The 115317-nt window shown below is 38.5% G+C and overlaps 5 protein-coding genes and 1 long non-coding RNA gene across 18 annotated transcripts; all 6 read left to right on the plus strand.

The window, feature by feature from the left end:
- Nucleotides 1-2018: 2018 nt before the first annotated feature.
- On the plus strand, nucleotides 2019-33438 carry stx3b (syntaxin 3b). 9 transcript variants are annotated; one of them, XM_059516386.1, is made up of 12 exons: nucleotides 2021-2362; nucleotides 14717-14791; nucleotides 14913-15012; nucleotides 19908-19982; nucleotides 20326-20396; nucleotides 20474-20582; nucleotides 22002-22075; nucleotides 24642-24776; nucleotides 26291-26401; nucleotides 26564-26674; nucleotides 31093-31172; nucleotides 33029-33438. In XM_059516386.1, exons 1-11 carry the CDS (start codon nucleotides 2333-2335, stop codon nucleotides 31168-31170), a joined length of 969 nt encoding a protein of 322 aa, XP_059372369.1. In that variant the 5' UTR covers nucleotides 2021-2332; the 3' UTR covers nucleotides 31171-31172; nucleotides 33029-33438. The 9 variants fall into 9 exon arrangements, 8 of the variants coding, with proteins under 8 accessions (XP_059372361.1, XP_059372369.1, XP_059372365.1 ...); XM_059516382.1 differs by lacking the exon at nucleotides 26291-26401; XR_009424569.1 differs by lacking the exons at nucleotides 26291-26401; nucleotides 33029-33438 and adding an exon at nucleotides 24910-25009 and having other exon boundaries at nucleotides 2022-2362; nucleotides 31093-31171.
- A 514-nt stretch (nucleotides 33439-33952) lies between these two features.
- LOC132109924 (lysine-specific demethylase 2A-like) lies at nucleotides 33953-48439 on the plus strand. Of its 3 annotated transcripts, none has more exons than XM_059516387.1 (23): nucleotides 33953-34142; nucleotides 34888-34926; nucleotides 35572-35710; nucleotides 35947-36025; nucleotides 36112-36158; nucleotides 36239-36417; nucleotides 36533-36639; nucleotides 36757-36850; nucleotides 37342-37495; nucleotides 37599-37714; nucleotides 37799-37925; nucleotides 38009-38280; nucleotides 38380-38457; nucleotides 38541-38804; nucleotides 40938-41075; nucleotides 41155-41235; nucleotides 41382-41645; nucleotides 43611-43643; nucleotides 43778-44697; nucleotides 45561-45724; nucleotides 45807-45953; nucleotides 47202-47414; nucleotides 47511-48439. In XM_059516387.1, the coding sequence occupies exons 2-23, from the start codon at nucleotides 34891-34893 to the stop codon at nucleotides 47690-47692; spliced, it is 3834 nt and encodes a 1277-aa protein (XP_059372370.1). In that variant the 5' UTR covers nucleotides 33953-34142; nucleotides 34888-34890; the 3' UTR covers nucleotides 47693-48439. The 3 variants fall into 3 exon arrangements, with proteins under 3 accessions (XP_059372370.1, XP_059372372.1, XP_059372371.1); XM_059516389.1 differs by having other exon boundaries at nucleotides 43808-44697; XM_059516388.1 differs by having other exon boundaries at nucleotides 40938-41069.
- On the plus strand, nucleotides 45960-46530 carry LOC132109925 (uncharacterized). The gene is made up of 2 exons (XR_009424570.1): nucleotides 45960-46105; nucleotides 46192-46530. It is a non-coding gene; the product is annotated as an uncharacterized LOC132109925 (long non-coding RNA).
- An 877-nt stretch (nucleotides 48440-49316) lies between the features above and the next one.
- On the plus strand, nucleotides 49317-62107 carry ankrd13d (ankyrin repeat domain 13 family, member D). The gene is made up of 16 exons (XM_059516390.1): nucleotides 49317-50189; nucleotides 50276-50411; nucleotides 51292-51416; nucleotides 51580-51625; nucleotides 51925-52068; nucleotides 52143-52332; nucleotides 55788-55854; nucleotides 55958-56039; nucleotides 56201-56262; nucleotides 56359-56489; nucleotides 56592-56749; nucleotides 57819-57932; nucleotides 58009-58181; nucleotides 59335-59414; nucleotides 59503-59727; nucleotides 61628-62107. The coding sequence occupies exons 1-16, from the start codon at nucleotides 50106-50108 to the stop codon at nucleotides 61689-61691; spliced, it is 1881 nt and encodes a 626-aa protein (XP_059372373.1). The 5' UTR covers nucleotides 49317-50105; the 3' UTR covers nucleotides 61692-62107.
- A 2399-nt stretch (nucleotides 62108-64506) lies between these two features.
- LOC132109933 (C-terminal binding protein 1) lies at nucleotides 64507-82634 on the plus strand. Of its 3 annotated transcripts, none has more exons than XM_059516401.1 (11): nucleotides 64507-64683; nucleotides 65746-65807; nucleotides 65985-66141; nucleotides 75019-75173; nucleotides 75256-75400; nucleotides 75494-75700; nucleotides 77039-77253; nucleotides 80048-80178; nucleotides 81026-81153; nucleotides 81382-81502; nucleotides 82061-82634. In XM_059516401.1, exons 3-11 carry the CDS (start codon nucleotides 66084-66086, stop codon nucleotides 82248-82250), a joined length of 1350 nt encoding a protein of 449 aa, XP_059372384.1. In that variant the 5' UTR covers nucleotides 64507-64683; nucleotides 65746-65807; nucleotides 65985-66083; the 3' UTR covers nucleotides 82251-82634. The 3 variants fall into 3 exon arrangements, with proteins under 3 accessions (XP_059372384.1, XP_059372383.1, XP_059372382.1); XM_059516400.1 differs by having other exon boundaries at nucleotides 65746-65803; nucleotides 65982-66141; XM_059516399.1 differs by lacking the exons at nucleotides 64507-64683; nucleotides 65746-65807; nucleotides 65985-66141 and adding an exon at nucleotides 69072-69224.
- A 12546-nt stretch (nucleotides 82635-95180) lies between these two features.
- LOC132109927 (spondin-2-like) lies at nucleotides 95181-114431 on the plus strand. Its single transcript, XM_059516391.1, has 6 exons — nucleotides 95181-95300; nucleotides 99489-99693; nucleotides 102841-103061; nucleotides 108990-109181; nucleotides 110641-110803; nucleotides 112099-114431. The coding sequence occupies exons 2-6, from the start codon at nucleotides 99489-99491 to the stop codon at nucleotides 112284-112286; spliced, it is 969 nt and encodes a 322-aa protein (XP_059372374.1). The 5' UTR covers nucleotides 95181-95300; the 3' UTR covers nucleotides 112287-114431.
- Nucleotides 114432-115317: the final 886 nt, after the last annotated feature.

Here is a 115317-nt window from a genome sequence, read left to right on the forward strand (position 1 = left end):
CACTGTCACATTCATGTCATTTTCACTGTGTGCTGTATGTAAAAATGAGGGATACCTTGAGTTTATTTGAAAAATATGAATCCCAGTGCACACAAACTTCCCAGAATACTGAGTGTCCTGTTCGTTACAGTGTTTACTTTCTTTTTTACTTATATTTTTATTCAATATTTGTGAAATGTTGTCATCTGAAGTATAAGCATGTTTATTTTACACTTTTTTTTTTTAATCCACTGTCACATTTCAAATTTCTTAAATATTAATACAAAAAATAAAAACTCATATCTGCTTTATATCGGATATCGGCCCACCTGCTTTCCAAGATATCGGCATTGGCTGTCAAAAAACACAACCACTAGTTGCTAGGTATTGATTGTGATGTGTAAATACTGTGGTTATTTTTTGTAGTGCAAACTGCTGTTGAGTCTAACAACTATCCATGGTGTCCATGAGAATAGATCAGCATGTGCCTAGTTTAAGATATGATGTGGTTTTAAAGAAATATGGGCGAGGTGTCTTACATAAACTGACTCTGTGTTCACTGCAAGGCAAAATCTCATTGTGAAGCATCACAGTCAAGAAAACAGGCAACAGCACTTACACAAGGAACATTTTATAAAATGAATACATTATTTAAATATTTGCATGGCATTTAGTAATGTTGAAATTAATATCAGATATGGACTTGTAATGTTGTGGGTTAGTATATATGTGTGTGTGTGTGTGTTCTGGTTATTTTGTATTTGGCACAATGTAAATATCGTCATATTCTATACTTGCAAAATAATAACAACGTTAAAATTGTGAAGTTGAATTTAAGTGGTTGCATACATGCCGAAATCTATTTAGACATTTTTTTAAATTCTTAATTTTCACATTATAAGGGAAAATACGATGTTTTTTGTGTGTGTGTGTGTGATTTAAATTATTTGTGTGATTTGCACTTCATACCCCATGATGAACACTCAACATGGATCCAAGACTTCGATTATCACTTATAAAAACTGTTACAAGAAATTTTATATTTATGCATTATATAACGTTAATGATTTTTTATTTAAATGTAGTAGTAAAATATCAAAAGCTGCCTTTATCTCTATTGGCTAACTTTACAAAACGTGACCATAGTTTCTTGTCAAAATACTGTAGTCCAATAATCAGTTACCACTGTAAAGTAATATGAGATTCTCCATACAGTGAAAGAAGCGTGTCGTTTTGTTTTTGATGGCAGTGATGCAGTAAATATGTCGTAATAATGAGTTCTGCGTAATAATACAACGGTAGCAGAAGAGGGCAGAAGATAGTCATTTATCTCACTCATGTGAGAGCTATGGGTTCACAAACTTTCAGAAGGAAGAGTTTAGTGATCACAGACAGCCATGATGATGGGTTTGACTGCGCTTCCTGAGGAAGAGCAGAGAGGGTTAATGAATGGCAGCTCTCGTGCTTCATGTGTGCTGAAGTGGCCTATACTCATTGATCTTTAACTCCATCCGCTGTAAGTGTGCGAAAGAAAGAAAAAAAAGATTATATCGTGTTTTTTAAAGACAAGAATAATTAATAGAAATTAAAGAATAAATGTTAGTATATAATGAATACCTACTAGTATATAAATATTAGTTAATAATGCAATAGTTTATGTTATTTAAATTATTATTGTACTAGTCATTATTGTAACGCTATTAGCTTTTTATTAGCAAACTGGGTATAAAAATGTATTTTTATTATAATTAAAAATCTGGGGGGGGGGGTTAGGTATAATTAAAAATCTATTTATATGTATCATATAAATGGTCAGTGAAAGGCAATGTCAACTTTCTGGAAATGCAATAAATATTTAATGAAACTTCAAAATTAATCAGACAAAGAAATGCATTAAAACAGAGTTGGACAAAATATGTGAGAAAATAATGTTATAGGTTAATTAAAATACAAAAGAAAATAAAAAAAATTGTGCATTGAATCAGTTTCAACTTACAGGGAATAAATGTGTATCGTGTTCGCAGAGAGAGAGAGAGAGAGAGTGAGAGAGAGAGAGAGAGAGAGAGAGAGAGAGAGAGAGCTTTTTCAGACCGATTATAACCAGAAAAGAGAGGGAGAGGGAGGAAGACAGATTAAACAGACTGAACACAACTGTTGTTTTAATCCCCTGAGCGGATAGATTTAGAGGAAAAAAACTACTGGTTTGGGGAAGAGCAGCCATATTGCATGGACCTTTGGTGGAATAACAAGACTAGAAATACGAGGACTTCAGGAGCGGACGCTACTTGTGACTCTCTCCTATTTATTATTTCTTTGTTTTGTTTTTAGATAGTGTTAACCAATAACTCGAAAGATGAAGGACCGACTGGAGCAACTAAAGGCGGTAAGTGTCAGCTTCTATTTCGCGACGGAGGCGAGCTCTTATTCACACAAGTGTATGGGAAAGACATTACGCAATGGAGTTGATCTTAAACCTCCTCTACAGATTCAGCGCTGTTAGACTGGGATTATAGTATGAAGAAGGGACATTGGGTAACTTTTGTACATTTTGTGGCTGTTGCTCAAAAGATAAATTATATAAAATATAGAAAGCGTCTGAAATGGATGTGGATGAGTGTCCAACAAGTGCTCACTAAAGGCAGCATAAGTCATGTTAGATGCGGTGTAGGGAGTGAATAGAGGAGAGTGGACAGTGCTGGACAGCTGAAGTGGTCACCTGACTCATGGAGGGGGTCACGGGCCTCTGGAGAGATGGGCTGAGAGAGATGAGGATGATCTTAAAATGGTTATTGAAATATAAACAAATAACAATACACAGAGTTTGCAATCCATTCCGTTGTCACGCTAACCAAAAACAATAATAATAAATAAATAAATGAATTAAATTAAATAAACCAACCATAGTTTTGTTTTTCGGGTTTTTGGACATTTACCTTGATGTTCGGACATGTATTTTGTTGTTGTTGTTTTTGCACAAATTCCATGGTTTTTTTGTTTGTTTTTTTATGTATATGCACCATAGTAACACAATTTTATTAATATGTACCATGTTTCTCAGACATATAATAATATACTACCATGTTTTATGTAGAGTATAACTTACCATGTTACTACTATGGTACTATATACTACTTTGTTTTTCAGATATATGCCCTAATGCTACCATGTTTTTTTTGTATACCATGTAACGAGGCAAAACTACCATGGTTTTTGGCCATGTTATCATGATGGTATTGCCATGTTTTTTTGTTTTTGTTTTTTTCACTTATAACCCAGTAGCCTACTACCACATTTGGGTCATGTATCTTTGTGCTGCATGTTTTTTTATATGTACCATGTTTTCAAGCATAAAACCCAATACTAGCACATTTGTCGGCATGTATCATGGTAATACCATGTTGTTTTGATTGTGTACCATGTTTATTTTAGACATATAACACTATACTTCCATTTTTTATTATATAACATGTTTTTCTTATAACCCAATACAACCACATTTGTGGGCATGTATCATGGTACGACCATGTTTTTTTTATTATGTACCATGTACCACTTATGACCCAATACTACATGAATCATTATTGTACTACCATGGTTTTTGATATATACAGTCTTTTTAGACATGTAACTCAATACTAGCTTGGCATTTGGGTATGCTTTTAACCTGCACACTGAATCCTGCCTTGGTGTGTCATATTTTCAGACATGTACCATGTTACTTCCATGTTTTATTGGGCATATACAATTTTTTTTTGTTTACATAATTTATGAAACAGAAGTTTTTTGGGCATGTATTCTGGCAGTATGATGTTTTTTTTGTTTTGATTTTTCAGGCAAATTGAAGTGTGCACTAAATGAATATAGTATATCAAAGTACTATGGTCTTACTGCCTGATGACATTACTGTAGAGTGTATGATATGATACTAGAGTACTACTGGCAGGGATTGGTAGGGCTGAGTTTATTCGGATGTTTTAGACGGGTGTCGGATCTTATGGGCAGGGTCAGAGGTGAGGATTTGTTTCTGTGGCGACTCTGCCTCAGTCAAATATTTCCTTTGTTGACTTTGTTACCTGAAGCTGCCGAGCAGGCAAGAGGAACTTGTGTGTGTGTGTTTATGGCTGAACCTTATTTACATTAGTCATAGTTGTGCTTCAATGCTGTTTTGCATACAGAAAATCTCACTCAGTTTTTTTTCCTGTATGCTCCTTTTAGTGGTTTAATCTTTAAATGTTTCTTTATTAAGGTATGATAATATCAGATTTTTACACGTTCTGGTGTTTGCAAAAAAAAATGATGTATATATATATATACATATCTATATATATATATATATATATTAGGGATGGGACGATAACCGGTTTTATTGATAACCGTGATAAAATGTGCTGAAGGTTAGTAATATCGTTTAAAAATGAATTATCATTAAAACCGTGTTTGATTATCGCGGTTTTAATAACTCACTATTAAATCATGTCCAGCCAGCAACAGTCTGACGCAAGCGCAGCGCACAATGTTTTTTTTGTTTTTTTTTCGAGAAGGAATGGCGAAAGTCAGTGACTTTTCTATGCTTTTCTATGCTTCTACACTTTTCATTGTAAGGAAGGAAATGCCACAGAATTTAATCTTTCTTTAAATTAAGTGCATAGAGTTGCTTGTTTTATTAGTTGTTTGTTGATTATTAAATATAAAACTTGCTGAAATGTTTTCAGTGTGAGCATCAACTATTTTTGAACACTTTCATCTCGTTTCAACAAAACCGTGATAATATTGATAATCGTGATAATTTTAGTCACTATAATCGTGATATTAAATTTTCATACCGTCCCATCCCTACCTGGCCTCCACAGTCACCGGACCTGAACACAATCGAGATGGTTTAGGGGTGAGCTGGACCGCAGACAGAAGGCAAAAGGGCCAACAAGTGCTAAGCATCTCTCGGGGAACTCCTTCAAGACTGTTGGAAGACCATTTCAGGTGACTACCTCTTGAAGCTCATCAAGAGAATGCCAAGAGTGTGCAAAGCAGTAATCAAAGCAAAAGGTGGCTACTTTGAAGAACCTACAATATGACATATTTTCAGTTGTTTCACACTTTTTTGTTATGTATATAATTCCACATATAATTCCACATGTTAATTAATAGTTTTGATGCCTTCAGTGTGAATCTACAATTTTCATAATCATGAAAATAAAGAAAACTCTTTGAATGAGAAGGTGTGTCCAAACTTTTGGTCTGTACTAGTATATATATATATATATATTAGTACTGTCAAATGATTTATTGCAATTAATTACATCCAAAATAAAAGTTTACATAATATATGTATACAGTATATATTTATTATGTATATATAAATACACACACATGCATGTATATATATTTAAGAAAAGTATGCTCTTTTTTAAATATTGAATATTTTTATATATAATGAGTATGAGTATTTAAACTATATGTAAATATTATCAAAATATATGCTGTGTGTGTGTGTGTGTGTGTGTGTATATATTACCAACTTTATAGTCCACCAGGGCAAAACCTTAAGTCCAGTCACTTTAATATCACAAGTTGCATGATTTGGTCTTTCAGCAGGCCTGGAAGAGTTACTCTATGAAACAATGAAAGTGCATTTTGTAGGTTTAGGTGTTTGTTCAAATCTTTAACCTTAACTATGAGTAACAATATAAGTGATACTTGTCTTAGCAAAGAGCACTAAAATCAGTTGCTTGGGGCATGTCTGTGTGACCCCTTGCTGTAGGAAATCCTGCTGAGAGTTACAGATATTCCGCTCTAACCTCCTGAAACTTGGGTTTTTCTGTCTGTAATGTTTAACTTGGTGTGGCACTGTTCTCCTCTTCTTTGTGTGTATATAAGAGTGTTATAGGCATGGTATACACACACAAACACACACACTGGTGCTCTTCTTGGAGAACTAAAGGAACTGTGGGATATTAAACAGCTGAACACTGTGTGTGAGTGTATGTGTCCTTTCAGGTTCTCCAATAGCCCTTCTTCTGTTAGGTTAGCAGGGAAAACACACTGTATCGCACATAGACTTAACTCTTAAGGCACACTGTTAACTTGAACGCACTATACTTTAACCCAGTAAGACGCTTTCTCTCTCTCTCTTTTTTTCCCTCAGCAGGAAGTCTCTTGTAGGCTTATCTCTTTACCTCAATTCACAGCTTTTCCAGCACACTGCATTTGTGTGTGTGTTTGTGTGTGTGTGAGAGAGTGAGTGAGTGTCTATGACCTTCACAGAACCCCGTTGGTTTGGCAACACATTGTTAGTACTACAAATAAACTTGAAAAGAGAGCTGATGGCTTTGTCAGCACATTGGGTAAAATTACATTTTGTCACAGGAATAGTTCAGCTGAAATTCTTAAGTACAATCTCAGTAAGTGCTTGTTTTCATAATGTTTCATTATGTTAGATCTTAGTTCATGGTTTTTTACAAAAATGTGCTATGGTAAATAACCATCTGCCACCAAGTTATCCACCAGGCATTCACAGAGCCCTACACCCGACATGCATGGAAAAAATACATTAAAAAATATTTATTTAATTAACAAAACAAGGGAATTAATGAGGCTATTGATTTGTGGACATAATTTAACTAAAACGTAGGAACTAATTCATAAAATGAGGGAACAAATTCATAATTTGTGACCAGAATCAATATACATTTGTCCTGTGGGCTGTATAGAAAAAACATTGCTTGGATTCATACGTCACCCAGCAACATGCAATGCAAAATACAATGAATCTAATGTTATTTTCAATAGTAAATAATTTTTTTAATTATTTCATAATGTTTCCTGAGGTGTATTTATAATCATAGTTTCTGTTTTCATCAAAAACTGTCATATTTATTTATTAATGTTAATGTTCTACCCTGATTTCAGCCCTCTGATAGGAAAGGGCATGTTTGCGGTGGGACGCCAATCTAAACAGCTGCTGCTATGATTGGCTAACATCTTTGCATATGAAATGAACATTACAGGTGGAGCTCTCTAGAAAACATTTACTGTGTTTTCCTGCAGCAGCCGCTAAGATTAACTGATTGTGAGAAGTGTTGATTACAGCATTATTTTTAGAACGACTCCTGCTGCATCAAACATAGGCTACTGACACACAAATCACAATGACCTCCTTATTGCAGCACAATTTCTGCAGTCTCATCCATAGAAACATCATCACTTTCCTCATAGCTTACTTAATGTAAATAACTGACTGTCTGCAGTGTAAACTGTGTCATTGATCATGATGGTAGTCTGTGAAAATGCAGAAATCAGGTGAACTTGAATTGACTGCTACAGTTTCGATCGCTTGCTGCATGTAAAGTAATCACAGAGCAGATTTAGATTCGCATAAGACTTAGCATAAGTCTTTAGACTACATATTACATAAATCACAAGTTATGATGCTGATGAAATGCAGTTTCAGATTTTTTGATTATGTTTCTTGTTTTTTTTTTGTACCAAAAAGGCCTTTCTTACCTAACAGCAGAGAGTATCACTCTTGTGATAGATTATCAGCATTTCCTCAGAAAATGTAAAAGTATAGTTTTTACAATAATCTAGCATTTCTACAATAAAACTTTGGTAACTTGGTTGTAGCCATCTATTGTGTTGGGGAGTAACTAGTTACATGCAACAGAATTACGTAATTTAATTACAAAATAAATGTAACCACAATTAAATTAGAGTTACTTATGAAAATGTTAACGATTACAAAGGGATACATCTGATTTTCTTCTCACACACATACATATTTAATTGACTTTCATAAATGGCATTGACTGCTCTAAAATATGAGACACCAATGTTACAGGAGTTTAGTACACAGAATAGGACGTGTTATTAAGTGTTTTATTTCCTATTTGGGTTTATGTATGTGCTTTACAATTAAGAGTCAGAAAGAGTTTATGTTTTTGAAAGAAGTCTCTTATGCTCACCAAGGCTGTTTATTTAATATAAATACAGTAAAACAGTAATATTGTTAAATATTAGTGCAATTTTATGTTTTATTATTTAACTGTTTTCTATTTGAATGTCTTTTAAAATGTCATTCTAAAAAATTTATTTTGTAATATTCTAAAATGTAATTTCTGTGATGGTAAATCTGAATTTGCAGCATCGTTGCTTCAGTCTTCAATGTCACATGATCCTTCAGAAATCATTCTAATATGCTGGTTTGCTGCTCAAGAAACATTTCTGATTATTTCTAACTTGAAAACAGGTATGCTGCTTCATATTTGTGTAAAAACCGTGATACATTTCTTAATATTCTTTGATGATGGATAGTTGAAAAACAAAAAAGCATGCAGAAGCATATGTGACGGTAACTAAATATAACTGGTAATTTGGCAGAAACCGTGGTTACCATGGAGTGTTTCTGAAAGTGTAATTTGAGCCTTCAGAAATGCTGAATGAGTCTTAGTGTTCAGGGTTTCACAGTGTGTGTGTGTGTGTGTGTGTGTGTGTGTGTGTGTGTGTGTGTGTGTGTGTGTGTGTGTGTGTGTGTGTGTGTGTGTGTGTGTGTGTGTGTGTGTGTGTGTGTGTGTGTGTGTGTGTGTGTTTGGCTCCTCTGTGGTGGAGTGATGGAGCCACAAGTTTGATGACTGCAGAGAAATCCTTGAGTGGTGTCATAAAGAAGGTGTGATTTCACTCGGACTTCAAACCTCGTGTCTTCTGACTCGCATTTAAGTTACAATGCTATCACACGCCAATCTCTGTTCCCTGACAGCATCAGTGTGTTAAATTGCTGATATGTCATTTCACAGTTAAGGTATTATTCAGTGGAAAACAGTACTGGTCTCCACATGCTCTTCATAAAACATCACAAGTCACACTTGAATGTGCTTGGCATATAAAAGTGCAGTGCAAGACACACCGGCTGTTGTTTCATTTCTAAAGTCCACACAAAATCATTATTTACCCTATTCATGAATGAACTTCATTATACTTCAGCCGAGTTTTATATTAAAGCAGACTTTACATGCAATAAAATCTAGGTTTGCTAATCCAACAGTCCTTCTGTTGATTCACAGCAGTTTACAATGTGCCTCGTCAGCAGAGGCCTGTAACACCGGATGTTCATGTGATGATCAATGTAAGAACCATGTTCTCAAAGTGCATTTTAATAACAAAACCCATTAACTAAACATAAAAGAACCAACATCTAAAGAGAACTAGACTATAAACTTGTGACTTTACAAGAGGTGAACAATATATTGATGAGGAATATGCCATTCGTTGATAACATATTCAGTTATTATTAATACAAGTACAAAATGCATCAGTGACCATGTACAGCATGACCTGGAAATATCCCTTGTTTTAAACATATTGGTTTGTCTTTTCACTTTGTGAGGATTTATTTAGGATCCATGTACATGGCTGTGCTTTGGGTTGTTTTAATCAGATCATCTAATGTAAGTAAAATATGGCTTTTTATGCCAAATTCTGTTCATGTTTAAGTAAGCAATAAGCAAAATAATAATAAAAAAAACTGGCTTAAGTGTTTTTTGCTTTCCATCTGTGCTACTTTTTAAAATTGTGCCTTTATTATCTACTAGGGAACATTTCACATTTTAAGTTGAAAAATAGAGAACACCAGACCTGTCCATTCTGATACATTTTGTTGTGCTTCATTCAGTGGTTTTTAAATACAAGAACATGTCTTGTGTGAACACCCTTGTGCGTTTTTACTCATGGATGTTGCTGTAGTTGAATGTGTGAATCAGCATTGTTTATACTAACTGAAATTTTATGTTGATTGAAATTGTCACGATCGGTGTTACAAAGAACCACGGGAGAGATCCAAGTGCAGGTATGTGACTTTATTAAAGGGCAAATCCAAAGGGTAAACAGTCCAGGCAGGGTCAAAACCAGAGAATCCAAACATAAACCAAAACAGATAAGAACACACAGCAAGGGCAAGACAACAGGTTTAACATGAACATTAAACAAGGACTCCGTGACACAGACTCAGACAGACCGGGTATAAATACCCAAAAGGATAATGGGGAAACAGGAGACAGGTGGGGAACAATCAATTAACTCAAACAAGGAGGAAGGTGACCAAATAAGGGAACAGGAAGTGGTAAGGTGACAGACACCGTGGAAAAGGAGGACACCTAGTGGAAACCCAGGAAACACAACCCAGACACTGTGACAGAAATTAAGCTGAAATTTTTTAAAATACTGTATGTATATTAAATGAAAACCTTACATTTTAAAAGCTGGAATTAAAATTATAATGTTCCCTAAAATAGGTTTAAGTACTTACATTGTTTTAAGTGAAATAAAAACAAATTAAACTCAATAGAAGTGTTAAAAAACACACACAAAGAAAAGATAAATGCACCAAACAAGATTACTAAAACAGGGAAAGAAAAAGAAAGTTAAAACGCTCCGGTTACTGACGTAACCTCGGTTCCCTAAGATAAGGGAACAAGCGTTGCTTGGGACACTAAGGGGAAAACTCATGTTTTACTCTGCACTAAAGCCTGATTTGTTCATGTGTTTGTGGCTTCACGAACCAATGGCGACAGTCATCGATTTGCATGCAGCTTATAGCGCGGCAAGTAAGCCAACGCTCGTTGGCAAATGTGGACAGCGACGACCAGTTGGTGGCCGCACAGATCTCACCAGTAGAAATTCCGCTGGACCATGCCCAGGAGGAGGCCATCACTCTTGTGAAATGGGCCCCCACACCTATAGGGCACTGCAAGCCTTTTATTGCATCAATGATCCAGCGAGAAAGTTTTATTGCTGGCAGTCCTTTATGGCACCCTCCAAAGCAAACAAAAAGTTGGTCTGGCTGTCTAAACAGACTACAGTGCTCTAGGTATACTCTCAGAGTCTTTACTTGGCAGAGCATGTTCGTACCCTGCTCACCATCTGTAATGGGGAGCGTCAGTTGGGAGATCACCTGAGCTATGAACGGAGTTGAGAGCACTTTAGAAACATAACCATATCTTGGTTTTAGTATGACTTTATAGTCATTAGGCCCAAACAAAAAAAATTAGGCGCTTATTGACAGTGCTTGCAATTCACCCACTCGCTTAACCGATGCCAAGGCAAGGAGGAGGACCATTTTAAGCAATAAGGGGCACAAATCGACCAAACTGAGCAGCTCGAAGGGGGGCACTCTCAGGGCCTGCAGGACTATAGACAAGTCCCAAGACAGCACAGTCTGAAGGCCAGGACACACCAAGCCAACTTTTATTCATAAATCATCCGCCCGGAGCTGCTTCCATGTACAACAGTGAGCGCAAGCTAGATTAAATTTATTATTATGTTTTAAATATGGTTATTTTTCTCACAAAAATGCAGTTCACTACAGGAGGACTTTGTTCACCCCCTGGAGCTGTGTGAGACACTTTTTTATTAAGGATGAGTGCTTTTTATTTACCTTTTTTTGGACTGATTCACTGCAACACCCACTGAGTGGCATTAAACCGCTTGAAAGATAGAAGACAATTTTTAATATAACTCTGACTGGATTTGTCTGAAAGAAGAAAGTCATATGTACCTAGGATGACTTGAGGGTGAGTAATTTATGGGCTAATTTTCATTTTTAGGTGAACAAAAATGTCCTTTTTGCCAATTGATTGGCTAGCTTAGAGAGAATGGTTTGCTGCATGCAGAACACCAGTTAAGGAAGACTGACCATTTTAGGTTGTAATGTCGTCTTGTACACGGTGGGAGCTGATTAAAGGATCACTTCACCCATTTGCATTTAGCTTTGTATTGTTAGAAACCCAGTCATATATTATAATGATCATGGATTTTTCCTTTGTTTTTCCCTGAGATGGGAGAAATAAGGATTTAAGTGTTTTACTTCCTGCTTATTATGACGTAAAAATCGTCATTTTGCGTCATAATAAGCAGGAAGTCAAAATTCATTGAAAAGTGTAGAGACTACAGACACTAGCTTATTATTATTCCAGGGGATGGGACCCACTCACCCTACAGGCCTATTACAGATCAGTGGGTGGGACTAAACTTACAGAAACGAAAATGAAAATCCGCCATCTTGTTTGGAAGCTATGTAGCTAAGCTAACAAGCGCTTATGGAGTCAGATTTACGAGAATGGCTGGAGGAACAACTCATGATATGGAAGAAGAGGATTTTCAAAGTCTGTTGCTCGAAAAAGATGTTCGTGGCTATCTATACGAGCCACAATATAGCGCAGAGCAGCTGAGGCTGATGGAGGAACAGGAGGCGGCGGCGGCTGCAGCCGAGGCCGGAGACCTGCCTGTCGCGTCCGATGAGCCCGGGCGTGCTCGAGCTGGTGCGGACTGGTGGTGCCTGTGCTCTTGCTGTGCGCCTACGGACACGGAGCTCGAGTCCGTCTGCTGCAAGAATTTGAAATATGCCAATTTCTCCTCGAAGAAATGTCTGAGGCAGACAAGGACACGGATGTTTGCGTTGTGAACCATCCTAGTTTCGCCCCGCATATGGACAGAGGCGTCCTGGAGACATATTTCAGAATTCCGAAGGTAAACTGGAAACGCCAGCTGAAGCCTGCAGGGACAAATGGACGTCTAACTGTAAAATAAGTGTTTCAATTTTAATTAGTATTCATTTCGTGAAATGTACACAATTTCTTCAAGCATTATTATCACGAAATGATTCCCGGTTAATAAGTTACGTAACGTCAACTGTAAACTGTTTGTGCAGTACCTTTTTTAATGCACAAAAAGCTTACTGTGGCATTGTTTACTACTGTGGCACGTAAATACCATACATCGCTAACTGTGTCCTCAATGTCTTGTAGACAATATCGCCTAACAGCCTAACAGCGGTGTTCTGGATTAGTGGGAGTGGCTTGTGGAGCTGTGCAAATGTGTTGCATTGTGGGATTTGGGGTTTCCATACAAATGAGACCTAAAGTTACTTTCTGTAATAACTCGGTCAAAAAGGCACCAAATTCGAAAGTTTTAATAGATTTCGACTACATATATGACCCACTTTCAATGAAGATCAATGTTCCCACGGGTGAAATGCTCCTTTAAGGTCCCATTGCAGCACCACATATGAAGATACCACAGCTCTGGCCAGGGATGCCAAATCATGCCTTTCACCTGCGAGATAAGGTTTCTCCTGCACTAGCTGCACTAGCTTTGGGAAGCAGGCCTCTAGGAGAAGAGAGCACTTAGTCTCCCTGACCGGCCTGACAGCCTGAGGAATCAGGGTGGTCGGGGGAAACACTTATAGGTGAGCACTGAGCCAGTCATGGTCCAGAAGTATGTTGGGTAGTGAGAGATGTGTTCTGAGGCAAAGAGGTCGACCTCTGCCCTCCCGAAGACTGAACAGATTTCTTGAACCATTTGAGGGTGTAGCACCTATGAGGCTACCTTGCCTCTGGACCTTTCTACCTTGCCTCCGTTCAATCTGCCCAGCACATGAACCGCCCTTAATGAAAGGAGTTATTTCTGTGACCAAAAAAGAAGCCATCCTGTAAAGAGTGTGTGATCTGAGACCATCTTGGTGATTGATGTAAGCCACCAACTTCATGCTGTCCGACCGGACCAAGACGTTGTGGACTTTTAAATGTGGAAGGAAGGTTTTCAGGGCTAAAATATAAAGCTAACATTTCTAGGCAGTTGATATGTAGCCAAACTCCGGAATGCCCTCCAACAGGGCGACCCAACCCGTTTTTCATGTGTCTGTTGTGACTACCTTCCTTCTGCAATTTAGGCCTAATCTCGTTCCTGTTTGGAACAGGCGAGACGTCATCCAGGGGGCCACATCCTTGATCCAGTGGTGGTCTACCCTGACAGGAAACCACCCCACATGCAAAGCATAGGTTGGAACGTGGGCTTTGAGACAAAACTGAAGGGAATGAGAAGCAGGCCCAGAGGAATTAAAGAGGTTGTGCCCACAATAAGGCCAAGCAACCTCTGAAAAACCTTCAGGTGGCGTGTTGTCCCCAGTTTGAGAGACGCCACCAATCGCTGAATAGTCAGGGATTGTTACAGGGTAATCCATGCCCACATTGGGGCGGAGTCTAAAAATTTTCCCCAAAAGACAGCCCGCTGTCTGGGCAACAGCTGACTCTTGTGCGGGTTGATAATCAACAAGAGATGCTCTAAGTGGCTGAGTAAAAGCTCTCTGTAAGCAGCTAACTCACGTCCTGACCTGGCTAAAACCAGCCAATTGTCGAGGTAGTTAAAAAAATTGATTCCCATCTGTCTCAGAGGGGAAAGAGTCACATCTATGCACTTTGTGAAAGTGCATGAGGCCAGAGACTGTCCAAACAGAAGGACTGTATATTGATAGCCCACTCCCTCAAACATAAATCTCAGGAATGGTCTGTGATGAGGGGCTATGTTGGTTAAGTATGCATCTTTCAGACCCACTGTCAAAAAACAGTCCTCGGGGCAAATATGCGTGAGGTTCTTGTTGATAGTTAACATCTTGAATGACCAGTACATAAGCGAGTTGTTCAGATGTCTGAGATCCAGGATGGGTCTGAGCCCGCCAACTCTCCTTGGAAAGAGGAAGTAGCGGCTGAAAAAGCCTGACTCGCTGACTCCACAGCTCCTTTTACTTTTACGCACTGCACTCCATCCAAGTATCATCAACATATTGCGTCACACTTCACAGCCTCTGTTTGTGGACAGTTCCTATCCTATTTAGGCCGGCTCTGCTTACTGCATTTATGGTAATAATAGAAAATATACATAAAATTTAAAGCACTTTTTATGTTTTATGTTTCAGACATGCGATCATGATGATGAAGATGTTGAGATCGCCGTGGACAACCCTGCCTTTATGGATGAGTTCTTTTCCCAGGCATGTCCTTCTGTGTGTTTTACAGTGTGTGTTTACGAAAACACTTTTGATGTACTTAATTCTGAATGGGTGCCACTGTGTTGTTTGTGCATTTTAAAGGACGTTTATTTGCTTGTTTCAGATTGAAGACATCAGGCACAGCATTGATAAGATCGACGAGAATGTGGCCGAAGTGAAGAAACTTTACTCAGTTATTCTTTCTGCACCAACATCTGACCAGAGTAAGGGACGTTCACATGTGCACTCATTGTGTGATTTTTGACCAGTTCAGCATTGTTTTCCACTGTCTTGTAGAACAGGTGAAATAGACTCTGAGGTCTATTGTTATATAACAACTTCTATGTAGTAGGGCTGCACGATATTGGGAAAAAATGACATTGCGATATTTTATTTTTCTGCGATATATATTGCGATATGAAATCAAATCTAATTTTTTCTTTCAAACAAAAATGGGGTGAGCACACTTACATTCTCATTTTAAATGATTTAAACATCGACACCATCGTGTAAATTGATTAATATGTGCGAGGGAGAGAGAGCAAGACAGCGCTCGTGTTGTTTGAAGACGGTCTCTCTCTCTCTCTCACGCTCTCTCTAGCGCGTGCGCTCTCTCTCTCGCGCGCACGCTCTCTCTCTCTGCCCTGTTAAACTGACAGGACTCAAAAACACATGCAAATGATAAACTTTCACTCTATGATGGTTACGCTGTGCAATTAATCCGCGAATCACATTCGTCAAGGGCCGGGGAGCAGCTGGCCCATACAGTTAATGAATAACGGATCAACTATGACAGCCTACATCGCACATCCTGCTATGTGACTATCGTGGATTCGTACATCGCGATATCGATGCTTAAACGACACATCGTGCAGCCCTACTATGTAGTGTTAATGCATTTGTGAAACACAAAGTTCACAAAGTAATTAGTATTAGTTCATGCAATTATCATGAACTAACAACAATATTTTTACTGTGTGTGTGTAGAACAGCACATCTGTTAAAAACTGTAAAAATGTTACAATAAAAACCTGTTAATTGGTTAACTGTTACCTTATACAGTGAAAAACGGACATTGGTTTAACATAGCATTATATGTAATTTTACTGTAAAATTGTCACGTTTTAGCAAGTTCCAAAGATGAAGAAGAGGCAAAAGTTACAAAACGAAGCTCATTTTAATGAGCAAAGTCAAAACGTATAACAGTGTGTACAAAACACCAACCAACAATGAACAGAAATCTAAGAGGAACTTAAATACACAGTGATGATGAGCCAAAAATAACAAACTGTGTTTGATTAATGAGTGTGATGAATGGCAAGAAGCTAGAAAAGGAAACAGGAAGGTGACAAGAAGTTGATGAGAAAAACTAAAAGCCATGAAAATGAAACTATCTAAACATAGGGTACAATGGGGCTAAAGATGCCCTTATCTTCTAAACAACTAGATGGCACAAAAACATGGCGTAGCTACTTCCAAAACATTTGGAACAGCTTTTCAAGATGCACGTGTATATTTGGCAGATTCGATCGTGGGCAGCAGCGCAAAGTTCATTCTCTTCCTACTCGGTCTAATATTTTATGTTTTTAAACTGTTGTAGATTTACATTTAAATTTAGTAATTTAGCAGAAGCTTTTATCCAAAGCGACTTACAAATGAGGACAATGGAAGCAATCAAAAACAACAAAAGAGCAATGATATACAAGTTCTATAACAAGTCTTAATTAGCTTAAACGCAGTACACATAGCAAGGGCTTTTAGATAATATAATAAATAAAAAGAAAACAGATAGAATAGAAAAACAATAGATTAGCTAGTGTTATAGGTCTTTTTTTAAGAAAATAATTAGAATAGTGAGTGCTATAAAGTTAGAGGGTCAAATAAAGATGGAAGAGATGTTTTAAGCCGATTCTTGAAGATGGCTAAGGACTCAGCTGTTCGGATTGAGTTGGGGAGGTCATTCCAGCAGTAGGGAACATTTAATTTAAAAGTCCGTAAAATTGACTTTGTGTTTCTTCGGGATGGCACAATCAAGCGACGTTCACTTGCAGAACGCAAGCTTCTAGAGGGCACATAAGTCTGACGTAATAAATTTAGGTAAAGGGGTGCAGAGCCAGTGGTGGTTTTGTAGGCAAATATTAATGCCTTAATTTTATGCAAGCAGCTACTGGTAGCCAGTGCAAATTGCTAAAAAGAGTTGTGACATGTTTTCTTTTCAGCTCATTAAAAATGTATCTTGCTGCCGCGTTCTTGATTAATTGTAAAGGTTTGATAGAACTGGCTGGAAGACCTGCCAAGAGAGCAATGCAATAGTCCAGCCTGGACAGAACAAGAACTTGAACAAGGAGTTGTGCAGCATGTTCCGAAAGAAAGGGCCTTGTCTTCTTGATGTTGAATAAAGCAAATCTGCAGGACCAGACAGTTTTTGTAGGAGTTATGGTTGATGTGCTTAAATTGATGGTGAAATTGTGATGAAACGATGGGTTTGCTGGTACCACAAGCAATTCTGTCTTGGCAAGTTTGAGTTGAAGGTGATCCTTCATCCAGCAAGAAATGTCTGTTAGACAAGCTGAGATGCGAGCAGCTACCGTCGGATCATCAGAATGGAATGAGAGGTTGAGTGTCATTAGCATAGTAGTGGTATGAACAGCCATGTTTCTGAATGACAGAAGAACCTAATGATGCCATGTAGACAGAGAAGAGAAGTGGTCCAAGAACAGAGCCCTGAGGCACCCCAGTAGTTAGATGTTGCGACTTGGACACCTCACCTCTCCAAGATACTTTGAAGGACCTGTCTGATAGGTAAGACTCAAACCACTGGAGTGCGGATCCTGAGATGCCCTTTGCCAGTAGGTTCAACAGGGAGACCTGGTGGTTAACCGTGTCAAAAGCAGTGGACAGATCAAGCAAGATAAGTATTGAAGATTTGGATTCCGCTCTTGCCAGTCTTAGTGCTTCAACAACTGAGAGCAAGGCAGTCTCAGTTAAATGTCCACTTCTGAAGCCAGATTGGTTGCTGTCAAGGAGGTTGTTCTGTGTGAGAAAGGCAGAGACTTGGTTGAACACAGCTCGTTCAAGTGTTTTTGCAATGAAAGGAAGAAGGGAAACTGGTCTGAAGTTCTCTAAAAGAGATGGGTTGAGGGTGGGTTTCTTAGGTAGTGGAGTTATACGAGCCTGTCTAAATGTTGAGGGAAAAACACCAGTGTGGAAGGATATGTTAATGATGTGATTGAGTGCAGGTACAACTGCAGGAGATATGGCTTGAAGGAGATGAGATGGAATAGGATCAAGGGGGCAAGTAGTAGGGTGATTAGAAAGGATGAGTTTGGAGACTTCTGCCTCAGAGAGTGAAGAGAAGGATGTGAATGAGTGTATGTTTGCTGGTAAGATGTGCTTGACCGATTGTATTGTGGAAAATTGTGCACTGATGTTTTTAATTTTATTAATGAAAAACGTGGCAAAGTCGTCAGGCGCGAGGAAAATGTTTTAAAAAGCATACAAGAGTTAGACAAATTGTTCATTTTGTTATGGTAGTATGTCCTTTTAGCAGTGGAGACATTAGCAGAGAGGTCAGCAGACTGTAAACTCGCAGACTAGACTATGTGGAAACACATAGTAAGAATTGGTTATAAAAACTAAAACAGAAGTGAAACAAGAGGGAAAAAGGATTAATCAAAACAATACTTATATCCCTTGCTGGTGTCTCTGCCCGGTGGATTCGCACGGTAGAGTCGATGGTCTTTACACTCTTCGGTCTTCACATGAGGAGGGCATAACCAGAGGGCTGCTGCGACCACTGCCGCGGTATGATAAACTTTTTTATACCCGTCAGACAAAACGGAAATTTAATTCAGCTGAACACACTTTACTGTTTATCATAACAAATGTCTAAGCAAGTGCACAACACTGACAACGCATGCGATAGAGTACGAGACTTGCGTAGATTTACATATCAAATAAGAATAGCTCAAATTAATGCATATATTTTGAGACAAAGGTCTTCTTAATGATTTTCAGTTTTGTTTAAGATAATTAAAGCCATATAATTTACAGTGAAAAACAATAAAAGGACATGGCAGCACTGATAGCCTTGTGGGCATCAGGCTGACATACAGTGCAGTTGTGCTACAGGCGTCCTGAGTTCAAATCCCGCCTTTGGACCTTCCCCGATCCCGCCCACTCTTCTCAATTCACTTCCTGTCATTACGCTGTCCTATGTAAATAAAGGCAAAACACAAAAAAATACATCTTGAATCAATAAAAGGACATGTCCGTGCATGACACTTCAAATATGATTTTTTTATATAAAAAAAATAATAGTTGAAATATTGTCATGTTGCCTGAAACATTGCCAAGTTCTAATGAAAAAATTATAGTTTTTAAAGTGTACATGTTCTAATATATTTTTAACATATCAAGCTGTATAAGTTAACATTAGATAAATTACAAAGAAATATGTATTAACGGAACAATTGATTAATTGTAAAAAAAAAAAATTTAAAAAACACAATACCTAATGCATTATTTAATGTTATCTAGATGGTATCAATGTAGTCAAAAGAGACCTAGGGCTGGGTATTGACACAGATTTGAGTTATGTACAAACATTTAATTTACACACAAACCAGGTTTTTATATAAATTTCCATATTAAACTCATGGCAGTATAGATAACCAAGACCTGGCTAACAGTTTAAGTAAAAATATAATGAATATTTAATATAGTGCATTTAGCAAAATGCTCCTTTCTAGTTGACTAAAGAGTTAACGATTTTGTTATTGTATGGCTTTCCTGAGGTAAGTGTTACAGGACATATTGTTTATTAACTGTTTTTATTGAAGTCAATTAAATGAGACCTGATACATTATAGTAAGTTGTACAATACTGACTTCTTTCAAAGAAAAATACAGAGCTTTTTGGAAACTTTTGAACGGTACTGTACATAAAACCTAACTCGCTTTAGTCTCCTAAACTTTGAAAGAACAACCTCCAAGCAATAAAACATTCCTCTGGGAATGTTTAACAATGACAAAACACACACAAACCAGCACTCAGTCTCCTTTTCATGTCTCCATTCTCCATATAACTGCTTAACATCTGTTTTCTTCTTTGTGAACAGAAACACAGGATGATTTGGAGGCACTTACTAATGATATCAAGAAAATGGCCAACAATGCTCGTAACAAACTAAAGAGTAAGTATATTCACATGCTTTCAGGCCTGCTAGTGTATTTGCACATATACTGCCCTGCTTTGTGGTTTTCTCATTAGGTAATAAAAATAGGCCACAGAAAACTAGGTTTGGCTTTTCAAACATTACTGACCCAGAATAATTTGAGTCATTTTTACCACATCCACCTTTAGAAAAGCAATGTTTACTCTCTTTCAGTGTTATTTTAGCATCAATTATATTTATATATATATATATATATATATATATATATGTGTGTGTGTGTGTGTGTGTGTGTGTGTGTGTTTAGTTACTGTAACTATACTAACCCTACCCTGTGTGTGTTTGTGCCTGTCTGTCTGTAAAGCCATCGAAAGGAATCTCGAGATGGAAGAAGTGGAAAGAGTATCGGCTGACATGAGAATACGCAAATCCCAGGTGAGTCAACATCCTTCTCACGTAACAAACACAAATACACACGCTCTATTAACTCTGCCCTCATGTTGCCCTGCCAGCATGCTGTACTTTCCAGGAAGTTTGTTGATGTGATGACCAAATACAATGAAGCTCAGTTGGACTTCAGAGAGAAAAGCAAAGGTCGCATTCAGAGACAATTAGAGATCAGTAAGTGGGGCCCAAACTTTCACTCCTCACTAAACAGCAGTGCATGAGACCGCTTTTATCAAACAGTTTACTGCGTACAACACATTTCATTTCTTTCAAGCTTGTGGTTGAACTAGTGCTGGGCGGTAAACCGGTTTATACCGAAAACCGGTGTATATTTTCGTTACGATGTTAATTTTGAATATACCGCCATACCGGTGTATTTAATTACTCAACGTTCGGAACGAACGTTATGCTGCGCCGCGGCCGCGCGACACTGTTTCAGACGGACCCTTTACAATGTTGCACTTCTAAGCAGCGACTGCGAGGCGTGGTGAGGGTACACCATAGACAGGGGTACTCACAGCAGTGCTCTGGTGTTACGTTATAACGCCTGTTCAAACAGTCGTATTAACGGATTCCAGCTGCACGAGGTGTCAAGGAGCGCTGCTCTGCAGCAGTGCAGCGATTGTTAACGTACTGAGTCTATTTTTGCTGTGCTGCAGGCGCTGAATTAAAGTAAAAGCGCATTGTTCGCGGGAAAAGTGAACATGGATTGACATGGAAACGCAGTCACATGGGTTTTTGGCTACGTTTAAAACAAGAAAAAGGGCACTTTTAGATAAACAAGGAAAACAATATATATGTTCACTTTTATGGAAGCAGAAAAACAAAGTTCATTAAGACCCGTGGGATTGCTTGTGATAAAGATTTAAATGCAAAATGCACGAGACTGTTTCTGTCTGTGGTGTTTTAATTTTAAATATTTTAACCAGAAAAGTAGGCTAATTATTGGGTTTAAATGTTTTGCCGCTTGCTTGAGCAGCTTATTATACAAACCTAGAAGTAAAATGCATGAATAATGCGTTTTTTATATTTATTGAGTTTAAACTAATGTATATATGAAAGATTGTTACTGTTCTGTGAAAAAAAACTTACGATGCTGAAAAAAAAAAAATTGTTTTTGTTTTGTTTTTTTACATGATATGAAATCAAAACAATGAACAAATGTTGTGTTTGTGGACTAAACCGACGCAGATCAGTAGCGGACTGCAAACACGTCCTTTGTGAAAGCACAATGAGTCCGTGCTTCGAACTGCATATGCACTGCAGGCAGATTATGCATATGTAATATCCATTTTATGCAAGTGCTGTCGGGCTAAAATTGTTGCCCAAGGCGGCAGCACAAGCAATTTGTTCCAGCACCTTAGCCGCAAGCACGTCTTGGAATATCAGCCAGCAGAAAATGCCTTGTACACCTGATTATGCATGAAAAAAAAAACGTCATAAACCGGAAAACCGGTATAATTTTGAAAAAAAAAAAATGGTATATACATTTTTGGTCAAACCGCCCAGCACTAAGTTGAACCGTGTCAAACTGACACTGTGCTGTTCCCCTTTTCTGTCTTTAACTTGCTTTTGTTGTGCTTCTCGCTCTAGCTGGTAAATCCACAACTGATGAGGAGCTGGAGGAGATGCTGGAGGGAGGAAATGCAGCCGTTTTCACAGCAGGGGTAATGCATGCATGCGTGTGTGTGTGTGGCAGAACTGAAGTCAATTCAAGACCTTTCCCTTTCTCATAATGTGCTCCCATAGGCAGTGATAATCTAAACCAGCACTCAGAAACAGGGGTAAAAAGCTGTCAATGTGGCAGTAGCCTTTTAAAATGTACTAATATGTACACTTTAGGTGCTAATATACACTTTTGAAGTACTAATATGTACTAGGGTTAAATAATATACCAGCTCAGATGTAGCCTTTAGCTTTTGTACCTTAGGGTCCAATCCCGGTGACAGATTTGAACCTTTTTTTTTTTTTGGTTGTTGTTCTAAAAATATATATATATATATATATATATATATGTGTGTGTGTGTACATCACATTTTGTCATTTTGCAGACCCTTTTATCCAAAGTGTCTTAAATACATACTAAGGAATACATAAAGTGATTCTAAAGAGGCAAATAGACACAGGAAGTGCTCATAATACCAAGTTTTATGCATTGTTCAGACTACTTTTTTTTTTTTAGGATGAAGTAGCGTCGAAAGAGGTGAATTTTTGCTTGAAAATTGTCAGGAATTCAGTATTCCGGATTGGGGTGGGAAGAACATTTCACCGGCCAGGAACGTTGAATGAGAATGTTCTTGAACTTGATGCGAGCCACAACCGGTAACCAGTGCAAGGAGAAAAAGAGAGGTGTAACATGGGCTCTTTTGGGTTCATTAAAGACTAGTCATGCCGCTGCATTCTGAATCATTTGTAGAGGTTTGATCGTGCATGATGGGAGTCCAGCCAGAAGAGTATTACAGTAGTCCAGCCTAGAAATGAAAAGGGCCTGGACAAGAAGTTGTGCAGCATGCTCCATTAGAGAGGGCCTGATCTTTCTGATGTTGTGCAATGCCAATCTGAAAGATTGAGCAGTCTTTGCAATGTGGTCTTTGAAGGTCAGCTGGTCATCAAAGGTTACACCAAGATTCCTGACTGAAGTTGATGGGGAAATTGTAGAAGAGCCTAGCTGGATGGAGAAATCATACTGTAGAGTTGGAGTGGCAGGGAAGACAAGAAACTCAATCTTTGCCAGGTTGAGCTGTAGATGATGTTCTTTCATCCATGCTGAGATGTCCGCCAGGCAGCTTGAGAACAGAGTAGCTACCGTTGGATCATCTGGTTGAAATGAGAGATAGAGCTGTGTGTCATCCGCATAGCAATGGTAGGAGAAGCCATGTGCCTGTATGATGGGATCCAGTGATGTTGTGTATATGGATAAGAGGAGGGGTCCAAGAACTGATCCCTGAGGAACCCCAGTGACCAGTTGATGTGTTTTGGATACCTCCCCATCCCAGGACTCCCTGAAAGACTTATCAGTAAGATAGGATTCAAACCAGCGAAGTGGAATCCCTGCAATGCCCAGTGATGAGAGGGCAGACAGGAGGATCTGATGATTGACAGTGTCAAAAGCAGCAGATAGATCCAGCAGAATAAGAACTGATTATTTGGAATCATCTTATAGAATCCACAAAGCTTCCTTGACTGACAGTAGCACAGTCTCAGTTGAATGGCCACTCCTGAAACCTGGCTGTTAGCGTCCAGTTTGTCGCTCTGGGATAAAAACAGTGATACCTGGTTGAAAACAACTCGTTTGAGGGTTTTTGCTATGAATGGAGGGAGAAAGACTGGTCTGATATATATATATATATATATATATATATATGTATATGTATGTATGTATATATATATATATATAATGTAAGATTATTAGACCTGAAAAGTCAGGTAAATTAAGAGAATCTTAAAACAGAATACATTTTTTAAAATAAGAAATACACTACTTTTTTATTATACCAAGATTTTAAATATTTTATTGGGTAGAAACTGTGTAAAAATACACATTTTTAAATCCCAATCCAGTAAATCACAAAAAAAATATATATATATATTGTTTATGACTAACATTCAGCTCTTCGAATTTCTGGAATTCTGAAATGTTATTGTTTTTATGTAAGCAATAAAGTACTCGAGGCTGTGCTGTATTGTGAATGAATAACAGCTGTTAGGCATGACGTGAAGAAGAGTCTTAGTCTGTGATTAATCACAATACAGCACGGTCTCGAGTACCTTACTGCTTTTATAAAATGGTTACCACACAATGAAATGTATAAAAAATTATTGACATTGTGGATTTAAAGTGGCACAAAATAAGATTTTGGTCGTTATGTTCAGATCTAATGCAACATATTAGCTGTATATCATAAATGCTCCTTCAAAGCAGGTTTTGTGGTGACTTATCAGCAGTAGAGAAGTAGCCCACCTACACACTTTATAATGCAAATAACATTACTTTTCATATGAAGTAAATGTAGTGCAAATGGTTACTTTATATTAGAAATAACAATGTAACGATGTAGCATGTTGCTTTTACCATACCATACCAAAACCAAGACCACAACATCTGTAGTCCATCTCGATTCGATCCTCTGATCGTTTCCTGTGATAATTTGCTCTAAACTGAGCAAAACTCCCCACACTTTCAAAAAATTTTGTTGAATGTGAATGTTGATAAATCTGCCATTTGTGTTGTAGATTGTGGATTCAGGGATTTCCAAACAAGCGCTGAGTGAGATTGAAGCGCGTCACAAAGACATTGTGCGTCTGGAGAGCAGCATAAAGGAGCTGCATGACATGTTTGTGGACATTGCCATGCTGGTGGAGAGCCAGGTACACTCACACATCTGTTTGTCCATCATTTTTCTCCATCTTTTCATCCATCTTTATCAGTGTTTTCTGACTTCCCCCTCATTATCATACATTTCTCTGCCTCTCTCTCTCTCTCTCTGTCTGTTGTCTGTAGCATACTTGTCTCTCTTCCTCTTTGTTCAAACTCGTTCTGTTGGTTGCAAAGCCGTATGCAGCTGCTCAGACTGACTTCCCATCAGCCCTCTCTCTCACATGTGAGTGCTCTCTAACTGTCCTCTTTGTTCACATGACCTTTTTACTTCCCTTACTGTCTGTTTTCCTTTCATTCATTTACATTATTTGGTCACAAACTTTATACCCCCATTACACCTTCACATTGATTAGAAGAAATGAAATTCAGTTGCGCTTTTCCAAAAACCTAGTGAGCTGCACAACTAGATGATGTTTTAAATGTAACTAAATTATACTTCTTTATATAAGATACCTCGGCTTGTAAAATAAAATTACCTTTAGGTTTAAATAAATAATTAAATGTATTTTAAAATATAATTTATTAATGTGATGCAAAGCTGAATTTTCAGCATCATTGCTCCAGTCTTCAGTGTCACGTGATCCTTCAGAAATCATTATAATATGCTGATTTGCTTTTTAGTGTTTAACTGGGTTGCTGGCCATCAGATGTGTTTCAAAGCAATCACTCATTAGCTCATTTCAGTTTGTCTGTGAAGACTATAAACAGTGAAGCAGTTCACAAGGTTTTGGAGCAGAGCTAATTCAACACAATCTAAAGAGTTCTGATAAATTATTGACCAATCCACCGTTATTTTGCTTATTAACTGCTTGCTATGGAGAAAAAACTGAACGGTAAGCTTCTAGTATTTCCCTAGTAAATGTATTTTAAGTCCTTGTTCTACAGAGAGTCAACAAAAAGGCAGACTAGGGCTAGTTGTCACTCTTTTTACTTCAGTGAATAAGGACGGGTTTAGTTTTAAAATCCAGTTTTTATATAGCCAGTGTACTGACTAGAAGGATATATTAAACATGTTTACCATTATTGCCCTGGAAAATTAAAAAGATCTTTAAACACATTGACTGCTTGAACAGAAAAACTCTGAAAATCATTTACTCACCCTCAACTTTTTTTCAAACTTGTATATCTTTCTTTCTTCTGTTGAACATAAGAAAAGTTATTTTGAAAAATGTGAGTAACCAAACCGTTTCTAGTCCGTATTGACTTACATAGTTATTTTTTTACTTACCGTTAACTGTTTGGTTGCAAACATTATTCAAAATACCTTCTTCACAGAAAACAAAACTCATAAAGGTTTTGAACAACTTAAAAAAATATTACATTTTTGGGTGAACTACCACTTTAAGACCAATTTCAGAATTACTTTCCTGTGTGACAACTAGCCCCGGCCTCCCCCTCTGTATGTGTGCATGGTGTACATGATATGTATTTTTTAGAGATAAAGACACCCTCTATGTGTTTTTCATATGTTTATTTTTTCTTCATATTTTTTATTATGTTTCAGGGCAACATGGTTGATAACATTGAGGTGAATGTAGGTAAAGCAGTCGATCATGTTGAAGCGGCAAAGACTGAAACCAAGAAAGCAGTCAGGTATCAGAGTAAAGCACGGAAGGTACGGAGCTCTCTGTAACAGTCAATGTAGCTTCTGCTGTTTCTTTTCTCCTCTGTTTTTGCCTCTCCCTGTCTCTCTCTCTCTCTCCCTCTCTCTCTCTCTTCTCTATTTCCTTTCCTCTTTCTTTTTCCTTCTTTCTTCTTCACTCAAAATCCATTGTAGGGTGGTATGATTGAGAGGATTGAGAACAACATGGACCAGTCAGTGGGTTTTGTGGAGCGGGCGGTTGCTGACACTAAAAAAGCTGCTAAATATCAGCAGGAGGCTCGACGTGTGAGTTCATGATGAATATCAGGCCCCGCCCCCTCCGTCCCGCCCTGCCTTTCCTTACTGTGTCCCACTGACGTCATGCGCACACAAACAAACCCAATGATTATTACTAATCCTGATACGCCCTGAAACTTTCCATTACAGGATTTCAGTGTATCTCAGATGATGAAAAAACAATGTTAATCCACATGTGTTCAATTAACAGCAACAAAAACGTTAACACACACAGCTGAGAAGGACACATGTTTTTATTTTATTTTTTTGGTCCAAACAAAAGTAAGCATTGGTTGATCTGTCACCTCCATTCATGAAGTCAGGGGTTTGTTAGAGTTTTACCGCTTTATACAGATAAAATAACAGAAAACACGTGCATGTGTACAAAAATACTCCGCCTCTGAAACTACTTCTCTCTGTTGTCATTGTTCAGGTACAAAAGATTTTCATATTAAAATTAAAGGAACACTCCACCCAGAAATGGAGAAGGTCATTATTTACTCATGTCGTTCCAAACCTGTATGACTTCCTTTCTTCTGTGGAACACACTATAATATATTTTGAGGAGTGTTGGGAACCAAACAGCACTGGATCCCATTGACTTCCATTGTATGGGCAAAATGAGTATGATTATTCTCAAAATGTCTTATATGTTGCACAGAAAAAAGAAAGTCATACAGAAAGTTAATTTCTGGGTGACTGTCCCTTTAAATATATAGTAATAAAACAAAATAAAATAAATAATACATAAAATTATATAAAAATGAGTAAAAATGGTAATGAGATGTATACAGGCATGAACAAAAGAGCTATAAAGAATACAAAAGTAATACAATCAATCAAAACTGAAACTAATAATGATTAAACGTGAAGGTTTATAGTTTGTGGAATGTAAGCCAAGACAAATAACAAGATGTACAAAATACAGATGTTTGAAAACTGTGTATCAAAGATGAAGAGAAAAATTCTGAGATTCATCTGGAAATATATCATATTAAGAAAGTAATTTGGGTTGAAAATTATGAATATGATGAGCATGCAATAGTGGTACACAAGCTTTCTTTCTTTTTTTCTTTCTTTCTGTCTTTCTTTCTTTCTTTTTAAATGTGAATATATTTTTAGAATCTTCAATGATAGTTTTCTAGACATTAAAGGTATAGTTCACTCAAAAAAAAAATTCTGTCATTAATTACTCGCCCTCATTTTTCCAAACCTGCAAGACCTTCATTTATCTTCAGAACACAAATTAAGATATTTCTGATCAAATCTGAGAGCTTCCCTCAAGAAATTCTTGTAGATTCATATGTTGAACCACTGATGTCACATGGACTATTTTAACAATGACTTTGCTTTTCTGGGCCTTGAACGTGTCAGTTGCATTGTTGTCTATGGGAGAGTCAGAAAGCTCTCGGATTTCATCAAAAATATCTTACATTGTGTTCTGAAGATAAACAAAGCTCTTACGGGTTTGGAACGACATGGGGGTGAGTAATGACAGAATTTTCATTTTTTGATGAACCAACCCTTTGTCTTTTCCATAAATGCAATACCTGAAATGAATATCACATATGAATATCTTTTCATCAAAGATCATGTTTTGGATCACTCTTTATATCCGAGTGAGCTGTTTATTGGTTACTCAAATGTTAAAGTAGATGCTAACAGATGTTTTTTTATGTGTTTCTTCACAGAAAATCATTATTATAGTGTCTGTGGTTATGGCAGTTTTGGCAGTTATTGCTTTGATAGTGGGTTTATCTGTAGGTCTAAAAAAATAAAGGCTCTGGTGAGTAAATTTCAGAGGAGCATGTGTAAGGTTTGGGAACTGGGAATGGTGTGGGTGTTTGATATTATGCAGACATGGAGCTGGTGACCGGGATTTTAGCTGATCTTCTCTAGTCTTCCTCAGGGGTGTAAAGCATGCTTTCTCTGGGCTTTGGGATCTCCCGAGAATCGTTTTGTTTGGTTGTGTGATGTCAGTTTTTATGTTCTCTGTGCGTTTTGGTTCCATTAGGCTCTGTTTGTTATGGTGGTGAAGGGTTGAAGACTTTAGATGTTTGCTGTTGGATTAATGGATCGTGTTTTGTTTGGTCTCTTGTAGAAGATGATCATACTGGGTGTGATTGGTGCTGTGGTGCTCATCATCATCCTCATCATCATCCTCACACAGGTTCTCTGATAACCTCTGTGGCTGCTCATGAACTCTTTGTTATTATAGAAGATCATTTCCTCCACTCCTTTCCATCCTCCCTGTTTTTCCTTGGAAGCACGTCAAGATGAAAGCTCCGCCCCCTGCCCCTGTGGCCCCTCCCTTCATCAGCACAAACCAATGGGAATCGACTCTGCTGGATCCCTAGTGGTGGTCAAGGAAACAGATTGTGTTTTATTGTAAGGACGTGATGGGAAATGTTGAAGGAACTTCTATTACATGCCAGGAATGGCGTTTGAAGGAAGCACATTTTAAATCCATGAGCACAGAATAAAGGACTTTTATGAGACTTAGAAAGGTAACCTCCATTTTTTAAGACACATCTATGGCTACATCTGCTGGTTGAGCTACTGAACTGTTCCTGATCAAAAGGGCTCTATTTTGGATCCCTGTGAAGTGAACACAATAATCTAAGTTTTGATGGGTCGTCCAGAATGGAAGAAATCCACATGTGTATGTTTTTAATGTGATGAACGTTTGTATGGGAATTAACCAATGGAATAAATTGCGTTATATGTTTTCTAAGTATTTTGTTAATATTTGAGAAATTAATGGATGGATCCATGGTAATCATCATATAACTGTGATTATTTATATAATAAATCATATTAATATATAATTTCATATTTAGCACAATTAGCAGTCAATGAATATGGGTTTATATGTGAGTATGGGTTCAGTAGTTACACTGTTAGTTAAACTGATATTCCCAGTCATAAAAATGTAGTTACAGACCAGCAAAAAAAAAAGAAAAAAATATGTTATTAAAAACCCAAAGCTAAAATGCTAAATCTCATAAGTATAACTTAGTTTGAGTGTGCCTTGTAACAAATTATTATTAAATAAATCAAAATATGTAAATGTTTTGGCAATTTGTAGTTGAAGATCGGCTTTAGCTTGCAAATATCATTGCACAACACATTCAGAGCACTTCACTTCACTTTTTTTTTTTTTTGGATTACTATGATTTATTTAGAAATTTACCTCAGTTTGAATAATGTGGTCCAAACAATATAATTTTATTTCTGCAAATAAATCAGATTTTTAGAAAACGTTCTCTAGATCTCTTATTAAGGGATTGTACATTGTGAAAGAATAGGATATATGACCATGCCTTCAAAGATTAAACCAAGCGTTGTTAAATGAAACAGACAGAAGATTGCATCGTTCACACCCTGTGTAAATATATTTACTTAGTCCATTTATGTAGATAATAAAAAAATGTCTAAACTAAGATATTTCTATATTTAAACCAGTTTAAAGGGTTTGTTTTTTTGTAAAATTAGATTGGATTCAGATTAAAGTATAATCTGGCATTCTCTCTCTCTCTCTCTCTCTCTCTCTCTCTCTCGCAAAATAACTAAATGTAAAAAATCCTGTCATCACCAGCGAACAATGAATCCTGGGAAAGTTCATTATTCCTATCCTTCATTGACCGGGAAACGAAGGATGCATTTTGTGGCAGCATTTGACGGATCCTTTGAATTGGGACAGCGTTCATCGCACCGATGTGATGCATCCGGTCTAAAAATGCAGCCTCTTAATTTAAGACACTAATTGTATTCTAGAATGTGTTCTCTAACTTAAGATGTTTGTGATATCATGTGACATATGATTTATTTTCTTCTCTTCTGGAAGACATACTGTATCAGAATCTGTGCTTTACCAGTAATATTCTACATATTTCTAAACATGTTTGGTGACATGTCATTTCATGACAGTAGGTCTGTTATATTGTTGAAATATAAGATTTAATATATTGTTTGTCCTTGAACTATCAATTACTGACTGACACAGGGGAGAAGTTTAGGCTCAGCGGAGAGACTGAGGTAATATCAGCAGGTTTGTGATCTGTACGCGTTTTCTTTGTGCAAAAAGCAGAATCATGTTGTTAGGAAGCACAGAAGAACTTCTTGTGTGGTTTGTATTATGAAAGTCCTCTACACCCGATGGTAAGTAAGTGCTTGCCTTCTTAAAGACACAGACACACAGGCCTTAAACCTAAACCTTTCCTTTGTTTTATTCCTCTTTCTCCCTTCTGTTCATTTTAAAAGAATTGTGCATTATTTTTTAAAGCAACTTTTTAGTAGATGTGATCTGCTGTGAAAACTAAGATTTAGTTGCATTCATTTATTTCCCTTTTTACGTGCTTTTTCTAACTTCTGTTCTCTATTATTTGTCATTACTGTCTCATACATATGCGTCTTTCTCTCTGTAGAAGAAAATGATGATCATGCTTTGCTGTGTGATTCTGGGGATTGTTGTCTTTTCTTATCTGTACAGCTTCTTTTCTTAATGGTAAGCATTCCCATTAGCTTTCACATATATAAGGGAGACCGGGGCAAGTTGTCACATGAAACTATAGATGTTGAGTCAACAGCCCAGTTATATGAATGTGTGTTTTTCTCCAGCAGTGTTGTTTGTTTTAATTTAAATGTGGAATGAGACTGTAGTCATCATATAATCCTTTGGGGAAACAAATGAACACATTACCGTTTTTTTTCTATTGCTTTGATGCAATTTTCACAATCAATTAGTACTTTTACAAAACTCTTCGTACTAACATCACAACAGATCATCAAAAGTGCCTATTTTAAACTGTATTAGCACATTATATTACAATTACTGATTTTATGTGCAATATGCAAGTTAATGTAAGTGTATTTTCTAACATGACAGTTATTGCCTGTATTACTGTAGGTTTTTCAGCAACAACAGTGATTTGAAACATGCATCTAGCATTGTTTGCTCTTGAATGAACTGATTGTTAAAAATACTAAATTGAATACTAAATACTGTTACTAAATACTAAATACTGTTGTGTTTTGGCGATTAATTGAAATGTTCTCAATACACATCACAATGATCTTGCGTTGGGAAACAATGATTATGTGGAATGAAAATATGTGCAACTACAATGAAATCATGAGATAGGTTTTGAAAGAATAACTTGTGGTGTTACAAGTGTGATCAGTTTACAGTTTTGTACTAAGAGTTGTGCACCTTACTTGTGAAAATAGTACCAAACCAATAAAAAAAAAAAAAATAACTGTAAAACCACAGTGACATGCATTCACAACTATATAACCAAGGTGAAATGTGTGCTTCATTTCAAGTTTTCTTCATATACCAAGAAGTCTTTCTTGTTCATCAACACTTTTAAAATGGTTCTCTGTTATCCACGGAATTGTATCATTCCACAAAAGGTTCCTTATAGTGGATTTTTTTAATGTCCATCAAACTAAGAACAAAGCGGTTCTTTTAAGAACCACACAATGGTCCTTCTGTGCATCAGTGTGAAAGCCCTATTTTGAACCTTACTTTTTTAAATTAAAGGCTGCATTTATTTGATCCAAAATACAGTGATTTATTATTTTGATATATTTTAAAATGTAATTTATTCCGGTGATGCACAGCCATATTTTCAGCATCATTACTTCGATAGGTAAAAATTGATAGCCTGAATGCACTATAAGTCGCTTTGGATAAAAGCGTCTGCTAAATGCATAAATTTAATTTAAATTTAAATTTAATTACTTCTGTCTTCAGTGTCACATGATCCTTCAGAAATGTACATTTACATTTAGTCATTTGTCATTTGCTTTTGTAAAATTGTCTAATACATAAAAAGAAAACAGATTAAATACAAAAAGATTAGAAAAACTAGTGTTTTTTAAAGAAAAACAAGCAGTAAATAAATAGAGTGCAAGTCTAAAAGGGACAAGGTTTTTTTTCTTTTTAAGAATATAATCAGAGTGCTAGAGTTTGAGGTTCAAATGAAGATGGAAGAGATGTGTTTAGACGATTCTTGAAGATGGCTATCAGCCTAATATGCTGATTTCCTGCTCAAGAAACCTTTCTGCTTATGAATTTATTTAGTATGAATGTTGAAAACAGTTGTGCTGCATCATATTTTTTGTTGAAATCATACTATTATTTTCTTTGATGAATAGAGAGTTCAAAAGAACAGAATTTATATAAAATAAATAGTTTTTCATGTTTGATCAGTTTTATTTGTCCTTGTTGAATAGAAACATGAATATATATTAAACATCATCATCTTACCAACAGATCCCAGTGTTTATATTTCATGTGTGTGCTCATCTCCTCTCACTATCTTACTGTTACACTTTCGCTCTTTCACTGTTTTTCAGGCTGAAGTGACCTCAGGACCACAGTTTAGCCTGCTGCCCTTATCTCCTGCCCTCGCTGCTTCTTGATGTCTCAGAGATGCAGTGTTTCATACAGACATCCCAGGGCCCAGCGCATCCTGCTGCACACACACATCTGTGTTCAGGGGTCTATGACGTGGACAGTCAAAGAAAGCAGCAGAGAGAGATGAATATACATATTTTCTATTTCTATTTCTTTGTGTTTCTGGTTCTTTTTCCTCATAGTCATATGTCTCATATCACTGTTTCTTATATTCTCATATATTGTTTGGTTGTGTGTTTTGGTGTTGCTGTTAATTGTAGTAAACTACATCTTTTGAATACTTCAGTAAGGGATGTATTTCATGTGTTCTGTAACTATCTATCTATTAAAATGAGATTTAAGAAAGGTGTTTTTGTTTTAATGTGCTTACTTCATATACTAGTCGAGGTTTAATCTTTGAAAGGTTTTTAAATACGTTATATTTGATGTGGACAGACACCCTTGGATGTTTCTGGAAGATGGCAGGTGGCTCTTGAGTTGGCTGTTTTACTAGACAATAACTATCTTCGTTTTCGATTCTCTTCTTGAGAAATGCGGCCGGTGAGCAAAAGTCAGCCAATGGGTTTTCAGAGATAGTTTACGTCCGTTGATAGGTTTATATTTCAACAAAAATATTATTTGCCAACAATAGGCTGCCATAATGACCCGATTTTCACTCCGCAGCCAATAAACTGCCCGTTATGAGCAACAATACGAACATTTATTGGCTCGCGAAATATAATGAACCAGCAAGGGGCGTTAACAACCAGAAGCTCCCGTATGATTGGCGTCCTTTTGACCCAATCATCTTTCGCCTAGTTTGCATTCCCGCTATCTCATTGGCTGTTTATTTCAGAGGGCGTGTCGTGGGAGTAGCTAGTAGTGGAGTGTGTGTATCATGACAATCTGAAAATGGCGGATGAAAGCGGATTGATTTAACTTTATCGTTCAAAAATAATAATATCAAGTGAAGAACGACACCACTGAACAGGATGAATTCGCAGTCCAACGGGAATTTTTAATCCCACAGAGCGACTCGACACTATCGGCAGAAAGCGAAAGTTGAAGGCTAAGGTATTGTTTAAAGGTCTTTTTTGTTTTGTTTCTAGCAGGCTAACTGGCTAGCGCGGGCTGTCAATGGTAATGCTAGTGGATTAGCTGGTTAGCCCCCACTCTCAAAGGCTTAACTTTGCTATTTTAAATCCACCTTATACTTTTTAGTAATAGAGCAGCTACAACTGAGCCTTGTGATGCAAATAAGCCAATTTTTAGGTTGAATTATATTAACATTACTGGTTACCGGTCAAAAGTAGTGGAGCGCTCGCTCAAGCTAATCGCTTCAGAACTACGTTAGAGCAGCTTCAACTGCAACAAATGTCAGTTATCTGTCACAGCTCCTCGCTGTTCATTTACTTCACTAGTTGCAAATCACAAATATCCAATAGCTTAGTTTTTAAAATGTGTTGTTCGTTTTGATTTATTACCTGGTGAATGGTAAATTTGGATCATTTAGACGCACTCTGTTGTCTGATCACACTGCTGGTTTATATTATGATTGTGTCTCAAAGCCTAACGAGCCTCCTACGTAGACAGCATTTAACTCCCTACTAATGCCCATAAGACTGTTGGGTAAAGTTGGGCAGCTCAGTCGGTTTTGTGACACATGAACCGTTTGCGGTAGATACTTGTATGTTTAATTAAATTTAGTGTGTGTTGATAACTAGTTGGTTGCTAATGCAGTTATTCTCGGTTCACCTGATTACATTTTTACATTGTCTGCAGGAAACGTTCAAAATGTATCCTTTAATTTTTTTTCCAGGGCATGGAAGGGGAGAGTTCCCGTTATAGCAAACGCCTGGTAAGTTTCTCATGTTACTCAACAGCTAATATGTGCACAAAATTGCAGTCCTGGGAACGTTTGTTTGAGGTTTTTAACCGAGATGTAACGGCGTTATTCCGTCGACAGCTGGCGCTCGAGGCCTGACGTCACACCCGCGGGTGAACACGCGCCTGAGGAAGAGACTGTCAAAACCTTGTTGTTTTACACTTAGACTGTGCCTCAGCAGCAGTACAATAATACATTGGCTTCATGAATCAATAAGAACTTTACATGGGGGTGTTCACTTTTGCCAGAAAGCTCTGGTGTTGCATTTGAAACTAAAGATAAGGAAAGTTTGGATAAACATACATCTTCTTTTTCCTGGACATGTCCTGGCTTTGATTTCTAAGTCGCCTGAAATGTCCGGAAAAAGATGTTGTAGGGTCACCCTTGGGTTTTTGTTGGAAAATACTGGTTGGTTTGAATTTGAGCTGGATTTGTGAATTGGTTTTGTGAACACATGACTTGAGTGTGTTACCATTGGTCTGTAAATGTTGAAGTCAAAGTCTGTTGGTTGTAGTAGAAGATTCTATTGTATTAATGGGAATCGAGATGAATTTGGCAGAAATGGCTTTTGCATTTCTATGTTAATCGGAGTATTGTTTCTTGGTCATCTGTTTTCAGCGGACTGGCACTCGGCGGCGTTACCAAGATGATGGCATTTCAGATGATGAAATCGAAGGGAAGAGATCCTTCGACCTTGAAGAGAAACTCCAAAGTGACCGATACAAATCGGATCTGGTCAAAATTATGGACGGGAAAGGTTTGTGCTAAACTTTGCATGTTGTTTAGTTCCTGCATTGACTCTTGGTGAGCTCCATGTGCTGAGTTTCAGTTCCTCTCATCCTAGCTAAACCATATTGAGAGTTTTCTTTCCCACTGCCACCTATGATTTAGTTTTGAAACGTCATGTTCTGTTAATCTGCTTTGAAATACTTTGCATTGTGAAAACGTGCATATTCGGAGGACCATGTTAACCATGTATGGTGTTCTTTGCAGACTTCACCTTGGAGTACATCCAACGGGAGGGACTCCGGGACCCCATTATCTTCAAGAAAGCAGATGGTCTTGGCATAAAGTATGGCTTATTTCATCATGCCAGTGTTTGTAGTCATTGAATTCATTTGAAACTTATCAGCTCTTTATATTATCTGTCTTTTGTAGGATGCCTGACCCAGACTTCAGTGTCGGTGATGTGAAATTGTTTGTGGGTAAGAACAAGTTTTTGTTCCTCTATCACTCTCTTATTATCATTGACTTCCGCTAACATTCCCTCCCTTACCTGTGATAGGCAGTCGCAGGATGGTGGATGTGATGGATGTGACCACTCAAAAAGGCATTGAGATGTCAATGGGGCAGTGGAGGAGATACTATGAGACCCCGGCATCAGAACGTGAAAAACTCTACAATGTGATCAGTCTGGAGTTCAGTCACACAAAACTAGAAAATCTAGTCAAGAGACCTACCTCGGTGTGTGCACTCACAATAATTGTCAGCTGATAATAATTTTTTTGAGAAATACTGACAGCACTGTTTGATAATGGAAAAAGAAGAATGTCAATATAATGGCTTGTGTTTTCATTAGGTTGATATGATTGACTGGGTGGACAACATGTGGCCGCGGCATCTTAAAGAGAGTCAGAGAGACTCCACCAATGCCATTATAGACATGCAGTACCCTAAAGTACAGAAGTACGTTGTTTTGTTTTGTTTATTCATTCAATTTAATTGAAACTTTTTTTTGTTCTAACACTAGGGCAACATTTGCTTGGTTTATGAAGGTTGATCATACAGCCGTGTGTTTTTCAGGTATTGTCTGATGAGTGTCGAGGGATGCTTCACAGATTTCCACATAGACTTTGGCGGCACATCAGTCTGGTATCACATCCTCAGGGGAAGGAAGGTGAGTGCTGTCTTAAAGGTACAACACTGTAGTGCGCTCACATGAGTTATGAGTTATGAGGCTATGAGTTCAGAATGAAATTCGGTTGTGTATATATGTGTGTGTGTGTGTGTATGTATGTATGTATGTATATATGGGAAATTTGCAATTAAGTCTACTATCGTTAAGTTTTGTGTTGGGGAAGGTTTTTTTTTTTTATATATATAATTTAAGTTTCTTCTGCTAAGCAATGCTAAACTTTTGACCAGTAGCATAGTTCGAGTTTTGTGCTTTCTTGGTACTTCAAACCATTAGATGTGTGAGAATCTTCTTTCTCAGCTCTAATTGCTGTCGGGCTGTTTGATCATTTTGGGTCAGCCTCTCCTTCTCAAATCCTCTTGTTCTCTATTATTGCGGCATTTATAAACTTTTGGAACCTGTGTGTCAGTCAGCTCGCCTGGTGTTTCATAATTGGCTGTCCTTGTTGACCGTGTAGTTCTGAATGATCTCAGGTGTTCTGGCTGATCCCGCCCACACCTCAGAACCTGGAGCTCTATGAGAACTGGGTGTTGTCAGGGAAGCAGGGTGACATCTTTCTCGGCGATAAAGCCAGGATGTGCCAACGGATTGAACTGAAGCAAGGCTACACATTCATGATCCCCTCAGGTACACATGTTTCTCATTCATTAAACACTTCAGGTAGGAATCTCCCAGGTTTTCTAGGACCTAACCACTTTGTCTCTGTGTGTGTGTGTGTGTGTGTGTGTAGGGTGGATCCATGCAGTTTACACTCCGATGGATACGCTGGTGTTTGGGGGAAACTTTCTGCACAGCTTTAACATTCCCATGCAGCTCAACATTTATAACATTGAGGACCGCACACGGGTGAGCACTCAAACAAGCCTCAACTATTCCTTTTATGCCCATTCGTGAGCTTTTTCGGACTGTCTCTGTGGTTTATCCGTGCAGGTCCCTGCTAAGTTCCGCTACCCTTTCTACTTTGAGATGTGCTGGTATGTGTTGGAGCGTTACTTGTACTGTTTGACCAACACGTCTCACCTCACACCTGAGTTCCAGAAGCACTCACTGGGCATTGGTCAGTACACACACCATAAATGTGTACAATAACATATCAATACAATCCTAATTACATTGGTACATGTGTGTTGTGCTTCACAGGGCTAAAGAAGGAGGATGTGATTAAACAAGGAGGCTTTAATGATCAAGGAGAAACTGTAGTGAAAGAGGAGGAGGAGGAGGAGGAGGAGGTGAAAGAGGAGCCGGAGGAAGAGGCAGCATCCCCTGCTCGTCCAGGGGTGAAAGTTCACCTGACACCCTTAGAGCTGGAAGGGCTTTGGGAATTACTGCACAAGTTGGAGGACTTGCCAGCACACAAGAAATGTGTTCCAGCAGGCATCAGAAACGCCCCTGCACTACTCAGTGACATACGGGTGCAAACATAACACCATGTGGCCACAGAAATATAGTTGTTGTTGTTGTTGTTTTGGTAACATAAGCTAATTTCTCTATTTTTCTTTCTGTCCCAACAGAAGCTGCTAGAGGAACATGCCAATGATAACCCCAAACTGTCTTACACTGGAAAACCAATCGTCGAATGGCCCAAAAGGGTAGGTTATACACTATGTCCACCGTCCATACAGCATATATAGATGTAGTGAGTTGACGTAAAAATGTGTCTGTGTCTGTCTAGCCCTCGTGGTATGAGCCGCCTCCGCCTCTGTCTCTGCTGTACCGCCCGCGTGCTCCAGGCTCAGCCTCCGTGCTACCGCCGGTTCCTCGACCCGTGAAGCCGTCTTCCTCCATCTCTGCTCTGAGACGCAGACGCGTGCGCTGCAAACGCTGCGAGGCCTGTCTGCGCACCGAGTGCGGCGACTGCAACTACTGTCGGGACATGAGGAAGTTTGGAGGACCGGGCAGACTCAAGAAGAGCTGTGTTCTCCGTCAGTGTCTTGCAGTGAGTATCTGTGTTCAGCGTTAATGCCATCAAATTACTGATAGCAAGGCTTTTTAGTGTAAAATTTAGTGTAAAATTTGGTCAAAGTTTTGTCCATATGTGCTACCTTTCAAAAGTGTGGGCTTTTTTATTTTTATTATTATTTAAAGGAGTCATACCCTCGTATTACCTTGGATACCTACTGCTGTATTATAGTCTTTCAGGCCCTTCTAAAAAAGAAAAGTGGAAAAAAAAAAAAAACACAGAGCTCCTCAGACCCTTATTTCTGTAGGCATTATTGTCTCGCGAGATCTGATGCGATATTTTGGCTGTCGTGGACGGTCATTATAATAATGCAAATGAGGGGCGTGTTGATTGGTTGCAGGAAGGGGGGGGGGGTTGACAACGCAGGTAATGCTTTAGCATATCATTACAAACTGACATCATGGCGCAAGTTGTGAATGAACGCGACCGGCTTCCCAGCCAGTGTATAAGTATGAGGCGCCGTTTAGGGCTTAAATCAAACTTCATTCACGCACACATATGAAACACGCTTGCATATATACTAAGTGGTCACACATACATGTATATGAACTCACGCACATAACGTTACTCATATGAGACGTGAGCACAGCACACACACACAAATATAAGACGAGCACAGCACACACACACAAACTAGACGGCGCCTCATATATAAGCGTTAGGCAACAAATAAACAATAACCGAATTCATGATGATCTCATTCATTTGTTTTTTGCAAAGTATGTTAGCAGCCATTCCCCATACCTCGAAGCTAATACTCCTGCCAGTGTTGTGCCTGAACGCGTTCATTGAACGATAGTTCATGAACTCGTTCATATTTTGGGCGAACATGAACTGAACGTACCGCATTACTGCCTGATGAACGTTACTGTGAAGTCGTTCATTCTGGTGTCTGTGAAACGCCACGCTCTCTCTCAGTTTAACTTCGTTCAGTAGGATGCCAGATTTCTATAAAGCCTTCCAGGCGAAAACATACCTAAAACCCACCGTAAACCGGCCTTAATATGTAGCGGAAAAAACACCCAATCTGGCAATGCCAGACTCTCTTGTTCAAGCTCGTTCATCAAAATGAACAAATCTTTTTTCGAGTCATTTCGTTCACTTAAGGGGCTTTAAATGTTACTATTAACTGGCAAATTCCCCGAACACATCAACCTACGCAATCTTGATCATATTCTGAATTAAGAAATCATTATAATGCAGTCAAAAGTCCGTTTTTGCAGTCAGTTTACAGGGAACATAAATAATTACTTCACCACGAGTCTTTCGTTTATTTGTCTAGTGACAGACGCAATAGCATACAATAGCCGCATTAGCAGTTAGATGCTGTTTGTTACACACAGTAGAGCAATAAAAAACAACAGTCTTACCGTTTCAATTGCATGCAATTTTGTTGGAATGGCGCTTCTCCCGAGCTTCGATGCCAACTTCGCCTGATATAGCCCCAAATTTGTAAAGGATTTCAGCGTACAATGTGTTTAGCACAAACACGTAACGATAAGCCAGTGGGAAGGGTTGAAGGAACCGCTTCATTAAAAATGAATTTAATCCACTGGTCTCTGATAGGTAGGTCCTATCTTTAAAGAAATAATAAGTCCATAATGGCATTTATAGTCAAAAAGATTACGATTTCAAATAAATGCTGTTCTTTTGAACTTTTTTTTATTGATCAAAGAATTCTAAGAAATATCCACAAATATTAAGCCGCACAATTGTTTTTAGCTTTGATAATAAAAAATCAGCAACAAACCAGCATATAAGAACGATTTCTGAAGGATCATGTGGCACTGAAGAACTAGAATTAATATTAAAATGTAGCATATTAAAATGGATTAAATGGTTATTTTATATGGTAATAATTATTCTGTTTTTATTGTGTGTTTTTTAATTAAAAAATGCAGCCTGAATTGAGCATAATGACCTTAATTCAAAAACGCATGTATAAACCCCAACATTTTGAATGGTAGTGTATATAGAAAAATCGACTTGAATACAGTTTGCAAATGAAGCAAAGCATTGTCATAAAAAGACAAAAGTATAAATTGTGTAAAAATGAACTCTGTGCTATGTTAGAGAGTGTTGTATCTCACACTTGTGTTGTGTTTCTAGCCGGCGCTACCTCTTACTGCAGTGTGTGCCATATGTAAGGAAGGCTATCAGGAGTCTATAGACCCCGAGTCCGTCCAAACGCTCATGGAGTGCTCCGAATGCGCTCAGATCACTCATCCAGAATGTATAAAGGTACATGTACGTGTCTGTCCCACATCTTGTTTTGTGTGAAATTAGCTGTTATATGTGCTATGTTAATATTACATGTATATTGCAGGTGCCTGGTGAGGGTATTATTAATAAGGACCTTCCCAGTTGTTGGGAATGTCCAAAATGTGTCCAGGGCAAAAAAACCGAGGTATGCTTGCTGCTTTTTTGCTTTTTTTTTTAATGCAATAAGTCATCCTGTTTAAACAGACCTTTGCTCTTTGCTTGACCCACTCTTCAGATGATAAATGGATCTAAAGACGAATTGTGTAATTAGTGTATTTTTCTTTTCTGAAGTCTTCCAGTAGTAGTGAGGAGGAGACCGAAAGCAGCGTGTCCAACGGCAGTCGCTTGTCTGGTCCTCCAGCTAAGCGGGCATACAGAGAGGGGATTGGGGTGGGGGGTCTGCGTATTGGGCGCAGAGGTCGCCCGCCCCTCTCCCTCTCCTCCCCGCCTCTGACCCGCTCCAGACGACAGCCGCCCCCTTCCCAGAGACTCCTGCTGCAGCACCAGCAGAACAGGAGGAGAGCAGGAGCGCTGGAGCTACAGCTCAGGAAAAGGGTAAGAATGCAAACAGGTGCACACACACTACATATGTGTTACAGTTCCCATTCATTAAATTTACATTTGTTGGACAACAAGTTGAAGAGACCGAACCAAACCTTTGAATGGTAATGTAAGGTTATTTAAATGTGTTAGAAAGAAGTCTCTTATCCACATCAAGGCTGTATTTATTCAAAAATACTATAAATCAAGTAAATATTATTACAATATAAAATAACTGCTTTCTATTTAAATGTATTGTAAAATGTAATTTATTCCTATGATCAAAGCGGAATTTTCAGCATCATTACTCCAGTCTTCAGTGTCACATGATCCTTCAGAAATCATTCTAATATGCTGATTTGCTGCTCAAGAAACAGTTGGAGTTATTATACATGTTAAAACCATTGTGCTGCATATTTAGCGGAAACTTGAACAAAATTCGAAAAACGATAATTTATTTGAAATGTAAATCTTTTGTACGATTCTAGATGTTTACTGTTACTTTTGATTGATTTAATAGTGCGTCCTTGATTAATCAAATGTTAAAAATTCAATAGAAAACATACTAGAACACAGTATGAGAACCGACAGCATTGTTATAGACCAGTGGTCTCCAACGTGGTGCCCGCGGGCACCTGGTAGCCCGCGTGGAGTCTCTGAGTCGCCCGCCGAGCACGTTCTATAAATAGCCTGAATTGTAATCTTTCATTTTTTTTTTTATGATAATGTTATAAAATTAGAAAATAACTATTGGTGACATTTCATATACCATTAAAACATAATAAAATAATTCAATAATTTAAAATATTTAGAATCTGCACGTCTCTCTCTCTCTCTCTCTCTCTCTCTCGCTCGCTCTTCGTCTCGCGCGCGCGCACCTCTCTGTCTCTCTGTTGTCTCTCTCTCTCTCTCTCGCTCGCTCTGCGTCTCGTGCGCGCACCTCTCTTGTTCTCTCTGCGTATCGCGCGGCAGAAGAACCGCGTTTTAATTTAGTTATACACAGATATTATGTTGCTTTTCTAATTTTACATGCAAGTATGTAAAGTATATCATTCAGTCACTATTTCATATTTATGCCGTTGTTCTTTCTCCCTTTCCCCCCGTGATTTTGTCTATATCGCGATGACCCCACATTTTTTAGGACAAAAACGCCTATTTTTAGGACAAAAAAACTTGTCTTATATTCGGGTATATACGGTAATTATATATTCAATAGTCATAATATTTAACAATATTACTGTTTGTTGTTGTATTTTTCAAAACTTGAAACTGTGTGTGTGTGTGTGTGTGTGTGTGTGTGTGTGTGTGCCCGTGTGTGTGCCTATATCAAACAAGTAGCCCTCAAGACTATTTTATCCCTTCAGGGAGCCCTCACTCACAAAAAGGTTGGAGACCCCTGTTATAGACAGTCAAAAATGAAAGGCACTTTTAAAATAATTCAAGCTCCAGTCTCATTGGCTTACATCACATAGTGTCTGTGAATCCTTTTTTTTTTTTCTTTGTATTTCAATTGAAGTAGTAATATTTTTACTAAAACTTAATGGCGTTTATTATTTAACTTATTTAAAAAAAAAATGCAGTCCAGCTCACCCCTAAACCATCTCGATTGGGTCCGGATCCGGTGACTGTGGAGGCCAGGTCATCTGGCGCAGCACCCCATCACTCTCCTTCTTGGTCAAATAGCCCTTGATGCCTTCAGTGTGACTCTACAATTTTCTTAGTCATGAAAATAAAGAAAACTCTTTGAATGAGAAGGTGTGTCCAAACTTATGGTCTGTACTGTATATATATATTTAGTCTTGTGGCAAAAAAAGAAGATATCATCAAGTACACTCCGGTTGGCCTATATGCTCCCTTTTTGTCTCAAGTGGCCAGTGCCAAATTAAGTTAATTGAATTAAAATTACAATGTGAATCCGGCTATATGATGATTGTCAAACTCTCATGTGATGCATGTTTGATTTCTTATTGTCTTTTGCAGATAAAATTAGAACGGAACAAAATCATCCAGTCGGTAAGTGTTTTGAGCCTCTAACATTTGCTTCCCTCATCGCAGTGCATCTGTAATCCTGCTTTTCCCATTCTCACACGCTCTCTCTGTGGCTCTCGGCTGTGCTTTCGTTCTCTCTATTTCTGTCTGTCTCTCAGACCCGTTCGTCTGTCTCTCTTTCTCCAAAGCTCCTGCGTCAGCGGAGTCTGGGGAGAGGGGGTGTAGTCAGAGCGGGACCCGGACGGAGCGTTTTGCGTGGCCGAGGGGTGTCCTCCTTTCGCGGAAGAGGGGTACGACTCCGAGGCGGTGGGCGAGGAGGAGGCCTGAGAGAAAGAATGGATATGGAGGTTGAAAGAGATGACTCCGTGGAAGAAGAACAGGAGGAGAGGAAAGAGAACGGACAGTATAATGGTAAAGAGAACCGTCCTCAGAGACGAGGGGCTAAAGCTGGTGAAGACGAGAATGGAGAAAGCCATCGAAACGGAGAGAGCGAGGGGAGCAGTGCGGGAGGAGAGGCCACTCCATCTGACACTTCTGTGGTGCTAAATGATGATGTCAGAGGCCAGGGGTCCTGCGTCACAGTGACGTTACAGCCATCGAGGGGTAGGCGCGACCCTAGCGCCATTGTTCCCAAAATGGAAGCCAACTTGTCTTCTAGAAGCCTTCCGCAAAACCCCAAAACCCTGCACCGTCCCCCACTGCGAAACGGTGCCTCTCACTCAGACGGTCCTCATTCGCCTGCGGACAGATTGCACGTAAACAAATCACATGCTCTTTCATCATCACCGCACACTCTGACCAGAAGCGCATCCAAACACTCACACATTGTGCGGAGTCTGAGATCAAACTTCAAAGATTCCCCTCACCGGCTGACTCAGGAGAGAGTTGGGAAAAAGACTCGATCGGAAAAGGCTAAATCCTCAGACTCTTGTTCCAGTTCCACCTTGCGGCCCTCAGCGGAGCAGAACGGAGGGAACGAGCCCGGCTGGGAGAGAGAGGTGTGGGTGTCCGTGTTCCGCTACTTGACTCGTGCAGAGCTGTGCGTTTGCATGGCTGTTTGCAAGAGTTGGTACAAATGGTGAGTACACAATTACCACACCACACTTAAACGTCTTGCGTGTTAATAATAGTAATTCTTATTATTATTACTGTTGTTTTTAATTACTATGTTTTTTAAGAAATGTATCGTGTATGCTGTACTTATTTTTATATCTGTAAAAATAATAATAATAATAATAACAATAGCTATTGTAATTTCACAGTTAAAAAAGCTTTTTTACAGTATAACTGTAAAATGACAGTACTAATAAGTATGGCTGTCTCAATGTTTTTTAAACATGAATCCATCAAGCTTTTATTTTGGCAGGAAAATGAAGGGAGACCTTAAAGCTTCTCTTTACATTGACAGTGGGCAGTTTGTATGTTTATCTCATTACAATTTTGGGGAAATGGATGCTGCATTTTCAAGTGCACATAAACTGATTTAGAGATGGAGTATGTGCAGAGCAGCCATTAATGTGAACCGAGCCACTCTGAGATACTAAAACACTGGCTTATGATCTGCTCATGTGTCCATAAACACAGTGCCGCACTTCACTCTGAAACTGTTGTTGCTAAGATAACAGCATGCCATTCTAATCATAAACATACTGCATACACATTGTGTAAATTAGTCATTAATATCTTTCAGCATTGCATGAAATGTTTATTTATAATCAACATTTCCTTCTCTTTGTTGGCCATCTTGGATTTTTGATGCAGTGCATTCTGGGATAACTTTTCATGAAGTATACACTTGATGCTGCATCAGAATTTTGCCCAGACAAGATATCTTGCCTATGATGCCTTTTAATGTTGCCTGTGAAGTCATCTCACTAGGATTTGGAACAGAGCAAAGGTGTGTGTGTGTGTGTGTGTTTTAATACAGTGGTGTGATTCTAGGGGCTGTGACAAGCGTTTATGGACCCGGATCAGTCTGAGCCGCTGCCGCTCTATAAGTCCTCAGGCCCTCACGGGCATCATCAAACGTCAGCCTGTCACACTGGACCTCTCCTCGGCAAACATCTCCAAGAAGCAGCTCAGATGGCTCATCAACCGCCTACCAGGTGCCTGTTCTCACATCACCACTGCATCTGTTTTTATACCCTGTACTTGTTATGATTTGACTCACAGGCAGCTCTCTCACAGGCCTTAAAGACCTGGTGCTGTCAGGCTGTAATTGGGCGTCAGTCTCCGCACTGAGCTCTCCAAGCTGTCCTTTACTGCGCTCTTTAGACCTGAGCTGGGCCGATGGCGTCAAAGATGCACAAATCAGGGAGCTGCTAAACCCACCAGGTAATCCTAAAACAGCTCAACTGTTATCTCTTACTTTTTCTTCTATTACATGAAAATAGGGGTGTGCTATATTGACAGTAATGTTTCAAAAATATAATTTTTAATATTTCCTGGGATTTGGCAATAATGATAATTAGAGCATATTTTGCTGGGTGTTTTTTTGTGCTGGTGCCATGGCTGGTTTAGGCCTGTCATGAACGGCTGACTGCCAAAGCGAGTCATTATGTGCAATGGTCAGTTCACAGCAGTATTTCAGATTACTACAAGGCACTATTTTGTCCCCTATACTCATTTCAAATAAAATTTTTAGGGCATTTTTTAAAAAACTTTATAAAATGTATATATCATTTTGTTACTTTTAACAATAATTTCAATTAGAATAAGATACGGTTACAAATAAAACAAGGCCTTATGTTTTCTCGTGGGAAGAAGAGGATTAAGTAAGCACGTACAATTGCAATGAAATCAACAAAATCCATCTTTGCACTGCAGCGGTGACACAGAAGGTGCATCTGGAAAAGCCTTTATTTACACAGAATGTTTGATGCAGCTCAGAAGTGGTTTGAATGCATTTACAGCTGTTTTAAAAAAATATTATATTTAATTATGAAGTAGTTTTAAGAAAATGAATACATTAAGTATGAAACACAAACTGTCAGAGTGGGTGGATGCAAGTCACTGTCTTAAAGGAGTAGTTCACCCAAAAAAGAAAATTAGCTGAAAATCTCCTCCGAGGCCATCTAAGATGTCGGTAAGTTTGTTTCTTCAAGGGAACAGAATTGGAGAATTTAGCATTACACCACTATCTCACCAATGGATCCTCTGAAGCGAATGGGTGCTGTCAGAATGAGAGTCCAACCAGCTGTTAAAAAAAAAAAAAAACCACAATAATCCACAAGTAACCCTCTAGTCCATCAATGCTTGTCTTGTCAAGTTACAAGCTTAATTGGTTTGCGAATTTTCTCAAAATCACTTCCATTGAAGAAAGAAACTCACCTGGAATGGACTGAGAGTGAGTAAATTTCAGCAAGTTTTCATTTTTGGGTGAACTTAGTTTTTTGGAGTATTTTGTTCATATCATTCATTCAGCTGGCTGATTCATTTGGTCATTGAATCATGTTTTTTAAATCGATTTAAGATCCATTCACTACTGAAGCAGTCCTATGTTGCTTGGAGATGACACAACAGCTCAAGACAGCTTGCATACTCCCCAAGTTGAAACCTACTTGTCTGTCTGTCTGTCCATAGGCAGCGACAACCGTTCCCAGATGAAGCACATGCAGTGCTTGTGGCTGTGCGGTCTGGAGGTGACCGAAGCCACGCTGAGGCTGATCATCAGACACATGCCTCTGCTCACTTGTCTGGAGCTCTCGCATTGTCCCATCACAGATGGTGCTCTCAACCTCCTCAGCGCCGTGGGCTCCTCCACACGCAACACACTCACACACCTCAACTTAGCAGGTACGCAGACACACACCGACCCATTCACAGCTCTCAACCAAGGAGTCATATGTTAAACATGAATGATAAAACTTCCCTGTTTGATGTCGTCGTCAGGTTGCAGCCGTCTGACAGACCGGTGTCTGGTGTACCTGCGGCGCCTGTCCTGTCTCTCCGTACTGGACCTGCGCGGCTGCAAAGGGGTCTCGCGACAGGCGTGCGAAAGCTTTATCTCCGAGCTGTCTGTCAATGCCCTCTACTGCCTATCAGATGACAAGCTCATCCAGAGGATATCGTAAAACCCACTTCTCAGGGAGAGAGAGAGAGAGACTTTGTGAATATTTGTTTGACTGAGAAGGACTGCAGAGTCCGAATGCGTGTGAGTGATAGCTTCTGTAGGTCTGTAGGGAGGCTCTCTGTTTGACAGAGGACCGGGTTTCATGTATAGCAGGGAGGAGCTTGAAGCATCTAGGGCGGGGCTTATGTATAAAATGGTCTGGGTGATGAGTATCCTTTTGTAGTTAACTATTTCCCTTTGTTCTGTGTACACACAAACACTGCAATTGGCAATCAGATGGGTTCTCAGGCCTGTCATGCCATGGGCTCTTCTATTAAAGAGATCAACAGGTGCTATTCCTTTACAGTTTGATTTCTGTTTCAGAGCAGCCTTCTGTCTGCCTTTAAAACCCTTTGCTTCTACTGCTGAACGATACTCTAATCCACTGTCCAGATCCAGTCATCTTGATGCAGATTTATTTATCCTCAGTAGTGTGGAGGTTTTGCATTGCATTGCATTGCATCCCCCCCCCCCCCCCACTCATCCCCTAAAATGTCATTTTACTTGAGGAATACCTTTTTGTTCTTAATTCCTCTCCCTCCTTAATACCTGAGAGTATAGAGATATATAAATATATAAACACCCTTGTGTAAATGTATTCCTCTCCTCCCGTAGTATGACAGAAAGAAATCTGTAGCATTATAATTATTTTCAGAAGCTTTTTCACTTGTTTTTCTTTTTCAAGAAAATAAAAATGATACAAATGTGAGCTTGATTTGGTTTTGAATTCATTGGAGATGCTGAAATCTGAAGCTGTTTTATTGAAAATGTTTAGGATATGTTCTTTCTTGGTTAACTTGATTAGCTAAATGCTGTGCGGTTGGATTAGATGCCTTACAACACTGGATATGAATGAATGTGTGCATTGGCTATTAAGACATAGCTGCCCTGTGCAGTCATATAATGCACATTTATTCATTACAGAATTTTGGCAGCCAGTCCATTAGCAAACAAATGTCTTTATTCAACCATCAACAGGTAAAAAGATGATGGTTTTCATTATTCCTGCCTAGAGTAAAAATCTGATTTCAGAAGACTGTGCTCAGGTGGGTTTCTAAACTCAGTCTGATATTAAAATAGTTTATACTTTTAGCAGTATGCTATTCAGATTCTGTCTGAGTTTGTAGTCAGGACACAATGTTGTCTGATCTCATTAGGGTTTCCCGTGTCTGTCTCGAAGTGATTTGATATCAGATCAGATTACATGTTCTAGTGCATGATGCTGGTTCATCTCAGATGAGTTTATAAATTCAGCTCAAAGATGCTTTCTGATCTCGAATGAGTTTATAAATTGTGCTGTCAAGTTTAAAAATTCAGCATGATGCCTGTCTTATCTCAGATGAATTTACAAATGTCATGCACTATAAATTTTAGATAACGTGATCTCAGTTGAGTTCATAAAAGCATAGTTTCAGAATCTACCACATCCATCTGACATTATTTGATCTTTAGCACTTTTTTTATTTTTTATTAATGTGGTCTGACCTCAGACAAGCTCATCTCCGCTCCATTTATAAACTGCGGTTATGATGCAGTTTGAACTTTTTTAATTCAGCATGTGCTGTTATCTGATCTCAGCTGAGTTTATATAATTCTGTACGAGCTGCTGTCTGATGTCAGATGAGTTGAGGAAGGTATCGGCACAGCCAAGCCTGCATCTGAGGCGTTTTCACATCAACATGGATGGAAATTAGGCCTCTGCTCGCTTTCCGCGGTGGGTTATCGGTATTTACCACCGGTTCAGTACAGCCTGGTCGGAATATAATGGAAAGCAGTCCATTTGTCTGTCAGAGGACAGTGTTATTAACATCATGTGTCAGCGAGCTCCAGCAGCACTAGTCTGATGAGGAGGAGGATGTTGGGAAGCTATCTGCTAACGCAAGGATGCTTTTACTGCAAATAAACCTCTAACTCATCCGTGCTCTCGATTTTACCTCTTATAACGGAACGCCGCTCAATTTTCACGATCAATTTTCAACCCTTTTAGCCTCGAAGGGGATATTTTATAAAGACTTGCAGAAATTTTGATTTAGCTTCGCTAGCTAAGCAGCTGTTGGATTGACTGTCAGTGGATATTTTCAGCAAACGGGAGGATTTACTGCAAAATAACACCCGAATCAGACCGGTGATGAGTGTAAATGAGACATCTGGAGCCCGGAGGGAATGAATTCAGTGAACAGATTAAACGACATGTTTTATTAAAGGAAATGAACGGTCCGTAAATAAACGCGTGTTACTGAATGTGTTTAGATGATAAGGTGGCCGCAACCCAACAAACATTTCCTAAAAACCTACTCGGCGGCCAAAAAATAAAATTTAACCACGCAAAAAAATAAAATCTAAACTACTGAAAACATAAATCAAGCATCACTGAAATGGCTGAAGAGGCGTTTCCTTTACATTATCTGGTGTGGAACAACCAGTTTCTAGAATTGGACCGAGAGCTCCAGAAAAAACAGGTACATGGAGTAGTTTAAACTATTTAGTATCTTAATGAATAATTAGTATCTCTTTCCTCTCTAAAACCGTGTGTTGTGTGTTTCAGCATGACATGGAACGGCTGGATCCGCGCGGGCGCACGCCGCTCGAACTGTCCGTGTGTCTCGGGCATCTGGAGTCCACGCGCGTGCTTCTGAGACACAGCGCGGATCCCACACACAGCAACACACAGGGCTGGACAGGTACAGCTTCACACACTGAGCAACCCATCCGTGCAAACCTGTGTGACTTTACACAAGAAGAGAGGAGAGAGATGGGCTTTTTCACTGCATTTTCATGACCTTAAATGATAAAAAGTCACAAAATTTCAAGAAAACATGATAGGTTAGTTAACCAGTATTTCCAAAAACTCAAAAAACTGAAATGTATCAAAGTGATCTGCAACATAAAATAAGGTTTAAGCATCGAAAATGACAAAAGCACCATAAAAAATAGTCCATATGAGTTGTAAAGCCATACTATAACTTGTGTGAAGTGCAGACTGAGATACAGCAGAATACAAAATTTCAGTCATTTCAATACTGCACCATGTGCACTGTGTTTTTGAAACCGACTGAGAAAATAGATAAGATTAGAGCATTTAAATGCTTCATTTTTTCTTCTTGATCATATTATTTCAGGGCTACACCACCTCTCTCAAGCCAATCAAAATGCAATTTAAATCAAACTCAATAAGAGAACAGTTTCAGGGTTTGCATCAAGGACTTTTAGTTCTTTTGAGACATTAGTCCAATTACGGATTAATAATGGATTATTAGGGTGCATGTAAACATAGCTACTGTGGTATATCTTGGACTATTCCACACAAGCTGATACTTCATGTTTTTTGTTGTTTTATTTTTTTTAATTTCTCCTTCATTATATTGAAAAGAGTTGCCATGGGATTCTGGAGAATATCTCTGTTTATATTCCTCACACAGGTCTGGACTCACACAGAAAGGTCATTAGTGTCTAATTTTCATTGTCCTTTAAGAACTTCTCCTTGTCTTCCAACATGTGCATCTTCAGTAAATCTCATTGGTGCACGGCGGTGGTGATGGCAGTGTTGAACTGTGTGTGCAGTCTTGCAGGAGGCAGTGAGCACCGGAGACCCTGAGCTGGTGCAGCTGATCCTTCAGTACAGAGACTTCAGAAGAGCCACAGAGAGACTGTCTGGTATTCCTGAGCTGCTGAGCAAACTGAGACAGGTGATCCAAATGCACACATACACCCTTGACTGAAGATGCATTTGATATGCATTCATTGTGTAAATCCATTAGACTTTTTTATAAACTCATTAGGTACAGTATTGGTTTGATTTGCCGTCCTCTTTCAGAAGGTATTCTAACAACATGTCATCTTTTTTTGCAGGCACGTGATTTCTACGTGGAGATGAAATGGGAATTTACTAGCTGGGGTGAGTTTGAAAACTAAAAAGTTTGGATAGATGCACAAACTCTTTGGCTATCACTTCTGTCTCACCTTTGGCAAATTTTATCGTATTTATTTATTGATTATTAAATGTTGAATCTGCATCTGCCATTTAATACCCTGAGAAGCTGATATGGCAATACATTTTAATAAAACCAAACAACAAAGCAACCCACCATTGGCAAGCTATATGACAGCTTTAACCATTTCAGCACCACAGACGTGGACAGCTCCTGTGATCAATTGCTCCTGACAGTCAATTGTCATTCTGTCTCAATTACTCAGTTCCTCTAGTGTCGAAAGTTTGTCCAAGTGATGTGTATCGTGTATGGAAAAGCGGTTCGTGTTTGAGGGTCGACACCACTTTATTGGGCTTTGAGCACATGACTTGGCTTAAGGGCCGACGCAGCTACATCTTTAAAGGAGGAGGTGAGTCTTCAGTGTGCATTCATGCAGGATTTACAGAGAGTTCAGTGCTTTGAGCGGGTTTGTGTGTTTTGCAGAGAGCGGGGCCATGGTGATGGAGGTGGACCACGAGAAACAGGTGGTGTATACAGAACCGCTGTCTCTGTCTCCGCGGGACGCTCCCTCTCTGCTCGCCGCCATGCTGCCCTCGCAGGAGAGCACGGCCCAGAGACTCACTTCTCCTATAGTGTCCACTCATCTCAACACACGCAACATTGCCTTTGAGAGGTACAGGAAGAGGCTTTACCACAGATTTAATTTGTCCGAGTCTGTATGGAGTGCATTAGGGCATGGCCAGTTTTTCAGTGGCGCTGGTTCCCGAGGTTTTTTCCATTAATTTTTCCCTTAGGGATTTTAAAAAAAAATTTGTTAAAAGTGTTATAAACCATGAAACAAACCAGCCAGCTACGAGAAGAATCACAACATTACAAAGGTTTATTCGAAAAAAATAAATATTGGGAAATCAGACAAAAGGACTCTAAGACTGTGTACTTTAATGGCTTTAATGAAGCATTGCAAATAACAAATTAAAAACGATGGAGAAATATGCAACTATTAATTTATGGTTTATATACATTTACATTTATAGCCCATCGATTCTATATGACTTCCTGTTTAAACCCGCCCACCGATGTTATATCACTGCCTGTTTAGCCCCGCCCACCAATGTTATATGACTGCCTGTTTAAACCCGCCCACTGATTCTATATCACTGCCTGTTTAAACCCGCCCACCGATGTTATATCACTGCCTGTTTAAACCCGCCCACCGATGTTATATCACTGCCTGTTTAAACCCGCCCACCGATGTTATATCACTGCCTGTTTAAACCCGCCCACCGATGTTATATCACTGCCTGTTTAAACCCTCCCACGATGCTATAACACTGCCTGTTTAAACCCGCCCACCGATGTTATATCACTGCCTGTTTAAACCCGCCCACCGATGCTATAACACTGCCTGTTTAAACCCGCCCACCGATGTTATAACACTGCCTGTTTAAACCTGCCCACCGATGTTATATCACTGCCTGTTTTAACCCGCCCACCGTTGTTATATCACTGCCTGTTTAAACCCACCCACGATTCTATATCACTGCCTGTTTATATCCGCCCACCGATGCTATAACACTGCCTGTTTAAACCCGCCCACCGTTGTTATATCACTGCCTGTTTAAACCCACCCACGATTCTATATCACTGCCTGTTTATATCCGCCCACCGATGCTATATCACTGCCTGTTTTAACCCGCCCACCGTTGTTATATCACTGCCTGTTTAAACCCGCCCACGATGCTATAACACTGCCTGTTTAAACCCACCCACAGATGTTATATCACTGCCTGTTTAAACCCGCCCACCGATGCTATAACACTGCCTGTTTAAACCCACCCACAGATGTTATATCACTGCCTGTTTAAACCCGCCCACCGATGCTATAACACTGCCTGTTTAAACCCGCCCACCGATGTTATATCACTGCCTGTTTTAACCCGCCCACCGTTGTTATATCACTGCCTGTTTAAACCCACCCACGATTCTATATCACTGCCTGTTTATATCCGCCCACCGATGCTATAACACTGCCTGTTTAAACCCGCCCACGATTCTATATCACTGCCTGTTCAAACCCGCCCACCGTTGTTATATCACTGCCTGTTTAAACCCGCCCACCGATGCTATAACACTGCCTGTTTAAACCCACCCACAGATGTTATATCACTGCCTGTTTAAACCCGCCCACCGATGCTATAACACTGCCTGTTTAAACCCACCCACAGATGTTATATCACTGCCTGTTTAAACCCGCCCACCGATGCTATAACACTGCCTGTTTAAACCCGCCCACCGATGCTATAACACTGCCTGTTTAAACCCGCCCACTGATGTTATATCACTGCCTGTTTAAACCCGCCCACGATTCTATATCACTGCCTGTTTATATCCGCCCACCGATGCTATAACACTCCCTGTTTAAACCCGCCCACTGATGTTATATCACTGCCTGTTTAAACCCGCCCACCGATGCTATAACACTGCCTGTTTAAACCCGCCCACTGATGTTATATCACTGCCTGTTTAAACCCGCCCACGATTCTATATCACTGCCTGTTTATATCTGCCCACCGATGCTATAACACTGCCTGTTTAAACCCACCCACGATTCTATATCACTGCCTGTTCAAACCCGCCCACCGATGTTATATCACTGCCTGTTTAAACCCGCCCACCGATGCTATATCACTGCCTGTTCAAACCCGCCCACCGATGTTATATCACTGCCTGTTTAAACCCGCCCACGATTCTATATCACTGCCTGTTTATATCTGCCCACCGATGCTATAACACTGCCTGTTTAAACCCACCCACGATTCTATATCACTGCCTGTTCAAACCCGCCCACCGATGTTATATCACTGCCTGTTTAAACCCGCCCACCGATGTTATATCACTGCCTGTTCAAACCCGCCCACCGATGTTATATCACTGCCTGTTTAAACCCGCCCACCGATGCTATAACACTGCCTGTTTAAACCCGCCCACAGATGTTATATCACTGCCTGTTTAAACCCGCCCACAGATGTTATATCACTGCCTGTTTAAACCCGCCCACCGATGTTATATCACTGCCTGTTTAAACCCGCCCACGATGCTATAACACTGCCTGTTTAAACCCGCCCACCGATGCTATAACACTGCCTGTTTAAACCCGCCCACCGATGTTATATCACTGCCTGTTTAAACCCGCCCACGATGCTATAACACTGCCTGTTTAAACCCGCCCACCGATGCTATAACACTGCCTGTTTAAACCCGCCCACCGATGTTATATCACTGCCTGTTTAAACCCGCCCACGATTCTATATCACTGCCTGTTTAAACCCGCCCAAACTGCACAACTGTTAGTCAATCATAGCAGTGGTCGTTTATTTTCGAGTCTACAATCTGCCACGCCTATTCAAACTGCGTTCTGATGAGGGGCATCAAAACAGTACAGAAAATAGCCTATTACTTCTAAATTATGATGTTTTTTAAAATAAAATTACAGTCATGAGAATTTGATAACATAAGTGGACCTCAGAGAATAGTACAAAATAATAAAAAAGGCAGTTCATGACCCTGTAAGGTTGCTAAATTGATGATATATGCTTCTGCTGAAGCCATCCTTTGTTATTATTTCAGTTATAGTATAGGTGGGCATGTTTAAACAGGCAGTAATATAGAGTTGGTGGGCGGGTTTAAACAGGCAGTGATAGAGTCTGTGAGCGGGGCTAAACAGGCAGTGATATGAAAATGGTGGGCGGGGCTAAACAGGCAATGATATAGAAGCAGGCATTAAGCTTCTTCTGCAGAAGCAGTGTTTATACACTATTACATCAACTATTACAACTGTTGTTTTGGCAGACTGGCTTCAATATAAGCTGTTTTTAGGCTAACAAGAAAGTTTTGAGTTCTGAAATATACAGCATGTTTGTATAGTACAATGACCTCTTAAATGTCAAAAGATCAGGCGAATTTTGATTTCTCAGTTCGTGACCCTTTTAAAGTTCACGGTAGATCTGTCTTTCAAGCTTTATAATTTAGCATTAAAAATACATTCCTCCAGGTAGTGAGTTTTATAGTTTTTTTTTACCTCTGGAAACAACTGTTGCACATCTAATTCCCTGTTCTGTCTGACTCTAGAAATAAGTCTGGGATTTGGGGATGGCGCTCTGAGAAGACAGAGGTTGTTAGTGGATATGAAGCAAAGGTGGGTCCACTTTAAGAGACATTCAGCTCTGAGCCTTGCTGAAAGCATCTGTGCACAGGACAAAATGACCTCCCTGAATGTCTTTAAACTTACGTAATTGCAGGTTTACAGTGCCAGTAATGTGGAGTTAGTGACACGTTCTCGGACTGAACACCTTTCTGATCAGGACAAGTCTAGGAGTAAAGGTACTTAAAACCTGTACAAACAGAAAAATTATGCTGACAGTCAATTTATCAAAAAAATACACATACATATAGTTTATGTACATATGCATATATTTTCTCAAATGCATTTCCCTTTCTGTGCTGTCACCTTCCACTCACTCCTGGCCTCTCTGTGCTTTCAGGATGTAGAACTCCTCTACAGTCATTCCTTGGTATTGCTGAGCAGCACATCTCCAGTACTGGGGTGAGTGTGATCACTGATTTTTTATTGAGCATGGTTGATGATTTGAATTAAAGACATTGTGACTGTGCTGATTGGAGATTGTTGGATTGTTTCTAGAGTCAGGTTTCTCAGTGCGCTAGTCCCCATAACCCAACAGCTATCACAGCGGAGGAGTACTTTGATGCAGAGTTTAATCTGAATGGCAGAGATATTGGGCGGCCCATTGAGCTCACCAGCAAAGTGCAGAGGTACCGTCTCTATGGCAACTCCAAAGTGCCATGATTTGAACCTGTTTGCATGTGAATTAAGAATATTTGCTTTGTCTCTTTACCTCTGTGTGTCTCGCTCAGGTTTAAGGCCACACTGTGGTTGAGTGAAGCTCATCCGCTCTCACTGGCTGAGCAGGTTACGCCCATCATTGACCTCATGGCCATATCTAACGCCCACTTTGCCAAGCTGCGTGACTTCATCACCCTACGCCTGCCACCTGGCTTTCCAGTAAAGATTGGTGAGAAGAACTGTCATATCGTGTTGATTGTTCATTTTATGTCCTTAAAGTCAACCTGCAATCAAAATCTTTTGTGATTTACTTTCTTAAAGGGACAGTCCACCCAAATATACTGTCGTCATTTACTTACCCTCATCATTTACTAATTTCTTTATTCTATGGAACACGAAAGAAGATATTTTAAAGAATGCGAACGGTTTCGGGTCCCATTGATTCCATTAAGTTATTTTTGCTGCTTTATAGGTCTTGAAAGGTTAAATGCACACACTTTTATGTGTCAAAATGCATGTCTTAGCAAGTATCCTCGTAAACACAGTACTTACCTGAAAACAAACAGCAGAGAAAGAAAAACAAGCATGTAACAGTATATTGGATCCGGGGCAGCTCATAAAGTGACAGCAGTCTGTAATTTACATTTACATTACATCCAAAGCGACTTCAGGATATAAGGATAAACATTTGTTTATTTTTTTTATCTAACATGTTTTAATGGGAATTAAACCCACAACCTTTTGCTCTGCTAACGCAATGCTCTACCACTTTTTTAACTATAGTAAGAAGAAAAATACGATAAATTTATACAGTGAAGAATATGCAGTTTTTATACATTTGATTACTATAAAGTATATCCAGTGTAGTCTTATTTATTTGTTCTACTGTAGTTTTTTTTTTGTCCTATTCTTATTTAATTGATGACTGTTTACTTGTCTTCATTGAAATGGAGTTTTTTTTTTACAAAAGAATTACAAAATTTCTATTGTATCAAAAATAATTATATCATAAAGACCTTGTTTAAAGCTCAAAACAACCAATTAAAAAAAAGAAACATTGTGATATATATATCGTTACTGTAAAATAATAAAATAACTCTTATCGTGATATTAGATTTTGATCATATCGCACACTCCTGCTTGATGGTGATTAAATGATGACAGAATAAAAATTTTCATCTATGCACATTACATTTATTTGTTGTCTTATTTAAAATATTTTCTTGAGAAATGTCCTTTTTTATATCAAAAATTGTTGTAAACGGCAGTATAAATTGAGTCATTGTCCTGACTCTTAGAAATTCCTCTCTTCCACGTGTTGAATGCTCGAGTGACATTCAGCAATCTGTGTGGCTGTGATGAACCGGTCAGTTCTGTTACAGTACAGTCTCCTCAAGGAGCAACCGAGGCTGGTAAGTATCTCTTCTGGTCTAAAGCTGCTCTGACTGTGACTGTGCAAGGTATTTAGCCTCACCTCACTGCTTCCAGGTCAGACGCCTCCCCCTCTGCAATGTGAAATCGACCCGTCTGTGTTTGAGCCTCCCCCAGAATACACCACACTTGGACCAGGCCGCAGCGAACCAATGAGGGATGAGGATGATAATTTACTCCAGTTCGCCATTCAACAGAGTCTGCTGGACGCAGGAACAGAGAGTGACCAGGTAACAGCATCCATCACATGGATCCATGGATCGGCATTCTAATGCATTACACACAAAATATTCCATGCGCTTTCACGATCTGGCAAGCTCTGTTCTGATTGGCTGGCTGAACACAACTTCTGAGAGTCGCAGTATATTTTTATCAGTCTGCCTGGAAACAGATGTTTTCCAAGGTACTAAGTTTATATGATTTAAGAGAGAGCTAATTATTTGATATTGATTATTATTTTTAAAGATATCCAGAGTTTATTTTAGAAGCACGGTAATCAGAGTTTGTATGTAGACATTAACTAGCAATTAAACTAGATTCCTGCTATTAGAACTGAATTTTCCCCTTTATGACTGTGAAATAATCTAGACATTATTTTGGGTGAAAAAATGTCAGATTTGGGTCTAAAGCCACTCATACTAATACTGCCCTGTGATTATTGCATTATTGAAATATATATGAAAATATGAAAGAATCCAAAAACATAAGCTCTGTTCACAGTTTTTATTTTTAATTTTATTTTATTTTAACGTGTAGATTTTTGTCCCAACAAATGAAAAATATTCCTTTTTTTATTTTTTTACTTTCATGCAAAACCAATCATTAGTCATTTTAGATATTCTAACATCTCTATAGTAATTTTTAGTTATTTTTATCAGAATAAGCTGTTACCATAAACCAGCCACCTAAACATACCAACCACTAAAACATTACATAACAAACTTGTGAATCATTTATTCAACAACCATATGCTTTTTTTGTGCTATAACCAAGAATGCAACCACATATTCAACCTGTTCAGGATAAATGCCAACAAAAAAATACTACTTTAATGAAAAAAAATCATTAATATGCACAGAAGACATTTCTTTGATTAGTGTAAGTGTTGCAAAAAAAACGCGGTTGCATGAACTGCTAAGACTTGTCTAAGTCAGTCATCTAAATTTGTAGCTGGTTATACTGTACTAGTTATTAATAAGACACAGGCTTAACATCTTTGGCTGTGTTTATACATCTGTCTTGTCATAGTCTTTATTATTATTATGAGTAATTGTGAAGCTCTAGTCAATACTAAACTATTAGCAGACATACATTTTTCATCATTCCCTCCACAGTTTCCACCCACTCCCTCATTCCTCTTTCTTTCCTTGTGCGTTTCTGTAGGTGACCATATGGGAGGCTCTCACTAACACTCGTCCAGTTTCTCAGCCTCCGCTTTATGAGGAGGACTCTCAGCTTGAGAGGTGTGTATGTGTGTGTGTGTGTGGATTGGGTGTGAGGATGTGCATACCAATTGTTCATGTGTTTGAAATGTGATTGTGTCTCTGACAGGGCGATTCAGGAATCTCTGTCTTTGTCGCTGGCTGGAGGAGAGAGTGTGGAGTCCGATGCTGGCGAGCAGTTATCCCTGTCTGATCCCGCACTCATCTCTCCTCCGTCTTACAGCTCACTGAGCGAGCCTCGGGCGCCGGGTGCGATTGCTGTGGCCACCAGTTTTGATGAACAGCTTCGCATCGCGATGGAGCTTTCCTGCAGAGAACAGGAGGAGTTAGACAGGTACGAATGACGGGGGAGCAAGAAACGACAGGATCCAAAAACATAAGCCCTGGTCCCAAACCTGCTGAGCTAAAATCTAAGACAGTTTTGCATGCATCCAAGAGGAAATTTTGTTTGGTTTTGTTTATTGTTTTTGATTATTTTTTTGTTTTGTTTTATGTTATGTCAAGTTTTTGTTGTGCTTCTATGTACAACCTGATAAGCACATTTACTACACATATTTATCAGATACATTTTGTTTTGTTTTTCTGTTTTGTTTTTTGTTTCATTTTAGATTTTTTGTTGTGCTATAAGCAACCTGACGAGCACATTTATTACACATTTTTCATCCAAGATAATTATGTTTTTCTTTGCCTTTTTTATGAAAGAAATGTTGTTTTGTTTGTGTTTTTAATTGGTTTATTTTTTTTGCACTATTTACAATCTGATAAGCACATTGACCACATTTTCTTTTTGTTTTTTTGCACTAATATACAACCTGACATTTACTAGGCTGCAACATATTTTTCATCAAAGAGAAAATGTTGAATTCTTTTGTTTTTCTTTTGTTTCTTTTTTGTTGTTATAAACAGTCTCACAAGCAAATTTACTGCACATTTTGTCATCCAGGTTAAAAAATTATTATTATTTTTTTTGTTCTATATTTTCGTTTTGCTGCACTAAAAACAACCTGACAAGCACTTTTAATACACATTTTCATCCAAGAGAAATTATTTTGTTTTCTTTGTCTATTTTGTTTAATTTTGTTGCTCTATGAACAACTGACAAGCAAATTTTTTTATCTAAGAGACACATTTTGTTTTGTTTGTTGTGTGTTTCATTTTTGTTTTGTTTTGTTTTGTTGTGCTGTAATAGGGTCACCATATTTCAGTTTTCCAAAAAGAGGACAGTGGAGGATGGGGGTTGTATATTACATTTACATTTAGCTGATGCTTTCATCCAAGACTTACAATTGCTATATATGTCAGAGGTTGCACGCCTCTGGAGCAACTAGGGGTTAAGTGTCTTGCTCAGGGACAGATTGGTGTCTCACAGTGGATTCAAACCCGGGTCTCTCACACCAAAGGCATGCGTCTTATCACTGCGCCATCAACACCCAAATATATCATATAAGTATATAATCTCAAAGCTCAAAATATGTCATTTCCATACCTAAGGGGCATATTTTACAGTCACTAATATGCAGATTAATCATAAACAAAGCTAAAAGGCTTCTTAGTAGGGGCATTCCTTCACAAAACTTAACATCTCCCACAGTTAATCAGGGGTAGAATGCAACATTTTTCAATGTGACAAGCATTTCAGTCAAATGTAATTTATTTCAAACCTTTAACCCACGGGAGGAGATCAGCCCATGGCAACAGTAGCCCAATTACATGGAGGAAAAATGCGGACTTGGCAACCCTGCATCCAACACAAGCTGTAGGAGTCTGATCTTAACTGATGATTGGTTGAGAGTAAAGAGAGATGACTGACAGACCATGCTAAAGGACAGAGATCTTATAAGATGTGCTTCCTTTACACAGAGTGTGTGTGATCGGCAAGTCTTAAGTGAAAGTGAACGAGTGCTCATTCATAAGCGATTTAAATACTCTGCATATTGATGGCGGCTCCCTAAAATTATATACATTATTAGAATGGAGCAGGAGAGGGATTAAGGAAATAGTCCCGCGCAGATCTTTAATAATTTTAAACTATGAATGGTGACTGTAGAAAGTAAAAGCCAAATCCTATTTTCAATGTAGCGACTTAATGTGAGGAATGTTTTTTTTCATACCATATGTGTGATTGCATGGGTTTAGTAGAGACCATCTTAAAATCATATAGACACTGTAGTACAGAGTTAATGTATTTGCTCATGTGTATCAGCCAGTCTCACTGCTCTTTTTGTTCCCTGAAGGAAGAGGAGGGAAGAGGAGGAAGAGCTGGAGAGGATACTACAGCTGTCTCTCACAGAGAAGTAACTGTAGCCCTGCTTGATGTGGGTTTAACAGAGTCATTTATTGGTTGTGTTTTTTTTTTCTGCTATGTTAAATTATTCTTCTTCTAGATTCATCGCTCTTTATTTCCTTTCCAAAATAATAAATGGAATATAAAGAGGAATCGGAGAGAGTGTGTGTGCCAGGACTGAAACAATTCATTAAATCAGAGAGCACGGCATGAAAATGTTCCACTGTCTTTTGAGTGATAAAAGGTCAACTTTAACTTCATTGTATAATGATGCAGATGAAAATGTGAATATAAATTTTAAACATTGATGACTATGATAATGCATAAAGGTAAAGTACTGAAAATACTATTGCATAAAATAATGAGTTTACTTATGGTGGATAACATGAAAGTATAAGTATTAAATGTTGCTCAAACACTTTCACAACAATGATCTCTGTTATGATGTTTCTGTGTGCATGTGGAAGCAACCATCTAACACACAGACAGCAGACAAAGAAAACATAATATGATGTAAAGGGGGTTCAAATAGCCTTTGCCTTCAGAAAAGCTGCTCTTCACACAGACCATGCATGTATAGTTTGATTTAGCTGCAGAGTTCCTCCATAATGCAGTGTTTCTATTATTATTCTTGTATAACACTTTCATTTTGTTATATAAGACAACTGAATCATACATCTGCAACAAATCGAAAGTTATTCTCCACTAGCTCATTGGTTCTCAATCAGTTGGGAAGGTTACTTTGGAAATGTAATAAGTTACAGTTATATATCATGTAATAAGTGACTTAAATTTGATTCCTTTTCTAAATTTCTAATGCTTTCAACTGATATTTTTCAAACATGTAAACCAGGAAGGGTTAACCTTACACTATCAACACTGATCACCGTCAGACTTTTAAAATCCTTCTTCACTTGAATTAAGATTACAATAATTTCATTTTAATGCACAGCCATCAGAAAATCAGACTTACTTTGAGATCATTATGAGGTTAAATACAGATTTTAAATCATAACAAGGAATAGTTTAGTAGCTATGATGCTGTTTTTGAAATCAAATCTTTGCATAGCTATGACAGGAAACACTGCCATAATACTGCCTTGGAAAAAAGTTAATCTTGAAGAAATAAGGCATATACATAAACCCAGATAGGAAATAAAACAGTTATTGAATCATATGTGTTCTATTCTGTGTCTTAAACTCAAACATTGGTGTCTCATATTTTAGAGCAGTCAATGGCAATTCATGAAAGAAATCAATTAAATCTGTGTGCAAAAAAAATCAGATGTATCCCCCTTTGTAATCGATGTTAACCTTTTCTATACTGTAACTGGTTAGTTACATTTATTTTGTAATTAGATTAAATTATTTATTTACATGTTACTAGTTACTTCCCAAAACTGATTATGGAGACCAAATCTCCCACAAGGATTATAATAATAATATTTGTTTGTTTGTTTGTTTTTGTTTTGTTTTTTTTTGGTCCCCATGAGTTTAGAAATCTTACAGACTGAAGTGTTTTGAAAATCTTAAAATGCAGAAAGTTTCCTGTGATATAATAGTTTGTACAGTAGAGAAATCAGTACGCCTATGGAATGTCCCCATGATTATAGGAATATGTGTGTGTATGTTTGTGGAGATTTAAACTGAAAATGTATTTTCTCCCCTCAAATAATTTGTTTTCATTGAAGAACTTTCTGAATTGAATCCTGAATCTTGAATCCTCTGGAATCGTCACATAAAATCTTGTTTTAATTATTTAACATTATTCAACATGTAAACGCTGCCTGTTTCCGTTTAATAAAAGTTTGAATAAAGCAAGCAGCATTGTCATAAAGCAGTAACACCAGAGGAAATACCAGGATCTTTTGTGTTGAACAGTATCACTGACACACTTTACCTCAAGCATCTGATACACTTAACCCACAGCTACTGTTGTGGGGAAATGCTTTATTTAATAATGCATGGTCAAATTAATTTACATGGTTTTATACATTATTCATTTATACATTGACCAGCATAAATAGAATGTGGACAGCATTAAAAAATAACTAAACAAAAAAATGCATGAAAATTTTGGATATTCGGTTGAATATCTGTCAGCTGTTAAACTTACGTACACAATTAGATAATACCAATTAAGGTCAACCAATTCTAAAGCAATGCTCAGTTTTGTTCCATCTATGGTGTAAAAAGTTTGCATTGGCAATAAAATGTGCTTGGCACTTAAGCAAAACATGGTCAGAATAAAGTCTCTGAATAGACTAATGACTAAACCAGGATAAGGCCATAGTTCGGTTTGGACAAATATTACTAGTGTGCATCTTGTGACAAAACAAAGGCACTTATATATTTTAAGATCAGTGCATGCTTCTTATCATTGAGAGCTCAGAATTACTGGGTCTGTAAAACCGAGCGATAGTGTCCTGCACTCTCTAGTAAACAGTAGTGCTCTCAAATGATTAATCACATCCAAAATAGAAGTTTTTGATTACATAATACATGTGTGTGCGTGTGTATTATTATGCATATATAAATACACACACATACAGAAAATATTAACATTTATATATTTATAGTCATATAATGTATATAATATATATATGATCATGTGACACGTAATGCAAATTTGGGAAGCAAGACAGCTCGCCTATCTAGCCCCTCCATCCCTTACACAGCAGTCTCAGAATAAACCTGATGCATGAAGAAAGGAAATGAGCTCAGGCTCAGACTCAGGCCCAGGCTCAGTCTCAGGCTCAGTCTCATTCTCAGGCCCAGGCTCAGTCTCATGCTCAGGCTCCGGGCCCCGCAGTGGCACACACTGTCCTGTAGGAGGCGCTCATCCGCGCAGAGCTCATGTGTCTGCTCCGAGCGCTCGCTCTTTACAGCACGTTGTCTGCGCGGCCTCGACTTCCTTTTCTGTGCTGGTTTCATGGCGAGTGATAGCGGGGAAGAGTTGATTCAGCTCCCGTGACCACACCGAGCCTCCAGAGACGCTTTCTCCCGGTGAGTGCGTGGTGTTTCCCTGCTTCTGGCTCATCTTTGACACATATTCACACTGGACTTTCGATTGAGTGCTGTGAGACTGCCGTGTGTTGTTATGACTGTGTACCTCTCTCTCTCTCTCTCTCTCACACACACACACTGTGTGTGTTTAATGTTTGGTAGCTCAGTTAGCAACCATAAGCGCCTTTCGCGGTGTGTGCATTCACAGTCAGAGGCGCGACGATACAAAAGACCAATATAGTTATAAGAGCGATTTAAAACCACAAAGGAGCTCGTAGGGTTTTCTCAGAGTGTTTTGTATGATGTTTTTGGGGTTAATAGTGTAACTTTTTCCGTTGTATTGTGTCTTGCTGCATGTGCTAATTAGCTAGCGCAGCGATAACCGAAGAACTTTCAGCGAGCGCGCGACAAAAACAAAACGCTACGTTAAAAAAATGAAATCCTCTAAACTGTTAGTTTGTTACATTTTACGCGGGAGTTTAAGCCGTTTATTTAACACACAGCCTTCGGCGTAGGCTCGACGCAGAAGTATAAACTGGACTTTGGCTGTCTGTCTCCAGCTCGCTAAATCTCGTTAAATATTTCACACCATTTATGCTTTTCTGGTGTCTTTTCAGCCCTGAGCTACTTTACACAGACTTTTCATTTTGTTTAATGAGCAACAAGAGAGAGAAATAGCTCAAAGAAATGAGACTGAAGTTAACCATCACGAAGTGATCATCCAGATGCGGTTTTCCCTAAACACACGTTTCCCTAATGTTTTTTTCTGAAAACACGTGCATTTATTTATTAAGTCGTTCGTTTTACAAAGTAGTTTAGACTTTTAAGTATAAAATTTCAATGAAATTGGTCCTAAATAAGTGAGTTTAAAACTAGATTTAGTCTCTTTGAGGGGCTACAACATTAATGCTCGTGAAGAAATGGGCGTCACTTCTCTTTCTGACGTCTCCAGGCGTATCTACGTTTATTGTTGCTCAACGAACTAAAGCCACTATCTTTACGCTCTGTTCTTGTTCATAAATAATGCTTGTTTAACGCTAAGGTTTGTTTTTCTCTCTTCAGCTGCCATTATTACGACCGTGACGTCAGCGGAGTATTTGGTTGGCTTTGACGTCATCAGGTGTGTAGTTGACATTTTTTCCCAGCACTGTTTCTCAGTATCAGTCATGTATGTGGGCGAGTGATAAGTGAACTTTTCCCATAATAAGCAGTATTTTACTGCATGCATGTGGCGTGGTAACCGGATGTGGTGTGATTTGTAGTTCAGAATCTTAAACCTGTGAAATTCATTTCTGAAGGTGTTTTAAGGATTTGGGTGTTTTCTGGACTGAACTGTGTGCTGTGCCCCCTCTTTCGTCGTCTCGTGGCCGTAGCTGGTCTTGCTGAAGAACTGCCAGTCGATGGCTCTGATGGACAAACACAAAGTGAAGCGGCAGAGACTGGACCGCATCTGTGAAGGTGAGAAGATACGACTCCTGCAGTCAGATGAGATGGACACAAATAGATCTTAATGACGATCAGTAACCCAGGTCTCTTTAACCTCATTGTTGGCACCACTTTACATCCATAATGTGACATGTGGAAAGAGAACTCGAGGACAGAATTTAGGATGGGGCTAGATTTTACCTGGAAATTGATTGGGTTGTGGAAAGTGTGCGTTACACGGTTATCAGTGAACCGCAGACACCTGTTGCTTAATTTAAGTCAAGATATTTTGTTTTGATGAAAAATAATTTATATCTTTGGTTTAATGTGCACTGATGACAATGTAGTCTTGGCTTTCAGATGCACAGGTCTGAAAAGCATTGCATTTTAAGACTTTACCTTAGTCTTTGTAACTTTAATTTACTTTAATTCAACATGTATGCGTTTAACCTAAATGTGTTCTTGTACTGATGTTTAGAGTAGTGATTTAATCTTTTATCTGTAAACCTTGAGTGAAGCATCTGGCACTGTCAATACTAACATACACGGAGCGATGGATGGGTGAGATATGGTCGTTTCTTGAATGTTTGGCATGTTTGTCTGTCAGGCACAGGAGATGCGAGACAGTTTGAGCTCTGTTTTCTTGTCTTTTCTCCTTCCTGTCTGTGTGCCGCAGCTTAAACTGCTATTAAAAGCCTGTGCGTAATGTATTAAATAGCTCATTACTACTGAATGAATGGAACTCCTGTCCATTTGACACTTTAATACAACCTAGTTGTATTAGCAACTAGGTTGTATTAAAAAGCTAGTTCTTTAGATTTGGCAGATGTAGTCTCATCTCATAAAGATGCTCTTTTGGAGGTGTGTAATGGGCTCAGAGGGGACAGGCTGTATATTGCAGTCCCCTTTGTGTTTTTGGCAGGTGTAACTACTCCTCATCAAAGAGGAACTCTGATGCTAGAGATGTAGATGATGTTGATTTTAGTTTTTCTCGCTTAAATTTAAATAGATCCTTAGTTAAGGCCTCAGGGTTTGGTGGGTAGTTGTTGTATGATTGGATTTGTGAAATGTGCAGTATCTATTTGGCATTACATTAAGACTTTTAGATGAATACTGTATGTAATTCTGCATCAAGTTGCAATTTGGTAAACTTAGAAAGTGTTGTGATTTTTTTTTTTTTTTCAGGTTTTGGCCTGCATTTGCATGCTTTTTATCAGTTGATATAAATGGCATTAAAATTACCTGTTAAAAAAAAAAGGTCAAACCTTTTTGCAGGCCTTATTAAAGTCTGCACGGAATTAAATTTCACACTCTCAAAAATTTGTAATTTCACTATCCATTTTCTAAATGGCATCTTTACAATAACATCAATAATTTAATGCATCTATGCATGTTCATTTAAAAAAAAAGTTTAATTAATTTTTAATCAGAATGACCGGGTATCCTCAATCGTCAAAAACCCTTGCTCTTGCAGTCTTGCCTTCATCTGCCTCCACTTTCGAGTGTTATGCCCACATCCAAGAACCAGGTTCCCAACTTCCCACCCTATAATTTTTTTCTTTTCGATAATCGGATATATGTCAAAATGCTGAATAAAAGATCTGTTGCTTCTATTTTATTGCGATTTTATTACACTGCTCTGTGGAATACTTGATTCTGATTGGTCAGTCGCTACATTCAGAGTTATGTTATCCCTCGATAACAACCGATTTAAACTAACACCGTCTCACCTGGGTAACAGCAGTCGGGGCTGTACTCTTGCTTGAACCATTTTTTCTTGATGGAAGCTTTGCATTTGTTTAGCTAATAAAATATTAAAACTCGATTCAAAATGGTATACAATTATTTAATTGTCATCCTTGTATCACGGACCCGCTCTCGTTTCATACAAACGCAGCTGCTGCCATTATGCTATGACCGTTTTGTACGCTGTAATGGATCATAAGAGAACTAACAAACTGGTAAGGTTTTAAAACATTTTCATCTTAATTTTTATTGTTTTTGTGGTGAAATGTTGTGTAATAAGTGGTTTGACCGCACCGTTTCCCTTAAATGTCCGTATAATTTGAATTTGCCGCTTGCTCGCAACTGCTGTCTTCACGGAAATATTTCAACTAAATATCAATATTTCGCGTCTAATTATTTACTTATGTGGCAAGTAGCCGTGTAAAAAGAGGGATAATGTACATCCAGCCGGTTGTTCTCTCAGAATAAACCCCTTCAAGCTGATAAAATCGGATCACCCTATCAGGGTTTATTCTAATAGGAACTTAAAATGACTAAAAGGTTGTTCTGTATTTAAAGCATTTGCTGAATGCAAGAATACAAGAGCAAAAGACAAAATTGAAATGGTTCTCGATTTCCAACCTTAGCTCATGTTGTGCCCTTTGCAGTGACATTGTTAACCATATGGCACAGCCTGTTGTATGTTATTGCTTAATTGTGGCATTTTAAATGCTAATTCAAATAGGGAAGAGTGTCTTGTGCCGTTAAACAATTCACATAGAGATTGTAAGCGGCAGTTTCACTGTCTCTTCAGCTGTTGCCTCGGGTCAAACCTTTCTATTAATCAAAGCGAGTTGTTTTGTACGCAGATATATTCCTGTGAGAATATTTAGTGTCATTTGCACAGACAATACGATTTTTGCATTGCAAAAAAACCTTGTTTAAAAAAAAAATTTTTTTGCTGATCATTTTCCTGATATTTAAAGCGATTTTTACGGTTACAGCTGCAGGTGGCAGTAATATTTATCCAAGTGACAGCAAAAGAGCGGAGTGGGGCGGGTGACGAGGATAACCGCGGTGTTTCTTCAGAAGAGCGGGGTCATGTAGATGTGAGCAGAACGAGACTGTCTCTTTAAAAAACAACAACTGCCTAACTGCCTCGAGTGCTGCTTGTCAATGCCGTGGAGGTTTGTGCTGATTGGTCGGTGCTCAAATGCCAGGCCTCTGATTGGACCCCGGCTGTGGGGGAGGGGCCAGTCTGGATGACATGGGAAATGGGAGTCTTCCAGGCAGAAACAGCCTGACACTGATTGTAAAGGGTGGAGAGAGAAAGCGAGCGATAGAAGGAGAGGAGGGGAGAGAAGACAGGCGCGTGGATTTCATGATGCAAGGTTTGGACCTACATGTACCTGTTTGATGTGTGTGTGTGTGTGTGTGTGTGTGTGTGTTGCCTCGAAGACGCAGTAATTCACATGGGTGTGGTTGCAGAAGCAGGCGTGATTTTCTTTTTTTTCTGCCGTGTCTGGTGTGTGTCCTTGCAGCTTGAGTGTGTGTGTGTGTTGGCCAGGCAGGAGGCAGGGTGTGGTGCAGCTGTATTCTCATCCACCCACCCTTCCCCCCCTCTCCTTGAGTCCGTGTGAGGACTGTGTGGGGAGGGGGGGGGGGGGTGAAAGGGTGAGGGAGGGAGAGCGAGAGAAGGTTTCGGAGGGGGGTGGAGCAGAGGAGAAACGAGCGCTGAATGAATGGCATTGTTTGCATGGCCATGCTTGTGCTGCGGCCCTCTCTCTCTCTCTCATGCAGCCTGGCGCGGCCTCAACACACGGCATCTGTGCTCTCAGCGCGCTCTTGCCCTGACCCTACAGCAGTGTGTTTGCATTGTTCCTTGCGACTGAATTTTGCCACTGAGCTGTTTTATTCTTCCTCCTCTTGCCTGCTTTAAATATTACGTGCTCTTTTACCTCCATTACAGTGTGTGCTTTTCCACACAGCGCTGATTTGCAGGGAAAGAATGCAAATATTTGTCTTAAGACCACTTAATCATTCACCGTACACAGGAGTGTGATAACGCGAGTAATAGACGTTTTTGTGAATGTCACGGAGACATCTTACCCCACCCCCATCTCATCCGCCAGTGCAGAAACACCTGTCAGTGATGAAGGGGGCGTTGAATCTCAACATGGCTGTAACTCAACCCTCTACAGACACCTTGGCAATTGAATCTCCATTGGCTAGTGCATTTTTGTTTGTTTATATATTAAATTTAAATTAAATTTATGCATTTAGCAGACGCTTTTATCCAAAGCGACTTTCAGGCTATCAATTTTTACCTATCATGTGTTACCGGGGAATCAAACCCCCAACCTTGCGCTTGAGCTACAGGAACATACACACACACACACACATATATATATATATATATATAGTGGATTTTGCCATTATCGATAGTTAGGTTGGACCACACTGGCCGATACCAATTAATTAACCAATATTTTTTTAAATGTACTGAATCGTAGTAGTAGTAGTAATATAATAATAATAATAGTACATTTTTAAATGACCAAAAAAAATCCATTTTATTTTTTTCAAAATTCTGTTATTTCCTCCTTGTTATTTTTGTGGTTATCAAATCAAGGCATGAAACATTAAATTCATTTCTTTTAATTACTGAAAATTAAGCGAACTTTTTTTGGCAAACAAAGGAGATTGACTATTAAAATGAAAACATGAAAGAAATGTGATTTATTCCTTCAATAATGTTAGTTTCATTTTAGCAGTAGTAGTAGGCTTATGTGCATTCTACGAAAAAAAAAAAACAGACTTTTATTTTGACGGGTTGCCGTGAATACCTTTACAGTTCTGTGTGTGTGATATGAGGCTAGTTTTACTCAAATTAAATGGTCAGAAGCTCATGAAATCTTTTTCAGAGCAGTTCTGGAGATGTTCATGTCCTCATTTAGAGAGACGACAGAAGCTGAAATCACTGCGAGCGTCTCACACGCTTCAGTATAAATGAAACCTCGCATCTGCACCATTCATTAGTCACGCAGAACATGCAGGATTCATATTTAAATCGACTTTTAAGGTTTGATTTAAGTGTAATGACCTACTTTTGATTAATTCATTCAACATTTGCCCAATTCCTTGTTTAACTATGAATTCTGTTTTTATGACTGGATTCCATCCGTGTTTTCCGCATCATGGAAATCGTAAATCATAAATGTATACTCGCACTTTAACTGCTTTTATTCTTGAAATCTTGATGATTATCTAATTAAAATAAAAAAGCAGTGCTGAGTCTAGGAGAACTCACCGGTATCACACACACTCCGGACGCATTGCATTCAACTCGAGCAGCAGTCTAAAACAGTTTATTTATTCACCAAATGGACACAAGTTTATTTCAAGAGTGAACAATGAGTCATAGATAAGTTTGAAGTTCAGTATTTAAAAAACGGAGCAAACTGAAAGAGTGATCTATATTATAGCTCTATAAATGAAGCATACAGACTTTATTAGAGCCACAGACAAACCTTTCAATGAAAATGCTCAATATACAATTCATTATGTACATTAACAACGATTCAGTGCTATACATACACATACTCTCATCATCAAAGAGTGTGTATATAATATATCGGGGCTGGGTTTTGACACAATTTTTTAAATTTTCATTCACAATCTTGCGATTTGATTCAGTATCGATTGTTTTGGATATATATCAGGTACACATGCCAAATTTTCTAAAGGAAAAAAATTATCTTAAAGGGACACTCCACCTCAAAATGAAAATTGTCATTAATCACTTACCCCCATGTTGTTCCAAACCCATAAAAGCCTTTATTGTCTTCAGAACACCATTTAAGATATTTTGGATAAAAACTGGGAGGCTTGTGACTGTCCCATAGCCTGCCAAGTAAATAACAGTATCAAGGTCCATAAAAGTATGAAAGACGTCGTCAGAATAGTGCATAACATTATGAAGCGACGACAATACTTTTTGTACGCAAATAAAACAAAAATATCTTTATTAAACAATTTGTCTCCTATGTGTCTCTCCACATCACCGTAGCGCCATTTTGAAGAATGAGCTGAACGCAGGCATTTGTTTTCTTTGCGTACAAAATGTATTCTCATTGACTCATAACATTACGGTTGAACCTCTAATAGCAGATGGACTATTCTGATGACGTCTTTCATACTTTTCTGGACCTTGACAGTGTAAGCTACTTGGCAGTCAATGGGACAGTCACAAGCCTCCCGGTTTTCATCCAAAATATCTTAAATATTGGAATGAAATGGGATGATTTGCATCATTCAGCAATGATCTGAAATTAAAACAGTGACTATAATAGGTGAGAGCCAGCGGATAAGATTGTCTTTTGTGCATTAGCTCCACCCACTACCTGAGAACACGGAAGTTCTTCAAAGCTGAAGGATTTGTGAGTTCTTGGATGAATGGTTCAACAGCCATTTCCAGACTGCTATTCTTAGACGAGTGTGATAATGAGATCATAATTATATGATGAGCAAGATCTAACTCCTCGTTGTGATATTTCTGGTACATGCCGCCTCATTAAAATGGGCAATTTTGGTGATGCTGTAATGAATTTTGCAATTTGCTGCACTGTTTATCAAATGCAGTTTAATGATTGTGGTGCACAGAACATCCTGATGCATGATTGGAATCTGATTGCACTGATCAATTTAGTTCTCCTATTGCTCCCTTTCTTGTCTCGTCCTGGGAATCCTGTTCTCTTGCAAAAGTCGTAGGTTTGGGAAATTCGGCCCAGACTGGGTTTGTTTTGCATTTGCTCAGAAATGTCCTTCCTGTAGTTGTTCTGTGTTTGGCTGTAACAGGCAGAAGTTCCTCATTGTCTGACATGTCAGCTTTTTACCCTGCCGCTTTAAAAGAATGTGCAACTATTAACAAAAAAAAGCCATCACTGCTTTTTTGCAGTCAGTTGTGACTGTGAACTAAAATACTTGCTTTCACACTGTTTCTGTAAAGACCCTGCCATGTGCCATATATGCAGTGAATACAGTGCTGCTTTGTGAGAAGGATGTTTAGAAAAAAGAAAAAAAAACTTATTATGGCCTGTATTACCAATTCTCTTTGATTTGGGATTCTGCTTTGTAATGATGCTGTATTGCATTGTCAGTATCTTTTATACCATTTTGCCAACTATTATGTTCTGTAGTCTGTCTGTTTCTCTCAATTCGATCTGAAACATGTTTCCATTAGGTACGGTGCTTTTAATGTGCAGAGATGCATTTGTAAGTGACCGGTTCTTAGTAAGCATGTTCAACTCAAAATGGACCACTAGATTCTTTAGAAAACATGTTTCTTAGGGATGCATGGAAGGTAAAGTGCAGTAGGGTCATTGATAAATCATCAGCAAATAAATTGGCCAAATAACTAAACCTTCATGGTCTTTAGAGAAAGCTGATATCTGTGGATTATCACACTAAAATGAAAGTTGCCTCAAAACACATTTCAATCAGCTGTGCTTTAAATTGGATATTACAATTAATATAAATGTGTTAAGTAGCTTTCAGACCTTGGTGTTTTGTTGTTGTATTGATATCACTGAATAGAGATGCACAATTTCTATTTTACCACTAGATATAGTGTAATAGAGTAGAATAGAATGCAGGGCTCACAAATTTTGAAGTTTACATATCATCTAAAAGAGATAATTCATCAAAAATGTAAATTATTTACTTGCCCCTCATATCATTCCAAACCCCATTGACTGACTTTCACAAAAGTAGATTTTTTTTTTTTCATTTCAGTGAAAGCCAGTGGGCAGACACCAAAACGTATTTTTTTTTTTCAAAATAAATACAGCCACGTGAGGTCAGAGTAGATGAGATCTCTTTCATTATTGTTTCTATATGTATTTAATTCAGCTTTCTATATCTGATATCTGTATTAGACCAGAAGTGGGTAGTGATGGTTTAGTAGTAGGATGAAGACAAAGATAATTTAGCCTCCAGTCTGCTGAATGTAGGTCATTATGAGTCATGTGAAGACTCCCTACCCCCTTTCCTCATCCCCTTCCCTCCTTCTGTCCCCTGCTCACACTTTCATTTGTCAGGTTGGGGGGTTGGGGTGGACCCTGGAGTTATTAGCTGTTATCTTCCCTCATAATAAGTAATGACGATAAAACAGTTTCCTGCAATTTGAGGCCACTTACATTCAAAATATTATGAAATTCTCTATGGCTTTGTAATAGTTTGGCATCAATTAATATGGCCTTTTGTTGATGTAAATCATCTATTTGAAAGCAATGCTGGTAGTCTCAGCCTCATAATGAGCTAGGATGTTTTTATAGAATAGTTATTAAAGCTGTTTTACTGTTGACCAGCATTGCTAAGAGGAAACTGAAAGGACTTTTTAAAATCAGTCAATCGATCATAAGTACCACCTAATCTGGTTTAATGAACCTTGAAGTGAATCTTGGTTGTAGATGCTGCTAAGGTCTTAACACGAGTAGCATCCAAAAGCCAAGCAATTTTTAAAATGTCTCCTTATAAGCCAGTTTTCCGTGCAAATTGAAATATTGCATAACATTTGCACCATTTCCATCCAACTAGTCAGAGAACAAAATCATCACAAAGTAGGAGAAGCCACTGAATATAATAATTTTCATACATAATAAATTACTTGCGCCTCAGAGCGAGCAGATGAAACAAAATAAATGCGGTCATTGCTTTTGGAAGTGGCTGCTGTTTGGGAATGCAGTTATACAAAAATGCTTTGACCGACCTGGCATTGTCCTGGCATTTTAAAATGACTGTAACATTTCAGTTTTGTCGTCCCATAGCGCACAAGTTACATGACTTTTTTTTATGCGCATGGAGGAATTTACTCTGAAAATGCGTCTCCATCTCCCTTTATTCAAATTAACTCTTTTCGCAAAAGAGTTTCACAAAAACCACCTTAAACAAGCGTGTAAACTTTTGGTTTTTTTTGGCAAATTAAAGAGTTTTTATTTGAAATTTGTGATCTCATTTCTGATGCGATACTTAAAAATGTGCATTAAAAAAAGGGTGATGCAAACATAGCTGTAGATACCTGTAATGAACACAATGTGGAGTGCCCAGAATTGTAGGCATTTGAAGAATTTGAGTTCCCGTTGCATGTAAGAAATGATTAATAAGGTTATTCTGGGTGACCTGCAGGCATTCGACCACCCATCCTCAATGGCCCCATGCACCCTCGTCCTCTGGTGGCGCTGCTGGATGGCCGGGACTGTACGGTGGAGATGCCCATCCTGAAGGACGTGGCCACCGTGGCCTTCTGTGATGCCCAGTCCACCCAGGAGATCCACGAGAAGGTAAAGTCACAGATTGTAGTCATATTTCAGGCCTTTATACGTTTCATAGGTTTTTACTCTTGAGCGTTTCATGCTGCTGCAGGTCTTAAATGAGGCTGTTGCAGCTTTGCTCTACCACACCATCACGCTCTCGCGAGACGACCTGGACAAGTTCAAAGGTCTTCGGGTCATTGTGAGGATTGGCAGTGGATTTGACAATGTGGATATTAAAGCTGCAGCAGAGCTGGGTGAGTTTTGTTCCTGTGTTGTGAAATGATTGTGTCTGACTGCGTGACTTTCAGTCAGACTGACTGTTTATACTGGTTCTTTGTCTTAAACAGGTATAGCAGTGTGTAATGTGCCAGCCGCGTCTGTGGAGGAGACGGCAGACACCGCCATGTGTCTAATTCTGAATCTGTACCGCCGCGTCACCTGGATGCATCAGGCTCTGCGCGAGGGCACACGTGCCTCCAGCGTGGAGCAGATCCGGGAGGTGGCCGGAGGGGCAGCACGTATTCGAGGGGAAACATTGGGCATCATTGGACTGGGTGAGTCCTGATGTGTTTTACTCGGGGCTCAATTAAGGCAACAGCTGACGGCAAATGTAACTTCTACACCTATAAAATAACTAGAATATAAGTTGTACTACTAAATATAAAACATGACAAACTGCAACTTAATTTGAACTAAATATTAACATGAAATATTTATTTAAAAAAAAAAGACTTGAGCAAGACAATATAGGCAAAATGTTTTTTTTGTTTTTTATGTCCTGGTCTAGTTTGAAATTTTAAGATTTTTGGCTTTTCATAATGTGTGGTTTCAGACTAGTTAATAATATGCTGCACCGGCAGACGTAATTATTATGAATATGTAGGGGAAAAAAGTAAGGAGACTGCATTAACATTTTAATAATGTAATAAACCTAGTGTTTTCTTTGTTTTTGGCTTAAAAGATTAACTTTGCGACACAGACTGGTCATCTCCATCTCAAAAAATTGAGTGCACTCAAATAAACATAGAGTCTTTACAGATTTTAAAGATGTATTATCTGTATGAGCAAACATGGGGATTATTTTAATAGAGAGCGCACCACTGCCTCCATCTATCCTGCAGTGAGCTATTGTTCAACTCCACACAGACACTGAACAACACATTTCTCTAGCTTAACATTAGATTGAGCAACCATGTAAAGTTTCTAATACTTGCGTATTACAGATGATAAGATTGAGTTCGAGGAGTGATAGATGAGTGTATGGATGTCCTGCCCAATGTTCTGTTAGTCACGGACTGCATGACATCGCCTGAGGATTAAAAAAAATAAATCTGTGTCTAAGTTACTAATAAAATGTCGTCAGACCTAGCCTCTTCTGCTTGACTGTTAGAGGGCAGCCTTATATATTAACAAATTCAATTTAGGATGCGATTTGATTTTACAGTACGCTTTGTTCTTATAATTTGCCTGATTTTATAAATTTTATTCCTGAAATCATTCCTGAAAATTTTTATTCACAGTATTTTGTAATTACTGTTATATCTAAATAAAATGAAACGCGAATTTAGGTTCTGGCTTTATCAAGTGTTCATATTTCTGATAATCTTTGAGAATTGGTGCAACTTTAATTAGATGATGTGTCTTTCATATTGAAACAAAATTTAATAAAACCTACATTACAAAAAAATGTGCAATTCCTAATGTAATCAATCATCTTCGGGAGTGTGGTGTAATCGATTTATTTACTTATTTTTAAAAACCCAGTTTACCTGTGGTGTATTGCTTTAAAATGAATTTTCGTCTTTTCTGAATCTCAATCTAATCTCAGGTTTGACGTTAGTAATGTGGTCCCAACTGAGTCTAAAACTTTTTCTTATGATGGCTATATTTAGGGCGCATTGGCCAAGCAGTTGCTCTGAGGGCGAAGGCCTTTGGGTATGGAGTGATCTTCTATGACCCATACCTTCCTGATGGGGTGGAGCGATCACTAGGACTCCAGCGCATGGCCACACTACAGGACCTGCTCATCCACTCGGACTGTGTGTCGCTACACTGCAGCCTCAACGAGCACAACCACCACCTCATCAACGACTTCACCATCAAACAGGTGCTAAAGCTAACACACTTCTGCTTAAACGGCACTGTGGGAGCCGTTCGGTTCTCTGACTGCTTTTGGGATGAACCCGGGTCTGTTTGACATCAGAGTTTGATTCATTTGCTTCATGTGAAAGCTGTTTTTTGGCCTTGGGTTTACGCAGCGGGTCCGCACCCATTGCTGGATTATGGTTCATGTGGACTCGCAGTTGGTATGACGACAATCCGGCCTGATTTTCAAAAGTAAACTGGCAATGCCATGTGCATTACACATGTATTTCCGAGATTTTCCAAAAGTTTATTCTGCACAACTATTTCAATACAACACAGAGAACAACACTCTTTCCTCCACACATGAGGACTCGAAAGGGAGCAAAAATGGTGAAAAAGTCATGCAAACAGTGTAAGGTAGATGCTTAGCTTCAGGTGCTGCTAGATAGAGAAAAGAGACCTGTGGTTTGGGAAAAGTATGGAAAAATATTAGCATTTCCAGACTTTTGTCCTCTATTTAGTTTGAAATAGTATTGAATGAAAATAAATGTATCATATAAAGTGTTTTCATTGTCAAACACGACTGAATGAACTTAACGTGCACTTTAAGCATTTTGGGTTATTGTCGTGTTATTTTTTGCACTGTATTACATAGCCTTAAGAACCTTTGCAAAAATAAATAGAGACTTTTGTGCACACAGGAAACAACTAAATTTAGCATATAGGATGCACGCTGCCCTGCTATTTCTAAAGCTGTTGTGACTAGTGTTGCACGGTGCACCGATACTTCAATAGTATCGCGATTCTCGGAAATTAAAAACATCACGATTCCTAAATTTATTAGTATCGATACTTCAAAGAATGACTGCGTTCCAGATTTGTAAGAGACGTATTTTATGTTGGTGTGTGCAACGCACGCTTCCAGTGCCTCCCTATGGACGCATGCGCTGCTAATAGCGCCGAGCTCGCGCGCTGCTGTGGAGGGAGGAACTTCAGTGAACAAGAAATATGAGTCTAGTAGCAACGTATCTTCCGTGATGTCATCGATGCGCGGGTCGGGGTGGGTAAAGAAATGTTACTTTATTTGCGGGCTGGGGCGGGCCAAATAATTTCATAAAAGCGGGACCCGTGGGTTGGAAAAAAAACCGACCCGCACATCACTAGGCAGCATATACGAGCACAAGTGATACTGTGGCCGCCGGTCCACAACTGGCAGAAAAAGATGACGCTCACTAAAGCTCACTGGCTGAGTTTTCTCCTCTGAAAGAAAAGGTTGCACAACTGACAGTATAAGTTACAATATCTGAGATATTGCTGCTAAATTTTGTTGTTGTTGTTTATTTGAATGCCATTGCTTAAATTGATATTATTTCAGAAAAATAAGACTTCAGAAACATTGTTTAATATAATCGCTGTTCATATTTTTATTCAAAGTTCAGAATCAAGATAAATTTATTACTCTTATGTTTCTTATGATAACTGAGATAATGCTGCTAAATTTATTCTTTCTTTACCTTGAATGTCATTGCTCTATTTTTTTTATATTTTGATATTTCATATTTTGTTCAAATGTTTAATATATCTGCTGTTCATATGTTCATTTATTAGTGTGTTATATGATTAGAATATTGTCCTGGTTTTAAAATAAAGCACAGCAATGATATTTGAGTGTATTTTCCCTTTTCAGGAAAAGTATCGAAAAATTATCGAAATCGCAATTCTTGACTAGGTATCGGTATCGAAACAATAATTTTGGTATCGTGACAACACTAGTTGTGACATCAGCCCATTTCATGTCATGGTTCCTCCGCTGGCACAGAGGATGTTAAATTATACATAGACCTTGATATTAGAGGTGCTACCATAAAGAGAGACAAATTGAGTGCATCCATGCTCTCGTTTTATTCATAGTAAGATGGCAACTGATGCAGGTTATATGAAACTAGATATTGTAACGTGTAAGCATGCAAAGAATTATCATGTGCACCTGAATAGTTTCTAAAGGGTTTATTTTTGATTTTTATATTATTTTTAATTTATATTATTAATAATATATATAGTCAAACCGAAACTTATTCAGACACCAGATATGTTTTATATATTTATACTAGTGGGTGCAGGACACTATAGTTAATTTATGTAAGTGAGACTAGCAAAACAAAGCAAACTGTGATATAACCAAACATTCTTCATACAGAAGACTACCAGTAAAAATTGGGACCAAAAATTCAGACACTTTGACCTGACCATGTTTTTACACCACAGACTGAACAAAATTAAGCATTGCTTGGTAATTGGTTGACCTAAATTGGTATTATGTTAATTTTCTTAAATTTAGCAACTGACCGCTTTTCAACCAAGTTCATTACATACTTTCTTATCAAAGTTTTCTGACATTATCAAGATGAATTTGTTCTCACAGTTTAAGTTCTTGACTAGTTTTATTACCATTTTCTAAACAATAGCTAATAAACAGTGATAATGTGAAAAATTTTAAAGGTGTCTGAATCAATTTTGTTTGACTATATTTATTGTAGGGGTTCGGTGTTGTCACTTTGAGGAAAATAAAAAAGAGAATAAAGATATTTAGAGATGACTGCACTGTATAACAAATATAATGCTGTTTGTTTCATATTGTCTGAACTAAATATACTGAAAGGTTTGGATTGGAGTCTGGAAAAGTATGGAATTTTGAAATGGAAAATGTGTAGGAACCCTGGGAGATTTACTGTGGTAATGAACCACAAGTGTGTGTACTCTTACAAGCAAGTTGAATATGGCTTATTTTTAATATCTGTAAGTGCTCTTATTTGTAGATGCGTCAGGGCGCCTTCCTCGTGAACACGGCGCGTGGAGGTCTGGTGGATGAGAAGGCTCTGGCCCAGGCTCTGAAAGAGGGCAGAATACGGGGAGCAGCCCTGGACGTCCATGAGACCGAGCCCTTCAGGTGAGGGACACAAGTTTCCTGTTTGCTTGCATAAGCCGCGTTTCCACCGCTGGAACTTTACCCAGGAACTAGGGACATTGGGCTGGTACTCGGTGTGTTTCCACCACAGGAACCAGGAACTAAATAAAGATCCAGGTAAAAAAAAGAAATGCCCCTCAGAAAGTCCCTGCTCTTGATAATGTTAACGGTAATGTTTTCTCTTGGTTCTAAATAAATGTGACTTATAGTCCAGTGCGACTTATAGTCCGAAAAATACGGTAAACACATTTCCCTGAAGTACATTTCTGCAGCTGTTATGTTTAAATGAAAACGAAAGGAGGCAGTGGTATTTGATATCCTATTTAGTTTTATTTTAAATATACATAGAGGAAAACTGCAGTAGCCAAGGGGAGCTGACTGACGTTATCAAGTACGCTGCTGTTTGCAGATTTACCCGATTTGCGTCGTCGCGGACATCACACTCCCGAGACAAATGATCGAAGTCTGAACTACAGAGGATGCGAGTCCAAAATTAACATACTTTGTATTGAGAAACGCGCTGCAGACCTACGTCACCAGACTATTTGTCTAATCTTCCCGGTACTTTACACCGTGGTGGAAACAGAAAGCAACAGGTCTGGGGGGGGGTTCCTGGGGAAAAAAGTTCCTGGTACAATTGTTGCGGGTAATTTTGGTGGAAACGCGGCAGTTATTATTCTGACATGTTACTGGTACAGTAATGTTCAGTTTCACTAAACTACTATGAAATCATTTTCTAATCCACATTCAACAATTGTCCTGTCAAAACCTCCACACTGGAGGTTATTTTTCTTTGTCGTGACACTAACACTAAAAATTTTTTCAACAGTTTCTCTCAGGGCCCACTGAAGGACGCCCCAAATCTTATCTGTACCCCACACACATCCTGGTACAGTGAACAGGCCTCCATTGAGGCCAGAGAGGAGGCGGCGCGGGAGGTGCGCAGAGCCATCACAGGTCAGAAAACACTAGGTGTTTATTATCAGCCTGTGCCCTGCTGTGATTAAAAACCGTTTTGTACATTCTATAATAAGTGTTGCAAAGCATGCCAGAGTAATACAAAACATTGAAGTATTCATGTGCAGTTCTAATTGAGCTGCAGCTTGTTTTTGCATATGTCCAAATGACACTGCGCCCTCGTGTGTGTGTGTGTGTGTGTGTGTGTGTGTGTGTGTGTGTGTGCAGGTCGTATCCCAGACACTCTGAAGAACTGCGTGAATAAGGAGTATTTGATGGCAGCCTCTCAGTGGCCGTCTATGGAGGCCACCACCGTTCACTCTGAACTCAACGGAGCTGCAGCCTATAGGTAACTACACCTCCCTCCGGTCTGCCATTAGTGCTTTTACTAGGGCTGGGAAATACACTGATTCATCTCGAAAAAGCATTGATTCTGAGATTTTGCGAAAGAATCGCCATTCTTTCTTGAGTCAATTCTGAACTTAGTTTTGAACCGCAGATGTCACTGCATGCTTTAGAAACAGCCATACTCTGCTTGTTTCCCAATCCTTACACACACACTTGAATCAAAAATAATCATTCATTAAATTCAAAAAAATTGAAGCGAATTACAAGGGTGTTCACACAGTGTTTCCGTTAATCTTGCGTCATAAAAGCATAATCATCCAAACGCACAAGTGCTCTTCAGCACTCTTCATTAGCACTTGAGTTTACAGATTAAAACTAGATTAGAGCGCCATCTGCTGTTAAAATCTATACTCAGAATCAATTCCAGAGAGAATCACGATGCATTCGGAAGATCTCAGAAATGATCCAAGAATCAATTCTGCTTTGATTTATCGTCGCAGCCCTAGCTTGTACTGTATCTCGGCGTGTTTGTGAGAGTGAAAACATGTCTCTGTCGTAGGTTCCCAGCAGGGCTGATTGGTGTAGCAGCGGGCGGGCTGCCTGGAGCCGGGGCAGGAGTGGAGGGCATTGTGGCTGGATCTCTGCCTCTGGCCCACAGCATCGCCCCGGTCTCACACCCACCTCATACCCCGTCGCCCGGGCAGCCATCCAAGGCCGAGGCGGACAGAGACATCCCCTCCGACCAATAGCATCCCAGCACATTCCATCTTTGCCCTGATCGATGCCCTTTCACCTCACCCGGGGGGACTGACGCTCCTGCTTTCGATGTGACCTTGGGTCACCCCAGTCCAACAGAACATGTGTACAAACACAGGGGGGAAACCCTGTACCCCGAACGTACCCCTCATTTCCACTCGCTGTCTCCTCTGTTGATCACTTTGGCAGAAAGCAATAACTTCTCTCAAGGATTCAATAATTGGGTTGATACACACTATTTCTAAGCTACGAAATCCCAGCTCCTTTGCTTTGCATCTACTCTGGACTAGTTGGAGTTTGTTTCTGAGTAGTGTTTCTTACATTTCTGTTCTTTTCTTATCTGTTTTAACAGCTTGGAAATAAACACATGGACTTTGTTTTCTTTCCTTCGTCCGCTGCCCATCCTCCTTCTAGCGTACATTTCTAGAACCTTCTCAACCTGTCCCATCTTAGCAATCATTTGATCAAAACAAAGCATCCGCTGACTAACGTCTTTAAATTCAGCAGCAATTATTTCACAGCTGGTGTTCAATAACTGAGGTCAAGGCTAAAGGCTGTGGCCTGTGGCTAAGAGTAACAGTCCATGGGAAGAGCTCAGATGTTTCACGTTCCTCTCAATCTCTCTTCATGTGGAAGGCATCTTCTAGATTTGCCCATCCTCTCTCTCTCTCTCTTTCTCTTCATTTTTGCAGAAAACAAGAGCTTCACCCCCAGAGCTGTTGGGGGTTTGATCATGTGCTCCACTTTAAGTCACAAGATTTACAGCATCCGTAATGCATAAGGTCTGCATAAGTGTCATTGAAAAACGCATACGTGACCGACTTGATTTTATTTTGTGCGCTGCTTATGAATGATGACTATGATGGGAGATCCAGCTTCATAAATGCAAATTTCAAACAAAGCCATATTCATAGTGTATAGCATCTCTAACTTAGACACATCTGCAAGATTTGACACCCTAAACCTAACCCTCAAAAAACAAAAAAAATGCTCATTTTGCAATGTGTGCGTACAACATTGACCTCCGCTTGACTCATACTGAGATCCACCATAGCTAAGCTGATAACATTGGCACCTTTTTTTTCCGTAGCTATTTGAAGAATGTTTGCCTTGTTTTTCAAATATTCTCTCTGTCCTGGATTATCTCTTGTACTTCCTCCTTGTGCCTCCTTTTTCCGATTAGGCCTTCTCTATGTGACACGGCTTGTCCTCCATCAGTTCCCATGAAATCACTGTGTAGTGCATCCGCCTGTCTGCCCTGCCCTTCCTCCTTCCCACAAGGCACTTAAACTCTTAACACACACTCACAAACACATTTTCATACAGGCCTAACAAACTGAGCTCCATCCACCTTTTTATGAGGAAGTCCTGGTGCTCCCGAGGCTGCTGTAGCGTTGAAGGCCAGCAGATGGCGATGACTCTCTTCCCCTTCAGGGTCTTATTGATGAATTCATCCCCACTCAGCCACCGAAGGTTTAGCAGAAAATCATACAGACCTGTTGTGGGCTGCACCATCTGTCGACACTTCAATATAGTCTGGATGGGTGATGTGGCGAATTAACGCAGTTCGTATACCCTGAGCTTGACACTTTCATGGGTGTCTTCTATGATATCAGCCTTCGTTTTCTCTGCGTTTTCAACATTTAGAGCACAGAAGATAAGGTGGAAAGAATGTAAAAGCTAGGTCACTGGAACGCTGGTTGCTTTCCAAAGAAGGTAGGAGAGTGTCTCGGGATAGTGTTCTGTCTGAAGAGAAAGGCCTTTCTAGTACCTCAGTAACAGATATTGAATGTATGCTCAAAACTTTCTCGCTTTGTACAGCTTTTTTAGATCATAGGTTCCTATTTCTGAGGGGGTGTGAATGCGTCTGCATGTATGTGGGCCGCGTGTGACCGCTTATTCAGTTATTCGCAAATGACAAAATTAAGCGCTTTTTTTTTTTTTTTTTTTTTTCATGCATAGGATATCTATTACATTGTTTCATTAGACGTTGTTTGAATCTCAGGCTTTAGCTTTAGGAAGTTCTTGATCTGTGATCTTTGTAATTTTCTGTATAAAGGAGCACCGTTTCACGTCTTCGTCGAGATTAGGTTTAAATCTGTGAGATTGAGGATGCGTTCTTGATGGCAGATGTTGTCAAAGTGTCCTCAATCCTCATGAATTCGTGCATGATAATGAGATGCTCGTACCTATCAGGCCCCTCCCCCTCAATTCCCATTGGCCCGGTTTTGATGTTGAATTTTGAGTGACGTGCAGCTTTTCCTAGACTGAAGTGATGCCCTTTTATTCTAGCTGCTCTGTAAAGATTCTCCATACTACAGCGTTTTTTAATTTTGAGTTACTTCTAGCATTATTGTGGTGTTTCTTTGCCGTCTGCATCACCCAGCTTTGATATGAGATGTGCACTGTTAAAAAACCAAGAAATGAGACGTTTCAATCTAGTGTCATTCAGTGTTCAACATGTTGTATTGAAACATTTCAAGATGAGTCTCATTTCATCCTTTCACCTCCAGCACCCCCCGTGGTACCCTCGCTGCCTTAATATCATAGACCCCTCCCCCCCATTCTCCTCTTTCCCCCCACAAACACACATGCAAGAGAGAGGAGGCTGTTTTCTTTAGCCATATGTTGCTCTGTGTGCTTGATGCATATTTCTGGAGAACACAAATGGCTTTCACTTTGAGGTGTGAAATGCTCAGGCACTATGAAAGACCCTTTCAGGAGCCGCCGATGTGGTTAGATCTAGTGCAGAGCACAGATATGGACTCGCAGCAGTTGGTTTCTCTCTCAGGGCTCTAACACACACACACACACACACACACATCCTACAGCCGCCAGTTACACTCTTCCTCCATCCCAATGAAGATCATGTTGTAGGTCTCCAGAGCTCTCCTACACAGTCCGTCTTTCAACAGTGATATTTTTCCTTTCTATCGCTCTTTTCTCCTTACTTTTTGCGTGTTTGTCGCACTGACTCCTAACAACAGAAGAATGAATGTTTTAATAGACCTGCGTGTAACGTTGAAGTTGGGAAATGTATTTTTACAACATGTGAACTTTTTATTCCTTTCTCTTACCTTCGTTTTGTTGTGAATTGATTTTTTTTCTCCCCATCACCAGACTGCAAAAAAAACAACAAAAAACAACAAAAAATCCTGTAACTAGGCTCTTAAGCTTTACTTTTGTTTTTGTTTACTTTTTTATTAGAAAACAATCATGTTTGTGATGGTAACCTCTGATGGTAAATTCCACAATGTATTTTAATAAAATCCTAAAGATTAAACCCTTGGTTGCTCACTCTTTTATAAACCGAATTAAAGTTGAACTCTAGAGTAAAGACGTACACGACCATTCAAAGGTGAGAAATTAATGTGTAGTAATATGCATTGAAAGTCATACACAATAAGACCAGAAACATGAAGTTAGTCGTGTCAGTTTGAGGTTAACTCTAACAGTGTCATTTGTCGGCAGGTTTATTTGAAATGTTGGTGTGAGTTTAGACAAGCACTCATAACAGGAGTTTTCCAGACTTGCTCTTCAGGTGTTAGCGGTTTTGTTCATACAACATCTTTGGCTGAAGGGGAAAGAAAAGCAGAGTTTGAGGTGATTAAAGGGAGGAAAGTATTTAGCAGTGCATTTTTTGTAGGGTTCTCCCTCTGAATGTGTCCTGATGGTTGTTTATCAGCTAATGTCCCCAGCTGCTGATGTGTTGCCAATCAGGTTAATGAGGTGTTCAGGGCATATACCCCCTACTTCTGCTAAAGCTCAAATTGTTACCAAATGTCTCTGAGAAACTCCTGCCCACATATTAAGTCCTGTTGCCATCCATTTAGGACCGGTAAAGCCTTTTGTGCATAAATGAGTTATGTATATGTTAAAAAGTGTTTTTAGTTTGTACCATTTCAGTTTGTTGAAAGCTGAAGTTTCGAGAGTGTAGCTTTACCATAAAGGTTTGGCAGTGAACATTCATAAATAAAAGAAACCTGTTTAAATGGGCTGAATAAATGGCTTTCTCTCTATATAGTTGAGTGAAATTGTGTTATACATTTGTTTTATGATGTTTTGATGAAGTCAGAAAAGTGAAGATAGAAATGCACCGATTCACCATTGTGTCTGAAGTCCTGTAAGGATTGCAAAACACTGTGATGTTTATGAAGTTATTGAACCTGTTAAAGGTTTTTGGTTTAATTTAGCAAGTTCCTTTGTTTTTGTGTTTGTTCATTAACGGTCTTTTAATTTTAAAACTTTCTTTTAAACCCTATTTTATATGCCTAATATAGTTTCAAAGTGTCTTACCTCTTCATATATTTCCATGATGTTCATCAATAAACAGTTTCACATAATAAAGTGTATTTTATTACATGCTTTTGAAAATGTCCAGTTATTGCACACATCAAATTTGTACTCGCATCAGTCCATCAGAGATAAAGATGATGTTTCTTCATCGAAATCTCTTGCTCGCCAGTGGATCCTCTGCAGTGAATGGGTGCCGTCAGCATGAGAGTCCAACCCGCTGATAAAAACATCACAATAAGTAAGGATTCATTTACAATGGGCCGTTGAATGACATTGTTCATTGTTGTATTTCAAGATATTTGTCAGGTTTTGCTCTTAAAACGGTCACTGACGGCAGACTAACCGTTATTAATGCATTTATGAGTGAGCGATTAAGTGTGTATTACCTGAGCCTGTGTGTTTCTCTCAACACTGTTCAACAACAGCGTCTCTACTAAGATGTTTTACGAACCACGCCGTTATTACCTCACTAGTGAGAAATGACGAGTAGCCAGTGCTGGGTGTATTTATTACGTGGAATCTGTATTATATAATCAGATTCAAAAAATGATATGGTCTACTTGTAATGTGTGCATATTACAGTTTTAAAATGCTCATAATCAGATTAGTGACCTTTTATGGATTTCATGATTACGTATTAATCACACAGTGTGGCAGTAATTTATTATGTATAATAAAAAAAAAAATTTAATCAACTAAACAAACCCACTGCTACGGAAGCCCGTTTCCGCCACTTAATAAATATAAAAAAAAGGTTATTGTGAGTTTATGTCTGGCAGAATTATGACTTTAACTCGCAATATCGAGTTTAGATCATGCAGTTCTGAGAAAAAAAGGTCAAAATTGTGAGATAAAAAGTCGCATTTACCTTTTATTCATTTTTTTTCTTTTCATTGGTGGAATGGACTTCCGTACTCTGCAGTTCTTAAACCCTGGTGTAATGTAAAGTTTAATGCATTTTATAATGTTGATATAAACTTTTTACAATATTTTCTTTATGTCTGCTTTTGTATGTTTTCAATGTTACATTTAATGTTAAGTTTAAAACAAGATAAAATAATTTTAAAAGTAGTCGGGGTGCATTACCTAAAATGAGTAACCTGGATTACATTACTATACTAACTACAATTTTCATGTAATTTGGAATCTGTAACAGACTAAAATGTTTAAATAATATACCCAGCACTGCGTGTAGCTTAGAAGCAGTGCTGACACCGTGTTTCTGTGCACATGTATGTTTCTATGTGTCTGTACTGTGTTTGTGTGTGTTTGCAACGGAGTGAGATTGGAGGAGAGTAATGCTTTCCATACATAATAGCAGAGGTGGAAAGTAACGAATTACATTTACTCGCGTTACTGTAATTGAGTAGCTTTTTTGTGTACTAATACTTTTTAAAGTAATTTTTTAAATCTGTAATTTTACTTTTACTTAAGTATATTTTGTTTGAAGTATTGTACTTCGCTACATTTTAAAACACATTAATTACTGAGTAAAAAAAATAAAAAATCGCTCCCTGGAAACTTCGTCAGTAAATAATGGGCAGGAGGGCAAACTGGCGCTAAAATCACAAGAAAGATGCAGATGGACAAAACAGGCGTTAGTGGTGCAGACACCGCTGAAAACGAAACCCCGTCATATTCTGAAGTTGAACTCGAAGGAAATGAAGTGAACCCCTGGCCATATGTATGCTCTATTATGCAGTGTAAGCTGTACTTGCCTAGGAAGACCAAACTAGCAGCTTATAAAATCTCGACAAGACATCAACCCTGCGCAAGAATGTAGAGGTAAGCTAAATAATTGCATCGTTGCATTGGTGGTTAAAATGAAGCTTTGACATTTTAGCAAGAGGTTTTGCACAAATTAGCTAAAAAGACTGGTGAGGAGTGTGCTATTTTTGTTTTAATGATGTGCGCGCGCATTTATAGTGCGTTCTTTCACTGTGTGATTCAGTCTCCTAAAATGCATTTAGAATGATCACAAAATTGAAGATATAGGGGCAGAAAATTCACATATTTATATAATTTCATATATTAAATCAAAATCACACAAAGAATGCCATCGTTTCCTCCAAAAATCATCATGAATATATACATACATATATATAACAGTTCAGTAAACAAGTTAATTAAGAGACTTGCGTTTTAGACACCATATTGCCTTTTTTAGCTCTATTTCTACAACAGAAAATAATTCCAAACACAGCCACCAAAGCACAGTTTTGCGTCTCTGAGCAACGTGACAGTGTTTCGTTCCTGAATGAATCAACCGTTTAAATGATTCGGTTCAATCGCAATGACTCACTTATTAACAGTGACTTGCTGACACATACTGGCCATTTTAATTTCACATTTAAAGTATCTTTTGATTTTTTTTTTTTAAATAATTAATTTCTTATCATTTCAAATGAGTATTCAACATTTTATGTCTTGTATATCAAAACATTATTCATGCATTTGTAACTGCAGGTTAAATGCATTCTTGTCCTGCACTAAACAGTGTAATACATCTAAATGCCACTTCCAATGAATCTTCTGCATTTCCTCTGCATTAAAAGATGAGTTTGTTGATACTGATTTGCCTGGTAACAGCCCAAATGTTTTATTATTCTAAATAACTGATTCCTTTAATTAAAAACAACTAGTTTGAGATTAATATACCTATACTCAGTTCCTGGAGGGCCATAGCCCTGCAGAGTTTAGTTCTAACCCTGCTCCAGCACACATATCGTGTAGTTTTCCAATAAACCTAAATGATTAGATTAGCTGGATCAGGTGTGTTTAATTAGGGTTATATCTAAACTGTGCAGGACTGTGGCCCTCCAGGAACTGAGTTTGACACTCTTGGCCTGTCCCATTTTGACTCCCTCTCACTGTTAAAATGTAATTAAGTAATTTTTACTCTGAGTAAAGTTTAAATGAGCTACTTTTTACTTTTACTTGAGTAGATTTTTAGACTGGTACTTTTACCTGTACTTAAGTAAAATTTCATTAATGTAATGGTACTTTTACCTGAGTAGAATATTTTTGTACTCTTTCCACCTCTGCATAATAGAACATAATTTTGTGGCAAAAACATGGAAATAGTTTGTAGTTTTTATCTTGTGGTTTACTAAACTTATTTGCTTGGTCAGTGTCTTTGTGTGGTTTGGTTCGATTGATGTTCTAGGCTTTTTTTAATGGATGTCAATGGAGGAGAGCCTTCACTACGCTGACGAAACTGCTTTTTTTTTTTAGGAAACAGCCTTTCATTTAATGAATTGACAGGCTATTGGGTAGCCTAATATTTGATATGTTTTACACTAAACAATAGTTTTGAATTTATCTTTTTAGGAGGCTACTAGGCCTATAGGGACGGGCGTTTTCCGCAAATATCACATTCGAATATTTGAGCTCACAAAAAACGAATATTCGAATATTCGTTTATTTAAATTAAGTTTAATGAGACAGATGTTATTTTTCAGCAACATTTATTGTTTCCGTCATTTTGAACAAGCTTACACACAATAAGCTTGAACATTACACATCGTGTTTTGTAGCTGAAAACCTTTGGAAAAGCAACAAAAAAAGTGAACAAAGAAAAACCGTAAAGCAGCCTGCAGCAATTAGGCTATTGGAAATGTAGCCTACACTTAACTTTGAAACTGTCAGCAAATCTTTTTTGCTTTTTTTCTATTGTTTAACACGTTCTTGTTAAGAAATACGGGCATGTAAACATGATCGGGGGAAAGTCGGCTCCTTAGTCTGTTAACAATAAGGCCGGCCGCGGAGAAAACGCGCTCTGACGGCACAGACGTTGTCTGGACTCACAAATAATGGTGTGCTAAGAGAATAAGTTTAGTGAAGCGCTTCGTGTTTTCATTTCACCACTGAATGGGATCCTCATCTGGTGGATGAAGCAAGAACTGTTCCCACTCGTCTCGGCCGGACTCTCTGTAATCATCGCTGGAGAACTGGCTCAGCCTTTTCCGACGAGTGGGCATTGCATCCTCTTCATCGTTGGTGACGGCGACTGCATCCGCTCCACTCACATCAAGGAAAATGTTCTGATAATGTTCAAAAAAGTTTTTTTTTCTTACTTCTCTCATGTTTTCATCGAGAAACCTGAGATGTTTGTGCCGAGGGTCTAGGGCAGACGCTAGAAGAGGAGTTTTCACTGCATTCTTCAAGTTAGCGGTGTTTATTCGTTGCTTGAGAGATGCTGCAACAATGTTCTTGAATTTAGTCACTTTCTATGATTCTCCACGACATATTTGAAGTAACGTCACTGTAGAAGACCGCAGTTCTTAGGGGCCGTTCACATATCGCTCACATATCGTCTTTTGCGCGCTCAAGTTCGTTATTTCCAGTGTAGGCGCGCGGTATGCGCGCTCATAATGGAAGCGACGAGGTCGCGATGCGCAAGAGGTGCGACGCGCCCGCTTTTTCCAGGCGTGTCCGCACCGCATCGAGTTAAAAACATCTCAACTTCTCAGAATGCCACAAGCGCACCGTGGGTCATGTGACAAGAACTAAACATTCAGCTTCATCCTTTCCCTTAACAACGTTGAAAGCTCAGCCAAGATGAAGGAACAGCTGATCATAGCTGTATATGGATAGCCATTTTGAAATAATAGCTACTGAAAGCGATTTTTTTGTGCTGCAAATCCATTTATCCTTTGCTGAAATTTCTGCGTCTTCATGGAGAGAGCGCGTCATTGTTGCTTAGCAACAGCAGACGTCTCAGGAGCTTTGGAAAGAAGGAGAAAGCGGCGCGTGTTTTTAGGTGCGATATTTGAACGGCCCCTTATTCATTCATTAATTTTTTTTGCTTGCATACATCTTCAAATATGCTGTGGAGAATCACAGAAAGTGACCAAATTAGGTTTTATTGTGAACTTTTTTAGGTTTTATTGTGAAGGCTATAATGTGATTGGTTATCAAGGTGCAGATCGAAGTCGATCATTACACTTTCACCATGCAGTGGTAATACATACTCTCCCATCTCCCAGTAGTAAACGATCTCTGGTATAATCCACAAGTAATCCTCCTGACTCCAGTCCATCAATTAACGCCTTGTGAGGTGAAAAGTTGCATGTTTAAACAAATCCCTGAGCTAGATATTTTAACTTAACTGTTGCTACTGGCCATTTTAACTTAGTTTTTTTATTTTATAATGTGCAAATTTGCTTGTCCTCATTCATTACAATTATATTTTAATGGGTTACATTTCTTAAAATGATCTGAAAAAAAAAATGTCAGGTTACCCATGTTTTCCCCCACATTAACCTTCATTTCAGTGGCCTTTAAGTGGAAACTCCTATTCTGTAATGCAGTAAGTGTGTGTTTGAGTGCCAGTGACCCAGAGGATTACAGACGAGATGCTGTATCGTATGTCTGCGCTGCACCTTCAGATGAGAAGGTGGCCATCTATTATGTCTAAAACTGTTTCCCTCAGACAAGACGTAAAAGTAGGTTCCACTGTTTATGGGAGTCGCTCAGCAGAGAATGACTATTTATGCTGCACTCTGTCCCCATGTAAATGTTTTCTCTGTAGATGATCATCTCAGAGTCATTGCCAGTGTACTTGACATGGCTTCAACGCATCTCCATTTAATCCCACAAAATGACGTCATGCGTCCCGTGTCCCACTGACAAGTTGGCCGGGAAAAAGTGAGCTGTTGAAGGAGCAGACAGCCGTGCTTGAAATACTGAGCAGAAACGACATTTTTGGATACTAAATTTGTTTTATTGTGCTTAGTTGACTGAGCATGAGCTCATTTACCTTGCGTCACCCTTTACCCGAAATGACCCAGAATCGGTCAAATTTTTGGATTACAAAACCTTATGTTGGCTGTTTTGTAACACCAGTTATTCAAAATGAACAAACAAGTCAATAAATCTTAGCAAAGAATTTCTCAGTGTACTACTGAAATATTGGCAAACAGATCGCCAAGTTTCAGCTGCATTGGGAAGCACTTTGCAACAATTGTGGAAATGCTACACAAACCTAGACACCCTGTTAAGTTTCTAGTAAATTTTTGGTCTCATCGGGGTATCCATTGAAGGATTTATTAAAGTATTTTGTCCAAGAGTGTTTCACATTAGGGTCAGTGTGCTCAAGAGTGTACATAACACTCATTGAGACAGAAACCAATCACTTTCTGGGGTCTGATCCCATCTGCGTCAATGCAAACGAATCGATGTTGAGTCTGGTTTCTGATGAAGTGATGGCTATCTTCGCCTGACGCAGTAAACATTACCTAATTTGATGAATAGATGCTTTTACATTGGTCTTTTCCTGTAAATGCCAGCCTTGATTTATAGTGACTGGTAAAACCTCTTGGCTTTCAGCTGTATTACCGTTGTGTCTTTACCAGTGTCTTTTCTTGACGGGCAATCGGTGACAAATGTCTCTTATATTGGACTGACGTGAGCTTTCATAGGGACTGACTGCTTTCTAACAAGATCATTCCCAGATGTCATTCTCTTCTATGAGTGTGTTATTATGAAAGCCATTCTTCCTGTGCTAAGGCCTCCTGTGCGACTGTGTGAGCTGCTGTAGATCAGCAATATCAGGGCTGTATTTCTAAAACAACTATTGTTATTGTTTGAATATTTAACCCTAAGTATTGAATGTCATGTCCCAGACTGTTCGTACTATTGATATGGTATATGGAATTAATTTTGTGGCTCTCAAAATAAATATGGACTGTTTTCTAAGCAGCTTGATGTTCACCGAAACTGAAGGAAAAATCTGGCATTGTGTTGGTAAGTTTTGCATAGTGCTGGTTGGGGCTAACCTATAAACTGAAGTAGTGGGAAGGTGTTAGATACGGTACTTCTGTCCAGCGGTTGTACTGCCAAATTCTGAATCCGGAGTACCAATAATGTCCATGCCATTTTTTGCATTTTTGTGTGTAAAAGGTTAGGATTTTGTATTTGTCAGTTCTCATATTTTGATCCACTGCAAGTCAAAGCAATGCCTTTTAAAAATGAAGTCAATATTAAGTCATTTGTAGGCTTATTTCCACACTCTGGTGCTATTGAAACTGTTTATATGAGCAGCCTGGCATAGCAACAATTGCTTAACCAATGGAGTGAGTTTGGGGCAGAGCTCTCGTTTTTCTGGTCAATGGCAAATGGAGGAAGTGTTGGGGAAACCTGTTTGGAAACAAAATTGTGTTTAATGTATAAAAACACAAAACCAAATGATTTTCTTGCAGTTTTTAGTCAGCAGTATGTGCTATTAGAGGGAGAGACATTCTCATTTTAAAGAAAATTTGAATAATTGGACACATTTGGTTATACTTCCGAGATGACTAAGCCATTTTAAAGGAAGAGAAAGACTACAGTATAGATCTTAAAAGCATATGTCAGATAACATTTATTATTTGATTGTATATAATAAAATTATGGCTGTGTTTAAAAGTTTGTTGCCTCACTGCACATCAATGATCAGCTTTTACATGAAGGTGCTTCCTTAGACTGATTTTGGACAAACTAAGTAATTTAATTTGGAAAGAGTCATTTAATTAATACATTAATTTCTCGTTTGAAATTACATTTAAAGTGGAAAAAATGTGGTCAAAAACACATTTACACAGAAACTGATGATCAACTTTCAAAAGTTCATCTTTATATTTTTAGCTCAACTTTAACGGATTGAAATGAACAGGATTGTGGGAGATCATAGGCAGTGAAGAATACATCTGTGTTGCCTTCAAAAATTGATCAGATGAAGGCATCTCAGTAGACAGGATGTGACACGATCACTGGATTCGGATGTGTCTCGTTGCCTGCCTACAAAGGAGGCATTTTTCATTATTTAGATGCAGGCTGTATATGAACAATTTATTTCCACAGTATGTAAAGCTTTGAAGGTTTTGTGTGTAATATCTACGCAGTTATATGTAGTATATATTTGTGTAATATTAAGCTTTAAGATTCTCATTGGAAGTATTAGGTCAACAGATACTTTTCAGATACTAATAAAATGCTGTGAATTTGGACATGCTCTTTTCACATATCATTTTTAGCCAACTAATAGAGAAGTATGCATATTTGAATGCATCTGATGACTGTTTTCAGACAGGTTTCCCAAACACTCCCACTCCTTTACCATTGGTAGAACAAACAGAGTGCCCCGCCCAAAACTCACGCCATTGGGGGAGCTGTTGCTGTGTCAGTCTGGCATCACAAACATGGAGAAATGTTTACACTTTCCAGGAGAAGCGACCTACAAATGGCTTGCTTGTGTTACAATGTTAAACGGGGGCAAGAGAAAGTATTTTCAAATGAAACAGTTCTGTTTGTAACTGCGTACTTAAGGGATGTTATGAAGGTAATAAATATGAAGATACTTAACAATAACATAGATGAAGTTCCCAGCTACAAACGGAAATCCACGGCTCACAAACTATTATATGAGTTCCTTAAGGATAGAGGTATTCATATATGAACACATCAACTTCCAGAAAAGAGATAAAAGGAGTGGATTGGAAAAAGAGCAAGACTGAGAGAGAATGTGTGTGTGTGTGTGTGTGTGTGTGTGTGTGTGTGTGTGTGTGTGTGTGTGTGTGTGTGTGTGTGTGTGTGTGTGCGTGTGTGTGTGTGTGTGTACCCATACACGGAGAGGTGGGGGTGAAGAATGGGAGGAGAGAGAGGAAAGAAAAAAAGAGAGGAGGGGAAAGAGAGCATGAAAGTGAAGTGTCTTGATCTGTAGTGCACATCTCCACAAGCCCTGTCCTGCTGTCTACCATCACAGCCCGGTAAGAGTGAGCCGTTCACTAGCATGTGATCCACTGACTGTGTGTGTGCGCCTGTGTGTGTGTCCTCTGCTCTTATGCTGGCTGCTGTGGCAAAGGTTAAGACAAGGGTTGGTTTCTGCTTCTCCACTCTCCTGCTCTGCCTCTATACCGCAACCTTCCCACACTTCTTTTCTGCAGGTTTGACGTCTCTTTGAAGAACAATGCTGCTGTGCTTAAGTATTTTAACACATGTGATACTCTTCACAGTTATTTAACTATCCCCCCACTCTTCTCATTCATTTCTTGCTCTAAACTCTGCCCGTGTGGTTTTTGCGTTTGCATGCAACTGAAATGCAAGAATCCTGACCTCTTTCTGCAGTACAAGCTCACTGTGGCTTCATAATTGCTCTTCCTAAGTGTAAGCTTAAGTGGCAAAAAAGCCGCAAGCTCTTTTCTTTGGCACTTTTCAGTCGCCCCTGGTTTTATTGTGTCTCATTCGTGCTGGGAGTGGAGATTTGCTCTGTCTTTTGGATGTTTGAGAAATGTGTGTCTTTTGACACTGTGCTGAAGAGGGCAAACACAGGGAGCCTTGCTTTAGGTCAGTGTCATGCAGCATCTGCAACCACTGGCAAGTACACTTTGTACAATAACTTTGTACAAGGTTTGATTTAATTTCACAGTCCAAGACAGAGATAATGTGGAAAACATGGGAATTTGCATTTGCACGTGTACAAAATGTCAGCGCAGATGGGAGATCACAATATTTATGAAGTTTTAATAGTCAGCGGATGATGTTTGGGAATGATGACTTCACTGGACAGACAAAGCATTGTTTCTTCAATGCTTTACAGGGTCTCCCACGAACAAACAGATCTGTTTGTATTGAGGACAAACAAACTGGCCAATTACCTTTTTCTGGTAAATGCCACATCTGCTGTTCACACAGATTTCCAAAGCTTTTTTTTTTTTTTTGGGTCCCGTTCACACATCGGCACCATCAGTGCCGTTAAAGCTCTGTGATGTAATTTGGTGGAAATGGCTTTTAAACAGCTACGCCACGAATCTAGTATCGCAGACTGTTCCAGGATCATTGGATCAATTCCTTCATCTACTCAGATGGAGAAAAGCTCTTTTGTTTCAATGTTTGAACAATCTGACAAAATTTCTTTCCAAAATGTAGATAATGGTTTTCATGTGGTGCGACCAACATGCATGAAAAAGCTAAACGTAAAACAGAAAATGATATCATGGAGACCCTTGTGAGTGAGCCCATGTCAATAAGTCTCTTAAAATACCTGATTATTTAACGTTATTTTATGGGGAAAGATTAGTTCAGGATGTAAATGTCATTGTGTGCAACTCCCCAAAAGACTTGATATTTATGAATAAGTAATTCATTTAAAAGAAAACATTTTAGCTTAAAAAAGATTTTTGAAAATAAGGATTCAATTGTGTACATTCACAGTTAATTGCGTATTACTTTTATTAATATTACATTTTACCTGATGGTTACACCACATGACAGTTGTAGAGTCGTTATGGCAATACATTGGACAATTCAATTTTCACAGGTTTTCTGAAACGTTGTTTAAATATGCAATTGAAGCATTATCTAATTAAGTATGCACACATTTGCATACATTTCCAGAACATAAATCACAACATTTGATTCAACATTTGATAGGTTCAAACTTCTCATTTCCTTTTGTTGACATATAAGAGATTTCGAGAAGTCTGAAAATACTGTCAACAGCCAGAAAGAAAATTTACAAATGATATATGAACAAGCACCTCTATAAAAACCTTCAGAATATAGATGGGAATAAAATGGTGTGTGTAAGTTCTGCATTATTGGCTCGTTGCAGGAGGAAAAATACTAATTTTGAGAGAACTTTGAACATGTGTTGTAACTAAAAATATTTATTTTGAATGTTTTCTTCCACAAGCCTGAAAGAAGTCAAGTAATGGACAAAAAGCAGAAAAATCCTCGAATTGACCAATGCATGAAAGGTGTCTTGCCTTAAAATTTATATTTTCTTGAAAATAAGTTTCCAAAACCATCTGAAACCAACATAAACACTTTGCATCTGCACCTTTACAAATAGTTTTTTTTTTATGTCAGAGCTCCTCAAACTCATAAAAACTCAAACCATTAATGTTATGGGTTTTGTACACAAACAGCATCAATATGGAGATGCCTTGGCAAACAAGGCTCATTGGCCGGCATTTCTAATCACACACTGTTCACCTCTAAAGGAAAAAATGCAGTTGGAAAAGGTTGCATTTGTGAAAGTGCTGTGACACTTCAGAGTTTCCAAAAGATGCGGAAACCTGATCTGTTAAATATAGGAGAAAGAGACTGTGAGTTCTGAAGAAAAGGAAAGGAAACCACAAAAGGAGTGCACATTCAGTCCCCGCTCGTAAGATTTTATCCATGTCCCATTGAACCTGCGGTCTAGCCGGCTTTAAAACAAGGAGCGTTTTAGCTGCTTTCTCACTCCAGAACTATGTCCATTAGACATGAGGTCATTTCTGGTGACTTAAGACCTCTCTCCTCATGAATCCTAATATATCTGTTCATCATGAGCGCTGTTATAACCCAGTCCACTGCTTCTCCTCAATAACATCAGAGACACCCTCTCAAAAATATGAGCTATGGGTCCAACCTAAACCTACATTATTGACTCCAAACTTTAACAGGCGAGCATAAAAATACCAGAAGCAGGGACGCGGCGAGCCTGTGTCTGTGATCTGCTGGTCTGTCATATGATCGTGGCTGGTTATAAACTATGGGGATCCAGTGGACGGGGCGAGAGCAATACTGAACTTCTGCCCTTTGTCACTTGGGCTCTTTATTAAGAGGCAGTGGCAGACGGTGCAGTATCTCATGCGGTCACGCTTTAAACCTTCTGCCGGGGTCTAAGCTGCTCTTGCGTAATACGCTCAACACTCAATCACAGGCTATGAGGGATGAAAATAACTCAGTCACAACCTTGCAGCTGTGTTATTTTAATTTAGTTGGGAATAAACTGCAAGCCTATGGTTGTTGTGACTGTGGGATTCTTGGTAAATCTGTACCGTGGTAATGTTGAGTTCATCATATATGCCTTCAGCAGCTGTTAACTATTTTTTATTTAAAGCATCTGAAGTCTAGAGTTTTATTAAACTGGCTTTGCAGACTGTTTGACTGTCTGGCTTTGAAGGGATATGGTTCACACAAAAATGTACCTTCACTCTCACGTCTGAAGTCTAACTTTTAAGAAATACACATGAGATATATTTAATGTTTACTTATTTTAATTCAGTGAATATAAAACTGGGGTGGAGGCTCTCAGGTTTCCTAAATCACAAAAAAAAAGATCTATAAAATCTCATGTATGTTCATGAATTTAAAAGTTTCCATATTTCATAATTTTACTTTTGGGGTCTGCTAGAATACATTTACATGAGTTACAGTTAGCAACATTGTTTTTCTCATACTATACAATGCAGCAGCCCTTTTTTATCCCTTTGCCTGAAACGCTCTTTGTTAGTTCTTGTCTTTTTAAAGCCCTGCTTTCTGAAAAGCCAGTTCTGCTCTGATTGGTCAGCAGGCTCAGTATGTTGTGATGTAACAACTTTAGCACAATCAGATTTCAGCATCTTCATGAGCATCTGTAAACAGCATTACATCTATGGTAACTATGACTTAGGTAGTAAAAGTCCATTAAATATTTTCTCCTTCAAAGTGAAAAAAATAAATGAAAAATGTAATCTCCTCGACACAATGGGTGCCTGTTAAAACATGGCACATCAAGATACGTCCCACCTCAGTTTAATGACATTCACTGTCAACTGGTTTACGCATGTCGCAGTATTTTCATATTTGGGTGAGCTATTGTCATCCTCAGATATCCTCATAAGCTCGTAAGGGGTTCATTGTAAGATCAGCTGGTGAGTGTCTTGGAATCATGCACTCTTGTCAGAGCAAGTTGCAAATCTCAGATGCCTCCACTGACAGAGGATTAAGGTGTCAGGAACCAAAGTTATGTAATTTCCTCTTGCAATACATATTTGCTGCATGAGTGGATCAGAGTTCCTGTAGGACAAGGAACTGAAAAGGCAAATTATATTATTTCTACACAGCCGTTTCACTAATATTAACAATAGAAAGGAACCAAACTGTGTTTTCCCTCAACTTGGCTAATGAGTTTTCCTGCTCTGACACAGATGATGTCATCAGAGGTCTTTGTCCCTGGTTGGCTGCAGCAGCTGCTGGTCGTGCTGCTCAGGTTTGCTCTGACCAATGGGGCGGAGTGCAGCGCTCGAGGACCCGCCTCTTACATCCTGGTGTTCACCGGCCACTGGAGTCCACAGACCTTCCCCAAACAGTATCCCTTATTCCGACCACCTGCACAGTGGTCCAAACTCATGGGTAAGAAATCAAACTTTTGCATAGCTATGACACTGGCACAGTTAGGTAACACTTTATTTAAGGTGTCCTTTTACACCCTAAGCCAAATCCTTATCCAAACCGTATAAGTACACATAGTTAATTAACATTACTCAGTACTTAAATGTAAAATAAGGACACATTAAAATAAAGTAAAACCAATAGTTAATCTTAAAAATAAAGCATATACAGAAACCCAAATAGGATATAAAACAGTAAGCATGTGTCTTATTCTGTGTCTTAAACTCCTGAAACATTGTTGTCTCATATTTTAGAGCAATCACTGCAATTTATGAAAGAATCAATTAAGTCTGTATGTGGGTAAAAAAATTCAGATGTAACCCCCTTTGTATCCGTTAACATTTTCATAAGTAACTGTAATTTAATGACTTTTTTCTCAGTAACTGTAACTGATTATAATAACATTTATTTTGTAATTAAATTATGTAATCACTGTGTACTGGATTTTCTGAGGATGTGCTCTTTGGGTGTCTATATGGTACAGACAAATCATTTACAACCCAGAGATCCTCAGAGTTCAGACTGTGGATTTGAAGCACTGAGACGATGTCTGTGTGGTTTCTCCTGCCTCCTGGATGGCTTTCCGGCCCTCTCTTTATCCATTTATCACTGTTGTATCGCAGTTATGTTCAGAAACCGCACATTTTTGCATGTAATCAAAAGGATTCTTCGTGCATATGAACTCCACATATGAAGGATGGGACTATTAGAGGAAAGACGGAGATGGAGAGATAAAAGCGCTGGAGATGGTTGCGGTTTGTGGTTTAGCTGATTGAGGTCAGGTCTCTTCAATTTTTCTCTCCAGACGTGTAGCGTGGAGAGACTAGACGTGTCAGCGTGCCAAACGTGCTGCCTGCCTTCTTCTCATTCTCACTTATATCTTTTTCTCTCATTCTCCTGCGCTCTCGCTCCCAGCTCCGCGTCTGCCAGACCAAAATGGTTTGTAGTTATGAAGAACACAGTGGGACGTTAAATAGAGGCTGAAATCATTTCAGAAACATCATCTTAGCTCCTTCCACTTTCAAACCTCTGTCGTGATATCAAGCGCTAATAGCTGAATTATCAAACTAGGCACGTTTAGTTTTGAAACCAAAAAATATATAATAATCTGTCTGTATTTAAAGGATTAGTTCACTTCCAGAATAAACATTTCCTGATAATTTACTCAACCCAATGCTATCCAAGATGTTCATGTCTTTCTTTCTTCAGTTAAAAAGAAATTAAGGTTTTGAGGAAAACATTGCAGGATTTTTCTCTATATAGTGGACTTCAATGGGGATCAATGAGTTTGCAGTTTCAATGCAACTACAAAGGACCCTGGGGAATAAGGGACTAATCTAGTTGAAAGATTGTTCAATTTCTAACAAAAACGAAAAAACTATATACTTTTTAACCACAGCTCGTCTTGCACTAGCATGTTCACGTGTGGATAGTTTTTCATCTGTATACTGTGTACCATCTCATTTTCTCCTCCACCTTAAAAATCATCCAACCTTGTTGTTTTACCTTTTTTATAAAGACTTTCTTTGCACGTTTTTGTATAAACTAGGTTGGTACTTCTGTCTACATCACGCGTGACCTTTACAATGTGACTATGTTTTTGTGTGATACTGAGCTACTGCAAGATGAGCATTTGCGGTTAAAAAAATGGCTGATCATTTTGCTAGCGAAGACCAATATTCCTTTGTTGGGATTGTGTAGAACCCTTTGAAGCTGCACTGAAGCTGCAACCCATTGGCTCCCATTGTTTTCGACTGAAGAAAGAAAGATATGAACGGATATGGATGACGTGGGAGTAAATTATCAGGAAATTTTTATTCTGGAAGTGAACAAATCCTTTAAAAATTCTTGTGTAGTTCCAAACATTCTGTGTTCTGTGGGAACACAGGAGTAGATGTTTTTGACCTTTACACTTGCGTCTTTTGCAGCGTCTCTCAAACACAGAGTTGTAAAAGCACATTGCTCAAGTTAAAAGAAGTTTCTAGACCTTGCAGTTCTTCATTAGGTAAAGATCACACAGAACATGTTTTCTCCAGTACATTGAACTGTTCCTATGGTTTTTCTGTTTCAACGCACTAGATGGATGTGTTTTACCATTAACCTTTAACAAAAGAAATTAATCAAAGACTTGAGAAAATAATTTGTCTAAGAAATTAAGGCAAGCATCAGTATTGCTACTGTTTTAGACTCTGTGTTGGGTTCTTGTAACTTGGGCCAAAAACAAACTTTATAGCAACATTCTAGTAACCTATCAAACCACCTTTGCATTGACTGCTACTACAACCTTTCATTTCAAGGTGGTACGTTTTACACAGGCAAGAAAATGTAAAAATCTGAAAATTTAACTCTAGCCTGGTTACACGTGACATTCTGGTTTTTGAGAAGAGTTAAACAGATTCCTATTAAAGAAGAGAACGTCACTTATGGAAAAGAAGTTAAGTCATGAGGTATGATCATATTGGCAAATGTTGTGAAAAAGGTCCATTGTCTATTGTCAATAGTGTAGTGATGCATGAAGCACAGTCCGCTCAGCAGTCTCTTTCAAACTGAGCAACTTTCTGTTGGTAAGTTCTACGAAGCAAAGTGAAAAAATTGGACCTGCTGCAAAATCAGCACAGATTTCTATTGAACTGACTGGATTTCACCCATGAAATTCTGCCGAGCGACAGTAAACTCTTAAAAAAAAAAGATGCTTCATGATGCTAAGAACGTTTTTTTTTTTTAAATGGCTCCATTAAGAACCTTTAATATCTGAAGAACCTTTCTGTTTCACAAAGTTCTTTGTGTAGAAAGAAGGTTCTTCAGATTATAAAAATATAAGAAAGAGATGGTTCTTTAAAGAATCTTTGACTAATATTTTTTGGCGGGGGAAAGGCTCTTCTACGGCATCGCTTTGCTTTTAATAAGCACCTTTATTTTAAAGAGTGGCAGAGCTGTATCTGTGATTTGTGAAATCTGATGCACAATAAAAATTCATGGAGTGGTAGTAATGTTCGACAGACCAGTGCAGAACGTGCCCGAGGAATCACGAGGCCTGAAAACATGAGCCGTTTAAATGTTTTCTCTGAGTTTACCCTTCACTCATTGGCTGCTGTTACTTCTGTGCAGCCGTGACCCATAATGAGCAGTACCGGCTGTGGCAGGAGGGGGCGCCCGCCAGCGATGGCATGAAGAGCTTCGCTGAGCAGGGACTCACGGTGGATCTGGTGAAGGATGCCAAGGAGGCGAGGAAGAGGCGAGTGGTGGGGTCCATGTACCGCACAGCCGGGATCCCCTCAGGCTTCGGCCACAGCTCCACAGAGCTGCTCTTGACGCCCAGGTCCCCGCTGGTAAGGTCGACATAGCCACAAAACAGCCCATTGTTTTCTTCCTAAGTAGACTGCTGCAGTGATGACGTATTTTTGTAGGCAAACCCAAAAGTCAGCATCACTCTGGTTCCCTAGACAAAAACCCAATAGGATTTTTCTATTGGCTGTTGGATTATTGCGGAAAATAAGATCTGTGACCAGCAAAAGATAAATATAATCAAGTACACCACGGTTGCAAGACTTAAAAACACCACAATTAAACTTATTTTGGTCTTTCAAGGCAAAAGTTTGAGTTAGAATAGTATGCAAGAGTATGATTATAAACACACCGAGGCTGTGAAATTGTAAAAAAAAAAAAAATAAATGTCCCCAACAAATTTAGCCACTTAAAAAAGTAAATACATTTATTTCATACTAAGTCTAGTTCAAATCTATTAACAAATTTACTGACATATCACTAAAGACTTATTGGCATAAAAATTATAATGACACTTTGTTTGAAGTACTTGTGCAGAATGCACGTTTCTTTATATTAAGTCTAAAATGTGTTTTAATGTCACTATCGATGAGGATCGTATGATATTTGAATAATATTGGTCTTTAAATCCAAGATATTTAAAGTGTACCTGAAGTATACTTGCAATAGTTCCACTTTAGCACAATCAAATATACTTCAGTATATCTTTAGTTGCACTACTTCCGCACAATTAAAATGCATTAAGTACAAAAGTAGTTGTTCCAATTTAGCAGACTTCCAGTTTACCAGTTTACTATACGAGAAGTACAATTGCAATGTGTTTTTTTTAAGTACATGTAAATATATTTCTAATATATTTAAGTATATTTATGTTTCACTAGGGTTAGCAACTTACTTTTTCAATGCAAGTAAAAGCACAGAATAGAATAGAATAGAATAGAATAGAATAGAATAGAATAGAATAGAATAGAACACGAAAATATCTTGAGCTTGTGTTAAACACAGACCTTATTTCAGACATTTACCCAAAAACCCATTAAAAAACCCTATTGATTTTTGGACAACTGAACCAGAAGCACTGGTCCTTACTCATGTCTAGGTTTAGGCCTAAAATCTCATTGGGTATGCCAATTCATGCATTAATGAAAGAGCTTAGATGTAAAACCGTATCAGTACAAATAAGGATTGGTTTCATCTGCCCAGTAGAGAAGCAGGTAAATCTGCTTGTGTCAAGGATATGCTGACTTTACATTGGAATCGAAATGAAAACAGTTATTTAGAAATAATGATTTTCTGGATGGCAAGTCAGAAGGGAAATTCCCCAAAGACATTTCCCATTCCACGGTTTGGACTGCGTCGTTTCAGACATTTTCACTGCACTAAGGTAAAGCCATCAAATTAATAGAGCATTAAACAACCTGAATAAAGACTAGGCCCTGGAAGACATCCTCAAAGTCGCGACAAAACGGAAGTAGCGATGAATGTTTTCTTCTGTATTGTGACGTACATGCGAAAGTTTATTTTAAGGACCAGTTCTCTCTATTAACCAGCGTGCTGATTAATACCATACTGGCTGTTTTGTAGTACTTACAAAGCACACTTTGTTCTGCATGTTCATTTTAGATCCTTAAATCCTACCCCATACCTAAACTTAACAACTACCTTACTTACTATTAAGAAGTGAGCATTGTACCTAGTGTGAGTGATGTGGGATGTGTTTCATTCCATGAGGTCCAAATTTGCTTTTAAAGAAATAAAGCACATGCAAACAGATGAATTATTCCCAATAGAATGCATTCAGAAAGGATGAAATTTCACTTCAGACTTTATTGATACAATATACTTATATATTGCACAAAGACAGACTTCACCAGAGCGCAGGACTCCAAAACCACATCCAGAGTCCCAGGACCTCCAGACCACAGCCCTCTCTCCCTCACTTCCGGCTCCTGCACCCACCAGACCTGCAGCCAGCGAGAGGCTGGAACCTTTCCTTCTCCGTTTCTGGAATATTTATTTTCCTGTTAGCCACGAGACAGTTGGTTACAGGGTCTAAAGGCAGCGCTGGTGCTGCTGGTGACCTACATATCTTTTTTTGCCAAAGTCTGGAAATATAAAGGAGACCTATTAAAAACGGCAGCTACCCTCAGATGCTCCTGGCATTCACTGGTGCTGGTACTGAACCACAGCATGGAGAGACGTCTGCTGTGGCACTGCTGTTTTTAGATCCGCATAGCAGTGAGGTTTGACTGGGAGTATGACTGTGGCCTTGGGATGAGACTGTGAGCTCTAATATGGCTGTGTGTGTGTGAGAGAATCACTTATTATTGATGTTTGGATTGTTTAGGCCTTAGTATTAAAGATATGTATAGTATTAAACTTTGGTGAGTAACTTGTTCTGCACGTTTGTGCCACAGACATGAATGATGCCTCAAGTTATGTGGCTTATTGAGGAGAGATGAACTTTTATAAATGATCAATGACTTAAAAATCCTATAAACGTACATTGAAGAAGCAATGTAAAAAACACTGCTGCAGATTGTAACCAGTGTTGGGGAAAGTTACTTTTAAATGTAATGCATTACAATATTGCGTTACTCCCTAACAAAGTAACTAATTGTGTTACTTTTTATGGACAGTAACTGATGTTACTTACTTGAAAACGTAACTTGGATATTTCCTTCTAAATTAAAAAGTAATGCATTGCTTTACTAGTTACTTAAAAAAAGTAATCTGATTACGTAACTCGCATTACCCCCAATACTGGTTATAACCAGTACACTTAAGTTGAAACAATGCATCATTACTTTTAAGTTTTGATTACTATTCACAGCAATCTTTTTTTTTTTACAGTGAGGGACGCAAGATATATCAAAAGCAACTGAAAATGCTGTTTTGACATGCAATTTAAAATCAGAAAACCATAGAAACCGCATGAGCAGTGCAATAAAAACACTGCACAACTCATGTGCTCTTCAGAAAACGTAAAACTCAGTTTCTTGTTTACTAAATAACATTTTTACCAAAGGATTGTAGGTTTGAAGGCGTCTCAGTAGACAAGCTGTTATACAAACACTGGATTATACGTTCCTTGGTGCCTTCTTACCTCTGTATACTGCCTGTGAAAGCAGCATTTATCATCCTTCTGTGTCATTTTCCAAGAAACTTCCTAAATATACTGTTGGGCTACAATTGCAGTGTGTTTGATTAAGATCTCTAAAAAAACAGACACGGTGTCAATCTCAAATCCCACAAATGCATGTCCAACAACCTCAAATCAACAGGAAAATAAGTCAATCATAAACAGCAAAATGCTGGCCAAAATCAAGGTTCTTTTGCATTTAATAAGATCCAGACAGCGGCAGCGATGTGGATTTCTACAAAGACTGAGCTGTGTAAGAAACCACGGCACGTTCCAGCTGTGCATTCAGACAGACAGAGGAATAGATGAGCTGTGTATTATTTTTCAAATCAGGGCATTGGTTTGGCAAATGTGTTCGTGTGACTCTGTGCCCTGAAGAGAGATTGAGCTTTATTAGTGCAGGGCCGGAACAGACAGCAGAGGGATGAGACATCGCTCGCCTCTCACGCCGGAGAAATTGATATAGCAGGAGGTATTCCTGGAAAAGCCACAGAATGAGAAGAGACGAGGGAGAGACAAGAGTAAATCCAGTCTGGGGAAAAGTCAGCTGTAGACTGGATGTTGTCATAAGGTAACAAAATTGTGGCCCAAATATGGAGGCAAAGAGCAGACTACAAATATCTTTTAATGTTTGCTTTAGGAATGACCTATTCTGAGGAGTTCACACTAAAATATGAGACCTGCAGTCCTAAAAATAAAGGTTCTTTCCCATGAAGAACCTTCAGTATCCATTGAAACTTACCATTGCACAAAAGGTTCTTAATTGTTCTTTAAAATAAAAAAAAGAGAAAATGGTCTTTTAAGAACTGGTCAATGGAAGGTCCTTTGAGGACCCAAAGTGGCCTGTGTTTTTAAGAGTGTGATTCTGATGTAATGACTCTGTATGTGCTTCCGTAGCTCAAGAGGCTTCATGTAGGGATGCTCAAACATTTTGACTCCCAAGCTCTCATAGAATAAAATAATTAATGGGGATTAATGTTGGGATTCCAGAAGTTTCAAGGTGTTCTTAAGGAAAAATAACAGCTGTTGAGAGGACAAATAAAAATGAAATATAGTTTCCTAGCCGAAGAAAATGATTTTGGGGAGTTTTAACATTTGTTATATCTAGGGATGGGATGGTATGAAAATTTAATATCACGATTATAGTGACTAAAATTATCACGATTATCAATATTATCACGGTTTTGTTGAAACAATATGAAAGTGTTCAAAAATAGTTGATGCTCACACTGAAAACATTTCAGCAAGTTTTATATTTAATAATCAACAAACAACTAATAAAACAAGCAACTCTATGCACTTAATTTAAAGAAAGATTAAATTCTGTGGCATTTCCTTCCTTACAATGAAAAGTGTAGAAGCATAGAAAAGCATAGAAAAGTCACTGACTTTAGCCATTCCTTCTCGAAAAAAAACAAAAAAACATTGTGCGCTGCGCTTGCGTCAGACTGTTGCTGGCTGGACATGATTTAATAGTGAGTTATTAAAACCGCGATAATCAAACACGGTTTTAATGATAATTCATTTTTAAACGATATTACTAACCTTCAGCACATTTTATCACGGTTATCAATAAAACCGGTTATCGTCCCATCCCTAGTTATATCAAATATTTTTAAACATTTTCGACCTTCTGGTTTAGAATCGCAGACTTGATGTATTTTTTAATTACGCTTTAAGTGTGAATCACTTTGCCTTAAGTGATTCTCTTATAAATTCCTATGAGATATTAAAATACTTTACAGATTATAGAACAATAAAATGGTGGATGTGTTTTTTTATTACAGATATTCGGATTGAGACATTTTTAAGATTTCTTCTCAAACTCTGGAGAGAGAGACAAAACTAACCAAGCAGGACATTTCATAAAATCTCTTTCTCTCTATATTTAATCTGATTGCTGTCTGAGAAAAACAGTTTAGGTATTAAAGAGATTTTAAAGGGATTTTGACACTATTTAACCCAGGGTTATCATTATAAATGCAAGTATAAATGCTGTTTTTAAACCCAGGTAATTTAGATGTATCACACTTGTCATTTAGAAACGGGGTTAGCGCTGCAGGGTTATGAAACTCCTCCAGTTACTGTCAAATATGAATGTTAAGTGTATGAATATACAGTGTGAAACATCTGTTTATTAATACCCAGGATTAAATTTTAACCCTTGGTAAAATATAACCAGTGCAGAAACATTTAGAATAACAAAGGGTTAACTAATTAAGAAAGGGAATAACCCCAGATGGTAAATCAATGATTCATCTATTCATTCAGTCAATCAAGTGTGGAAAGCCCTAATGTTTTGTGCTAGTAAGCAACTACCCAGGACACGCTGAGTTTTGCATTTACAGTTTGTTCAGTAGATTTGAACATCTACTATGTGATTTGGCGAGGTTTGACAGATACACCTTATGTGAACCCGAGCAGACAGGATTTGTTAGGATTTATTGCATGTCTGATGAATCATCTTTGGCTGAATATCAGGCTTGTGCTGGTCCTAAAATAGGCGACGTCGCCCCATGGCTGGTTTCTCTCTGCGACTGCAGGGTGAGGCCATTCCCTCGTCCTGCTCTGACCCAAGGGCTCTTCCTGAATGAGGTCATATTCATAAAGGAAACATTCATCACCACTGAGAGAAGAAAAAAAAACCAGATGGTCTAACCTAACATGCACAGGAAGGAGTGGAAAATACTGGAAATGGCAAGAAAGAAAAGTTACAGATGTGACTTATGAAGCCAATTATGTTAGCAGAGCATGCTGGGAAAAGCAAGTGCAAAGCCATTGGGTAAATCAGCGCTGATGATGACTGATCGTGTTGTGTTTTCTCTCACAGCTGTCTCTGATAGTGAAAGTGATCCCCAGTCCAGACTGGTTCGTGGGGGTGGACAGTCTGAACCTGTGTGAGGGTGGGCAATGGAAACAGGAAGTGACCTTTGACTTGCACCCATTTGATGCTGGCACAGATAGCGGCTTCACTTTCTCCTCGCCAAACTTTCCAACAATACCCCCAGAAAATATCACCATGGTAAGATATGCTTCCCATGATCCAGCTATACACGACCCTTTAAAAGGTTGGGCGCTGTAAGAAGAAATCAATGCTTTTATTCAGCAGGGACATGTTAAATTAAAGACACATTTAGTGTTTAGCATATTATAATGATTTCTGAAGGATCATGTGACACTGCAGCAATGATGCTGAAAGTTCAGCTTTGATCACAGGAATAAATTACATTTTAAAAGAATTATTTAGAATATTTGACTGTATTTTTTACTGGTTGCATGCCTTGATGAGACTAAGAAATGCATTTCAAAAACATTACAAAACCTTTTAATTAGAGAGTGCATTATTCAGAGTGAGAGGACCAATCAAATGTTGCTTGTTCAAAAAAAAAAAAAAGATATGATTTTAAGTAACTGTAGAAGGCTCTGGCATTTTTGGCCAAAGCATTTTTATGGCTTTACCTTTTGTTCATGATGACTGGATAAGGTTTGTAACAGATTGTAAGTAAGATTAACATTTCGTCATGTACCAGTGTCTGTAATAAGACAATCATTCTATGAGATTTTAATCTAATTCAGGGGAGAATTCGTCTTACATTAATGTATTGGTAACACTTTATTTTAAGAACCTATTCTCGCTATTAACTAGTCGTTTATTAACATGCATATTACTACTGTTTTGCTGTTTAACGCACATATACATTTATTTTTCTGCATGACCATATTTTAGATCCCTTAATTCAAACCCATATCTAAACTGTATCACCTTACGGACTATTAATAAGCAACAAATTAGGAGTTTATTGAGGCAGAACTCTTAACTCATAATGAATATGTTCCATAATTTAAAGTGTTACCAATGTATTCACTATCAACATTTCCATGACTTTTAAAAGATTAGTTTACCCAAAAATGAATGTTTTTCTCACCCTCCTGTAATTTCAAGTCAATATGGAGCACAAAAGGAGAAATTTAGAAGAATGTTCACGCTGCTCTCTTCCATATAATGATAGTGGATGAGGGAGCTGTCAAACTCAAAATAGACCAAAAAAACTAAATAAATTTTAAAAAGCATCATAAAAACGTCATTAAAGTGGTCGATATAATGAGGTAGAAAAGTCATTATTCAGAAGGAATATGGAGAAGTGTAGGTTGGACATTATGCTATAAAGAACTAACTTTTAAGTAATAATATGGGTTTAAAAAGTAAAAGTAAAGTAGATAATGAATTTTCATTTGTTTCCGGTGAACTATTGTGAATTTAATCAGCTTTTACCTAGAAATAATAATTTGACTATTTTCCAGACATTTTCCGGTTTTCCATGACGATGGGACTCCTGATCCTAAGTTGATTCAGGAAATGGTTTAAATATGAATTTCATATATTTTGTTTTCTAGATTTACATTTAGAAATCAATGTCTTACATTTTGGCTGATGCAAATCCCCACTCTACTGCATCAGCATCTGTTTTATTCTCATTCAGATCACCTCTCAGAAGCCAAACCACCCGGCAAATTCCTTCTATTACCCTCGGCTAACCGAACTCCCGCCTCTGGCCACTATTTGGGTGAAGCGACAGGGCCGCACACAGAACCGAGTGTCCAATCACATCCTGCCGGACACAACCAAACCCCACAGATTCTCAGGTAGAGCTGCACACGTTTGACATTCAGCCGCAGAGTATTCTGTCTCTTGATCGTAATCCTCCATTTGGCTTGTAAATTAAAAAAAGAAGTGCTACCTGCTTCTTGTAGATGTGTTGGTTTACCGCAGCATTGTGCACGATTTCACGTGTTGCAGTGTTTTTTTTTGGGGGGGGGGGGGGGGGTTAACAATTGAAATTTGGTGAACCCTAATGCACACCACATGTGGTAAACACTTTTTATTTGCTTCCACAAAAAGATTTAAGCATTTGTTGTTCCACTAACTTGAACTAAGTTCCACTAAATTTCCATGACACATTGCTAGTGTCACACATAAATTGAGACTTTCAAACTGAATGCATAGGAGTCATTCTATTCTATTTAGAGAACATTAAAAAAAATTATATATATATTAATGCATTTAGCAGACAAAAGCGACTTACAATGCATTCAAGCGAACAATTTTCTCCTAACATGTATTCCCTGGGATTTGAACCTCCAACCTTGCACTTGCTAATGCAATGCTATACCACTTGAGCTACAGGAGCATTATAGCCTATTATATTATATTATAAGAACAATGTGCTTTCTCTATAAAAGACCTGTTGGTTTTAATTTATATATTTTTGTGTATAATAAGTGTAACTTATCTGCTAGTTGTTTTGAGTTTGTCAGATATGTTATGGACAAATAGTACAGATTGAAAGGTTACAGTGGACACTTACACCATTTTAGCTTCTTGTTTGGCCAAACAGATGTTCTCTCGATTAGATTACACTCAAAATTTTAATATTTATTTAAATTACAATCATAAAAAATATTGCAAACCATAACTATGTACCCAATATAGGCAGGCGATTAATATACTCCTTGACAATGGGTAATCTGAGATCAAATTTAATAAAATAAATAAATATTTCAACAAAAAACAAGTAAATTGAAATATTTAAAAGAAAAGTTAAATCTCAACTTCAAATAAATTTTAGAAAAAAATTTAAAACAGATAATATAAACTTAAAAATGTCTATTTATAATTTTAAATTGCATTCAAAAAGTGGGCATTGCAAAAAAAAAAAAAGAAATTTAGGCCAAATTAGACAGTGACCCACTAACCTGCTATAAAATAAACATTTGCTGAATTATTTGGTTTATCGGAGCCCCTCAGCCCAAGTACACCAGTGGTCTGTTTTTCGTTAAATGACCATGCATAAACATGCACATAAACATAATCTCTTGACGGATTGATTCCAGACAGCTTTTCTGGCCACTGATCCTCATGATTCCCACATGTCTTGCAGAAACGCCGCTGGACTGCGAGGTGTCGATGTGGTCGTCCTGGGGCCTGTGTCTGAGGCCGTGCTCTCGGGGAGGCCTGCGCCATCGCACCCGTTACATCCTGCTCAAACCGGCCAATAGTGGCACGCCGTGCCCCGAGCTGGAGGAGCAGGAGGAGTGCACGCCGCACAACTGCCTGGCGTATCAGTGATGCCGGTCACACCGCTGGCATAGACACTTTGACGCTGTCCAAGCGGAGAGCCGAGTTTAACCTCATGCCAATGCTGAGTCACTGCTGCAGAATGTGGGAGAGCCGCCCGGCTGGACGTCCCATGAGCTGCATTGGCTCCTCTCCTCACTGGAAAAGAACGGCTCGTATTCTGTTGATAGAGACTTTGATTATGGCTGCTGTATTTGCAGTAATCTCTGTGTATCTTTGCGTAATCGCACACTATTTTGCCAATATAGATCTGTGGAGTAGATGACTTGCAGTTGCCCGACCACTGATTTTAACATAACTACATGAATTAACATAAGCTTTCCTCTTGATCTCACAACAGTAGCAGCTGTTTTGGGTGATTTGACAGATCACGATCAGGTAGTTGGCTGTAGAAGTCATCTAGTAGTCCATTAGTAGTAGACTTGGAGACGTCCCAGCTCCTGTCTCATACAGGCCTAAATATGTCCAGAATGCAGTATGCATACATTATCTTGTGAGGAGTCACACTAAACTAACTGTCATGAGTCATTTATCAAATAAGGGACCGTTAAGATGTTCCCGGTCAAGAAAAAGTCACCTATGCACACCAGTTTGATCAAAAGTATAGTAAAACAGAAATCCTGTGAATTATTATTATTAGTATTATTACAATTGAATGTGTTCTATTTGAGCATATTGTAAAACGTAACTTATTTCTGATACAAAGCTGAATTTTCTGCATCATTTCTCCAGTCTTCAGTGTCACATGATCCTTTAGAAATCATTTTAATATACTGATTTGGAGTTCAATAAACATTGAACACTGTAGTCTGCTTAATGCTTTTGACTCATTGAATAACAGCATTCATAGACAGAAATATATTGTGACATTTGTCTCTATTGTCACTTTTTATCAGAGTAATGCATCCTTGTTCAATAGAAGTATTCATTTATTTTCTTTCTTTTGTTTATAATCTGAATTACCCAACCTTTTAATTATAATGCTCTCCACAATAATATTAAGCATCACAACTTTTCTCAGTAATGATGCTGAAAATTCAGCTTTTCCGTCACAGGAATAATTGACCTTCTATTAAATTTCACAAAATTACTGCTTTCATTGTCTTATTGATTAAATGAACGCATCCTTGGTGAGAGCAAAATCATAACATCATAATAATTCCAGACTTTTGACCAGTAGTGTATATGTTGTATTCTCTCTTAAATCATCTCCTCCTTGTTGTGTCTTTACGGTAGAATTTCACAATCATTTGCCTTAATAGTATTAGCATTATTATTAGTAATAAATGACCTGAAACATCATGCTGGATAACATGAATCATCTGATTTTGTGAAGTTCATACAGCTAAACTTTTAACAGTTATGCTGATCATATAAAGTGGTATGAAATTAGAAAAGAACGACAAATAGGAGCGTTTTTTTCTAGTGCTGTTGCACATCTGAACTCCAACTCAGATTCTATAATTAGATCTACATCCCACATGTTAATGGCATAACACTGTGTGGTTGATTTTCCCTTCATACTATGGTGATGTACTAAATAAAAAGAGATATAATAATATCACATTGTACATTTATAACAAATCTATTCAGAGACAACTCACAGCTGGGGCAGATGAGAACACAAACTCATTTAAAAACATTAGCTGCTCTTATAAATATGATTAGAGTTGATGATCGATCATTGATGTGCTCATGGACTGCATTACTTATTGATGCATATGTCCTTATCTCCTTCTGAACAAAGCAGAATTAGATGGACAGATGATTCAAGGTTTTGGTGGTTATTAACATCTCATCATTTAATTATTTTGGAAATAACCATGAAACAATGTTATTAAACCAGCTTGATTGTGTTGAAATGCTGTCATCTATTGGAGGAAACAGATTTCACAGTGGCTGGAGATGCTGTATTACCAAATATGAAAAACAAGGGCAAGGTTTCTTTAACTTATCATTCACAGCAAAATGTTAAAACAAACGAAGAAATTATTGTCTTTTTTAACACTTTTTATTTTGGTCCTCAACAACTTGTTTTATTACTACAACCTGATGTTCTGATGCACTCATATCACTATCATCAATACTTTATGAAATAGGTACAGATTTGTCTCTCCATCTTCCAAAAATGTACATAAAACATGCATAAAGGCGCTTATACTGTCCGCCAATAATGCCAGCTACACAAAATATGAATCTCATGATAAAGACTTTGTCTGTTATGACTGACGCTCAGATTCGTTGGTCTCCGAGTTGTTGTTTTGAAAAAAAAGTGCATTAAAATTTATACTTTAGAAAACACATTTGGATGTACAATGATATTTTACATCCACGTGACCTGGCATGTGCGAATGTCTCCTTTAATGGTTGGTTACCAAAATGAAGCACATGGCTAATAAATTTTACATTTACTAGTTGCAAGGGGACGTTTGACATCCCTTAAATAAATTTTTGTTGGCTGAACATTAATATTCAAATTTCTTAGCGTAATTTAAAGAGGGATAACATTTCAAGAGTCTCAGTTCAGTTTGAGCTCTTATTCAGAAGGTGTCACTGGAGGAATATATAAAGCGCGAGACTCACCTGCTCTTCACGGGGAGTAAGGAGTATGTGTTATCAAGTGTTTACCGTACGAGTTTAGTTGTTTAGTTGGTTTTTATCGTGCTGCTTATGGAACGGAGGGACAACACTGACACCCACCGACCACACGGAGCCATCCTCTCCTGAGGAGACGCCTGTAGCTGTCGGGGAAGACGAGAAAAGATGAGTAGTAGTAGTAGAAGAAGAAGAAGAGCAGGTTTCTTCTGTTGTTTCTCTCAGGGGGGCAGGGTTTCATATTTTATTGAAGCATCGCTGGGCGCTGCCATTGGCTAGCGGACCCCCACCTGCTGTTAGCATTCCATTGACTCCCATTCATTTCCATTAATTATTTCTAAAGGAACACGAATGAATCAGAATTAATACGACTGTGCAGTGTTTTATTGATATTAGTAGATTAAAGCGAGCTTTTGGTTGATATAGC

This window comes from Carassius carassius, chromosome 29 (assembly GCF_963082965.1).
Source record: "Carassius carassius chromosome 29, fCarCar2.1, whole genome shotgun sequence".
NCBI classification, from domain to species: domain Eukaryota; kingdom Metazoa; phylum Chordata; class Actinopteri; order Cypriniformes; family Cyprinidae; genus Carassius; species Carassius carassius.

Excerpts from the sequence above, each read along its gene's own strand:
- stx3b (XM_059516386.1), top strand. The coding sequence starts at position 2,333 with ATGAAGGACCGACTGGAGCAACTAAAGGCG. Across the intron at positions 2,363-14,716 it reads GACTGGAGCAACTAAAGGCG|ACATGCGATCATGATGATGA; the intron begins GTAAGTGTCAGC and ends TTTATGTTTCAG. Across the intron at positions 24,777-26,290 it reads CCATGCTGGTGGAGAGCCAG|GGCAACATGGTTGATAACAT; the intron begins GTACACTCACAC and ends ATTATGTTTCAG.
- LOC132109924 (XM_059516387.1), top strand. The coding sequence starts at position 34,891 with ATGGAAGGGGAGAGTTCCCGTTATAGCAAACGCCTG. Across the intron at positions 36,026-36,111 it reads GCAGATGGTCTTGGCATAAA|GATGCCTGACCCAGACTTCA; the intron begins GTATGGCTTATT and ends TGTCTTTTGTAG. Across the intron at positions 47,415-47,510 it reads CACACACCTCAACTTAGCAG|GTTGCAGCCGTCTGACAGAC; the intron begins GTACGCAGACAC and ends TGTCGTCGTCAG.
- ankrd13d (XM_059516390.1), top strand. The coding sequence starts at position 50,106 with ATGGCTGAAGAGGCGTTTCCTTTACATTATCTGGTGTGGAACAACCAG. Across the intron at positions 50,412-51,291 it reads CAACACACAGGGCTGGACAG|TCTTGCAGGAGGCAGTGAGC; the intron begins GTACAGCTTCAC and ends CTGTGTGTGCAG. Across the intron at positions 52,333-55,787 it reads CGCAACATTGCCTTTGAGAG|AAATAAGTCTGGGATTTGGG; the intron begins GTACAGGAAGAG and ends GTCTGACTCTAG.
- LOC132109933 (XM_059516399.1), top strand. The coding sequence starts at position 69,101 with ATGGGAAATGGGAGTCTTCCAGGCAGAAACAGCCTGACACTGATTGTA. Across the intron at positions 80,179-81,025 it reads CATGAGACCGAGCCCTTCAG|TTTCTCTCAGGGCCCACTGA; the intron begins GTGAGGGACACA and ends TTTTTTCAACAG. Across the intron at positions 81,503-82,060 it reads AACGGAGCTGCAGCCTATAG|GTTCCCAGCAGGGCTGATTG; the intron begins GTAACTACACCT and ends TCTCTGTCGTAG.
- LOC132109927 (XM_059516391.1), top strand. The coding sequence starts at position 99,489 with ATGATGTCATCAGAGGTCTTTGTCCCTGGTTGGCTGCAGCAGCTGCTG. Across the intron at positions 103,062-108,989 it reads TGACGCCCAGGTCCCCGCTG|CTGTCTCTGATAGTGAAAGT; the intron begins GTAAGGTCGACA and ends TTTCTCTCACAG. Across the intron at positions 109,182-110,640 it reads CCCCAGAAAATATCACCATG|ATCACCTCTCAGAAGCCAAA; the intron begins GTAAGATATGCT and ends ATTCTCATTCAG.